Genomic DNA, 144,179 nt, shown 5'->3' with positions numbered 1-144,179 from the left:
TATAGACCTAATTCAGTGTGACTGGTTATAAAGGGGAAATTTGTTTTGGTCCTAGGGGCTTGGAGGCTGAATTTTTCGCTGTTTTTATAGCATAGAGTTGAACTAAGTGATGGGCAGAGTGAACATACAACTAATTCACTTATTATTCTTGATACATAGCCTTCACAGAAGAAACAATAGATGAAGATAGCTGAGTTTATAAATAAAAAAACAGAACATTTTTGTTGTTTTGGCTGATTTTTATTGAATTTAAAATTTTTATTGAGGTACTGTTGAATTGCAAGAGTATATAAGTTCATATGTTTTGGGTATACCACCCAAGTAACTATATCCTTGCACCACAATCCGATTCAACACATACCCTCCCCCCAATCCTTGATAACCTCAGTTCCAATGTCAGAGTCCAAGAGTTTGTTTTCATTGGCCTTTGCTTTGTTTATTTTTCTTTTCTTTTCTTCCTTCCTTCCTTTCTTTCTTTGTTTACCTTAATATGAATGAGATCATGTGGTAGTTCTTATTTTTCTTACTTATCTCATTTATCATGACTGTCATTTGTGTTATCACAAAGACAAGATTTCATCATTTATGATAGTTAAATAGTATTTCATTATGTGCATATACCACAATTTCCTTATCCATTCAAGTCACTGTGCACTTAGGTTGTTTCCAGATCTTGGCTAGTGTAACCCATGCTGCAATGAACATTGATGTGCATAAATGTTTTTATGGCAGTGTTAAGAAGGATTAGCAAGGAGAGGCTGATAAAATCTCGGGACGAACTAGACTGCCAAAACAAAGGACTAAAATGACTGTCTGTACTTTCAACACACATACACTGGCATCGAAAGCATCCATTGAGGACCATCCATTGAGGACTTAACGGTGCAAGTGCAGAAGATCAAGTACATCATTGGTCTGACGAAACGAGAAGGCATCGATCACATCACTCCATTTTCGACACTGGAGAAGAACTGTTCCTCAGAACATATGACAACAGAGGTGTTGGAGACATCGGTGTCCTTGTCAACACGAGCTTGGCCATGAGCGTTGATTCATTCAAATGCCTAATGACCCGAATCAGATGATTACGCTTGAATAGATGTGGCTCACTGCCGGCAGTTTCTATCTTTGTTGTCTATGCACCAACATCCAACTACAATGAAGAAGAAATTGAGAAGTTCTATATGGAACTGGAGAAGTTCTATAAAGAAGACCACATCTTCTACAAGATCATTGTTGGTGATTTCAATGCCAAGATAGGACCGAGAAGGTCACCCAAAGAACTCCACATTGGGGCCCATGGCCTAGAAAGGAACAATCAGGGTGAGAGCCTATCTGAGTTCATCATGTTGACCAAGACCATCCATGGTAACTCGCAGTTCCAGAAGGCCAAATATAAACGTTGGACATGGGAGTTTCCCGGTGGACAGTTCCACAATGAAATTGACCATATTATATTCGATCGCAAGTTTTGCCTGACCGATGTCACTTTTGTACCAAAATTCCAAACGGGATTGCACCACCATCTCCTTTGTGCAAAATTCTACTTCACAGAGCAGGGAGAAAGCTCTGCAAAGTTTAAGTTTAAGAAGAAAACTCCCAGAATGGTCACCAGCTGGGAGAATTTTGGCACTATTGCGTCAACGTGGGAAGATGCCATCCTTGACAACATCGACGAGGAATACGATTGACTGGTTCAGCACCTCCATGACTGCACGAAGAATGCTGAGATTGGGAAAGCCACAAACAGACGCCTGTCTTCGAAAACTCTCGAACTCATTCACCAACGTGGTTTGGCACGAGACTCAGGTAATCACAAGCTAATGTACAAGCTCGCAAAGCTGTGCAGAGAAGTGATAAAGGAAGACTTAAAGAGAGAAGAGTAGCAGTGTTGGCCAATGAGGCAGAAACCAGGAAAAGTATTTGCAACACTTGCCTGTCCTTCGCCGACTACAAGACCAAAATGACTGCCCTCCGACGTCCTGATGAATCTATTACATCTTCCAGAAAGGAAATGGAGAGGATTATTCACAACTTCTACTTGGATCTCTTCAACAGCCACATCCACCTGCCCACATACCAAATTCCACAGGATGGATATGTCATTCCCAACGTCCTCCCTTCTGAAATCCGACACGCCATTTTTCAGTAAAGACGCATGCAGCACCTAGTCCAGACAAGGTCAGACCTGAACACCTGAAGAATCTGCCGCCAGTATTCGTCAATACACTGGCTCGGTTCTTCACACGCTACCTGTCCATATGCAAGGTTCTGTCCCAATGGAAAACCGTTCTCTTCAGTGCCACCCTGGAGAACATCATGCGACGACTGGAATAGGAAGGAATGGGAGTGAAGATAGATGGTCAGCAACTCCACCACCTCCACTTCACCGATGACATCATTCTCATAACACCAAACATTAGCCAAGCGGCACAAATACTGGCCGACTTTGACCGTGAGTGTTGAAAGGTCGGACTGCAGCTGAATCTCAGCAAAACAATGTTCATGAGAAATGAACTAGTCCCTGACTTTCCATTTTCTCTCAATGGAGCAAACATCTCCGAATGCAGCAGCTATGTGTACCTGGGTCGAGAACTCAACATGAGGAATGACTTGGTGCCAGACTTGCACAGGAGGAAGAGAGCAGCGTGGAACACCTTCCAAGAGCGTCAAAGAAGTGGTTAAGAGGATGAAGAACCTCTGGTTCTGGGCACATTTTTTCAACTCCACTGTTCTTCCTGCACTAACCTATGCCTCAGAGACCTAGTCCCTACAAAAACAGGATGAGAATGCTATTCGGGTATCCCAAAGAGGAATCGAAAGAGCTATGCCTGGAGTATCACGTTTCACTCAAGTGAGAGAAGGAATCTGGAGTTTCGACCTCTGTCAACGATCAAGAATCAGGGAGGCTGTCTCGTTTGCCAAGGCATCAAAAATCAGATGGGCCAGAAACATATTGTGATTTAGAGATGACGGCTGGACTAGAGCTGTTACCGACTGGATTCCATGGGACAATCAAAAGACCGCATGGCTGCCCACCTACGAGATGGTCAGACTTCTTCGTCAAAACCCTGAGCAAATCATTTGAGGCTCTTCATGTTCCTGGAGCGAGCAGATACCATTGGGCTACACTAGCATGTGACAGGGAAGAATGGAGATATTACTGGTGCCCGCTCGAGCAAATTGAAGATCAGCGGGATGACAAGTGATACAAGTGAAATGATTTTGAATTCTTGTGATTGTGTTCTTTGGAGTTCTAAAGTGTGAGTGAAATTGCTGGGTTTTATTTTCAATTTTAATCACTTCAGTCACCTAATTTTAGTAGATGATTTTTAGAAATATTCATACTACTTTCCATAGAAGCTGAACCAATTTATACTCACCGGCAATGCATGAGTGTACCTTTTCCTACACATACCATCAGCACTGTTTGTTGCTGGCCTTTTTGACATAGGGCATTTTTACCAGTATAAGGTGATACCTATCATTTCACTTGGTATTTCCTTGTTAATCTGTGATGCTGAGAGTTTTGTCATGTGCTTGTTGGTCATCTGCATGACTTCTTTGGAAAAGTGGATTTCAGCTCTTCTCCCATTTTTTGATGGAGTGGTTAATTTTCTGTTGTTGAGTTGTGTGAGTTCTTCATATGTCTTGATAGTACTTTGTCAGATGTATGGTGTGTACATATTTTCTCCCATTGTAGTAGAATGATGTCTGTCTTAGTGATAGTCTCAACTGTGCTTAAGTCTTAGTTTGACACAATCCTTATATTTGCTTCTTTTCTCCCCATACTGATGGAGTTGAGTCTCTCACGCTATCCCACCAATGCCAATATCATGGAGTGTTTTGCCTACTTTCTTTATTATACTTTATTGTTTTAGGTCTCATATCCAGAACACAATTTTTAATATATATCTTAATTTCTTTTTTATAATAATGCCAATATTATTATATTACACTTGCAGTGCCTGAGTGCAAAGCTCCCTTCACCATTATCTGAAGATCCCCATTCTCCAGCCCCCACACACTTAGCATCCTTGGTAGCACACATTTTTAGACAGATAAATAAGACCACAGAGTTTAACCTAAGTCATATTATGTGCATCACATTGCTGTAACACATAGAGAAAACTACCCCAAACCCATGAACAACTTTATGAATGCTCTAAACAAGATAGGACTCTGGATCCAGCACCCAGAACAGGAAGTAGAGGAGGAAGGCACAGAAACCCAGAGACAGATGTACCCAAGAGAAGAGATAATATAAAGACCCCTCAGAGAGACAAGAGGTTGTCCATGTACATAGGGCAACAGAAGAAGGAGCTCTGTGGCCAGAGCTAAAAGGTTTTTGCTGGGAGTCAGGCACCTTGAAAGCACAGACCTCATTTCAGCCTGGTGCTTTGAGAGGTGTAGAGAGAGGAACGAGGAGAGTTGAGGGGAAGCTGGGCCTGATAGTGAGGGCAGGAAATTCCCTGTAAGGCTGGGAGGGCCAGTAGACTAAGGGATTGGCTCCCACCCCTGCCAGGTCTAAGGCCTGTTGAGTATGTAAGCCACTCCCACTGTGAACGCCACACAGTCCCCCACTGCATAATTTATGGACTGACCGTCAGCTACAGCTCCTGCTGCTCCAGTCCTCTCGCTCTGCTGCATCCTCAGAAGTCTAAACATCCGCAGAAGGCAAGAGAACATTTGATTAACTGGCGAGCATGAAAACGTTTTAGAACAACAATTAATTTGCAGAGCCCAATGAAACCATTTAAAAAAAAAAACAAATAAACTTTGTTCCTGCTGCTGTTTTTCTTCAGCCTTCATTTCTAGCTTAGCTGATAGCATTGATGAAATGAATGGACAAGTGAGTCTGTGCTTGTTAGCTGATGGGTGCTCAGTGGTCACGACAGAGGAAGCTAGCCAGGGACCATCACTTTCCATTTCAAAGCAGAAGTTAGTGGGGATGGGGAGGGGTGGGGAGTGGGAGGCATGGAAAGAAAAAGGCCCAAAGTAGACAATTTGGAGTCTGCGAGAGAATAGATTTTTACAGAGGGGCTCAAAATAATACACAATTGGCAAGCTTCTCATCAACTCTGCAACTTTAGTCGGGGCGGAATTATATGTTCATTGTATAAAGCGTTATAAATAATGATAGGTTTTGCAAAAAAAATATATATATATATCCAGAAAGAAAAGCTAGTGTCCTGTGGGAGCTGTCTCTGAAACAGACAGATTTGGAAACAGGACTAGCTGCCTCTGAAACCTGCCACCACCGTCTGCAATCATTTAAGTGTCACAGTAACTACCCACTCTCCCCTTCCTACAAATGGAGAGGACAGTGCTGAGGGTCAAGGGGTGGAGATTATGCCAAATTAGCCTGGGCCAGACACAGCTGTTGTTTAAACTGGAAACAAAGACTGGGAGTTATCTCTGCAACCTCCCACTCAATGGAAGAAATTAGAATCTGACAAAATGAAAGGACATTTCTGTCAGTTCATTCAGTACATCTTTAGGAGTACCAGCTGCTAGCCTGGAGATACAAACCAATACTTTTGTTGTTTGTTTGTTTGGGGCCACATCTGACAGTGTTCAATGATTACTCCTGGCTCTGTGCTCAAAGGATCACTCTTGGCAGTGTGCAGGGTCGGGGGACGGGATCACTGTATGTGGTACCAGGGATCAAATCTGAGTTGGCTGAGTGCAAGGCAAGCGCCTTAGCCCTGTGTTATCTTTCCAGCTCACAAATCAACACTTATTCTTCTTCACAAACTAATAGCTTCAGAGAATACCTTGAAATTATGATAAATCTCTGAAGGAAAGGAGAAATAACTAAGGCACTTAACTTTGATAAATATTCAAGAGAATATAATATTCCAGACAAAAATTTGGTCTTGGTCAAGTTGAGATTGAAACTTCCTGCATGAGAAGAGGCTGGTCACATGAAGATAAAGAGTAAAGCTATTCCAGGTTGAGAGAAAAACAAGTGCCAGAGTCCTGAGACAGGAAATTCAATGTCTAATCCTGAAGTAGAGGGAAGTGTATACATATATGTGTGTGCATGTGTGTATATACATTCATATGTATATAGATATATGTATGTATATATGTATATAAACAGAATTCTCTGAGGACTGTAGAAAGTAATTTTCCAAACACAATTATCTCATGTTTTCTTAAGTTAAGAGACTCTTATTACTGTTTCCTAAACATCTTACAGCAATTCAGTGGAAGGAGAGGATAGATTCTAGAACATCTGGCCTGTTAACTAATTCCCAAATCCTCTCTGAAACCAGAATGATTGGACTTTTGAGCTTACCATGTTCAGGCTTTTCCAAAATATATTTTTTTTTTTTTTTTGCTTTTTGGGTCACACCCAGCGATGCTCAGGGGTTACTCCTGGCTCTGCACTCAGGAATTACTCCTGGCGGTGCTTGGGGGACCATATGGGATGCCGGGGATCGAACCCGGGTCGGCCGCGTGCAAGGCAAACGCCCTACCCGCTGTGCTATCACTCCGGCCCCCAAAATATTATTTTTGAACATAAATAAAATATTTAATATCCTGATATTATTAAAAAATAATGTAATAAGTAAATTGCAGATTTCAAAGATTTATATGATTTCATGTCATTATGTCTGTTCATTTATTCAACAGCTCATTGATTCCCTTGGGAAAGATTCCCTTGCAATAGCGTTGCCACTTCCCCTCCCCCATCAGTCCATGTCTATATTCATTCCTGAACCCTAACACTCTGTGAGGTAGACAGGATCTGCCTTAACCATCAGAGTTTCCAGTGCAAACTTAGCCTAGTGGATAAAAGATGCTTCACTCCCATTTACTAAAAGCCAAATCAATGAATCAATAAAAGCCAAATCAATGAACAAATGAAGGCTGAAAGTCCCCCGGTCTGAGTTGGGCCATCACAGCTGTGAGAAGGCTCTGTATGCTCTGTGGGTTCCTGTTTAGTCCACAAACACTGCCAAAAGGGAGGAGAAGCTGTGACAAGTGCTGCAATGAATAGTGGTGTGCATGTGTCCCTTCAGTGAATGTTTCTGTGTCCTGGGGGTAGATACCAAAAAGCAAAATTGCTGTGATATATGGCAGCTCTATTTCTTACCTTTCTGAGAAGTCTTTTATTTTTTTCCATAGGGTTGAAATAGAAAATATTCCCACCAGCAGTGGATGAGAATTCCTTTTTCGCCATACCCCTGCCAACACATATTTTTCCCAGTTTTTTTTAAATAAGTACCAAGTTCATTTATGTGCGATGTCATTGGATTTCCCTGATAATAAATAATGATGAGCACTTTCTCTGTGCCTACTAGACAGTTGTCTATCTTCTTCAGAGAAGTGTTTGTTCATTTCCTCTCCCTATTTTTAATAGGCTAGGATTTAAAAAACAAACAACTTTTTAAATCAAATGCTTTAGTAGATTCCAAGAACTTTCAGTATTTTTTCCTTTAAGGATTAAGTTTTATGTTAAATCATCTAATAATATTGTCCCTTAGCTATAGGGCTGCTTTAATCAGATGTGTAAACATCACATTACTAATAACTAAGATTTTATTAAAAACTGTTGGGCTACAATAATTAGGTATATAACATTTATGAGGTATTTCATTATCATCCCACATTCAAAGCTCTGTGGACTAGTGAGGCAAGTTACATTAATTGACTCCATCCTATGGTTAGCATGACTTTGCACCATTTGCATCAGTATCAGAGATAGTGGGAAAAACCCACAACCCTCAACCACAGACGCTGTAAAAGCAACCTTTCAATCATCTCAGCATTAAGTCCCTCGATAATTTGTCAGATTGTGAGAAGTGAAAGGCTGAAGATTCGGTGTTTGCCTGATCTTTGTCCCAGAAAGCAAAGACTGTTCTGTTGTTGGAACTGTTTTACGTGAAGTTGGCAATTTCACATTTTGGCTTCTATAGTTTGGATCTGATCTTGTGTGTGTGTGTGTGTGTGTGTGTGTGTGTGTGTGTGTGTGTGCGCAGAGGGGTGAAGGCTGAGGGGGGTGAAGCAGTGCTCAGCCAACCAGCGTGCTGGTTCAATGCCAGGGCCTGAGGATGCGGTCCTGCTTGGACTGTATAGTGCCACGGATGACCTAGGCAACCTGGAAGTATATTAGGGTCCTCCAGAGCCACACCTGGCAGTGCCCAAAAGTCTCTAGGGGTACTCAGGCCTCTAGGACTACACTCTGCAAAGCCCAGGGAACTGTGCATTTAGTCTTAACTCCACATTTCTAACAGCACAGGTCTTTCGGTGTGAGGTGGATACTGTGAAGAGCTGTCATTTCTCTGCCTGAGACACCACTTTGTTGTCATGTGAACACAAAGCCTTGGAACGTGAGCAGCAATGGTGGGGACACAGGTCCATTTCTTGCCTCCTCAGCACCGAAATGAGTCAGACCCCGGTACTGGCTCCTAGAGACGCTTGGGGGATGGGCAGTTGTCAGTTAAATCAGCCACTGGACCAGGCACCCTGCTAAACAGAATAAGGAAAGAAACCCAGGCCAGAGTCTCATGCAGGAATGAAGGGACATGCCTACAGGCACTAGACCCTGGGGTAGCTTGGGTGACCCCAAGCAGCACCTCGTCCTCAGACCCTCGCTCTGATCTGCCTGCATGTTTGGCTGTTAATTGCCCCGAGAGGCCTCTTAGACCCCCTAAACACTGCTTGAGAGGTTACTTCCCCTCTTCCCCCCAAAAGAGATCCTGCATTTCATTGATTTTTATTATATTTAGTTGCTTGAAAAATTGTACTTGACTAAAAACGTGGGAAATATAAACAAAGAAATAATAATAAACAACATTTGTTACTCATGTAGATGAGACATTTTTCAAAGAATGACAATACCCCCAACAGTCAATGGCGCAGGAAGAAGGCTGCTGATTATGGGGCATCTGAGCTGGTCCAGCTTCTCTGAAGAGCCATTTGTGAGTCCTTGCCAAAATGCCCATCTTTAACTTGACTAATTTATCTCCTAAGCATTTATTGTAAGAAAAGACTGGAGTTAAAAATTATTTCAATAGATGTTTATGATAGGAGAAAAGTGTTCGAGGAAATTGATTGGATAGGGTGAGTTGTGATACATTGATAAAATGAAAATCTCCTTTATTTCTTGAAGTAGTGTTTTGTAATTTTTCTTGTATGGGTCCTTCACCTCTTTGGTTAAGCTAATTACAAGGTACTTGATCTTCTGAGGTATTATTGTGAACGGGATTGTTTTTTTAATGTCTCTTTCTTCTCTTTCATTATTTGTATATAAGAAAGCCATGGACTTTTGGGTGTTGATTTTGTAGCCTGCCACTTTACTATACTGACTTATTGTTTCTAGAAGCTTTTCTGTAGAGTCTTTAGGGTTTTCCAAGTATAGTATCATATCATCTGCAAGTAGTGATAACTTGATCTCTTTCTTTCCTATCTGTATGCCCTTGATATCTTTTTCTTGTCTAACTGCTATGGCCAGGACTTTCAGTACTATATTGAATAGGAGTGGCGAAAGAAGGCAACCTTGCCTTGTGCCCGATCTTAGAGGTAAGGCTTTCAGTTTTTCCCCATTGAGAATGATACTTGCCATGGGCTTTTGGTAGATGGCTTTGACTATATTGAGTAAAGTTCCTTCGATGCACATTCTGCTGAGAGTTTTCATCATAAATGGGTGCTGAATCTTGTCAAATGCTTTCTCTGCATCTATTGATATGATCATATGGTTTTTATTATTTCTTTTATTTATATGATGAATTATGTTGATTGACTTGTGAATGTTAAACCATTCTTGCATCCCTGGGATGAATCCTAATTGGTCATGGTATATGATCTTTTTGATGAGTCGTTGGATTCTATTTGCTAATATTTTGTTGAGGATCTTTGCATCTGTGTTCATCAGGGATGAATTCTCTTTGTGATTCTGTAATTCTCTTTCTTTGTGGTATCTTTGTCTGTTTTGGGTATCAGGGTGATATTTGCTTCATAGAAACTGTTTGGAAGTGTTTTTGATACTTCAATTTCCTGGGAAAGCTTAAAGAGGATTGGGAGTAAGTCCCCTTTTAAGGTTTGGAAGAATTCACTAGTGAATCTATCTGGGCCAGGACTTTTGTGCTTGGGGAGACTTTTTATTACCGTTTCAATTTCTTTGATGGTGATAGGTCTGTTCAGGTCTTCCAGGTCTTCTTGGTTCAGCCTTGGGAGGCTATAAGAGTCCATTTCCTCAAGGTTTTCATGTTTCATGGCATAAATATTCTCAAAGTAATCTCTGAGCATCCTTTGAATTTCTGTAATTTCTTTTGTAATGTCCCCCTTTTCATTTCTAATTCGGTTTATTAGGGTTTTCTCTCTCCCTTTTTTTGTGAGTCTTGCTAGAGGTTTATCGATCTTGTTTATTTTCTCAAAGAACCAACTCTTGGTTTCATTGATCTTTCGGATTTTTTTTGTTTCCATCTCATTAATTTCTGCTCTGAATTTTATTATTTCCTTCCTCCTGTTCAGATTGGGCTCCTTTTCTTGGTCATTCTCCAAGCTCTTAAGGAGGACACTAGGAAATGGAGACACATCCCCTGCTCATGGATAGGGAGAATTAACATTATCAAAATGGCAATACTGCCCAAAGCACTATGCAAATTTAATGCAGTCCCTATCAGAATACCCATGACATTTTTCAAAGAAATAGACAAAACACTCCTGTAATTTATATGGAACAATAAACCCCCACGAATAGCTAAAGCAATCCTTGGTGGAAAAAACGATGGGTGGCGTCACCTTCCCCAACTTCAAACTCTACTACAAAGCAGTAGTAATTAAAACAGCATGGTATTGGGATAAAAACAGACCTGCAGACCAATGGAACAGAGTTGAATATCCTGTCACAGACCCCCAAACATATGGCCACTTAATCTTTGACAAAGTAGCAAGAAATGCAATTTGAAACAAGGAAAACCTCTTCAACAAGTGGTGCTGGGAAAACTGGATAGCTACCTGCAAAAAAAATGAACACTGACCTCTGTCTAACGCCAGGCACAAAAGTCAGATCAAAGTGGATTAAATACCTCAACATCAGACATGAATCTATAAGGTTCACAGAAGAAAATGTAAGCAGAACTCTCCATAACATTGAAGCTAAAAGCATTTTTAAGGATGAAACAGCACTGACCATGCAAGTGGAAGCAAACACAAACAAATGGGACTACATCAAACTAAGAAACTTCTGCACTTCAAAAGAAACAGTGACCAAAATACAGAAAGAGCCCACAGAATGGGAAAGAATAGTTACCCAATACCCATTGGATAAGGAATTAATATCCAGGATATACAAGATACTCGTAGAATTGTATAAGAAAAAAACCTCCAACCCCATCAAAAAATGGGGAGAAGAAATGAACAGAAGTTTCCTCAAAAAAGAAAAACAAATGGCCCAAAGGCACATGAAAAAATGCTCCACATCACTAGTCATCAGGGAGATGCAAATTAAAACAACAATGAGATATCATCTTACACCCCAGAGACTGGCACACGTTCAAAAGAACAAAAGCAACCAGTGCTGGCATCGATGTGGGGAAAAAGGGATGCTCCTTCACTGTTGGTGGGAATGCCGACTGATCCAGCCTTTCTGGAAAACAATATGGACAGTCCTTCAAAAACTAGAAATTGAGCTTCCATATAACCCTGCAATACCACTTCTGGGAATATATCCTGAGGATGCAAAAGAGCGCAGTAGAAATGATATCTGTACCTATATATTCATTGCAGCATTGTTCACAATAGCAAAAATATGGAAACAACTCGAGTGCCCTAAAACAGATGACTGGTTAAAGAAACTTTGGTACATCTACACAATGGAATACTATGCAGCTCTTAGGAGAAATGAAATTTCCTTAAAATGGATAGACATGGAGAGTACCATGCTAAGTGAAATCAGTCAGAAAGAAAGGGACAGACATAGAGGGACTGCACTCATTTGTGGAGTATAGAATAACATCACATGAGGCTGACACCCAAGGACCATAGATACAAGGGCCAGGGGGACTGCCCCATAGCTGGAAGACTGCTTCATGAGCAGAGAGGAAAAGGCAGATGGAATAGAGAAGGGATCACTAAGAAAATGATGGCTGGAGGAACCAGTTGGGATAGGAGATGCATGCCGAAAGTAGATAATGGACCAAACATGATGACCTCTCAGTGTCTGTGTTGCAAGCTCTAATGCCGAAAAGTAGAGAGAGAATGTGGGGAATATTGTCTGCCTTAGAGGCAGGAGGAGGGTGGGAAAAGGGGGGTATACTGCGGATATTGGTGGTGGGGAATGTTCACTGGTGGAGGGATGGGTGTTTGATCATTGTGAAATTGTAACCCAAACATGAAAGCTTGTAACTATCTCACAGTGATTCAATAAATTTTTTTTTTTTGCTTTTTGGGTCACACCTGGCGATGCACAGGGGTTACTCCTGGCTCTGCACTCAGGAATTACTCCTGGCGGTGCTCAGGGGACCATATGGGATGCTGGGAATCGAACCCAGGTCGGGCGCATGCAAGGCAAATGCCCTACCTGCTGCGCTATCGCTCCAGCCCCTCAATAAAATTTTTAAAATTAAAAAAAAGAAAATCTCTGAAGCCATAAAACAATATGAAACAGGGGCGGGGAGAGAGCTCAAAGGGCTGGGGCTCATGCCTTGCATGCCAGAGGTCTGGGTCCTGCCTGGTTCTCTGAGCACCTCCAGGAGTGACCCTGAACTCCAGGCCCGGAGCAGCCCCTGAACCAAGCCAGATGTGGCACAATGCCTCCGTGCCCTTAAATTATAAAGAAGATTTTTATTTACTTGTATGAAGTTATTCTACTGTTTTCCTCCGCTTTAGATGTATGATCTCTTATTTTTCTCTTTGTTATTCTGGATGCTTCCATCAGCCCTAGTTAACATCAATACATAGCCAGGTGCTGACTCCATTGTGATCTAAATAGACACTTGAATTTGGAGAGGATGTGACTATTGTTAACGGTTTCAATGAAAGAGCACAAGGAAATCTGTCAGTTCTCTCATGAAGTGAAGTTCAGGGATATGTGTGGAGGTCAATTTTCCTTTCAGGAACAAAAGATGGCTAAACTGCATCGTGTAAATCTCATGCTCAGAGTATCACTCTAGGAACTGTCTCTGGAGGCAGTATTTCCTTATTTAATATTCTTCACACAAAGGTATTGATGAGCAGTGGGAAGTGGACGTGTGAAACTAGGAAAGCTGGATAATTGGGAATCAAGTGAAAATATGTTTGTTTACTTTGCATTTAATGGTGAGGTGGACTGGAGCGATAGCACAGTGGGTAGGCTGACCCAGGTTCGATTCCTCCGTCCCTCTCGAAGAGCCCAGCAAGCTACTGAGAGTATCCCACCTGCATTGCAGAGCCTGGCAAGCTACCCATGGTGTATTCGATATGCCAAAAACAGTAACAACAAATATTACAATGGAGATGTTACTGGTGCCTGCTCGAGCAAATTCATGAACAATGGGGATGACAGTGCAGTGCTACAGTGCTTAAAGGTGAGGTAGGTGAAGTATTTATTGAACGTAGGCAATAATGAACATGATGCCCCTTGTTTTTTCAATGTCTTTGGATCTAAAAGTCATGTGTCTAGACATTACTACAAAGAGGGCAAAACAAAACACAAATAGCTGAGGGAGGTGGAGAAAATATTTGGTGATAGGAATTTGATCCAAATCATGTTCCATAGGCTTTCTTTTAAAATATATACATTTGTCTATTCAACAAATATTTGTCAAGCACCTAGTGAGGTGACGGCTCACATCTATGAAGATGTGAGAAAGCATCCACTCTTGTCCATGGGCCCCAGTCAACCCGGACTCTCCTGGACTTGTAAGGGGTCTAGGATGTTCTGTGCCTCCTGAGCCAGCATTGTTCTACAAAACCATCAGTGATACATTCGACAGTTGTTTTTCGCAAACTACTTTTACTAACTGGTTTCTTCAGGGTCACATTGCTCTCACCAGCCAGTTCATGTTACTCAGGGGTAGCCTGGTCAATAGTCTCAGTCCTGGACTACGCCCGCTTTCCAAGGAAGGATGCTTTCCTCAGGAAGTCTCACCATCCGGGTTGTGAACTTAAGCCCCATCTCCCTTGAGCTCCTTATGCTTCTTAACAATTCCATTCGAAACTCGTCCATCAAGAGCTTAGACAGCTCATTATTACTGCTTGGGTCAACTGGGCTAGCGTCTTCACTCACTCAGCCTGTGGGTTTCTGCATTGCCTAACCATTGTGACCTTTGCAGTTTGGACTTGTTTCTTCTGAGTTTTTCTGTGGTTAGGAATCTACAGTTAGGGTGTCTTTGGATGTTTAACCCAGTGTAATGAAGCTAAGTGGAGCAGCCGGCTGTGCCTTCGCAGGCAGGGTTCACTTCTGACCTGGAGAGCAAAGATGGCATTCCTGAGATGGCTCCAGAGCCCCCAACGTGACACCTTGCCTCTGCCTTTCTGCGGTTCTTGGGAACCTTAGCTGAGCTGGGCAGGGCGAAGCGGGCTGGCTGGCTGCACTCCCCTCTTGGCCGCTGGGCTTCACTGCTCACCTTGGACACGGCCTGTCAGGGCTCTCTCCCCAGCATCCCATATGGTCCATGGAGCCAGCCAGGAGTGACCCCTGGGTGCAGAGCCTGGAGTAAGGCCCAAGCCTAGCTCGACCAGGTTCTGAGGCAGCCTCCTGGGACAAAGCGGGAAGGCCCACTAGCTTCTTGCTAGGCCTTGCAGGTGCTGAAGGTCCCCATGCTGGGAGCAGCTGAGGTCTCCAACGCCATCTCCAGGCGCTGACCTTATATCTCTAACCCCTGCCTTTCCCCGGAGTTCCACCATCAGATTCCCAATGCTGTAGCTTTACTGTGCATACATACATACATATATATATATACATATATATGTATATATACATATATTTATATATATACACATACACACACACACATACACACACCTCTCGGAGAGCCTGGAAAGCTCCCCATGACATATTCGATATGCCCAAAACAGTAACAATAACAGGTCTTATTCCCCTGACCCTGAGAGAGCCTCCAATCATTGGGAAAGATGAGTAAGGAGAGGCTATTAAAAAATCTCAGAATGAAGACGTTACTGTCACCCATTCCAGTAAATTGATGAACAACGGGATGACAGTGATACAGTGAATGCTGGGGGGTGGAGGCAGGAAGGCAAGTCTGTTGGTGCTTTTTTTTGAAAACTTGGTTACTCACCTCCTGTCAGATGTAACTAAGATCTTTCATCACTGCCACTACTTTCTTAGTGCCATCTTGTGTCTTTGCTTTATGGGGTGGTCTGGAACCCAGCCTGTGAGAGCTGAGCCATTTCTTGCCTCTGGCATCCCCTCTTGAACACAAGACAGGCCTCCCTGGGGCACAGCGGCGCCAGAGACCCTGCTGGGGCTTGCAGGCCCTGTGCTAGTTGAGTGTCCATGGCCCTTGGCAGATGACCAGGAGCAGCCCTCTGCCTTTGGTGGTCACTTTGTCAAGTTGCTGCTTTCAGCTTGGAGCCCCCCTGACTCAAGCCACATTCGGGAGGAGCGGGAAGTCTGCTCCATGAGCAGGAGCCCACCTGCTTTCAATCATTCATAAATTCCCTCCGCTTTAGCCTATCTCGTGGTACTATTGTCTAGCTCTTCTGAGACCACGCTTTATATGTCTTTGCAGATTTTTAGGGTATTTGGGGTGCAGGAGAAGTAAATACCTGCCCTTAGTTTTCCATCCCAGTTCACTGCTCTTTCTTGGTTTCTTTCATTGATTTGTTATGAGTTTATGATACAATGTGAGTTTTAGGAGGACACTGAGCTTTGCACCTCCATCTGGGTACTTAACCACACATACCCGCCACCCTGCCCAAGTGACCATGTCTACCCATTCCACCTACCCACCATCCTCGTGCTCTCTGACAATCAGTATTTCCCTCCAAGTAGCACTGTAGCACTGTAGCACTGTCCTCCCGTTGTCCATCAATTTGCTCGAGCGGGCACCAGTAATGTCTCCATTGTGAGACTTGTTACTGTTTTTGGCATATAATTACTCCACAGGTAGCTTGCCAGGCTCCACCGTGCGGGCAGGATACTCTCGTAGCTTGCCGGCTCTCAGAGAAGGATGGAGGAAGCAAACCCGAGTCCACTGCCGAGTATTAGAGTTATTTTTGTTGGGGTTTATTACTTTATTTACTTTGATTATAATCCACAGGTAAGTGAAACCCTCTTGTATTTGTCTCTCACTTTTTATTTCTCGCATTATAATCACTCTAAGTGCCCAACGTATTATAGTAAATGCCATAATATTATCTTTTTTTAATAGCTAAGTAGAATTCCACTGAGTGTAGTTTATAGAATCTGTAACCACAACTTCTTTATCCAGTTATCTATTTTTGATCATTAGCATGTTTTCATGTCTTGGTGAGTATGTTCAATATCTCATTCTTGCATTGTTAGTACTGTACCAAATACAGTAAGTCTTCACTTAATATCATTGACAGGGACTCAGAACCTGACTTGCAGCAAAAGACTTGTAAGAATTTTATCATAGGTTAATTCATATCAACAAAGTTATAGCCCTGCAGCATATCTCTGGTCACAAAAGCATGCAAGAAACAAAAAAATAAAGGAGAGGAAACTATCTGAAATAAATTATAATATTTTTGTATATATTATTATGTATAATAATAAATTTTTCCTAAAATTTAAAATATTATAAAGTAAAAAAAAGGAAATCACTGTATCACTGTATTACTATCATCCCATTGCTCATCGATTTGCTTGAGCAGGCACCAGTAACGTCTCCATTGTGAGACTTATTACTATTTTTGGCTTATAGAATACGCCATGGGTAGCTTGCCAGGCTCTGCCATGAGGGTGGGATACTCTCGGTATCTTGCCAGGCTCTCCAAGAGGGATGGAGGAATCAAACCCAGGTCGGCCTCATGCAAGGAAAATACCCTACCCGTTGTGCTATTGCTCCAGTCCAAAAAAAGGAAGTGCAAAAGTAAATTAAGTACTGGGGAAATACTCGAGTTCATCAATGGGCGACTGTGTAAAAAGTATGTGAAAAATATGAAATAGTATTAAACCATAAAGAAGTGAAATTCTGATTCATCCTACAACATGGATAAAACTTTGCTAACTGAAATTATCAGACACAGAAGCACAAATGGTATATGATTCTATTTCCTTGAGGTATCTAGACTAGACAAATTCATATAGACAACATAGGATAAAGATTACCAGGAATTGAAGGGGAAGAGGATGTATGTTATTTATTTTATGTTTTTGGTTATGAGACCACACACCCAGTGGTGCTCAAAGGTTACTTGGCTCTACACTCAAGAATTATACCTGGTGGTGCTTGAGGGACAATATGGGATGCCAGGAATCAAAGCCAGGTTGGCCATATGCAAGGCGAGCACCTACCCACTAAACTATTACCCCAGCCCCAAAGTATGTTATTTTTTAATGAGAAAAGAATTACATACCATTTCATTTGAGGTGATAAAATAGTTCTGGAGAAAAATTGCACTCATTTGCGGAATATAAAACAACAGAATGGGAGACTGACACCCAAGAACAGTAGCAATAAGTACCAGTAGGCCTGCTCCAAGGCTTGGAAGCTGACGTCACATGCTGGGGGAGAGGGCAGCTCAGATAGAGAAGAGAACACCAACTAAAGTGTAGTGGAGGATCCACTCAGGATGGGAGAGGTGGGTTGAAAGCAGACTATAGATTGAACATGATAGCTACACAGTATCTCCATTGCAAACCTTAACACCCAAAAGGAGAGAGAGAACAATAAGGAATTCCCTGTGATGGGGAGGGAGGGGAATGGGGGCAGACATCACGGAGAGGGGGGGGGGCCGGGAGGAACCCTGGGGCCATCAGTGGAGGAGAATGGGCACTGGTGGAGGGATGGGTATTCGAGTATCGTATAACTAACACAGGCATGAAACTCTGTAACTGCAACTGCACCCTCACAGTGACTCATTAATAATGATAAAAAATAATTTAAAAAAATTTAAAAAGAAAACATTGATCAGTATTACAGTCAATTATCTGAATAAACAACTATGTACTCCCCCCCCAAAAAAAAAGTTCTGAAAGTACAAAGTGGTGATGGATGTACATAGCAGTACTTAATACTGGTGAATCATTACACTTTAAAATGGTTAAAACGGTATTTAGCTCTATCTTTTCTTAACTCCACCTATGTGTCTGAGACCTGTTTGGCTCCTGTCATCATTGCTTTTCATATCTCTCTTCTGCCTTTCTGGTTCACTCTATTTCCTTCTTCTGCCTAAATTCTGGGGCTGAGGGTGATCTAGGCATCCCCCTTTAAACCATTGCATTTCCTCATCCAGTTACTCTAAATATCACATATAAGTGATATCATCTTCTGTTTGTTCTTCTTCTGACTTACTTTACATAACATGATCCAAATTTTAATAACCATTTTTAAAAGGTGCCTACCAATATGACAGACTGGGACTGGGGTTGGGGCTTAGGAGAGGGATCCTGGGAACACTGGTGGAGTGAAGTTGACACTGGTGGCAGGATTGGTAATGGAAAATTGTATGTCAGAAACCTAACTATGAATAACTTTGTGATCCACAGTTCTTTAACAAACTAAAATTTTGGAAAGAAAAAAAGGCTAAAATGATAAGCCTTATGCTAGGTATACTTTACCATTAAACTACATAGAAAAATTATATTCACAAGTTTATAAAACTTCATTTATTGAAATATAGGATAAAGTATAATTAGGTATTAAGAAATAATCTCTAGATACTTAATGATTTATGCAAAATTTTTGACTCATTCGTATAAGAAAGGTGATGTGCTGAAGGCTAACTGTGTGGCAGGTGGATCTCTCCATTTTAGGCACAGCTTAGAAAACAAATAAACTTTTAGTGCAGGAGGTAGCACATTGGAATTATTTTCTAAAAGTCTTGCTGTTATGAGCTTTCTCTATTTTCTAAATTCTTTTCAATGAATGTGCTATTTTTGTACTGGGGGAATAAAACGTAAGTGGAAGAAAGGAAGCAATAAGAAAAAGCAATTTTGCTTGAGATGGACTTTTTCCTTGGTGTAAACTCATATCCCACTATACGGAGAGGAGCAGGTGTGGTGATGATGAGTGAGTGAAGAATCTCGAGAGACCTCAAGTGCCTACATGGTCTGCCATTCCTGCTCTGCCCCCTTCTTTGGTTTGGAGTTTCTGGCTTCTAGAAGCATCTGGACTGCATTATTCTGTTTGTCCAGGTCATTCTGATAGTATTTTGCCCCCATCTTTGAAAGATGAAGAGCTTTGATTTCCTGGGATCAGGATTTTATTCTTTTTAAAAATAGTCTTGAAACTTTGGTACATCTACACAATGGAATACTATGCAGCTGTTAGGAGAGATGAAGTCATGAAATTTGCTTATAAATGGATATACAGGGAGAGTATCTGCTAAGTGAAATGAGTCAGAAAGAGAGGGACAGACATAGAAGGACTGCACTCATTTGTGGAGTATAGAATAACATCACATGAGGCTGACACCCAAGGACAGTAGATACAAGGGCCAGGAGGATTGCCCCATAGCTGGAAGACTGCTTCATGAGCAGAGGGGAGAAGATAGATGGAATAGAGAAGGGATCACTAAGAAAATGATGGCTGGAGGAACCATTTAGAATGGGAGATGCATGCCAAAAGTCGATAATAAAACAAACATGATGACTTCTCAGTGTCTTGTTGCAAGCTATAATGCCCCAAAGTAGAGAGAGAGTGTGGGGAATATTGTCTGCTATAGAGGCAGAGGGAGGGCATACCCGGGATATCGGTGGTGGGGAATGTGCACTTGTGGAGGGATGGGTGTTTGATCATTGTGAGATTGTAACCCAAACATGAAAGCTTATAACCATCTCACAGTGATTCAGTAAAATAAAAAAAAATTAATAAATCAATGATTTTCACATAAAAAAGTTTTGAAATAGCATTTGAATAATTTTTCTGGTCTTCTGCCCACTCACAACAAGCCATAAACTTTTCTTACAGATTCTCAACACTGGTCTGAAAATATCAGGCAGAGGTTAGCAGATTTACTGGCTCAGCTCATTGTTCAGCAAGAAGTGGTTATTAATTTTGGGTTCTTCTTACAACAGAGCAAAGCTGAGGATGGTTTCAAAACTTTACAATGTAAGAAAGTATACTCCTTGTTCTCATTCCTACATCCTCTCTTTGACCCTCAAGTCATTGACCCTATGTTTCTACTTGTTCTTACTCTAAACTTGGTGGGGATTCGGGGCTCAGTAGTTTACCGTTGAGTTCATGAGACACAGAGACCGCCACGTGTTCATGCAAACACAGGAGGAATCACAGTGCTTCCTTCTGTGAAAAACAAGAGAGTCACAGAGGAGATCAGGTCCCAGCATCTTGGCTGAAACCCTCCTTAATGCCTCTGGAACCTTTGGCCTTGGCATCTATGTTAGGCAGTAATCCTTACACTCTCTGTCAGAGAGCTTGCTTAATCATCGAACTGGATCTTAAAGGTGTATGTATGAACATCTGGTTTTTAGACGGAGTCCCGTAAAGGCTGACAACATGTTTAATTCTAGCAATTCAATGAATGTTTAATTCATAAGGATATAATGGATGAATAAATTCAGCTTTGATGGCTTTATTTTCATCTTATTCCCCAGGCAAATTATACCACCGGTGTTTCTACTCATGCAAGGGGTAAAACAACAACACAAAAACAAAAAACAAAAACCTAAAATTTTATTTTATTTTATTTTATTTTATTTTATTTTTAATATCAAAATTATTTTTATTTAAAAAATTTTTTTAATCACCGTGAGGGTACAGTTACAGATTTATACATTTTTGTGCTCATGTTTCCCCCATACAAAGTTCGAGAACCCATTCCTTCACCAGTCCCCATTCTCCACCACCAGTAAACCCAGTATCCCTCCCACCGTCCCCAGTTCCGTCTCCCTCCACCACACACTGCCACTATGGCAGGGTATTCCCTTTTGTTTTCTCTCTCTGATTAGGTGTTGTGGCAAAAATCTAAAATTTTAAAAACCAACATTTATTCTTCTGTCTTAATTCTTTTCATTGCTCTATCCCTAAAATCCTGATTGTTAGTTCTTTCTGTGAACATTCTTTCTCTACTTTCTCTCTCTCTTTCTGCTAGCTTATAATCTAGTAGTATTGTCTAAGTGTCTAAGAAAGATTGGTTTAGTTATATAAGGCACAGGGTAGATGAGTTCAAATTTTGATTTGGCCTCTTGGTTGTAACCACTCTATGTCTTAGTGTGTTCATCTACCAGTTGGAGCTAGTAATAGAAGTATTATTAGAGGTTTTTAGGGAAATTGTAATTAATGTAAAGCGTGTACATGGAAGCAGGTGGTTGAAGGATTCAATAAATGTTTATTGTAACGTTACCTAATGGTTATCGGTAGCAGCGCCTTTTCAGGGGTGATGGGGAGAGGGTCTTCCAGGTCAGTAGTTGGTCTGGCAGTTATATTCAAGAGCCTGCTGCCAGGGAATGAACCAGGGTCAGCTGCATGCGAAGCATAAACCTTAACCCCTGTACCATTTCTTTGGTCGCACTTATCCTTTTTAATGACTTTGTCCAACTCTAGTCTTCATCCTCTGAAAAGAAAATAATTATTGGCGTGTGAGGGAAAATTCTGGAAGAATGGTCTGTTCATTGGCGACAGAGAAAAGTTGAATGAGAAGCAACCACACCTTCTAGCTCACAGAGCACCTCCACACGCTCCAGCCCCTGAGACCTTGTAGCAATCCCATAATCTGCTCAAAGTGGCATTACCTGTGGTTAACAAACTACAGTCAATCCTAGTAGTACCCCCTTTAAAAGGTCAAAGGTGCAGCCCAAAGCATACAAGCAATAGCTCAGAAGGTGAGATTCTAGTGCTTTCTAGTACCCATCTAAGACCTTTGGGAGTTGCTGGATCTGTTCTTCATTTCCATCTAATTTATGATATTAATTTTTCTTATTTTGCCCCCTTTTTGCTGACTGAACATAGAATTTCAGGGGCATAGCTAACACTCCTATATGAGTATAAGTTTCCCTGGATCCACCACAAAAATTCAGTGCCCCCCTATTACCAAATGACCCTCCCTCCTCTTGACCCCCCTGCCCCATTTCCACCTATCCCACCCCTTCCCTAGGAGCCATGCTTTCCTCAGCTACTCAAGCTGTATCCTCTCAGACTGGTCCTGGAACCAGGGCTGAGTACGTTTCCCTTTATCAGTCCCCGATGGGACTTTAGACTAAGTTACCAACTCAGACAGACTCCCAGGGCCTGGCTACAGCTGCTGGACTCAGATGACTCCCTGAGGGACATTGCTGTCTGACCCAACTGGCATCAAGATGCTTCCAGAAGCATCCAGTGTTTCTACCCCTTTCCCTCTGTATGGCTCTAGCCGGACACTTCCTTTTTGCTTCTGAAGTACTTGAAGACCCCCTTTGCCCCTCAATCCCAGGGCTTCAAGGCCTAATTACAGAATTACAGACTCTTTCTTTACCAACTGCTTTAGAAACTTTGGCCTTCCTCCTTTCTTGATGTTCCAGCATTAAAAAAAAAAAAAATTTTTTTCTGTGCTTTAGCTCAAACTCAGGGACTCACAGTTCCCGTCCCCACATATTTTTTTACCCAGTGCGCACCTGCGCACGGGCGCGCGCATGCACACACACACACACACACACACACACACACACGGTGAAACAATAATTCAGAGAAGTAGTAGTAGTAGTCAGGGGTGCAATTAAGGTTTTTTTCTGTTTGTTCCCTTAAAGAAGGCAGATCTCCAGGGGGGGGGGGGTGTAAGTTGGCTTTTTTTTTTTTTCTGAAAAGGGGGCCGAAGGCCAATGATGATGAGGAGCCTCTGCTGTATGCATTGCTTAATACAACTGTGAAATCAAGAAACTCATTTCTTTTGCTGGCACTAGGACTATACTTCCTTCTGCTTAAAATGCGTATTAAATTTCATGAATCTTTCCTGCTGTGGAACTGTGACTTTAGAGTTGAGACATCTTTCCTGTTATTTGCAAATTCGGAGAAGGGTTGCAAGGCTATCAGGCCAGTGCCTCGTCTCCCAGGAGGCGATTCTGAAATTTTTCTCCACCATCGGTAAAGAACTCTAATCTTTATTTCCAACCCATAAGCTTCATACTATTGCTTTTAAATGACCCTTCTGATCTATGTAAGCTATATCATACTGGCTAATTTATTTTCTTGAACTATACCCTTGACACTTTTGTAAAGTACCCTCAGCTTTGAATATTTACCCATTTGCATGAAAAACAAATTTCTTTGCACCATAAATTGGTTCAGAGACCTGAAAAAAATGAAAATAACCCTTAAAATGAAGTCACCTTAATGCTATAATGGAACATTGAAGTCTCTGAATTTCAACTATCTTAATGCTTTGTGCACTATCTCTTGATATGTGCTGTAATTGTTAACAAATGATTAATTTTTATAGTCTCCTTCTCATTTCTGCTGCTTAGATTTTGAAAATGATTTCCCATATCCCACAATCCCAAGGTACAATTACTTCCCACCCTATCTGTGTAGAAGTTTCAAGAAGTTAGTAATGCATTCCATCAGCAATTAAACATCCTCAATCTTCATTTATTCAAATACTTTTATTAAAAACACACGAGACCAATATGTTTCTGGATCTTTACAACCCCAAATATTGGTTTGAAATGGAAAATGAAATTATTTCATGTTCATAGATTGGTAGGAAAATATGAATCAGTATCTGTATTTTTAATCCAATCCATGCTATATTTCCTCTACAAATATCAGCTCACCAAGCCTACTTTGTCTACTTAACAACACAATGAAATTAATTTCCCAGTCACCACTGCACCTAGGTGAGGCCATATAACTATAATCACTAACAGAATTTAGTAGAAGTGATGCTTCCATTTGGAGGCTAAGGAAAATCTTTTCCCATTGACACCATTTATTGATGGTATGTACCAGAATTATCTAGAAATCTTGTTTTGAGGATGGTAAAACTGCATGAAAGGAGCAGGGTCCTTAAATTACTCTGCATAAGGACATCAGCCTGACATAATATATTTGATTGTACAGTGTCATTACAGTTCTTGATTTTGTGATCCAGCAGTTAGCAGGCTGGCCAGTACATTCCACCTTCCTTTAAACTGAAGGAATTAGAAACAATAGTGTATTGAGGGTAAGTAAACTTGTTACTTGGTTGGTTAAAGATGCTGCTTTCTAAGTGATTTGTGATATTCCTACAATTTACTCTGCCTTCATTAAAATATATCACTGTCACTGTCATCCCGTTGCTCACTGATTTGTTCGAATATGTATGTGTAATTTATACCTCTCATTATAATAAGAGTGGGGTTCAAAGCCATTAATGCATACTCTCCTTTCAGTTTACCTTTGCTGTTCATCCATGGTGGCCAATACACCTGTTAGACTTCATGAGTGAGTTTAGATCATTCCTGAATTTTGACATTTCATAAATATGCCAAAAAGTGTGTGGTGTGACTGGTCAATATGTCAAAGAGACTTGTTAATTGATTGATGAAAAAAATTAAGTATTAGAGATATACAAGGAATAAAAGAGCAAGTGGGTAGAATCTTATTTGATTTGTTAAGCCATCAGTGTTTTTCATTTGGATTGTCTTCAAGGAGGTTCAGGGGAGATTCAATTTCAGCAACTCAAACAAAACATCTTTGTCCAGTCCTTTTCACGTCTTTCTTTCAGATTGTTCAACAAATATCATCTGGTTTCTGTCAAAATAATGTGGTTATCTTATTTCCCTCATTAATGGCTAGTTAAGCAATGCTTCTGGATTTCCATTATCTAATTCACTTGTAGTTTGAGCTCACACAAAGCTTTCTCTCTTGTTCTTGTGTCAGCTAAAATCACAATCTCTCTCTCTCTCTTTTTTTTTTTAGTGTAACCTATGGGTTTTCTGTTTAACTGTGGTTTTTTTTTTCTGTTATTTGCAAAGGTGAATTCTTTGGGGCCCCTCTTTGCCTCTTTGTTATTTTCAGTCTATTGTATCATTCTATCATTGTATTATATTGGGTAGTCTCTTTCACTGCTGCTTGCTGAAAATGTATCCCAAATCGTTTCCTTTTGGGTCTACTGCTTCTGTAAGAGAGAAAAGAAATTAAAGTAAGAACTCAGTAATAACTTTGCTCTTTTTGTGGGTGGAGTGTGGACCCAGCAGTGCCCACGGCTTACTCCTGGTTCTCTGCTCAGGGATCACTCCTGTCAGGATTCAAGGGACCATAGATGGTGCCCAGTTCAGGCCCGTGCAAGGCAAGCACCTTACTCATTGTACTACTTACTCATTGTACTATCTCTCTACTCCTCTTCTTTTTCTTTCTTTCCTACATTACAATTGGTATCAGCTATTTTTCTGAATCTCCTCTCCTGGTTCAAGACTTAGCGCATAATATAAGTACAAACTATTTAATTGACAAATCAAATAAGGTAATATCAAATTTATTTTTTTTAGAAATGTACATTTCTCATAATGTTTAAACTTCTCCAAAGCTAACTTCAGAATTAAGTATTATATGAGCTCAAGGCCTTGTTTCATGTTAGCTGTATGACTTTAGAAAATATCGCTACATTTATGGGGATTTAGTTTATTTATTTTGAAAATATGTTACATGGTTGTCTCATTTTATAGAATAGAATTAAATAAGGTAATCTATTTAAAGCTTCTATTAAAGAACCACATATACTAAACATTTAGTATATGGTACTATCACTATTATCACTACTACCAAAACAATGTTAATGGAAGACAATCTAGAGAAAAACATCTATTCCCTGAAGAGATACAATATGATGGCTTGAGATTCCTGGGGTAAAAAGAGAAAGGAAGAAGTGGGTGAAATGAATTCTTCAGAGTTGGTGACTGATCTAAGGGACAAAAGAAATCACGATCACAATCACGAAATCCCATTGATCATCGAATTTCTCGAGCCATCTCAGTAACCTCTCCATTCGTCCTATCCCTGAGATTTTAGAAGCCTCTCTCTACTCGGCCTTCTAAATGATGCCGCATTGGAGGCTCTTTCAGGGTCAGGGGAATGAGATCCAGCATTGTTACTGGCTTTGGCATATGGATATACCATGGGAAGCTTTCGAGGTTGTCCCATGTGGGCAGGAAACTCTCAGTAGCTTGCTAGTTTCTCCCAGAGGGAGAAGTAGGTTATAAGACATCGCTCTGGCGGTAGTCATTAAAACAGCATGGTACTGGAACAAAGGCAGACCGGCAGACCAATGGAACAGGGTTGAATACTCTGACATACACCCCCAAATATATGATCATCTAATCTTTGATAAGGGAGCAAGAAATGTGAAGTGGAGCAAGGAAAGCATGTTTAACAAATTGTGCTGGCAAAACTGGACGGCTACATGCAAAAAAATGGGCTTAGACCTCCATCTATCACCATGTACAAAAATCAGATCAAACTGGATTAAAGACCTCAACATCAGACCAGAATCCCTAAGGTACATTGAAGATAAGGTCGGCAAAACCCTCCACGACATTGAAGCCAAAGGTATCTTCAAAGCTGACACGCCACTGGCTAAGCTAGTGAAAACAAAGATAAATAAATGGGACTATCTCAAACTAAGAAGCTTCTGCAACTCAAAAGAAACAGTGACCAAAATACAAAGACAGTCTACAGAATGGGAAAGGATATTTATGCAGTACCCATCCGATAAAGGGTTGATAACAAGGATATACAATGCACTGGCTGAACTCCACAAGAAGAAAACTGCCAACCCGATCAAAAAATGGGCTGATGAAATGAACAGAAACTTTTCCAAAGAAGAAATCCGAATGGCTAAGAGGCACATGAGAAAATGTTCAACATCACTAATCATCAGGGAGATGCAGATCAAAACAACAATGAGATATCATCTCACACCACAGAGACTGGCCCACATCCCCAAAAACAAAAGCAACCGGTGTTGGCGTGGATGTGGGGAGAAAGGGACTCTCCTTCACTGCTAGTGGGAATGCCGACTGGTTCAGCCCTTTTGGAAAACAATATGGACGATTCTCAAAAAGTTAGAAATTGAGCTCCCATTTGACCCAGCAATACCACTCCTGGGAATATATCCCGGAGAGGCAAAAAGGTATAGTAGAGATGACATCTGCATTTCCATGTTCATTGCCGCTCTGTTCACAATAGCCACAATATGGAAAAAACCAGAGTGCCCGAAAACAGATGATTGGCTAAAGAAACTCTGGTATATTTACACAATGGAATACTATGTAGCTGTCAGGAAACATGAAGTCATGAAATTTGCATACAAGTGGATCCACATGGAAAGTATCATGTTGAGTGAAATGAGTCAGAAAGAAAGAGACAGACATAGAAAGATTGCACTCATATGTGGAATATAATGTAACTGAGAAGTACAAGTTGGCAACGATGCAACTTCTGGCAGATATCTCTCTGGACTTAGTTTCTAAAATACTAAATTACAGAAACCCAAAACTGAGAGGCTGCTAAGTGTGGTCACTCGACCTCATACTTCTTCATCCTCAGCAATGGAAAACAAATTATCTAATGCTTCCTTTTCAGCAGGTCTGACTTTAGGGGAGAGACTCTCCAAACAATAATAGTGAGTTTTGTTGAAATATTGTATGCAATCAAAGTGAAAGTAAAGTGAAATTTATTAGTTACACAGGCGGGGGGGGGCTTAGGGTGGGGGGGTTAGGGGCGTGGGGGGGTTTGGGTGTGAGGGGGCGAGGTGGAGCTATACTGGGATTCTTAGTGGTGGAATATGAGCACTGGTGAAGGGATGGGCATTCGAGCATTGTATAACTGAGATTTAAACCTGAAAACTTTGTAACTTTGTAACTTTCCACAATAAAAAATTTTTAAAAAAAATAAAAAAAAATAAACATTTAATAATCTGCAAAAAAAAAAAAAGACATCGCTCTGGGAGCTTGCTTTTAAGTCTCTGGATGTTGGCCATTGATGGGATTACACACACCAGGGTTCCTCTGCCGGTACCTTCATGCGTGAGGCTTGTCCGAACGTGTGGAGAGGGACCTTGAGTATGGCTGTGGCTAGGTTCTGGTGGTCTTCGGCCGCTGGGAGCTCTGCTCAGGGTGGGGAGGGAAGCTGGAGCCCATCTCTTCCATGGGACCCTGGGGAAGACAGACAGGTGTTTGGGCAAGAGACTCTCTGCCTGAAGGGGCAAAATAAATAAATAAATAAAAGACCAAAATAGTAATTGAGGAGAATTTAGAAAGTGTCATAACATTGCCAAAATTACAAAATTGAAAGGTGACTTTTGGGGTCTGGCTGAGGAGTTATGTTGTGGAATTTGAAACAATGATAATACAACAAGGAGTATATAGTAGAAGCATTTTTTTAAAAAAAAGGTTGACTCTTGCCAGGTAGATTTGCAGATTGTTATAATGTGTGTTTATTATTTGAAAAATACAGATGAACAAGAGTCCAGTATACAGAGAAAATACCAAAGCAACAGAATTGACCCTGGAGTGCCCAGCATTGAGGAGCAGGCTCTAGGAGACGACTCGTTCATTGAAAGAACCAAGGAAGGAGCTGAGGGGGAAATAAGACAATGATGTCAATCATGGAAGACACAGAAAAGGAAAGAAATTCTCCAAAGGGGAGCAAGGTCACTGACTCCAAGGATGCTGAAGGGAGAAAGACTGGGGATCAGGAGAAGACTCAGCTGATGCAGGAGTGGCATTGAATCCAAACTGTGAGAAACCAGTTGGGACAAAGGACAGCAAGCACTGCTTTATCATTTGAAATGTAAGTAAGGGAAGAGAGAGAGAGAAGTGAACTGTACCTAGAGGGAGACTCAAGACATAGGCTAGTGTTTAGTTCTTGGAGAAGCCAATACCACTAACACTGTCCAGAGAGAGCTTCCATTCATCTCCACTGTTTACTTCAAAGCATTCCTTTAGGAAGACAAGTCCCTTTCCCGTTCCAAATTCTATGTTTTTATTCTAACCCTCATCTCTGTAAGGCCCCTTTGTTGCTAAACACTCATCATCTGGCCCCGTTGAAGTCACCCCAAGCTCCTAATGGTGGCAAGAATCCTCTGACTTATAACAGGATCATCTCTTTCTCGTTCAAAGACATCTTTAGACATGAGAATTGTTTTATGTAACTCGTTGACACTTGTCTGTATCTTCTCAGTTGACACAAGTGTGTGAAAACTGACGTATATCATCTGTAAATAATGACAGTCTCAATTCCTTTTTTCTGATCTGGATTCCTTTTATTTCCTCTTGTTTGATTGCTATGGCTAAAATACCTAATTCTAAATTTTAGAAATGATTGGAGTGAACTACTTTGTCCTTTTTTCTGATCTTAAAGAAAAATCTTTCAGTTTTTCACCATGTAACTTTGGGTTTATACTATATGGATTTTATTATTTCTATCCCCAGTATATTGAGAGGGTTTTAAAAATCACAAATGGGCCACCCACGAATGGCTCCTAAGGCTCCTGAATGGCCATGATCCCAGAGGCACACAAACCAATCTTGGAACCCAGCAGCTTTTGGCAGAAATTCCTCCAGACTTATTACCGAAATGTCAGAAATCCAAAATCTCACAGCTGCTACTGCGGCTGCGTGATATCACATGCTCTTCACAATCAGCAATGAAAACAAATTATCTAATGATGCCTTTTCGGCAGGTCTGATTGTTGGGAAAAATTCCAAATAATAATGGTGAATTTTGTCAAAATATTGAATGTAATCAAAATAGAGAGAGTAAAGTGGAAATCATCTGCCACACAGGCAGGGGGGTGGGGGGGCATACTGGGGTTCTTGGTGGTGGAAAATGTGCACTGGTGAAGGGATGTTTGATCACTGTATGACCGAGACTTAAACTTGTAACTTAAGCTTTGTAACTGTTCTCACAGTGATTCAATAAATAAAAATTTTAAATTAAAAAAAATTATAATGATAAAAATTTTTAAAAATCACAAATGGGTAGTGAATCTTGTTAAATGTTTTTAGCATCTACTGATATTATCATGATTTTAAAAATCTCTTATTGATATAGAATAGTACACTTACTGATTTGCATATATTGAACCAACTTTACATTTGATACATGCTCCTTCAATATGTTGCTTGATTCATCTTTGTTAGTATTGTGTTGAGAATTTTTGTGCATCATGGAAAGATGTAGTTTTGTGTGTGTGGTGTTCTTCCTGATTTTGATATCAAAGTTATGTTGGTCTTATGAAATATATTTGGAAATTATCTCCTTCACTTATTTGCAATAGTTTGAGGGTAACAGGTTTGAGTTCTTGAACTGCTTAATGGAATTCATGGCAAAATCATCCAGCTTAGAACTTTGGGTAGGAGTTATGGCGGCGGCGTTCTTATTTCTATTTACATATTGGGGTCAGTTCGTTAGTGTTCTTTATTATTTTATACTTGGCTGGTTGTATTTATCGAAAAGCATGTGCATTTCTCCTTGTTTATCAACTTTGTTGGCATATAGCTGTTCAGAGTGGCCTCTTCCAGTCCATCGTATTTCTGTGGTATCTGTTATACTGTCTCCTCTCCTATTTGTTATTGTTTACCAATGTCCCCCACCCCACCTGCCTCTCTCTCTTTAAGCTGAGGCAGTGGAGAGTGGTGGTTGTTATGAAAGCCCTAAAGTCAAGCCCCCAGTGAGCTCTTAGGGTCGGGGCTAAGGAGCATCATAATCAGCCTCTCTAGGTCAAGGAACGCCCAAAGTCCAGGCTTTCCCGGAGGCTGCAGGCTGTCAGTTATCCTATTCGTTCTCTATCCTGATCTGTGGGCCCTGCTGCTCAGCTCTGTCACAGGAGGGCCACCTCATTGCATTCGTCTGGACTTTGGTCAGGCTGCCAGTCTAATGGTATCACAAAGGGGAAGAGTGGATGTTTGTTCAGCCCCTGCAGCCCTGTGGCCTGGCAGAGGTGCCTCGAAGAACACAACGTCCATTGCAAAAGAGCAGCTATGCTTTGGAGGAGTCCACAGTGGACCTCGCTAAGTTCCCAGAAAACAAGCTGCCAACAGGGTCCTTGAACTCCAGCTACCATCATCTAGGGTCACATACTATGCGGCTCCCAATCTGGACTGTCCTTGGGCCTCAGGTGCCCCCTGCAGCAGGCTGGGGTGGAGGAGGTGCGTCTCTCCCTTCGGTCTCCTTAACTGTTTGCTGGCTGTATGGTGAGCACCACAGGGGGGACCCTCTGTTCTATCCCCTAAGTTCTGGTCCCTGAGCTCTGCCCCAACTCTGCTGCTCTTCTAGGGAAAGCCTCTCTGTTTGGCATCCAGCTCTGCTCTGAGTTCACAGCTTTCCTCTGTTCTTTGACGTGCCCTGAAGTACTGGGATCTCAGTTCCTACCTTCTCCCCATCTCCAACAAAGCCCTGCGCCATTCCTCCAGCCCTCATTTATTTCACTTTGTGGATCATTTAGCTGAAAATGCAGGAAGGAGAGACAAGCATTTTTCCTCATCCTCTGGTTTACCAGAATCCCTGAATGATTTAAACAAGTCCCACAGGTAACAGAATACTGGCGCTGGCAATGGTACTTGTCATATTTTTGTTACTTACCAATCAACTTGCAGTCAGCATGAAATAGCAATGGGATGACATGGTAGCACTGTAGCACTATCATCCCATTGTTCATCGATTTGCTCGAGCGGGCACCAGTAACATCTCCATTGTGAGACTTCTTGTTACTGTTTTTGGCATATTGAATACACCACGGGTAGCTTGCCAGGTTCTGCTGTGCAGGCGGGATACACTTCAGTAGCTTGCCGAGAGGAATTGAACCCGGGCTGGCCACGTGCAAGGTGAATGCCCTAACCACTGTGCTATGCTTCCAGCCCAATATCGCTCAAGGATGAGTTCTCCTGGGTCATCAGATAATGAACAAAACACTGGTATGTTCCAGAATATACTTCATGATCTTTAGCTCTCCGATTCACCCTTCACCTTCTCCAGTATTGATTAACTTTGCCTTTTTCCCCATATCAGATAAATGGAATGATATAAATTGTATAACTTTAACTCCATTGGATCTAAGTTTTCTGGCACCCAGATGGGAAATATGTCTCAAGAACAGGGTACAAGTTCAGTTAAAAACACTGAATTCGGGGCTGGAGTGATAGCACAGTGGGTAGGGCGTTTGCCTTGCACGCGGCCAACCCGGGTTCAAATCCCAGCATCCCATATGGTCCCCTGCGCACTGCCAGGGGTGATTCCTGAGTGCACGAGCCAGGAGTGACCCCTGTGCATTGCTGGGTGTGACCCAAAAAGCAAAAAAAATAACCAAACACTGAATTGTCAAAAATATATATAAATAAATAAATTTTTAAAAAACACTGAATTGTCAGACCTGAGCCAGAATATAGTAGAAGCAAGGGTTATTTGCTGTGGAGACCTGAAGTAATAAGTATTTCAAGTCCTTTCACATACTCAAAGATTGCATTTGGGGGCCAGGAGCAATGGTATTGATTTATCAGACAATTTTGTTTTAAGGAATGTGTTTAAAAGGCATGTAGATCCTCTCTGCACAAAATGGTACAAAGAAACAAAACCTTGCTTCTATTTTCTGGAAGCTCATGAAGTTTTTTAAGTTCATCGATGGATTTTTGGAGAGTTGCTGTCTTGTCTAACAAAGGTTAGATAAGAACCTCCTGGTCTGGAGAGATAGTACAGGGTTAAGGCACTTACCTATCTACAGCCGACTGTGATTGGATCCTCAGCACCGCATATGGTCTCCCAAGCACTTCGAGGAGTGAGCCCTGAGCACCACTAGGTGGGGTCTTCTCCTTTACTCCCTGCCTCCCCCTCAACCCCGCCAAGAAACTTTGTCCTCCATTATGGAGCTGACTGAATATCCCAGGTGGAGGTCACAGATCTGTGCCACAGAGAGAGATGTGTGAACATTGGTAATGCTCATGGCGTGCCTACTCAGCTGTTTCTTTTTTGTTAAACACACACACACTCACTCACTCACTCACTCACTCACTCACTCACTCACTCACTCACTCACTCACTCACTACTCATGGATGCAAAAGCATTCATGTCAATTCCATTCCCCTGTTAGACTTCCTATCTTCCCAGGGTCCCCAGGGTCACCCGACCAGTCCAGTCTCTCATGCATGTGTGACCTTCCAGAAATATTCTGGGACATACATAGAAGCAACATGCTCTGTGTACAATTGCTCCCACTCCAGTGTAGGCTACAGTGCAGCCAGATTTGTTTTCCTAAAGCATCCAGATGACATCATGTCCCCACTCATAAAAGCTCAATGACACCTTGTTTTATTCATAGTAAGTTACAGCTCCTTGACCTGGTGTTCAATGCTCTCTTCAACTGGCCTCTCCCAAATCCTTATTCCATGTTAAAAACAAAAATAAAAGGTCTGCCATGTGCGAAGCAAGTGCCTTAATCCCTGTACTCTCTCTCTAGTCCAGGGTCATATTTTTAAAGCAGAGAGTAAGTTAAGCTTAAATAACTTCTTAAAATTTCAATAAAAGGACATTTTATATTATAAAGAGCTATACAACTAGTACTTACTATTACTCTAACTTTGTCTTGGGGATATAGTTCATTGCCATAGCTTCAGAGCTTTGGGAACTGGGTTGGCCCACTTTAACGTCATAACAACAATCTATACCATGAACCGGGTGCCCAAGGCCCAACCCTTGCTGCTCACAGTCCTAAAGATTGGGAAATTCCAGACAAGGTGCCCACAGATTTTGTATTTGGTGAGGGTCTCTGGTTCTTGGACCTCATTTCTCTGGTTCTTGGAAGGGCAACCCCTTGACCTCTCTGAGGTCTCTCTAGGTTACTAATCCCTCAACAGCACCTCCTGGCTAATCACCTTCTGAGGGTTCCGCTTCTCAGTACTATCACAGTGAAGAGATAGGATCCAAAAAGATGAGTTTGGGTGTGGTATGGGGACCACAAATATTCATTCTTCCACAGAAACCCACAGCAATTTTTCATGATTTCATGTTCCCCCTTGTTGTTTAAAATTGACAAAGGAATGTATTTATGTTTAACAGTTCTAATTTTGAGAAATAGAAAAACTATCTCTAGTTTTTTATCAACTATGAAAAGGGACTTCTAACAATGGAAATTGCAGTCTCTGAAATCAAAGCTGAACTGAGCCATAAAATTCTACTTGAAAACACTTATCTATATACATCTGGAACTTTTAGCATGATGGGCAATGGAGATGGAATGGGTCAGTCCTGGGCACTAGCTCCATGATTTTGGAGGCATTTTCTTGCCTTCTCTGAGTTTCAGTTTTTCTGTCTATAATACCAGACTAATACCTCCTGGAGAATCATTTGGAGGATCATATATGGTAATGTAGTGCTCACACATTTAGTTGCAGTATTGCATACTTTAGTTATGGTGTTTGCACACATTTGGCTATAGTGTACTGTAGGATAACATTGATTTGTCTTTTCTGCCTTGCTGAGGGAGCTTAGGTTTATTTGGGTTACTCCCATCACAGTGCTCCCATTCCTCTGTGTTTATTTGTAACTTCTTCCTTTGCTCTCTGTTAACTTGTGAATATTGTTTTTCTCTTCTCTTTAAGTCTTTTGCATAGTTAATTCAAAGCAATGTCCTTTTTGTATGGGCACAATAAGACAGTTAATGCTATGCTTTTGTAACATTGGAGTTAACGACTCAGTGATATCTCCTGGGTATCTGTTCTCTCCACTTAAGCCTCAGTCACCATTACTTCCTAGCCCCCCAAAAGCAGGGTCCCAACGAGGGACTGGATGGACCCAGGGCAAGCGGTCAGCTATGTGCTATCCTGGCATCGAGATGGGCCTGGCTAAAGTGCCATAATGCTTAACTATAAGTTAAGAGCTCGGTCATGGACAAATTCTGTCATAATCCAAAAAGTAATAACTAGATTCGGACACTGCTAGGGTTAGGAATGATTAACCTGGCCTGAGAACTGTATTCTGAATCTGTGGTGAGATGTTCCCTGGAGAGCTGCCCTACAATCCTCAATGTATCTCTTACTGTGCCCTTACAAAAATGACTTATTAAGATGCTAATTAAGATGCTAGGATACCCCTGGGTGGTGTTTCTGCCCTTGAGCCTAATGGGCAGTCAGGAAGGGCTTTCTTACGTTGATTTTGCTACCAGACCGGGCCCAGAGGGGTAGAGAGACAAGTGGGGAGAGGCAGAAAAGGGGAGTCAGGGAGTTGTTGGGGGAGAAGCAGTCAGAGTCAGAATCCAGAGGTCAGAGTCAGAGGGAGAATCTGGAGAGCTGGGATCGAGGAATGAGGGGCTAGGAAGGAAGAGAGTGTGAGATAGGAGAGAGGGAGAGAGAAGAGATTGAATAAACGGCAACTAATCAGCAACCAGTTTGGTCCTTGTTCTTTCTTCACCTGCCCATCACCAACAGCCGTCCTGATCCAGTCCATACATAGCAGCTCAAGAGCACCGGATGCGGTCGGTGAGAGCCGCTGGGAGAGCCTGTGAACACACATCCTTCTGTGTGCGTATTTTTTACAGTGTACCAGAGATTGCATCTTTACTACAGCATCAGGAATCCCAAACATCACTGTTGCAGGGATTACACTAGGCATATAAAGTGCTGCCAGTCATTGAACTCACAGCCTTATGCCTACTGGGCATATTGCTCTACCACTGAACTATCCCTGGGTCCATGTGCTCTACCTCCAAATTCTCATTCTCCCGCCCACACGGCAGAACCTGGCAAGCTACCTGTGGCGTATTTGATATGCCAAAAACAGTAACAACAAATCTCACAATGGAGACGTTACTAGTGCCCACTCGAGCAAATCGATGAACAATGGGACAACAGTGCTACTGTGCTATAATATATATATATATATATATACACACATATATATGTATATATATATAATTGGTAATGTAATAAAGGTGGTTAATGACTGACAACAACTCAAAGGGCACTTAAGATTAGCAACTGGTAGGCTGGGGAAATTAGTCAAAAGACTGGAGCACATACTTTGCCATGTAGGTTTTTTGTTTGGTGAGATTTCCTGCCAGTGATGGTTCTTGATAGTATCAATGCCAGTGATGACTGCACTTTTCCAACCTTTGCCTTGCCATTGAGATTCTAATCCTACATGATCTACCTTTACTTTTCATTTCTCTCACAATAAAACCTACAAAATCCTGGCTTCTTTTACTATTTAGAAATAACCCCATGGAACTTTTTTTTTTGCTTTGTTATTCCAGCTTCTTTCTCTGCCCCTTCTAGAATAGTATTTTTTAGCCTTTTCATACCCACCAAGTGTCCCTGTTCTGAATGCTGGACCTGCAGTTATAACCAAGGTGGTAGACCAAGTTCTCAACATTTCTACCCTGCAGACTGGCACCAGTCTGTGGACTAGTGGTTTAAGATTGTGGTTCTGACATCCTTCACTAATGGAATGAATTATCTCTTGGATCATGGCCCCCGGATAAAGCTCCAGAGACAAAGCTGATACTGTGGTCTTATCATCTAGTCTCCAAGAGGTTGCTCCCCAGCCTCACAACTCAATAGCTCCTGGGAATAAAAAGTGAGGGTTGTTCTTTCACTGGAACAGCAGGTCTCTTCTCATCACCAGGATCTTCCTCATTTTTTAATGACAAAAAGGAAAGCAGGGAGTTGGGGAACACTCGCCCTGCCTTTCCAGGACTCACTATATTCCAACAACTCTCAACTGTGAATTACTCAGTAGCTATAGAACAGCCATCTTTTGCAAAATATTTGACCTTTCTGAAAGTACTATTTATCTTCTTTAATCCTCGTGCGTTAAAAATGCTTTTATTAATATTTTCCCACAGCATAGTTAGAAAACTGACATCTAGACATTGACATCTACTGATTGAGATTGTTGTGTAGAATTTGAAAACTGGAAGGGCTTGTGGTATGACACAACTGTAACCACAAAGATAGACAATCCCTAACCTGGAACAGACTTTTCTTATAGTCAAACTCCAGGCTCTCTGTCATCAGTCTTTAATAACTGTGCTTTGTCAATTTTTTTTTTTACAACATGAGCATTTGTATCAACATGGCACAAAGCTGTCATCGGTTCACACAAGCTCAGTTCATTCTCCCGACACCCTAAGATTGGTGTTATTTTATGGTCAAGAAAACAAGGCTCTGAGCGGTCCAGTGACTCACCAAAGGCCAAGGAGCTTGTAAGTATTGCCCAGGGATTTGAAACAGGACCTTCATGCTAGCTCCAGGATATGTTCCAGAATGTCACATAGCATTTACCTCATGAAGGAACAAAGCAAAGTCCACATGGCTTGTTCATGAGTGAACTTAAAATGTCCTTGAGAAGGAACCTCACGGACCATGCAGGTTTTCAACTTGCGTGTCAGTGTTGCACGGAGGCCTGGCAGGCAAGTGTCAGCCGTGAAACCAACACCATGTGGGCTTGTTGGCACCAGCTGCTATTAAGGAATGGTCAGGAAGAAAAGGTTGGTCCAAAAAAGTGATGCTTCTAGTGGAAGCCCCATGAGCTATTTCCAAGAGCCTATTAAGTGAGGATTTATTTAATATTAAGTGAGATGGAGAGGTGGCACAGAAGTTAAGGCACTTGCTTTGCATGTGGCTGACCCCGGTTTGATCCCAGTACCACAGAAGGTCTTCTGAACCATATCAGGAGCGATCCCTGAGCCCAGAGTAGGGTGTGAACCCTGAACCGCAGCCCTGTGTGCTCCTCTCCCCCACCCCTAAATAAAATCAGAAAAATATTGAGGACTCAAAAAGTCATCAACAGAGTTGTACATTTACATACTGGAACATAATGCCCACGGTGGTGGCAATGCTCCTGTTTCACAACACACAGCAGTTAGACACTGAGGCTCACTCATCGGTCCAGGTGACGCAGGCCCAGCTGGACAGTGACATTTGGAATGAAGACAGCTGATTCACACCCTACAAGAGCTGGTCCTTCAGGCAGCAAAATTGCTAGTGGTTTCATCACAACCCAGGGCAGAGGGCTGTGATCCATGGTTTCCACCTCACGGTTTTATAGTATCTTAGTGCTACAGACAGTCCCCAAGTGTCCCAAGATAGGCCGTGGGCAGAGGTGATGGCCTTCCATACTAAGGGGCAGAGGAAGGCACCCTTTCTGTGGGCTTGATTACAAACACAGTCACAGTGTGATCTGACAAGTCCTGTACCAGAAACATTGGAAATAGCTGTGGGACACTCACGGAGCAAAGAAAATATGTTCAGGGCCATGAGAGGCAGTTGTGTTGGAGATAACACATCAACTTGATTAAACAAACATACATCAAGTGCCAAGCATTGCATTGGCATGGAGATGAAGGATGCCCAGACAAAAGATATTTGCTGTCAAAGGGCTCCAAGCTAGAGCCTGAGGTCTGGTCACATGGATGAGATAGCAAAGGCAGTGGCCGGAGCGACAGTACAGCACAATTCTGGGCATAGCACACAGTGTGCTCATCCTGGAGGGGGCCATGCCTGGATTTGGATTGGAGGCTAAGAAGGAATGTATCTGCCTGGTGATAGGAAAGAGCAGAGATCCAAAGTCTTTCTAAGAGAAGCAAAAACCATTGTCCTTCTGGAGCATCACACAGGCCAAGCACTGACCAAAGTGCGCTATGGATATTGGCTCGCAGAGCACTCAGAGGAAGATCTGTTACTCTGGTCTCTGTATTCTTAGATGATTCTTTTCCAAGACTGTAACATCTCTGGAAAGCAGATGTGTGCTAGGTTGCTTGTAAACTGACCACCAGAATTCTCCTCTTCGTATCCATGTCCATGAATAGTCCTTTTCTGTAAGAATATTTTTTGCCATGGGCCTGGGGCTTCCATTGGCAAACACAGAGTAGCAAAATAGATGTGAGCAGAAGCTGAAAGCAATTGTACCATGGAGAGTTACTACAGGGGTTCCGGTACTTGCCATGCACGCTGCTGAAACTGGTTCCATACCCTCCATGACATTGAAGCTAAAACAAAAACAAATGGGACTATATCAAACTAAAAAGCTTCTGTACTTCAAAATAAACAGTGACCAAAATACATAAAGAGCCCACAGAATGGGAAAGAATATTTACCCAATACCCATCGGATAAGGGATTAATATCCAGGATATACAAGACACTAGTAGAATTGTACAAGAAAAAAACCCTCCAACCCCATCAAAAAGTGGGGAGAAGAGATGAACAGAAGCTTCCTCAAAAAAGAAATACAAATGGCCCAAAGGCACATGAAAAAATGCTCCACATCGCTAATCATCAGGGAGATGCAGATCAAAACAACAACGAGATAATCATCTCACACCAAGAGACTGGCCCACATCCAAAAGAACAAAAGCAACCAGTGCTGGCGTGGATGTGGGGAAAAAGGGACACACTTTCACTGTTGGTGAGAATGCCGACTGGTCCAGCCTTTCTGGAAACGAAATTGGACATTCCTTCTAAAACCAGAAACTGAGCTTCCATATGAGCCTACAATACCACTTCTGGGAATATATCCTGAAGATGCAAAAAAGCACAGTAGAAATGACATTTGTACCTTTATGTTCATTGCAGCACTGTTCACAATAGGCAGAATCTGAAAAGGACCCGAGTGCCCAAAACAGACGACTGGTTAAAGAAACTTTGGTACGTCTACACAATGGAATACTATGCAGCTGTTAGGAGAGATGAAGTTATTAAATTTGATTATAAGCGGATAGATATGGAGAGAATAATTCTAAGTGAAATGAGTCAGAAAAAGAAGGACAGACATGAAAGGACTGCACTCATTTGTGGAGTATAAAATAACATAAAACTGACACCAAAGGATGGTAGACACAAGTGCCAGGAAGATTGCACCATAGTTTGAAATCTGCCTCATGAGCAGGGGAGAGGGCAGCTAGAATAGAGAAGGGATCACGAAGAAAGTGATGGTTGGAAGGATCAGTCGGGATGGGAGATGTGTGCTAAAAGTAGATAAAAGACCCAAAGTTATGGCCTCTCAGTACCTGTGTTGCAAACCATAATGCCAAAAAGTAGAGAGAGAGAATATGGGAAATTGTCTGCCAGGGAGGCAAGGGGAGGACGGAAAAGGGGGGGTATACTGCGGATATTGGTGGTGGGGAATGAGCACTGGTGGAGGGATGGGTGTTTGAACACTGTATGATTGTAACTCAAACATGAAAGCTTGTAACTGTATCTCATAGTGATTCAATAAAATAAAATTTAAAAAAATAAAAGAAACTGGTTCTATCCCTGCATCCCTGAGCATTGACAAGAGTGAGTACGAAGTCAGGAGCTGCCCTCAAGTAGTGCCTTAATTGTGGTTGGTGCCCTGAGATCACCATTTAACCATGCTTTAACTAGCTTCCCAGGGCAGTCATGTGGAGGAGGATCAAGGCCTCATGCAAACATCCTGGCACCCATTGAGCATGTGAGCAAGGCCCCCAGTATCCTTCACCATCTTCCAGTCAGACAGCTACAGGAGAAACCAAGATAATAAACAGTGATTGTTTTAGGCTAAGTTTTAAAGTGATTTGTTCTGTGGTGAGAGCTAGTAAAGGTAGGGTGCACTTTTTTAAAAAAATAATATTATGCCAGGTGGTGCTTGGGGGTCAGAGGGTCACACCCAGAGGGGCTTTCCCAGCTGTGCTGGGAGCATTGGGCCTTGCTCAGAGCTTTCTCTTTGGCCTTTGGGTGCCCCTTCTGTTATGATGCCTTAATTTAAATTATAATGAAGATGTAAGAAAGTATTATTTTTACTTCTCAGAGTTGTATAAAATAATGGTGCATCTTACAATTGATTGGAATTTACATTTAGATGGTATACTTGGTTGATTTAAAAAAAAAAAGAGAAAAGCCTAGTGATTCAGGCTTTCTCAAAATGGCAAAAAAAAAAAAAAAAGAAAAGAAAGAAAAGAAAAAGAGAGTACAAACTACCAAAAACTAAGTCTTAGCACTCAGTGAAAACTATATTGGTTGGTGCATATGGTGCCTGAGCCCATGTGCTGCTTGCGCCCACATGGCCGAGCACATGTGGTACCCGTGCACATGTGTCGCCCACATCTCCCCCCTTGAGATGTGTACTTTCATGCTTTCGTGTCCAGTGCTAGGATGTGTGTAGAGCTCTCTCCATCTTCAGAGGAGCCCGTGTTCTTTCTTGAGCACTTTACTCCTACTGGTTTTTCTTTTCTACTTATCCCTTCCTCCTTCCCTAAGACCCTCTAAAATAAAATCTGTTACTTCAAGAAAAAAAAACTATATTGGTTGCCAGAGGGTGAAACGAGAATGGTGGAGGAAAGAGGAGAGATCATTTTGATTGTGAGATGATACTGCAACTCTGGTGATGTATGTTGAGTTTCCACACATCTAAAGGCATGAAGCTCATCTCCTGCAATTCTATCGTATTATAAACAAATGATAGTAAATCAACTGAAAAAAATAAAGGATTTCTTTCCCTATTAAGTAATGGAATTTGAAGCTGAGTGATCTAATGCCAAAACCTTTGTTCGTTATTTGCAAGTCATTCCATCCAGCTGAAGAGATGAGTAGCTGAAAGTGAGGTGAGGAAAAGAAAGAAAAGATTAGAAGAGCTCTCTGAAGTTCTTAGGTCTGAATTTTACCAAGTGACAGTGACAAGACAGTTGAGTTAGAAGAATGGAGTTCTTAAACCATTTCTTTAAAAAACAAAACCCAAACACATAATTATTATAGGCCTGAGAGATAGACCAATGGGCTGGAGCATAAACTTTGCCACAGGAGACCTGGATTTTATCCCTACCATCACATGGTCCCCTGTATACTGCCAGAAGTGATCCTGAGCACCAAGCTAGAAGTCCCTAAGCACTGCAATGTATGACCCCCAAATCAAGAAAATGCACAAATAATATTATCAGAAATGTTATAGTGACATTTACAGTTCACTTAATTACTTGGTGCTGTCATGTATTGAACTCACGCCCTTACACAGGTGAGGCATACATGTATTCTAGTTTAAGCCAAGGAGGTTACTGAGATAGTGCAAGGATTAAGGTGCTTGCCCTGCATTGCATTGAGCCTAGTTAGAATCCCTAGCACCATACACAGTTCTCTAAGCCTCTCTAGAAGTCATCCCTGATCACAGAACCAGGAGGAAGCCCTGAGTACCTCTGGGTGTAGCCCCAAATCCCAATGCCCACCTCCTCAAAAAGGAACCTTATAAGGGTGGTTCATTGCTTTTTATTTAAACTTTTGTTTTATTCCTTCTTCCTTTCCCTTTGTGGTTGTGGTTGCTGTTGTGATGGAGGGGTTTGTGTATGCATGTGAGTGCATGTGCGTGAACACACATACACACACACATACACACACACTCTATGATCCTATTGGCAGGGCCCACATCACACAGTGAAGCTTGCACACATGGTTGCTGTGCTTTACAACCACATTAGCTGCGGTATCAGCACAATGCTGGTCACAGTTCACACTTGTAACTGAAATTCTCAAGTCTTGGTTGTTCATGCAGATGCTCCCCAGAGCTCACACTCCCTGGCCATTGTGCTCACACTTCCCCCTGTGCCACACTTTATTTAGACACCATTATTTACAAAATTGTTCATGATGCATTTGTTATAATCATCCAGTATTTCAATCCCTATGCCACCACTTTGACCTTGCCCCCACCGTTGTCTTCATTTTCCCAGCCACCCCAGAACAGACCCCAAATAATTTATTTCATGTTGCTTGTTATGAATAAATAGCTAATAGAATTATCAAAAAATAATTCAGTAAAAGAAAATTTGTGAAAATTGTCATATCTTACTAGGGAGGCATTAAGTCCTTGTCTGAAAGTCTACTAAGCTGCTGTTGCTAGTTGAACCTCTGTGTGAGTGTTTTTGTTAATTGAACTTAGTTGGCTTCTATATTACATAAACATCCAATCTGGTGTGCTCCTACTGGGATGTTTGTATTGTAGAGTTTGGAGATGTGCAGCCACAAATGTGGCCGTGCACTCCAGGAAATCCAGAATATTCAACTGGGCAGTAAGTTTGTATGTGATGGTGGAATGTGGGTGTGCCTGCCAGAGCTTTAGAAGTATGGGGGTGGAGGTCACACAACTCCACTTCGAGAAAGCCTGTAGTTTTCAGCCAAAAGATATCCTGATATACCTGAAATTTTTGGCATCTCTGTGGCTGTTGGTTCACACGTTTTTCATTGTGCTGCTCACTGGATAACACATCCTTTAAAAAATTTTTTTTTGTTTTTAGCTTTTTGGGTCACACCCAGAGATGCATAGGGTTTACTCCTGGAGCATACACTGAGGAATTACTCCTGGTAGTGCTCGGGGGACCATATGGGATGCTGGAAATAGAACCCGGGTTGGCCGTGTACAAGGCAAATGCCCTACCTGTTGTGCTATTGCTCCAGCCCCATTAAATTTTTTTAACTAATTTATTTTTGTTTACAAAGCTGTTCCTGATTGGATTTCAGTCATACAGTATTCCAACACCTATCTCTCCACCAGTGTACATTTCCCAGCACCAGTGACCAGTGTCCCCAGTTTCCCTCCCATCACTTCTCACCCCCCTGCAGCAGCTGCTTCTTCTTCTTCTTCTTCTTCTTCTTCTTCTTCTTCTTCTTCTTCTTCTTCTTCTTCTTCTTCTTCTTCTTCTTCTTCTTCTTCTTCTTCTTCTTCTTCTTCTTCTTCTTCTTTCTTCTTCTTCTTCTTCTTCTTCTTCTTCTTCTTCTTCTTCTTCTTCTTCTTCTTCTTCTTCTTCTTCTTCTTCTTCTTCTTCTTCTTCTTCTTCTTCTTCTTCTTCTTCTTCTCTCTCTCTGTCTCTCTCTCCTTTTATCACACCCTTTTTTGTGGTACTGATACACTTCTGGCTATTGCTTGCAGTGCAGGATCGTAGACAGCAGAACTGCCAGGGTGCAGCTTGGCATATGTAAGACACCAGGGATTTGAACTGCTGATTTGTGTTTGCAAGGCCGGCATGCTAAGCCCCTTTATTATTCATACTTACCATTTTTTATTGGAGAGTAATTATCTGGAATCTTTGGGGGTCGGGGGGGGCAAGGTTGAAGGTAGTACCTAGAAGTTCTAGCTTTTTGTGGTAACTCTGTTGGAGCAGCACTGTCATGCAAGGAGAGGGTTCACACAACGGGGTGTGGGAGAGCTGTGGAAAAAGGGTCACCCCCAATTGTTACTGCTTATGCAACTGTGAGTCTACTCCCTCTTAAGGTGAATGAAGCCAGTGAATAAAGTGCATTTAAAACATTAATAAGATAGGCTGCAGAAATAGGACAGAGGTTAAGGCACTTGCCTTGCATGCAGCCCACCCAGCTTTGATCTCCAGCACCACATATGATCCCCTAAGTCCTGCCAGGAATGCTCCCTAAGCCCAGAGCCAGGAGGAAGCTCTAAGCACAGCCAAGTGTGACTCTAAAACTAAAACTGATGCAGTACAGGGGAAAACTGTGCCTTCATCAGGGCCCCTCAAGCTATGTGATAATCAGTAGTTACAGTACAGCATTGGTTTGGTGGAAATATCCCCTCTTCCTTATTGGTGAAAGTCCAAGAAAAACACATACGCCCATCAGAGCAGTATTGCATCCATGCTGCAGAAAGTCATGCCAAGTGAGAACTAGCATTGCTTAATTCCCAAGGCCCCTTACTTGGACATACCCTGTAAGCCCTGGGAAGAAGTCAGAGTAATGTTTTCACAGGGCAAAATATCTCTGCAAATTTTCAAAAATAAGGTATCTGGGCTGCAACCCATGAGTACTATTGTCATTCTATTTCAAGACCCTTCTGTCACTGCTCCTTCCTTGACACTGCTGATGTGGCCAGGTAGTTTTTAGAACCCAACTAAATGGAATTGTGGATGGAAACATGTTTTCCTGGGCTCGACAAAGATATTTATGGACATTTTGGTCACTTGCATGTTTGTGTCTCCCTTCCCACTGCAAGAGAGCTTTCAGAATTATCCCTTCATTCTACCAGCTGGACCTGCCATCCTAGCAGGCAGGTTTAAGGTGGTAGTCCCCCCAAGCTGGCAAGACTCATACAAGTTTGTGTGCAGTGAAAGCTTTATTACTGAAAAGCCCCCTATCAGCTCTCATGAAAAGTGAGAAGCAATAGAGTTGGTTTTCACTAACCAAATCAGAGCTATCCATCTGCAAATGTCCATCAACCACATTGAAGGAAAGGATGGCTTTTCCGTTTATTGGCTACAGAAAAAGTATATCGTAAAAATGTCATATGTGGTTTTTCTGAAAATCCACACTCAGGTTTATTGGGAGAAAACCATCAGACATATCCAGAAGAACAACTTATAAAATAAAATGGCAGGTATAACCTCAAGAAGTGAAGATCTTCAAAAATAAGTATAGTCTAAGAAACTATCAGAATGAGAGGAACCTAAGAAATTTGACAACAAATGTCATAAAGAATCCTGGCTGAGCTATTGAAATATAAAAAGGAACCAAGACAAGAACCAAGCATATGTGAACAAAGCATAAATAATATTTATAAAAGTATGTTATTGAGGCACATCAATACTGGCTCGTTAATTTTAATCACACTAACATTAAATGTTAGATAGTGAAACTCATGTGTAGAGTGGGAATTTGGTCATTTTTTGTAACCCTCACAGGCTTCTAAAAAATTTAAGTTTTTTTTTAAAGTATAATCTGGTGTTTGTGTGTGGAGAGAGAGAGAGAGAGAGAGAGAGAGAGAGAGAGAGAGAGAGAGAGAGAACTCACTGCACTGGAGCATGTGAAGTTCAGATTCAATCTCCAACACTGCACAGTTTCAGGACACTTTCGGGAGCAACCTGTGAGCATGGCATCCAGAGCATATAGTCTAAAAATAAAAGCAAAAAGACAACATCATATGAAGAAGCAAGGGTTATGTAGCCCAGACACAGGGGGTAGGAGGACGTATATATATATAAAGGTAGGACACAAGAATAAATTATTCTGGTGATTTTCTGGATTTTTTGAAATTTATATTTCATTGTGATTTTTGTTTTTAATCTAAATAAGCATTCCCTCTGTAAATTCAATTTTATAATTTTCTTAAAGAGGCCACTAAACTAAACTTAAGGCTGTGTAAAACCCAGTTTTACTCTTGTTTTGCATGGATATATCACATAGAAATATTTAGAAAAAGAGGTCTGTTGTAATATTTGTGCTGGCCAGGTATGAATTCTAGACTTGCAAAGAAGAGATCAGTGAGGTAGATGGTTAATGAGCTTAAATGCCAGGCGCTTAGATTTTCATGGGGAAAATGCATTTCTACTTAGAGATGGAGCTCTACCTAATGTAACACCTCAAAACAAATGAGTGACAAGCACTGTTACTGATGCCAGTCTTTCTTTAAAAGTCTGTAATGAAATGCATGCTGACCATTATTAATTGGCATGGTTCTGCTTCAGTTGGCCTTGTAGAAAATCAATAGATGTACATTAGTAGGAAAAACAACTTCAGAGCTGGCAGTCTCCAGTGGGAGTCTTTGAGGCAGTGCCATTGTCATCCTGCTTCAATGCTTGTCCCCGAAGGACTTGGACTCTTTTTTAGCTTCTCTGTAAAGCAATTAGTTGGTGACAGAATGGTGTAGCTTGGATGGAGCAGAATCAACCACAAACTTTTAATAAAATCAAAAGGTACTGAAGGTGAGAACTGGAGAGATTCAAACTGCTACTGAGAAATTTGCTCCAATATAACATCCAAATGGCTCTTGTTCAACTGACAAGAGACTTGTTTGGTAAAAAGAAAGTCGAAAAGAGGTTTAACACTGAATTCCCCTGGAATGTCATGTAGAACATAGCAACTGTGGTCAATAATGTTCTGTTGTGTGTTCAAAAGTTACTAAGAAGGGCTGGAGTGATAGCACAGCGGGTAGGGCGTTTGCCTTGCACGCGGCCGACCCAGGTTTGATTCCCAGCATCCCATATAGTCCCCTGAGCACCGCCAGGAGTGGTTCCTGAGTGCAGAGCCAGGAGTAACCCCTATGCAATGCCGGGTGTGACCCAAAAAAGCAAAAAAAAAAGTTACTAAGAAAGTAGATCTTAAAAATTCTTATAACACAGGAACAAAAATTGTAACATTGTGGTGAAAGATGCTGATCAGGCTTGTTTTGGGGATCATTTCACCATTTATGGGGCTGTCTTGTAACCATACAAATAGCAAACCATTATATTGTATCCTGGAAACAAATAGAATAGTATAGGTCAATTACATAACAATAATAATTTAAAAGATTGGATGCCTCCCTCTCTATACTTCCTAATGATGGAGTCTGGAACCTTCCAATGGTGAGAACAGTAGGAAATGACAATTATTCCTTGCAGCAACTTTCCACAGTAAACACTTTGTTCCTGCTTATAGAAAATGGGTCCAGTTCCCATCTTTGTGTTCTCAGTCGCTTTGTAAGAACAGCCTTCCATCAGAGTCTGATGATCTAAAGGCAGCCCAGAAATTCTGAAAAATAAATAACTAGGGAGCAATTATTTTTGTGTTTGAAGTACAAGCACCAAAATATACTTGAGAAAATTTTTAATGACCTCCTTATTTCCAGAGGAGTACCATTACCTTCTAAAAATGAAGTTGTTTGCCGATGCCATGTAGCAGTTTCTGCCCAGGGAAAGGATCTCTGTCTGCACATCATTCCTTAGGTGTGTGGGTTTTCCCAGTTGAGAGCAGTTGAGCACTTACACAAAAGGCTAGCATCAGAGAGTGGCAGCTCCACTGAAATAAAAGTGCAGACAGTGACAGCTGTTGTATTTTCATGTTTAATTATGTACCTAGCCCTCAAACTATAAAAAGCATTAACTCATAAAGATATGTGCACACGTGTGTGCATGGATGGCAGCTCTGACTACAGTATCTGGGGTATGGAACAAACTCAAGTGCCCCATGGTAGATAAGGGGATAGAGAAGCTGTGGTATATATATGCAATGGAGTACTATGCAGCTATAAAATGAAATCTTGCTTTTTGTTCCAACTTGGATGAAGCTGGAGGGTGTTGTATTAAGTGTAATAAATCAGAGGGAAAATAACACTGTATGATCCCACTCACTGTGGTATCTAGAGAAAGAGATTAAGGAATGGATATTATCAAAAATCCTTGGTCTTGGATTCCAAAACATTACAGACAGTGGGAGGATGGGGAGAGGAAGAAGAGGCAGACTACAAGTGACATACATAGGACATGAAGGAGGGACTTGGGCATTTTGGTGGTGGTGAGGTGTGATAACTGTATACCAATACCATAAACATTAACACAGTTATAACATATTATCTAAACTAAAATCACTGCCAATCAATCACTGTCATCCCGTTGCTCATCAATTTGCTTGAGCCGGCACCAGTAATGTCTCCATTGTGAGACTTGTTACTGTCTTTGGTATATTGAATATGCCATGGGTAGCTTGCCAGGCTCTGCCGTGTGGGTGGGATACTCTCGGTAGCTTGCCGGGCTCTTAGAAATATTTTTTTTAAAAGTGTGCCAATTGCTTCTCAGCCTTTTGGCTAAGATCAAGTGTAAAAAGTGTGTGCCTTCCACCCCAAACTTAATTGAAGTCATACTCCTAGCACCACATGATGTGGTCTTAACAGAAGTAATTGAGTTGCAGTGAATCAGTCTATTGGCCCCGAATCCAGTGACTGGTGACTTTATAAGAAGCAATATGGAAACTGACATGGATGGAGAGGAAATATGACTATAGGGAAGAGAAAACTCTCTCCAAGCCAAGGAAAAAGGCATCACAGATTTTTCCTGCACAGCCTTCAGAAGGAACCAGTCCTGTTTACACCTGATTCCCAATCTTTATGCTCCATAACTGTCAGACACCCCTTGCTCTTATATAGCCCTCAGTTCTTAACCTATGGAGTATGTGGGGGTCACTTATCTGAATGTGGAGGTCCCCAAAATGTGTCTAAAAATAGATTCATGATTTATTGTCAAGAGATGTTGCATTTGTAGACTTTTTTTTCTTTTATGGACCCGAGAGATGTAAACATTTCAGGCAAAAAGGAGGTTGCAAGTGGAAAACGTTTAAGAAGTCCTGATTTAGCAACCTCTCCCCCACCTTTCTTGGTTATAGTAACTTTAAATAACTCGTACTCCACAGGACTTGGAACGCGCCTGAAGACACTGGGGCAGAAGGACTGGTTGGAGAAGTTAAGAGGGAAAAAAGGAGAGGCTGAAATGATGAAATCTCGGGTGTGGAGGAGGAGACCTGAGCAGAGAAACCAAGGATTAGTCAAGTGAAAAGCAATTAAAAAAAGGAAAGCAGAATCCTTTTTTTTCCCTTCCCCATCTCCATGGAAGCTACTAATAGGTCTAGATGAAGGAAGACTAGGAATCTGAGCATGCCCACAAGTTTTCAGCTTCTGGGGCCTGTGCAATAGTACATAGTGGGTAGGGCGCTTGACTTGCAGCAGGTGACTCGGGCTTAATCACCGGCATCCCATATGGTCCCCCTGAACCCTCCAGGAGCAATTCCTGAACTCAGAGCCAGGACTAAATCCCGAGCACTGCTGGATGTGGTGCCCAAACAAAACAAAGAAAAACTAAAGAAACGTCTTGTTTGACATGCTCTCTTGGCGAACTCCAGGCCTGGTGCCCCGCAACCGCAGGGTCAGGTGTGTGGGAACAGTGAGAAGTCCAGCATCACCAGAGAGCATGCTTGCTGCCAGGCGAGTGACCCTGGCAGGGACTCCTCAAGCCTTGCGCAGGCTCTGCAGGTTGGTGGGCTGAACCCCACGTGTTGTCTTGACCTTATTAGCATTCACTCCTTGTACCTCCGTGTGTCCTCCTCTAGGAAAGGAGAACAAGAACAGCACCCACCTCGGGTTCTGGGGAGGGTGCCTGAGGTGGTGGGGGAGAACAAATCCAGGTGGTCCAAGCTCATGAGATTAATGAAGAAAGAAAACAAGGGACTGAACAGTATCGAATGACAAACGCCTTATTCTGGGTTGCAAAACAGAGATGACAGTGGCATGAGGTGGGGAAAGGGCGTCAAGTGGGACTAGAAGCGAGATAAGGACCACAAAGGGCATCTGTCTTTGTCCGAGGGATGGTTAAATCAATCATCCTGCCTCCCATTCAAAGTCGTCCTGCGACAACCAGCTCCACGCTGGGCACTGGCACCGCTGCCAGTGAGCCCAAAGTGGTTCTGTGGGTCCAGGGCCAGGCCTCAGGCGCTGAGAGAAAATGTCACATGCGTGACACTAGTTGCGGAGGCCTCTGGCAGCCAGCAGGTGGATATGCCATGAATGTAGGACCCCTTGAACGCCCGCACTGCTCGGGCTGAGCGGAGGAGAGGGCCCAAGAGCCAGGCAGGTGAACGCTATCCTTGAGCAATGTCGCATTCGTGTTGGGGTCTTCCTCTCCCGGGACCAGTCTGTCCAGGGTTGCTTAACGTCCAGTGCATTGCAGAAGTCCAGACGAAGAGGCTTCGCTGCCAGGGACTGTGGCGAAACACCGAATGGACACCGTGGTGAAATCAGGTTAAAAGGGGCGAGGGACAGGAAAGAAAACGCCAGCGGGTCGCCAGGACCTCTCCTGGCCTCGCGTCCGCCCCTGGCCAAGAAGTCCGCAAGGCACGCGATTCAAACTGGAAGATGCGAAAGGGCCTCCCCAGGGGCCTCCCGCCCCCCCCCCCCCCACGCGCGCCCTCGCCCTCCCGCAGGGTCTGGCTCTGCTTGAACGAGGGAGGCGGTCCTACAAATTCACCCTTCGCTCAGATTCGTTTTGAAACGCCCCACGGGGGGGGGGGGAGGGTGGCGAGAGGGGGTGGGACTTCGGGGTTGGGGGCCACCTAGGAACCTCCAGCGAGCCTCGCTCCCCACACCCGGCTGGCCCGCGCGCGCGCGGCGGGGGCGGGTCCGGGGCGGGGCTTGCGTGGGGGCGGGTCCGGGGCGGGGCGGGCGCCCAGTGCGCACCAGCAGCAACCTGGCTCCCGGGAGGCAGAGGTTGGGGCGCAGCCAGCGGGCAGCGGCCACGGCGGCGCCCTTAAATAGCATCGGGAGCGGGCGCGGGGCAGGCTGTGGGCTGCAGTGACAGCTGGCGGCGGAGCGGCTCGGCCGGCGGAGGAGGTGAGTGCGGCCGCGGGGAGCCGCGTCCGTGTGCCCGGCGGGGGCGCGGGGCTGAGGCTGCCCGGCCGGCCCGAGCCGGGAAAGCGGGGCGGCCGCCGCTTCGCCTCCGTTTCCTTTATTATGAGGGTTTTATTTCTCTCCGTGTCCCTGCCCGCGGCCGCCGCTTCCCGGGCGCCGGGAGCCGGGGATGCCCGCCCGGGGGCTTGCGGGAGCGGGGCCCGGGGCGGCCGGGGGACGCGCGCGGCCGAGCCCGCTCCGGGTTTCGGCGTGTCCGGGGCCCCGGGAAACCGGACCGAGGAGGTTGCGGGGACGATCGGGGAGCGGGTGGTGTGCCAGGCCGCCCGGCGCGGGGGTCGGCCGGGGCCGGGCATCGCTCGGGCCGCCGCGACCGGGCTCCCGAGGCGCGCTCGGACCGTGCGTGGACGCGTCGGAGCGGGACTGTCGCGCGGCCGCCGCGTGACGGCCGCTCGGAACCGGAGAGTCGAATGCAGCATCCCAAGCCTGTTGCCTTATGTAGAAATTCTCGCGGTGTCTCCCCAGAGGAGGACCCAGAGCAGCTGCCTCTAGCCGGTGATGGAGCCGTTGGATTCAGCAGCGTGTTTTGAAATGAGGGAGTCAAGATAATGGCTTGTCACCTTGCAGCGGGGACGGAGGGATCTCGTTAAAATCGCGATAGACCAGGGCCTCTGCCTTTGAACACGAAGACTTGGAAGTTGTGTGTGTGGGGGGAGGGTGCAGAAGTAGCCCCAGGTGTCCCGACTATCAATATCTTATGCTTTACCTTTTTTTTTTTTTTTGCTTAGCATAAAGTTAACTGATTAAGCCTCACGCGGCTTGTGACACATATTTCACCCACTGTTATGCCCATTATTTGTATAACACGAACAAGAAGTCCAAGTCGAGGTGGCAGGTTAAATTGACTCAGGACTAGGCTTTGAGTTGAGAATCTGGGTTGGGTGAGCCTGAGAAGTGGGACTTTTAAAGAAAACCTTGTTTCGCATCCGTTTGCAGTCATTTTGGGGGTTTGTTTTCTTGTGCTGCTTCCCTGTCTGAACCTGGCGTCTTGCTGCAAAAAGACTGCCTTACGCTATAAAGTCTCTCAAGAGCCAAAATTGGATGACAAGAAAATCTTTAAAAGCAGTTCACCTTATTCTTCTTTTCTCTGGCTTAAGATACGGCGGAATATGTAGACCACTTACTCTGGACCTCTGCATTTTGCATTTACTCTGGAATAGAGAAGATTTTTTATAAAAAAAAAAATCACTTTCCCCAAACAATCATAAGCATTTTGACATATTTCCTTCCTGTCTGTTATATTTTGGCAGTATTTTTTTTATTATTGCAGGCAGCCTGACTAGAAAGAAACCTAAGATTTGAATTTTGAGCGTTGGAGGGTAATATTTGGGACAGGTCCCTATATATATATCATGCAGGTGGAGTTAGTTTTCATAGGATTTCAACTTTGGGGTGAAGTTTGGAGTAAGAAGTGTATTGGCTGCCCTGCCATATCCAGGTCTTGCTGTGTTTTGTTCTAATGAGACTGTCTTGGAAAAGTGTTCCGTGTTGGTAGGAGGGGTTAAGGAAAGATCTCCCTGCCTTCTCTTAACAGCTGGGAATTTCTTCTCTCTCTCTCTCTCTCTCTCTCTCTCTCTCTCTCTCTCTCTCTCTCTCTCTCTCTCTCTCTCTCTCTCTCTCTCTCTCTCTCCCTGGAATAGAGCAAGGTTATAGGAATAGTAGCAATTTTTAGATGGAGAGAGTCACTTTAGGGAATGTCACTTTAGGCCATTTGATGGATTTATTAGGCAAATTTGCCTCTTAAAACCCTAAGGCCCTGATTCTTTAGCATTTGCCATTTCTTGTAGCCAAACTGTTACTCTGTTAGAATCTGTTATGAATGGCTTAACAAACAGTTTTGTTGGTGTGATACAAGGGACCAGATTCTTATGTTCCAAAACCTCTGGTAACTCCTCTAACGCACTGATGCTGGTGCTGGTTTGTGTTCATTCAGCCACATCAAGTGTGGGGCCCTGGTGGGACATGCTGGTGCCCGTCTGTATAGGGTCTAAGACTGATGCTCCCCAGAGGCCAGTCCATGCCTTACTTTCTGACTCCATCAGCTGTGAGGTAGCATAAACGTGCTCATGGTTGTGAATCCAACCTAGTGGTCAGACAACAAAAGGGACATTGGGGTCCCTTCACTTGAACACTCACAGCAGCAGAGAAAGTCACAGAGAGCAGAGCTGATCTGAAGCTGCCCGTGTGTTTGAGTTAAAGGGGTTTCGGAGAACTTCTAAACAAACACAAGCCCTGACCAGAGGTGATGGCCAGATTCATTGGCAGCTCTTCCAGTGTTTGAGGTGCAGCTCTCCGAAAGTGGCTCCAACTTTAGTTCTTGTGCAAGGTTTTCTGATTTGAGTCAACTTGTGTGACATCCTCCAAAACAATTTCTCACACCAGGAAGTCCTGTGGGTTTATTGAACTGATTATGAAGAATTGGGCAGTGGAGTACATTCATACAGCATCGTTTTGGAGCTCCCGGATCCACATGAGAACCTTTGAGATCATAACCAAGAGTGAGAGGCCCTGTGCTCTTAGAGGGTGGGTACTTGTTTCCTGGGTACTTGTCTCCTCTTATCTCCTGCCTTTATGCATGATAACATTTAGAAATGCTCCCTTGCATTAGAGCCAACACAGTGAATTGCGCCCTTGGTGGAATTTGGAGCCGGGCAAGATCACCTGCATTGGTTTCCTGGAAGAGTGGCTGGATCAGAGGGTTGAGCTGTTCCCTGGCCAGAGCTTCTGTCTCCCCCGAGAGCTTCTGCTGCCTCCTTGGAGGCATCCAAGTTCCACAGCATGGGAGGAGAGTGTCTTGTTTTTCAAATCTGAGACCCCAAAACTGGTCATTCTATGTAGGTGCCTGGACTAATTCTCTTCACAAAGTAGTTTCTGGGCTTCGAATTTTTAAGTAAAAAGATGTCCACTACCTCATCAAAACCATTTGCCTCAGATAAATATATATATATATATATATATATATAACTCCATTTATTTATATATATTGGAGCTATATATATTTGTTATATATATAGCTCCAATATATATATTATCTATTATATACCTGGGTTGGCTGGAGCTATAGCACGGCAGGTAGGGCATTGCCTTGCACGCGGCTGACCCAGGTTCAATTCCTCCGCCCCTCTCGGAGAACACGGCAAGCTACTGAGAGTATCCTGCCCGCACGGCAGAGCCTGGCAAGCTACCTGTGGCATATTCGATATGCCAAAAACAGTAACAAGTCTCACAATAAAGACGTTACTGGTGCCCGCTTGAGCAAATCGATGAGCACCGAGATGACAGTGATACAGTGACGGTGATACCTGGGTATATTGTAATAGGAATCTTTGCTTATTGTAGAAAATGTAGGGAAAATTTTGTTTGTTTATTTTTGGGCCACACTGGCAGTGCTCAGGCTTATGTATGGCTCTGCATTCAGAGATAGTATTTTACTCATGATACGGTTAGGGGGACTATATGGGGTACCAGGGATCAATTCTGTGTTGGCCATTTGCAAGGCAAGTGCCTTGTTCCCTCTACCCCCCCATTTTGAAAATATTTTAGAGATTTTCAAGAGATAAAATACTAAAACTATTTTTTGTGAGATTTTCCTTTGGTCATTTATCCCCTAAACAAATTTTAAACATTTATTGAAGATGAAATTTTTATAATTTAATTTTAATGACAAGTTACTTTGTGGTATTATTTTTCCATGTTATATACTCTTCAAAAAATGAATATTGAAGATGAATGCATTAAATAGCTATGCTTTATCCCAAAATATTTATTTACCAAATATCCCTATTCTTAAGGACAACTATTTCAGAATATTTTGCCAAGCTTCATATACATATATATGCATATATATACATACATATATTCTTCAGAAAAAAAAGACAAGTTTCTGCTTTAGAACTGATAAAATTGACATATTTGAAACTCATCTTTTGTTAGTAAGTGGATTCTAGTGGACTATTTGGTTTGTGTCTAGTCCAAAGCTACTGAAACAAAGATTTCACCATCTAGAAAGATAAAACAGGAAGAAGTTAGGGCATTAAATGTGGGAACTTGGAGTGCCTTTTACATCATTTCTGCCTTCAGGGAAGGGCTTCTGATAAATGTATCATTTGTCCATTTGCACTGTGTAGGCTATGAGGAAATTTCCCTTTCAGCTTATTGTGAAGGAAATGTTCATACTCCTGAGGCCAAGTCACGCTGGACCTCCCGCCCTATAAAGCAGAGGCATTTTTATCAGTGCTAGTGACCCTTACTCCTCAATTAGCCACAGTGAATAGAAAGTTGCTACTAGAACTAGTTTCTTTCTCTTCCAATACTCAAGTTTTTTTTTGTTGTTGTTGTTTTTTTTTTTTTTTTTTTTTTGCTTTTTGGGTCATACCTGGAGATGCTTAGGGGTTACTCCTGGCTCTGCACTCAGGATTTACTCCTGGAAGTGCTCGGGGCACCATATGGGATGCTGGGAATCGAACCCTAGTCAACCACGTGCAAGGCAAATGCCCTGCCCCCTATACTATTATTGCTCTAGCCCCTCAATACTCTACTGTTAACTGCAAAACTGGGCAGTCTCAGCTGACTCCGTGGCTGCTCCTGACAGAGGCTGATAGCAGCTAGTGAGGCTGTTCTCAGTGCATCCTCCCAGCAATGTGAGGTTTCGACAGTGATCCCGTCTACAGATGAATGAATGAATGAATGAATGAATGAATGAATGAATGAATGAATGAATGAAAGATCCCAGAGATGAAGCTGTCCAACGCAAAGTGTAACCCTGGTGGCTGGCAGCAGGACTGTGCTCCTAATTACTGGTCCTGCAGCCTTTCTGCAGAGAGTGGGTGCTTGGTCTGAGGGAGCCTGGGCAGTTCCCCACTATCCAGCTGATGGCCAGACTGAGCCCAGAGCTGTTTCTTCTGTGTCGGTGGCCCTTGATTTGGCCCTGCCTCATTGACAGTCAGTCTTGTGCAGACAACACACTGAGACAGACAGCAAATGTCGGTCCAGCCTGGTTCAATGGGTGACAAGATGGCCTGGTACGTGGCTGTGACTTTTCCAGAGCAGTGGTTTCCAATTCTCTTTGCCCACCAAGGACCAGCCCCAGTCCATGGACAGGCAATTGAAAGCTACAATATAAAGACTTAAAAACGTCTAAAGCAGGTAGAAAAGGTTCAGGGGTTAAGGCTCTTGCCTTGCATGTGACTAACGCCAGTTATCTCCCTGGCACCACGGAGGGTCCCAAACCCTGCCAGAAGTGATCCCTGATCACAGAGCCAGGAGCAAGCCCTGGGCACCTCTGGGTGTGACCTAAAACAACAGCAAAGAATCACCAAGCTTAGCATATCTGGAAGTTGGTCTTAGAGTGAAGAGCCATCATCGGACATGCTTCATAGCTCAGGTGTGCAGAAGGTAATCGAGTCCACAGAATGACAAGAGGGACCAGGCTTATTAGCAGAGATGGGGAAGCAGAATTCTCCTGGGCATGTTGGCCTCATCACAGCACATACATTGGCTTGCATTGGGGTCTCCTGGGGGATTTTGACAGAAACATGTCTCCTTGGCCCGTCTCCCTCATTTAGTTCAGACCAGTGATTTTTCAGCTGCTGCTCCACCAGCTGTGCTCAGCCTGCAGCTTGACGCGCCTGTTCTAGGGCATGCTAGAAAGGAAGAAATAGGCAGGAGAACTGTAAATGTTCCGGTGTGAAAAGCACGGAGAGGCTGTCTGGCAGTCTGGTCCCCTCGCTCCAGTAGAAATATAGGCGGAGCCCCCATGGGTGCAATAAGTAAAAGCAGAGCTTTCCTGGGTGCAGAGGGAGAGGGCCGGGGTGCTGGTCTCATGCATGGCCCCTCCCCTCGCCTCCCTCATTGCCTTTGTGACACTTCAGAGCATGCCCCCCCACACACATCCAGGGTCCCCTGAACACTGACACGTCCTCATCCACTTCACTGACGCAGTGACCGCAGTGCCCCAAATGGATGCCCAGGCCAAAGTTATGTAACCTGCGTTCCCTCAGGCCGTGGCACCCTAGAGTTTGTTCCTGAGCCTTCGCCTATTCGAGGAATGACTGGACCTTGATGTGACCCTTGATTTATGCCCAGAAATCTAGTCAGCAGGTTCTGCTTATTCTAATGTACTCTCTGGACAGTATTGCCCAATGCACACCTTTCCTGGTCCGTGTCGTGGCCCTGATCCAGAATCTATCACAACTAAAAAGCACCCTTAAAAAAACAAAAAGCAAACCCATGAACAAGAAAATCCTCACAGAGCCAGAGAGATAACATAGCAGGGAAGATGCCTCGCTAGGCAGCTGACCTCGGTTCAAGACCCAGCTCTGAGTAGGGTCTCCTGAACACCCAGGAGTGATCCCTGAGCACAGAGCCAGGAGTCAATCCTGAGCACGAATGGGCATGTCCCCCAGACAACAGAAATCACAGAGGGAGAGAATAATGAGTTTCCCTCAAGCAGAGCTCTGATCAAAGGCCCCCTCCGCCCAGAAGCCTTCCCCGCTTCCTTCTCCCTTCTGAAAGGCCTGGGGATTGCTTGGCCTGGCTGGCAGGATGGGTCTCTCCACCCCAGCTCTGTCCTGATGCCAGCCAGGCCTTTCCCAAACCATCCTCCTCCTGGGCTTTCTGAAAAGTGAAAGAGGGGGCACCCAGAGTCGAACCCAGTTCTGGGCACCCCAGATCCTGTACATGGCCTTCCTGTGGGGCCCAACCAACTTGGGAGTCAGTGGAGGGCTGCCTCACCATCAGGCGCTCCCTCTTTCCTTCCAGCTCAGCCCCTCGGAGCGCTCCTGTGCTGTGACTCCGCCCCCCCCCCACCCCAGACCCCAGGACTCACAGCTCTCTGTTAGCGCCCACACCCTCCTGAGTGCCTCACGGGGGTCCACATACTCCCCCGCCTTTCAACAATAGCTTCTCCCCCAAGCACCCACTTCCCAAGGCTGCCGCTGAAGGGTTAACGCCCAGCCTTCCCAGGCTCTCCTGCCCCCGGGTCTGGTGCAGTGGCCGGCTGCTGCTCTCATTGGTCTGTGCAGACTCTGCTGCGCTTCCAAACCCCGCGGTCCCCCAGCATCTCTGCCTGCGTCCTCCCCCTGGCTTCCTTTGGGGTGGCCTTCTCTTGCTTCCCTAGGGAGGCACCCCTCCCCGCCCTATCCCCCCCCACCCCGCAGCCGCAGTCCAAGCACGGAACCTTTTATGAGACCTAGTCGTCTTCGTCGTCGTCGTCACTGATGTGCTGTCAGAGGGCCTGGCCTGCTCGGGAGCAGCTCGCGTTATGTAACAGCGGTGGCGGCGGGAGCCTGGGCACACAGATGGCTCCCGGGAGGGGGCTGCAGCGGGCAGGCACTGCAGCGACTCCCTCGGGGGGCCTCCGGAGGGCTGGGGGCAGCAGGGGGGTGTGGACCTACTCCGGACTGTGGGAGGGGACGTTCCAGCCAACCTTACATAACTGGCCTGTCGCCGCTGTCCCCTAACTCGGTGCTCCTTAACAGTGGCACCTAGCTTCTGGGCCCGGATGAGGGGACCAATCAGTGTTTGTTCCTGCACTCCAACAATCACCCACATTGTGCCCCAGGCGGGCCTCAGGTGTCCCAGCACAGCCAGCTGGCAGCGACCTGGCCTGTCTGCCAGTCCAACCCAGCCCCTTGCTGCAGAAAGAGCCAGACACCCCGGAAGAGGCTAGACCTGGGGAGATCACTGAGACCAGTCCGGGCAGGTGAGGTTCACCCCCACCCCTGTCTCCACGGCCTTGATGCCCCTTCCTCTGGCAACCTGCCACACCTTGGCCCAGCGCCTGCCACTCTCCCCTCCACCGTGGCCAATGCTGAATAGCTTTGTTGCCCACCTAGATCTGGTCAGTTTGCAGCACCAGGTGGCCCTGTCCTCTGCCTTCGAGTACGGTCAGCTCCTGGGGGTGCTCCAGCTCAGACTCTCATTGCAGAGTCAGGATCCTGAGTAGCTTTTGCCTGATCAGAAAAACTGTAGCAACTTCCCAGGGGAGCTGGGGCTGAATTCCAAAATGGGGGGTGATTGGTAAAAATAGTATCTACCTGGTATCTATCTGTACCTGGTCCTCTCTCTCTCTCTCTCTCTCTCTCTCTCTGTAAATATATTAAAATTTAAAAGATATCTATCTATCTGTGTGTATATATATACATATACATATATATATATATATATATATATATTCTGATCAATTCCCTGACCCTGAAAGAGCCTCCAATGCGGCACTGTTAGGAAGGACGAGTAAAGAGAGCCTTCTGAAATCTCAGGGCTAGGACTAATAGAGACGTCACTGAGACTGGTCAAAAAAATCGATGATTGGGGGCTGGAGTGATAGCACAGCAGGTAGGGTATTTGCCTTGCACACGGCTGACCCGGGTTCGATTCCCAGCATCCTATATGGTCCCCTGAGCACTGCCAGGGGTAATTCTTGAGTGCAAAGCCAGGAGTAACCCCTGTGTATCTCTGGGTGTGACCCAAAAAGCTAAAAAAAAAAAAAAAAAAAAGAAAATCGACGATCAACGGGATGATGATGATGATGATATATTCTATTTATGTTTTATAATGACCAGAAAAATATTCAGTGTCTGTGGCATAAGCATTTAAGTAACAGTATCTACACATTAGAATTGCATGCATGTATTATTTTGATGCATTTGCATCATTTTTAAGGTACCAGACACTTAAGGTACCAGGAAATCAGCTCATCTGCCAGCAGTGTGGTGAGAACTGTGAATACCATTCTGGGGTCTCCCTACAGTGCTAGGGAGACAGATCAAACTCTGGGCCTCCACAAGCCCGGTTTATACTCTTCCCCCCTTGAGGTATCTCCCTAGCCTGTGTGCCTTTGGTGGGCAGGGCAGGGGGCCAGAAATCTTACATGGCTATGCTCAGGGATCACTCCTGGTGGTACTTCGGGGACCCTATTGGGTGCCAGGAATCGAACCTGGGCCAGCCCAAACAAGGCAAGTGTCTTGCCACTGTGCTCTCTGTAAGCAGCCCAAAGGAGAGGTTGAGACCTCTGGCAAGTGCACCTGCTCTGAGTAGGTAATGGCCAGAGTGGACGTGCGCTTTTCTTCTTGGCTTGTTTCAAACACTGGGTCATTATTCTATAATCCTGGGCAAATTGTGGGATTTGGTTTGTCTTTAGCTCCACCCCTCGTCCTCCCTCCCCCACCCCCTCCCCAGGAGGCCATCACCTGAACCTGTGCTGTAATTCTAGGCTCACATCCCGTGGTGGTTGCCACCCGCCTCCCTGCTACAATGTACTAAGTCCTGGCTAACCTTTCCTCTACTCCCAGTACCTCTGAGGGCTTCCACATAGCCAACAAAGTTTAAAGTGAGGACAGAGTCCTTCCCAGGGACTCGTCAGCTGGGGCTCCCCTGTGTCCCCGAGTCCTGGGCTGGAGCCGGTTCAGCACTGAAGAGCAGGGTCCCCCACAGACCTTTGCCCTGGGTCTTGGTACTTGCCTGTCCACCGGGTCCGGCTCTCCTTAGCCCTTTCTCCGGCTGATGGCCCCTCTGATCCGCCGTCTATTTTAAGAGGTGTAAGTAACCCTACCCCACCGTGCGTCCCGTTAGTCTCTTTATCCAGGTCACCGACATCTGATCGTGGTGACCTCTGGAACCTGGAGGCAGGGGCCTCTCGGGGACAAGGACTGGGGCTCATTCCCCAGGGTCTCCGCCCCGCCGAGGCCCCCAATCCCGGGGCTCCCGCCAGCTGCTCCTTTGCCCCATGAACTGGAATGTTCTCCTGGGAGCGAGCGTGCGTGCGTGGCCACTGCTTTATGACACTTGTCCCTTTATGACACTCCTGCTCCAGTCCCACCCCCTGCTCCTCCGGCCTGGTTGGTTCTTGGGGTGCTCCCCCCACCCCGCTTGCCTGTGTTTGCCCCCACTCCCAGGACAGTGCTCTCCCTCTGTCCTCTCCTCTCCAGCCCAGACCCTGGGTGAACTGCCTCCGCACGCCTGTCTGTCGGACTTGGTCGCCACTGCAGGTGTGTTTGCCTTCAGAGCTGTCCTAACCTTGGGAGCAGAAAGAAACTTCCCGGCGCGCCGTAGTCTCCTGGCAAAGGTCTCTGCTGGCAAGGGACCGTGGGGGAGCGCTGTTCTCCCCCACGAGCTTCAGTGGTGGCTTGTTTGCAGGGGCGTGGGGTGGTGGGGGGAGGAGTGGGAAACCTTTCCCAAAGGGACCCGCTCCGTGAAAGTTGCCCACCTGGCTGAGCCAGGCCGGAAGCCGAACAGAGAGCTGGAGCTCGGCTCTGTTTGGACCGGCTGGGGCCTTACCTATACCCCGTCTCTCTGCTGGGGTGCATGGCCGGGAGCAGGTGAGAAATTTAGAAGAGCTGGACCAGCCCCATTTCTCTTCCTGATCCTAATAAATGTCTGACAATGCAGCTGAGTGCGAGAGTAGTGAAAGCACGGCCATTCTTTCTGGCCGTCCCACGGCACAGGGATTTGGGGGTGTCCGTGGAAAGCTGGAGTGCCAAGGCAGGGTGGTATCACTGTATCACTGCCATACCGTTGCTCATCGGTTTGCTTGAGCGGGCACCAGTAGCGTCTCCATTGTGAGACTTGTTGTTACTGTTTTTGGCATATCGAATACGCCACAGATAGCTTGCCAGGCTCTTCCATGCGGGCGAGATACTCTCGGTAGCTTGCCAGGCTCTCTGAGAGGGGCGGAGGAATCGAACCCAGGTCAGTTCAATTCCTACTCACTGTGCTATCGCTCCAGCCCAAGGCAGGGTGGTAGCCGCTCATTTTTCTCCCCAGCTTCCGGAGATGCCCCTGGAGCTTTTTTTCTGCCTTTGACTCTGTCTTGTCTGCGGCCTGTCCCATCTGCTTCCATGCTCGTTATGCGTTTGGGGCAAAGCATCCGTGGGGAGTCTCCAGGTTTTAGGACTTGCTCTGCGTGCCAGCCAGACTGTATGTCCCATCTGGAGGCCCCCCAGCGAAGGCTTGCTACCCGCTGTCTCGAGCTCTGCGTGTTGTAAAAGGACTAGTATCACCCACCCACCCACCCCTTCACCATGGGTCGCTCCCACCTACTCTTGGCAGAGCCTCCGGGCCTCACAGTTGAATCTGTGATTTGTCGCAGGTCGGAGATTCTGTTCTCTCATTGTCTGAGTGGCAGAAGGAATGCAGTTCCCTTCACCAGCAGTTCTTGCCATAGGCCAGACTTTTGTGGCTGAATCCCCTCCCCTGGGATGTGCATGTCAACTACAGCCTGAGAGACATCCTTAAGATCTTTCCAGAGCCGAAGGTCAACTGAAATCATGTGCCTTATCTGAGCCAGCTGAGGAGTAGACACTTGGCTAATGGACGCCTGCTTGCATGGGCCTCTCTGGCTCTCTCTGCCTGTGTGCCAACCGGCCTGTCCCCTTCTCCTGCTCTCGTGCACAAACTTCACAGACCCCAACCCCTCCCCCCACACACACACACTCCACTTGGTGCCTGGAGTCCCAGGGACAGTCCTTCTTTTCAGAACAGTTTTGGATAGAAATGCTTCCTCTTCCAGATTATCACCGACCACCTGCCCCCTTTCAGAGCTGGACAGCATGGCAGGGCTTGATACATTGTGTGTGGAGAGAGATGGTCCCCGTGTCCAGCCGAGGGTTAGGCTTTCTTTTTGTTTCTAGCAGGGAGGACTCTCCTCCCTTGGTTCTTTCTTGATCCTGCAGTGCCCGGTGGGGTCAGAGGATTCTGTTCCATCACTTGTAGAAGTCAGTGGCCAGCTCTGACATGAAACCCTTCTGATATTTGCTGTTTGGCTTTGGAAAGGCGTTTGGCATCTGTCCTTCCCCATGGGTAAATTTGCTTTGCTCTAAACTAAGCTACATGTCTGAATGTGGTGGTGGGGGCAGGGGGCTGGGGAGAAGGCAAGGAGCAGAGAAGGTTCTTGTTCTTTGAACGTCTTGGGGTGACATCACCCACCTGTTTGAAAATGGGACAGTCTGAAAACGTGAAACAGGGCAAGAATTGGCACACAAGAGTATCTGTATAGAACCTTTAAGCCAGTGGCTGGCAGCTTCCACCTGCCCCCATGTACCTATAGACGCTTGTCACTCCCTGATGACCCTCTAAACATGGGGTCAGTGACAGGGAGAGGTGGGGGTGGGGGGGACATGGTGAAGGAAGCCCCACGGTTTTCTTTTCTCTGTAGAGCATCTTTTGCTCGGTCAATACATCTCCCCAAGCCTTGAAGTGAATTATTCAGAGCCACCAAGGAACATTCCAGACTCAGCCCCTGTTGATCACGGAGGTCCTGTGAAGACAGATTGGGGGATGAGAGGGGAGCAGCACCCGACTCATCAAACAGGAGGCCGCACATGGGCCCACAGATGAAGGATGCCTGGAGTTCAGCGGGAGACTGAACTCTGGCTGGGGGCATGGAAATGTTTATTAGGGAAAGTGGCCTCTGACCTAGTTGGGTGGATGTGGAACCTCAGACCAGGGCCAGGGAGGCATCCGAAGGCACAGGGGACAGTGAAGGGGCCAGGGGAAGGTGGCAGGGTGGCAGGACAAGGGCCTGGGGTGGGCTTCCTGTAGGCCTCCTGTGGGCAGGGTGGAGGAAGGAGGAAGAAAGGGCACACGGGTCCCGGTGCCTCCCTGCTGGGGCAGGAGTCTGGTCTGAGTTAAGCTAGGGCAGGAGTCTGCTCTGAGGAAGGCTGTAGATGGTGCCAGCTTCCCCCAGGAGGCCTCTGAGGAACGCCCACAGCCCCTTCCTCTCTCACCCCATCGTCCCCCAGCCCTCTTCACTGCTCACCTGTTCATCTCTGCCCAGCCCTCCAATCCCTTTTCTCTGTCTTCCATTCATTCTCCCCAGACTTGACCAAATCCTGGTGTTTAAAAGTCACTGTAGGGGCTGGGGCAATAGCACAGCGGGTAGGCGGTTTGCCTTGCACCCGGCCGACCCGGGTTCGAATCCCAGCATCCCTTATGGTCCCCTGAGCACCGCCAGGGGTAATTCCTGAGTGCAAAGCCAAGAGTAACCCCTGTGCATCGCCAGGCGTGACCCCCCCCCCAACAAAAAAAAGCAAAAAAAAAAAAAGTCACTGTAGATGCATTGAAAGTTGTTTCATTGTGGTAAAATGGATCCCCTTGGCCGTTGTTTTTTTCTTTTAAAGTGGGTAGAATGACCCGTGTTGTCTCACCTCCACCTCCTCTGCCTGTGAAACAGGAACCGTCAGCAGCAGGCCAGGCCCTGCCTGCGTCTCTCTCACTGGGTCCCCATTTGGAGTATCTGGAAGGGGGGTCGGTGTTGTGCCTTTGGGTGTGACAGGCTCACCCACGAGATAGCCTGTGTGCGAATTTCATTTAAGGGCTGAACAAAATTCCCCCAATGCCTGACCACCCTGTGCTCTGTCCCTTTGTTTGCAGAGGGACCCTCCACATCCAAGACTTTTCCAGCAGTGCCATGGGTGGCTTTTTAGTTTGCCCTGAGATACCACCCACCTCAGTTCAGATTTGAGTCACCACGTGCCACAGGCATCGATCCGGGCTCTCGCCCTGGTCTTAAGGGGCAGGGCCCGGGTACCCCACATCTCCTTGGCCCTGTCTTCTGGTTTTTCCATTGAAGGGGACAGTGATGACAGTCCTCCAAGCAATGAGGACTGTTGGGAGGGTCACCATGAACGGTGTGTGACTGTCTCACACCTCTCCTGACACACAGGAAGGACTTCCCAGACTTTCACCTGGCTTCCCGGAACACCCCCACCCCTTGCCTCTTACCCAAATATAACCCCCATTAAATTTTTTTTTATTTAAAAACTTCCCCCCCCCAGTTTTAATTATTATGGTTTAGGTGACATGGTTCCAGGATAATCTTCTTATCATTTGTTTCAGATTCACTTGCTAAAACTTCTCCAGCTGAGGTGGGGATTGCTTCTGGCTGTCTTGTTTTGTCCCCAAAAACCAAAGTAAAGCTCATTTTCTTAGACTGCTTGGGGGTACCAGCTCAACTGCATGCTCCATGCACCTCAGCCTGAGAGTATGGAATCTTTCTCATTTCTTTTTAATGGATTGCCACCTTGTTAGTCACTATTTTGTTTGGAGGTCTTAGGGGGATGTTGAAGGGGATTGGGGTCACATCCAGTAATATTCAGGGGCTACTCCTGATATTTAACAGGAATAACACACAGGAATCTTATGCATTGCCAGGGATTGAACCAGGGTCATTTGCACGCAAGGCAGGCTCCTGGACTCTCTCCCCAGCCCTGTCACTCCCTTCTTTGAACAACCTTATCCTATCCTGCAATGTCACCTTGTTCTGAAACCACCTCTGCTAGTCCTGCCCTGGTCCTTGTGAAGGTCGGGGAGCTGAATTTTACTTTAAGACAGAGACTTCATTCGAAGTTGGGAGTTATCGCTAGGGATTTGCCGTGATGGAGGCATGCATTAAATATCGCTGCCCCAAACCAAAACAAATGTCTAGTTCAGGGGGTTGTCTTCTGAGTGTGAACCTGTAGGACACATTCTATCCAGTGCTCTAACATTATCTTATGACTTGGAGGAATTTGGGGGTTGCTATCTGCATGACTTTAAAAGTGGATTTGAACTTGACAGACAGACGGAAGAGGAAAATATGAAGGTAGACTATAGAGAACATTTATCTTGAACTGAAGACGTTAGAACCACTGGGAGTTGGACGATGCTCAGAGAATTTTAATAAAATAGGAGTAGAATGTGGCTTTTAGAAAAAAGCAATTTTTTTTCTTTTTTGGGTCACACCCAGCCATGTACAGGCGTTACTCCTGGCTCTGCACTCAGGAATTACTCTTGGCAGTGCTTAGGGAACCATGTGGGATGCTGGGAATCGAACCGGGATTGGCCGCATAAGGCAAATGCCCTACCCACTGTGCTATCGCTCCAGCCCAAAAAGCAAATATTTTAAAAGTAACATGACTTATCTTATAACTTAAATCTAGATGTAACTTAATGATTTAACAAAATTATTCATTATTGACCAAATTATTCATTGCCAAATTGTTCATTATTGACTATTTCATCGGATCCCTAAAATTTATCTGTTCAAACTGGACAGGTTATATTTAGAATATTTATTTTGGTGAGAGGGATATGGAGTTGCTAAGGTCTGTGGCCAATACGATCGGTGAACTCTCATTGGTTAGAATGTTTTATGCCTACTTCTGGAAACTTCCACCCCGTTCTTTCTCTAAAAACTTTCAGTGTTGTCCATGATTAGCATAGTGTAGAGTGATTCCGTTTGAATCACAAATTCACTCAGGCCAGTGACAAGAATGGTATCTGTGCTTTAGTTCTCTATTCCAAATCTTCTTGAAAATGAAAGTGGTGAGGTACAAAATCACCTTAATGAAGACTAAGTGGATGTACTTAATTATTGAAGAAGAAAAGTCACCCTCACCCAGCCACCAGGGTAGCAGGTGGGAATCATTGACGTCCTGCAGATTTTCTTGCTCATTGCACTCAGGAGCCCCAAGTCACCCAAGTGGTCTTTCTCCTTCTCGCGCTCGGAGCAAGGTGAGCCAAGAGCAATGACCAGGAAGGAGTGGACCGAGCGGCCCCACAGCGACCTCTGCTTCTCCTTGGAGGTTCAGTTTGCCTCTCTCCCGGGACACTCTGGGGGAGCGCTCTTTCGCTTCAGGAGGGCTTAAGCAAATCTAGCTTTAGGGTGTCTGCCAGCCAGGGTTAAGGAGCACAGGCCCAACGGTCTGCAAGTGGCAAACTGAAAGATCAGCCAACGGTCTGCCTTGTTCCTCCCCGAAGCCCAAGCTGTGCCCGGCTGGTGAGGGGACAAAGGGGGAGCTTTCAGCCGTCTGTAAATAGCCCATTGTACCAGGGCAGGAGGTGGCGCAAGGAATGGAGGCCTCGTGCCAGCTCAGTTTGCAGCTTTCTGGAAAGATGTCAGGATTTCTTCTTTGGCCGCTGTGGGGTCAGGGCGCTGCTTGTGTGGGTTTGCTGGAGGGCTGCATTCCTAGCGAAGTCTGTCTGGCTGTTTTTCAACTGGCCAAAAGCTGGAGGAGCTTCAGAAGGAGAGAAGCATCCAGATCACCCGGGGTTTGTTGGTTTAGTTTTGTCTATTTTTTTGCCCCATTTGTTTATAAATGACATCAAGATAACAAAATGCTAATGTAAGTATAGGTTTGTAGAATTACCTGCGCTCTGTGTGTGTGTGTGTGTGTGTGTGTGTGTGTCCTTAAAATTGGTGCCCTTATGAATCACCTCTGGCCCTAAGACTTTTTCCTGGTGTGAGTAAGCTAAGAGGTGAAGCACCACCAACAGTGGACTGTGGACTTTGAACCTACATGTTCAGAGGTGGTGGGAGCTGAGAGAGGAATGGGATAAATGGTTTCTGTAAGACAAGGAGCATTAAAGAGGACTTTGTTCACCTCTGAAGCATTCACGGTAACCCTTATTATGCTCAAGGGACCTTGAGGCCCTGGTGCAAATCCACGTGTGGATGTTATCTGCGGGGACAGACCTTGGCCCACAGGGGGCTGGCGTCCTGGTGTAGAGGAAGATGCATGAACTTCGAGCCAGCTCAGTGTCCCAGCCTTGAAGACACTCTGGGGAAGCTTTTCAAGTCTCCAGCCTCAGTTTCTTCATCACCGATTTGTGGCGTGATGTTCAGATAAGAATAAGAATGCCATAGCCAAAAGACCCTGCCCCCTGCCAATTGTATCATCAGGTCTTCTTGCTGGCACTGGGACAGGATTCCTGTTTCCTGATGGTTGTCAATCCAGTTGCACGTGACACCTGTCACCCTATTTCTAATCCATCCCTCGGGTCTACATCAACGGACAGAAGAGGCTCCTCAGTTTCTCCTCCATGCCCAGGCCCAGAACCAGAACCAGATTTCCCTGCCTACTGCATGTCCCATGTCTGCTGATAGTGTTAGACCCCAGCTTTATAGGAAATTCAGAAGACCCAGCCGAGCAGACCCCCTTTTTTCAGGGGCAGTGGGAAGCGTGTGCAGGAGTAGCTGTAGGGAAGAAGGCAGTGCTTAGTCTCGTATGTTCCTGACCGAGAAATACTGGCAGCTTAAACCTGTAAGCCGATTGCATCATATTCTTAGCAAACAGCAGCATGATTATATGCTTTGGCTATAAACTTCCTCATAGGATGACGTGAACATTGGCTTTTAGGAGAATTCAAAAATACATATTCCACCAACTCCAACTCCACCTTGCAGCAAGACCTTGTCTGTCTGAGCTTTAACCATTTGTTGGAAAATGCACAAGTCTTGTTGTTGATGCTTTTTTTGGGGGGGTAAGAGGGGGCCTGGGGTCATACCCAGCAGTGCTCAAGGCTTGCTCTGGGAACCATATGTAGTGCTGGTGGTTGAACCTGCTGTGTGTAAGACAAGTGTTTTAAGCCATATGCTATCTCTCCAGCCCACTTCTTAGAAACTTGCTGATTTAGTTTAATTTGGGGTGTTTACGTGTTGCTGCAATATTTAAAGGCTATTCTCTTTAGAGATAAACCTGTTCCCCTCAACCCCGCAAAAGTCTGTTGCCTTGAAAACCAACACTGTCCTCATGTCCACACCACCCACAGATTACAGCGCCCTGGGAAATAGTTTTATTTCTAAAATTCATTAGTTCCTGACGAGTTGTCTTTACCAGTCAGACCTCTTGTGCCCACCACCAGCATCCCAGTACTCTCCGTTGCCCCCAAAAGACCCTTTACCCAATTCTCCCACCAGCCCCCTTCTCCTCCCTCTGCTCACCCTTGGTTTCCACCAAGCCTCGGAGTCAGTTTTCTTCTTTTTCCGTAAAGGCTCTGTTTTTTTTTTGTAGCTCAATTTCTTGAAGGATAGGTTTGCCTCTATTTCTAAATATCTCTAAGTAGAGGCTGGAGCAGTAGTCCAGCGGGTAGGGAGGGCTCTTGCCTTGCGTGCAGATGGCCTGGGTGAGAGCCCAGGCATCACACATGCACCTCTGAGCACGGCCAGGAGTGATCCCTCAAGGCAGAGCCAGGGGTAAGCCCTGAACACTGTAGGCCGTGACCCCCAAACCAAAATAAATACATATCCCTGACTACCTTTTTCTTAACAGCAATTCAGTGGAGTAGGGGAGGGAGGAGTTCTGAGATTGGTGTTTTAGAGCTGCTCTTTCTGTGGTGGAAATGAGGTGTTTTCTTAGCTCTTTTCTGCAGAGACTCACTCTCCTATGAACAGTATTGTCCAGTTTGCTTAGGAAGTTGTTCTACAGCTTGTTAGCTGACTACCAGTTAAGAGGCTCGGATTAACCTAGGTAGCTTGTCGTTATCTGCACTCCAAATAAGAATTTGGCAGGATTTACACCCTTCTCATTGCAGATTAGTATCTAATAAAATGTTCTCATTTTATCTAATAAAACGCTACTTAATCTGAAATTTTTTGAAGTTAAAAAAGACTCCCCCCCGCCACCACCCTTCCTGGCTTTTTGCTTTCAAGAAATAGATTGATTTCTTAGCACAGTGGTGTCTGCAGCTTGACCCCTGCTGATGCTTAAAATAGACAAAAATGCATCCCCCGTTTATGACTCTTGTCATTCCGGCAGGAGCTGCTTTGCTTCTCGCCATGGGCTGCAAGTCTGCCGAACAAGGCCTGTGCATTCCCACGAGCAGGTTTGATGGCATTTGCTGCAGGGGCCGTGGGGAGAGGAGAAGGGGACAGGGGTGTGTCTGCGGGGTGGGGAGCTGCACGCTCCTAGCCGTGTGGGAGTAATGAAGGCAGCTAGGAGAGGGAGTGATTTGCAGGAAAAGCAGGTTTGCTGCGTGTCAGTCCATAAGCTGGCTTTACCTCGATCGAGTCTGGATGCCGTTGATGAAATCTGCATCAACGCCCAGTGCCAGTGGGACCCGGGACTCAGTTGGTTTGCTCAGGCTTCCCTCCCGGCGCATGCCTCCCTCCCCGCAGCCCTGCCTGCCTGCTCCGTAGGGCTGGGTGGCTGGAACCCAGAAGTCCTGCACCTCTGGCATGCTCCACGGAGTTGGTTAGGTGAGAGCCCGGGCCAGGCCAGTAGCCCTGTCCGGCCTACCACTCCACAGGTCCTGGCACACACACAGCCACCCCCCCCCCCAACACACACACATGCACAAGAGGCCCAGCTATGTGAAATGACAGGAGCCTCTGCATTCCTGTGAACCCAGCTGGAATGAACCCACTGCATGTGTGCTCTCCCGACAGCCGGTTTCTTTCTTGCTCTGTCATGTCGTGAAGGGGCGACTTGCCACCCAGCTTCCGAAGGTCGGTGGTTCATTTCAAAATCCGCCCATTGTGTCTCCTGACTGGGAAACCAAGTGGCGGGGGGGAAAAGAAGACAGTGTGTGTTTTCCGAACTGGCACTGGCAGACACACTGCCGGGCGCCGTCCCTGCCCATGGGTGGAGCAGTGGGGTGATGTGCTCCCCGATGCTCATTGGCCCATCCTCCACCCTCGGCTCTCCTGGGAAGTCAAGTCTGGATTTTGTCTGCTAGTTACCTTTAGCCCAGTGGGCAGGAGCGCAGGACCCGGCATGTGACTGATGCCCGGAGAGACCTTGGCAGGCCGGGTAAGCGCCGGCTGAGGCTGAGCTATTCCAAACCCGCCTTTGCAGCCTCTGCGGGCGGTGTGTCACCGCAGTCAGCCGGCCGTGGCTCCCATGGTGAGTGGCTCTGTAAGCGCGGGCGCTTTTCCCCTGGAATTAGGACCTGAGATTCTTTGTTGTCACACTAAACCTGGAAATTGTGTGTGTGTGTGTGTGTGTGTGTGTGCACGTGCACATGTGTATGTGTCTGTCTCTGAGCAGATGTGTGTATATGCATGTGTGTGTCTCTGTGTCTGCATGTGCATGTATGTGTGTATGTGTGTGTGTGTGCTCGTGCCCGTGTGTCCCTTCATACACAAACACAGACCTGCTTAATCCAAGACAGCATGAGTGGAGCAGATAAGTGACTGTGGCTCCTATAGCCTAGATGACCAGTGAAAACACCTGATTCTCTGTTCTCCTGTAAAAATACATCTTTGCATGCAGGGGGAGAGAATTAAACTGAAAGGGGGACTGGTATTTTAGGGAAGTAAAATATTTCCTGTCTAGCGACCTCACTGTTACAAAGAATAGGGAGAAAATAACTTACTATCCCCGGCTGAGCTTAGAGAGTTAAAAAGTGGACACTTGTTATGTGGCCGGGAGTTCAGGGGAGAAGGTGTTCTGACTATGGCCGCTGTCTCTTTCCCTTTCCTATTAATGACATATTTGGGCAGCAGGTTTCTCGTTGATGATTTTCCAGTCAGGAGCAGTCCAGTTGTACTATGGTTCTTTTCTCTGTGGACAATGTCTGTAAATTGTAGCGGAGGCTTTAGTTGTGCGCTGGGTTATTCGTCTGATTGTCTTCCGCTTATTTTGGCTCTTTGAACTTATTTGTCAGTGCCATGTCATCAAACATCAATTTGTAGGGCCTTTGTACTGACTGTTCTTACAGGACAGGTCAGCCCTGTATCCTTGACAAATCAGAGTATTAGTCAAGGAAAAAAAGAATAGGACTTGGCATTTATGAGAGTACTTTCTGTTCCTTGTTAATCCTAAACTCTGTAAGTTCATCCGTTATTAAATGCCTAAAGTCGGATACTATTTGTTTAGCCACTTTTGATGAGGAAACAGGGACACAGAAGTGAGGTGATGTATCCCAAATTGGCCAGCTAATAAGCTGGTGAGGCAGGATCTGGCTCTAGAATCTGGGCTTCTTCTTCTTTTTTTATTTTTTTTCAATTTCAATTTTTAAAATGAAACACAGCAAGAATCTGGGCTTTTTATATACTGTCGTACACCTTCTTTTAATGACTCTACCTTATCTCTCTAGATAAGTTATGGTTGTGTTAATGTCTCTGTATACTGATTTTGTATTATTAGTTGGCTATAATCACTGTCACTGTCATCCTGTTGCTCAACGATTTGCTTGAGCAGGCACCAGTAATGTGTCTCCATCGTGAGACTTGTTACTGTTTTTGGCATATCAAATACACCATGGGTAGCTTGCCAGGCTCTGCCATGTGGACGAGATACTCTCGGTAGCTTGCCAAGTTCTCTAAGAGGGGTGGAGGAATCAAACCCAGGTTGGCCGCATGCAAGGCAAACGCCCTACCCGCTGTGCTATCACTGCAGCCCATTTGGCTATAATAGCTTAATTAAGTTATAGAAGAGAAAAAAATTTTTAATCAGAGCAACCAGTTTCTAGGTTTCCTTGCATTTATATTGTTGCTTTCTTATATGCTGTAGAGTGTGGGGACAGTGAAAAGCACCCTGAAATTTAGATTGGTCTGTTTCACTGGTCGGGTGAGCTTGTTTTGAGTATTCTTGGGGTGAAATGGGGAGGGTGCGCCCTTGTTATGTGTGCTTGTTCCTGCTCCTTCACTCTTACTCTCATTAACCCGGGGAGTGGACAGTGAGTATATTTGACTCGGTGGAAGAGAATAGAAACAGCATACCAGGGAACCAGACGGCAATTTAGACCACTTGCTGGAGCCTTTTATGACAAGAAATTCTCCCTTGGTTCTTAGATGTGGCTCATGAGAATGTCACACAAGATGAGTGAGGAAGAGAAGTCAAATGAATTCTCAAAGTGTCCCTCGACAAGTGGAATCTGACAGCCAGGGAAAGGCCCAGCCTGTGGGTTTAACGCCTGCAGGGGCCGGCCAGTGACAGGGTTAGAGGGCTGACCATGATGGGGGCCTCTCAGGAACACGTGTATTTCTCTCTCCTGACAGAACTTGACCTAAGGAAGCACCAGCCCCCCACCATGCAAGCCAACGAGCTCCTGCGGTATTTCCGAATGCCAGACCTGATGGACTTCCGGCAGTACATCCGCACTGTCCCCTCGCATACACTCATGGGCTTCGGGGCCTTCGCAGCGTTCACCACTTTCTGGTATGCCACCAGACCCAAGCCCGTGAAGCCGCCCTGCGACCTCTCCATGCAGTCAGTGGAGGTGGCGGTAAGTCAGGGTTGCAGGGTGAGTGGGGCTGTGCTCGCTCTCTGCCTTTCCCTCCCCAGGTTCGTTCAGCCCTGTGGACTATGATATTATGCAAGTCATCAGAAGGGGGCCAACCTGGGTCCCTTGATGACAGAAATGAAAAGGAAGGGAAGGAGAAAAACGAAGGGGGGACATAAGATGAAGATGGCGGGTGGAGGGGGAGAGCAGGGATCGGGGCCTCACACACACCCATGGTGTAGAGAGGGTGGTATAGGGAAATGTCTCAATTGCAGAGTCTGCACCACTGAAAGCAAGAGATCCAAAACACAACAAGCAAATGAAAAAGAAGGAGGCTAGCCAGGAAGCAGGCTGGAGGGTGGGAGGGGACCTGGGGACCTTGGTGGAGGGCCTAAGTGACACTCATGGTGGGATTGGTGTTGTATGTCTGAGACTTTAGTATGAACAACTTTTTTAAAAATAAAAAATAAAAAGGAAAAATTGAAAGGGAAAATAAGATCATAGTCCAATGTCTGCTTGCCAAGGACACTTTGTAAGCTGAAATGCATGCAGCAAACAGAAGTTTGGCAGGGATACTAAACGGAGGTGAAGGCTGAGAGGCAGGCAGAGACACAGGCAGGGAGTGTCGGTGGCGTGTACCCATTGTCACAAGAAAACTCATCCCAGATGTCACACGGGGGCTTCTTTCCCAAGAAAGATGTTAGCGTGGGCCCTGTGGACTCCGGGAGATGGGAAGTGAGACCTTCAGCCCTGCTCTCCTGAGGGTCCTGGTCCAGCAGGGAAAGTGGTGGTCACTGCAGGCCAAGCTGATATTTGGGATTCTCCCCAGCTGTTGAAGGGGATTCTGCGATTGCACGTAGTGACAGCCAGGCGCAGAACTGACCAGGACGATGTGGATGCAGAGTTCCAGCATGGGACGGAAAAGAAACCCAGACATCCAAGAGGCCTCTGAGGTGTGAGGTCGAGTGCCATGGCTCTCATGGCGGGCTTGTGCTTAGCTCGGGACAAGGTCAATGTCATGAGAATCATTACCATTACCTGCGTTCCACAGCGAGGCCTCTACAGGGACAGCACACAGACCCAAAGACCCTTTTGGGAGAGGGTGTCATCGAGAAAAGGCAGTTGCCTCGCATGAGGCCAATGCAGGTTCAATCCCCAGCAACCACATCATCCACTGAGCACTGCGAGAAGTGACCCTTGAGCGCGGCACCAGGAGCAAGCCCTCAGCAGCACCAGCAGGAGTGGCCAAGACTAAACGGAAGACGCCTGTTCTCTGCTCCTGCTCCGCTTTTGTTGCCTCCAAAATATCTTTTCAAGGTTGCTCTGGAATCTTTCCAAGGCCGAACGGAGGAAGAAGCCCATTCTCGCTGGTGCAGGGCCCCTTTACCCACTCTTTGCTGTATGCGTTCTTGCTCCCTCCAGCCACCCCACCCCACCACTAAGCAATAGTTTTTATTGTTGTTTTGTTTTGGGGTTACACCCAGCTGTGCTCAGGGCTTTGTGTTCAGGGATCACTCCTGGCAGGGCTCAGGGAACCATATGCCATGTCAGGGATCAAACCTGGTCAGGCCACAATGCAGAGCAAGTACCTCGCCTGCCTGGCTGTCTCTCAGGGCCCAGCCAGAGAGATGTTCTGGAATTTAATTCTTTTATCACATTGACAGACTGGAGCGATAGCACAGCGCGTAGGGTGTTTGCCTTGCACACGGCCGACCTGGGTTCAATTCCTCCATCCCTCTTGGAGAGCCCGGCAAGCTACCGAGAGTATCCTGCCTGCATGGCAGAGCCTGGCAAGCTACCCGTGAAGTATTCAATATGCCAAAAACAGTAACAAGTTTCACAATGGAGACATTACTGGTGCCCGCTCGAGCAAATCGATGAACAATGGGACGACAGTGCCACAGTGCTACAGTGCATCACGTTGACAGACAGTACTGGGCCGTGCACACGCTGCTCGTCTACTGCTTTGGGACAGGGCTTCTTCCCTAGGCTGGAGGCTGCGGAGAGAAGTGCAGACCCAGCCGGAGCCCGGTTCAGAGCAGTGGGTTACCTCGGGAGTTGTAGCTCTCGGTTTTGTTTAAAATCATCCCTTGGATTTGTTCATATGAAACTCTTCAGATATCTAAAAGGTATGTCAGTCTAATTCATGCCCAAATGTAAAAATAGAATGAGTGATGGCTGAGGGAGGTTGACTTGGTGCTTTATTTAGAAGGCAAAGAAAACTTACTATTGCCTCTCAGCTAATCACATACCGATAATGAGTAGAATTTAATGTTTTCTAATAGGTGTGAGGTTTGGTGCATCACTTCCCTCCTGGCAGGGAACAGGATGTATCTTAGTAGCAGTTGCCATCACTGTGAAAAGAGAACTTGGCAAGAGTAGCTTTCAGGTATTCATAATTTAACAGCAACTGTTAAACACTGCCTAATCATCATTTTATGAGAAATTGTGGAAGCACCTAGGATGTGATTTTGAAGTTTTGGCTTAGCATAAAGCCATCGAACCTTGTTAAAATAATCATACAGGTTCTCTGTAGAACAATTTAAAACTGCAGATAAGCAAGAAGAAAATGGCTATAATCACACACATACACACATGCACATGCACACACACATGCTTCCTGATTTTTTTTTAAATAGATTTAGCTGTGATTTTCAAAATTTGCAGGGAAAAGAGGCTAAATTTGATTTGCATTTCTAAAAAAGAACTAAAAATACTGCATTTAGCATTAGCTTTCGCATTATGATGCTTGGTAATTATAGATGGTCTTATATAGCTAGTATCATCAGATGAGCTGCTGTGGCAGAAAGAGAAACTTAATCCATTTCATTAAGTTTTAATCAAGAGTGAATGGAACTGGCCCTGCTGTGGGAGCTGATGGCCAGCTGGAAATATTGCCACTCCCTTCCTGTTTTGAAAGCCAGCACCATTTTGCCAACCTTCCTTGTTGCCGGGGGCGGGGGGGCCTCCCCCCCACCAGTTTGACACACAGTTTTTCTCCCTCTTCATCCAATCAGTGCTACTTAGATGTTAAGTGAGAGGAGTTTGACATTGGGGATTGGCTTCCTCATTACCTCACAGCTGCTACCCTGCTTTTAAAAAAAAAAATGAGCGAAAGACACAGCCACAGGCATTCTTTGTAGGAAAGAGCAGCAGCGATTCTTTATAAGTTGCAGCTTTGAAGATTTCTTTCTTTCTTTCTTTCTCTTGTGAAGCAAGATAGTTTTTATTGGATGAAAGTTACTTAGAGAGATGATGGGAAAAGGAAAAGAAATACGCATTCAGGAAAGATCAAGAGCTTGGAGAGCAGGCAGAGACACAGACGAGCAAGCTAGATACATGTGGAAGGAGAACATGGACAGGAGTGAGCAAGCCTGGTTTCTAAGGTTGCCTTTAATACCAGAGCACGGTCCAGGGGATGCATGCATGGCGTAAAACACCTGCCTTACAAGCCTGAGACCCTGAGTTTGACTCCCAGTGCTGCCCACATGCGCCGAGCATAGTCCCAGCAGCTCTGCTGTGGGACACCTGACCCCAGGGCCGAGCTTCCGATCTCAGACACTGTCAGGTGTAGGGGAGTCCAGCAGATAGGAACGTGACCCCCAGCAAGTTCATCGGTGAGAGCAACGGGACACCTGGCAAGCAACACATCAGACACACGACCACGGTACACACAAGAGCAGAAGCAGCAGCAGCAAAAGGGAGGCAGAGAAGGAGGGAAAACAAGTAAAACACAAGAGTAGGAAAGGGCATTAGCACTCAGACCTTCTGCTACATAGAAGAGGTGCTGCAGGCTTAAGCAGTGGCGTGGGACCGCGCCAGAGCCGGAACCAGATGCCATGGGGCCTGTCTGAACCCCCTGTGAGCCTCCAGAGGCATCTGTGTCCTGTGTCCTCAGGCCTCTGGCTGCTGCTCCCACCTGCATCACACGGGCCAGGGCTTCGGGTGCATCTCCTCCCTTTCACAAGCTCCATCCCTTGCCCTTCTGCTCCCAACCCGTCCCCACTGTTCTTTATTTCCTGGCAAAGGTGGCCTGAAACCCACAAGGGCTGATCAGGGCATAGCAGGTGGGACCACGAGGCGAAGGGGCATGACACAGACTGGCACGACCCCCAACTCTGTGTGGCTAAGACACCACATAGCTGCACCGTGGTTGTCTGGGGGCCCGCAGTTAATGCCCAGTGACTGTTTTCTTCTCTTATACACCAGAAAACTGCATCCATTGAGGTGAAATTCGAGCCTGTGTTAGTGGAAAATCTAGAGCTCTGTTTTGCTGCCTTCAGGGCCGGTGGGAACTGTCTGATGCCTATAATTCTAGGGGACCCTGGGGGAAGGAAGGAACAAGACCATGAAGAAAGTCGAGATCTTCCAGATAAAGCCCCAGGAATTGTTGACAGTCACTCGTAAACCCAGAATCAGGTCTTGGGGTGTGTGTGTGTGTGTGTGTGTGTGTGTGTGTGTGTGTGTGTGTGTGTGTGTGTGTGCGTGCGCGCGAGTGTGAGGGGTGTGTGCCTCAGGCCAGTTAATGTGTCTGAGAGACTGATGGGATTGGTGGGGTGGGGGAGGAACAGGGACAGACAAGATGAGAAAGGGCAGATTCTGCAGGTAGGTTGGTGATAGGGTCAGACAGTGGGGTGGAGGAAGGCCCAGGGAGGAGTCTTAGAGCTGTGCAGTTGCGTAGGACCAGCAACGCCTGCTTTCTGATGAGTTTCTGCCTTCCTGGTCTGTGGTCCGAGAGCTCAGTGTGACAAGGATGGGTCACAACAGACGGTGGTGCTGGTGGGGTTTCACCTACCAGTATTCAAGGGGCTGAGGCAGCCTGCCACTGTGTGATGTAAATGAGAACCTGGTGGTTGTTGCAGGGGTGGGAGGAGGAGTCAGTGGGGGGCTCCCCCATTCATGGGCAATGCCATACAGCCATTGAGTTGGCTTACCCGCTCAATTTGATAAGGTCTTTGATATGTACTCTTGGATTACAAAGACTTGATTGAAAATCCCAAGTTATTTTTCTGGGTTTTTTTTTTTTTTAATACAAGATGGGGGTGGGGGAGCTATAATACAGTGTCTAGGACTTTTGCCTTGAGTGTGGCCGACCTGAGTTCCATCCCCAGCACCCCATATGAGTGCAGAGGTAGGAGTAAGCCCTGAGTACCGCCGGGTGTGGTCCCAAACCCAAAAATAAATAATAAATCAATAAATACCAGTTCCCTGATTCAGTTATAGCCAGTTTAAAAAGAAAAAAAAATGACTTTTTTTTGGGGGGGGGGCTGGAGCAATAGCACAGTAGGTAGGGCGTTTGCTTTGCACGCGGCCAATCGAGTTTGATTCCCAGCATCCCATATGGTCCCCTGAGCACCGCCAGGAGTAATTCCTGAGTGTAAGGTCAGGAGTAACCCCTGTGCATAGCCAGGTGTGACCCCCCAAAAAATGACTTTTTTTCACACTTCTGAGTCCTTAGCCTTTGTAAGAATTCATTTTAAGAATACCAGGACTCCGGGGGCGTTTTTTACACCTATTTTGCCAGGTTTCATAAAACATCTTTGCCTCTGGCTTCCTCATCCATAAAGTCTCTATTACAGAGAAAAGAGGTTCACATGTAGTCATCGTACACTGCGCAGATGTACATAAGGAATAACTTATGTCTCAGTAAGTTGCTGCTGAGAACTGGACCAGGTCATCTGCAGCCTGTGGCACCTACTGCTGGACCTCTGTTTGATGGCAGGGCGGCATCTGTGGGCTCTTAGCCTGAAAAAGCAGAGCCCGTACTCTGAGGAGAACTCTGTGTTTCTCCAAGTTGGACGACCGTTTTCTGTGCCAACTGCACCCACGCCATTCAGGAAAGGTGGAATCCGAAGCCCTCATAGGTTGGGACCCACATGCTGTGTATTTAGCTAGGAGCTTGCCTCAGGTTGGCCCCGTCCTCAAATCCTCTGAGGACAGGGAGGACACGGCCCTTTGGAGCCCGTTCTCCATAAGTCAGAGAGAGGAGTTCCCCAGAGTATAGTCACACAGAGTCCTGCAGTACCCAAGGAGCTGTTCGTGGTGTTCACCACAGAGGGAAAGAAGAGGCAGGTATAGACCACCCTGCCAGAGGCACTGCCCAAGCCATGTCCTACCCTTGGCTGTCCTGAAGCTAAGAGACATCTGAGTCACTGGCTTTCGAGATTATAAAGTGAGAAGGTTTGGGCTGCACAGAGACTACAATAGGTAAGGCTCTCGCCTTGCATGCCTCTGACCTGGGTCCAATCCTTGCCACCACATATGGTCCTGTGAGAACCATCAGGAGTGATTTCTGAGCACAGAGTCAAGAGTAAGCCAAGAATCGCTGGTGTGCAAACCAACCATCTCTCTGCCCCCTCCCTCCAAAAAAAAAAAAAAAGCCATTTTGATTTCTAAAGGGACTGGAGAAATAAGCACCTTGCATGCAGCCAATCCAAGTTCCATTGCTGGTTCTGCCAGCTCTAGCAGAAGTGATCCCTGAGTACATCCCTGGTGTGGCCCCAAAACCAAAAAATAACAGCGAAAGGTGGTTCTGAGGTTGGGAAGATTATTTAAGGGGGATGGAATGCCTGCCCAAGCCCCAGGTTTTGGCCCAAGCAGCACCGCGTACAGTCCTGGTTGCCTCCTTCGTGTTTTGAGTGATAGGGGGGCTGGATGGCTCATGCTTCAAGGACTTGCTATAGAAGCAAACTAAATGTTCCTTATGCAATCTATGGAGACAATCCTCTGAGAAAAGCAGTTTCCAGTTCAGAATCCTCAAGGCCACAGCCTCCCAGAACCAGCCTCAGACTTCCCAGCTTACTGCACACTGCAACCAGAAGCAGCATCCTGAGACCCCAGCTCGAGAGCATATGGAGATGGATACGGGGTTGGGATTTCCTGGAGACTGGAGGAATGATGCATTTTAAATACAGGGATGTGTGTAAAGATCTATGAGCAAACTGACTTCAATTTCTGCAACAGCAGAGAGTGGGTCACTGACAACAGTTTTATAAAGACAGGAGATTTATGGAGATACAGCAAGTGCTAATCGATGGGAGTAATAACGTTGGAAAGAAGGAAAGAACAGCAACGTGAGGTGTGGGGAAATGTTGAACTCATAGAGATAGAAGATCCTTTCTGAGGATGTAACGTATAACATGGTGACCTGATAGCAACTATTTATCACTGCCGTTTGTTGAGAGTAGAAGTGTTGTACCTTGCCCAGAAAATAGAAGAAAAGATAATTATGTGCAGCATTGATATCTTCATTACCTGGTGAGAGAGAAATTCATTGACATCTGGTATAGCAAAACAAATCACATTCCACACTCTAAATAACTTAGTGTTGTTTATCAATTATACAAGCTAAATGTCTGTGCATGGGTATGTGTGTGTACATGCACACACATACACAAACACACACATGAACACACACCCCAAAGATTTGTAACAATGCCCTTTTGGACTTGAATGACCTCTACCAGCTCTGAGTAGGGGGACTTTATTTGAGTGAAACAGGATTCAATGTCACTGAGTTAGAACTTGAGGAATGAGGGTCAGGGAGAGAGAGCATAGGTGTCAGAGGCACATGCTCTGCATGTGTGAGACACGAGGTTGGATTCCCAGCACTGCACAGGCCCAAGCACCACTGAGTCTAGCCATGGAAACTTCTGACACAGTCCTACACCCAGGGCACAGCCCTTGCGGCCTGCAGTACCACCAGGTTCCAGCCATTGTGCATTGCAGGGTCCAAGCATAAAATCGTTGGCCTGGTTCACCAAGTAATACTGGGAGTGGCTGCCGGCCTCCTGAGCATTGCTTGAGATGCCTGTTCCCACCACACAAAAGGTGGTAGTAAGCCCAAATAAGCCCAAGCTAGCACAGAACAGAGGGTTCTGGGATGGATGGGTCACAGCCCGTGGGTCTGCCCCAGAAGGAGTTTCTGCCCTGGCAAAGCCAGTAGTGAAAAGGGGAATTGAGACTGACAACCCAGAGCTAAGGGGGGGGGGAAGCAGGTGAACACTATGGTGGAGGGGTACCGGGAATAATCTAGTCACTCCCACCATCACTTGCAAACGCACACAACTATCGACGATTCTCATCACTGGCAAACCAGAGTAGTGACCTGAAGGTCTGGTCTAGGCTTTGGAGGACCGTTCTGAGTGTTGGCGCTGGCTTCCTGTTTGTCTGTGATCCTGACAGTCCTGACTTTTCCAGGCATTAGCTTTCAGGTATTTGCCATTTACCCTCGAGGTCCTCATCTGTATTCCTATTGGCCTGGTGTTTCCCAGTGACCTTGGTGGTAAAAGAACAGTGCGTGCAGTTGAATGGATGGACAGAAAGGAGAGCTGGGGGTGTGGTCAGAGGTTGCACACTTGCCCAGCATGTGGGAGGCCCTGGGAGAACTGGCACTTTTCAGGGTCCCCCCCCACACACACAATTCACACACTTCACACTTGCACTGTGTGCATGCATGTGTGCGTGCGTGTGTTTTTCTGTGTGCATGTGTGTGAGTATGTGTATGTGTGTGCAGGTGTGTGTGAGTGTGTATGTGTGCGTGCAGGTGTGAGTGTGTATATGTGTGTGCATGTGTGTGTGCATGTGTGAGCATGTGTATATGTGCATGTATGTGTGTAAGCCTGAGTGTGTATATGTATGTGCATGTGTGTGAGTGTGTGCATGTGTGTATGTATGTGTGCATGTATGTATGTACATGCATGGGTGAGTGTGTACCTGTGTATGTGTGTATGTGTGTACCTGTGTATCTGTGTGCATGCATGTGTATAAGCATGTGTATGTGTGTGTAGGTGTGCATGTGTGTGTGTGTGTGTGTGTTGCCTGCAGGGTGTGGGGAGTCATAGAGGTGAGACACCTGTTTGGCTCTACACGACCAGGCCAGTGTCAGGACTAATATCCAGGAACTCCTGCCCGCGTGGACACCGGGGTTCTGCCAGCCTACAGAGGCCATTCTGAGTCTGCACTGGACATGTACTCGGTCTGTGCTCCCGACTGGCCCCCCCAGTTTTGTCCAGAAACCATGCTTCCGAGTCTGAAGAGAGGTTTCGCTCTGTGCAGGGAAAGGAGAATCACTCCCGAACCCACCCAGATTTCCCAGATTCCGTGGCCTCTCCTGACAGAAAGGAACTTCGGAAGACGGAGTGAAGGACAAAAATATTTATTTAAAAAAAAAAAAAGCACGGTGTGGGGCAGGGAGAAACCAGAGAGAGCTTAAACTGTCCAGAGAGAGAAGAGTCCCACAGTGAAGAGAGGAATCACACTCCCTGCCCTGGGAATGGAGTGCCCCCACTCAATTCTGCAACGCTGGGTGCATACATACATACATTGCTAACTGCTGACGCGGGTCCTTTGCTCCGATTTGTCCCGGGGAAAGGACTTTGGCCTTCTTTTCCGTGTTACTGGCCTTTTGTTCTGGCTGGACTTGCTCCTCTCCCGCAGGTTCCTGCCTTCCCCGTTTGGGCTCCAGCATGTCTTTGCCCACCTCAGTTCCTCCCATGTCCCCCTAAGGAGGGGTGTGGGCTGGCCCCCGAGGGCCTGGCTACCTGCAGCATCTCCTTTGTAGATCTGATTTTGGTTTCGCTGCTTCCTGAAACTCATCACCAAGGCGGTGGTCCTGCTAAGTGGGAAGTGAGTGTTGATTTCAGTGTGGTGGAAGAGGCCCTGGCACGGGGGAGTTCCAGGCTTGAATAATAGGTTTGTGTCCTTCCTGCCCTTCCTGCCTCTAAGAGGAACTTGAGCTTTGATTTCCTCATCCAGCCCGTATGACAAGGACCCACTTAGATTTGTGACCACTGATCGACTGTGGTGAGTGTGACTCACGAGACTTATTTCTTTTCTTTTTTTTTTCTTTTTGGGTCACACCCGGCAATGCACAGGGGTTACTCCTGGCCTTGCTCTCAGGAATTACTCCTGGTGCTCAGGGGACCATATGGGATGCTGGGAATTGAACCCAGTTCGGCCGCATGCAAGGCAAACACCCTCCCCGCTGTGCTATCGTTCCAGCCCCCTTTGAGCATTATTTCTTAAGCTGAAACCAGTGTGGCCAGAAAAGAAAATAGGAGGGACCCATCTCCCCACCAGCTCCATCTTCATGGTCCATGTCCTGCCCAATGGATTGGCCTAGCAGCTCAGCTCTCCCCATTTCCCAACAGAAATTCCCACTTCCACCCCCATAAAGGCCAGGTTGGAGGGATTATTTCACTTGTGGCACATCTACACAACGGAATGCAACACAGTTATTAGGAAAAATGAAGTTAGGAAATTTGTCTCTAAATGGATGGACATGGAGAGTGTCATGCTGAGTAAAATGAGTCAGAGGGAGAGGGACAAACATAGAATGACTGCATTCATTTGTGGGATATAAAAATATAGAGTAGAAAACTAATAGCCAAGGCCAAGGAGAACAGGGCTAGAAGGACTAGTCCGTGAGTCCGTGGTTGGAATCTACCACAAGTGTTGCGGGGGGCGGGGGGGCCGTTGCAGAGATAGAGAAGAGACCAGTATGATAGTACTAGCTGGGAAGGATCATGCTGGACAAGAACTGAGTGTTAAAAGTAGGTAAAGGGATATACACGATGATCATTGAGCATCTGTATTACAAACCACAATGCCCAAGAGAGGACAGAGACAGAGACAGAGAGACAGAAACAGAAACAGAGAAAGAAAAGCGCCTGCGATAGAGGCTTTTAAGAGGTGAGGGGTGGGGGGTGAGAGTGATGGGAGGGAACCTGGGGACACTGGTGTCGGGAAATGTACACTGGTGGAGGATGGGTGTTGGAACGCTGTATGACTGAAACCTAATCATGATCGGATTTGTAAGTGTCTATCTCACAGTGATCCAATAAAACAAATCTTAAAAAAAAAAAAAAAAGAATGAACCACAGGGACCTGAAACAGCCACTCACACTCACTCACCCCCGTTTCTGCGATGGCTGAATGTTATCACTTTGAGCTCTGGCACTTAGTGCCAACTGTCCCTGCACTCCACATGCAAGTGCTCACCCCTGCAGCCGTGACCTCTCATACCCAGTGACTTCACCATAGCATTTGCATTCGGGGAAGGGGGGGGGGTGGTGTGCACCATAAATGTTCCGAAAGCAGGGGAGCGGGGATCCAACCTGAAATCCCAAAGCCAGGGGCTTGCCGGCCCGCCCCAACCCTCCCACATCACTCAGTCTCTTCACTTGAAATGTTGCTTCTGCAACAGTTCGTGATGGTGGAATTGTCAGTGTCACTGTGCCGAAAATTAGTGCTTGGGGTCACACAGCGCCTTCACTGCTTCATCTTCAAACTGTTGCTAATTATTCTCATTGCTAATTAGAATAATAACAGATACCTTGTCCTCAGGCCACTTTGTCTAGACAATGGCTTTGAGGGGGATATATTTAATTAACTCCCTTCCTCACCCCCCAAGTATTTGGCTGTTTTGCCTTCAAGTTTCTCAACATTCTGTTTTTTCTTCCCCCCCCTTTGGTTTTTGGGTCACACCCAGCAAAGCTCAGGGGTTACTCCTGGCTTTACACTCAGGAATAACTCCTGGTGGTGCTCGGGAGACCATATGGGATGCCAGGGATCAAACCTGATTTGGCCGAGTGCAAAGCAAACACCCTCTCCACTGTACTATCACTCTGGCCCCTCGCTCAGGTATTCTGAAGATTATGTACCACCCCCAAATTAGCCAAAAGGCTTAGCTGAAAGTTGGTGTTAGATGTAGACTTTAGGGTCAGAGACATAGCACCAAATTCACATACTCTGAACACCACCAGGACTAAGTTCTGAGCACCATTGGGTGTGACTCGAAGACATTAATGAAGCAAAAATTAATTAATTTTTTAAAACACTAGCCTTGAACTGCCCTGCTCTAAATAGGCACTGGTAATTGGACAGTCTGGAAGAGATCTGGTTACTGCGCCACAGGAAAAACTTGAGCTCGTTTCTCAGACCGTCAGTGCAAACCTGGTTTTGTTCCTGAGTCTATGGGCCCTGGAGTGACATAGGAAAGATTCACATTAAAAACTCCAGCTGTTGAAGCCGGCCGGAGCCTTATATAAGACGGTGGGTAGGGTGCTTGCCTTGCATGAAGCCAACCTAGATTCAATCCCTGGCACCCTGTATGGTTCCAACAGGAGTGATCCCTGAGAGCAGAGCCAGGAGTAAGCCCTGATCACTGCCAGATGTGGCAAAAAAACAAAAACCATAAACATGGAGTGTTTGGGTCAGTTTAAGCAGATGGTTCCAGGCCCTGCCCCGATGTCTGGGTGTCTTTCATTTACCCATGTGCAGTGTCACTGGTCCTGTCTCTTCGATGTCCTCTCCAGGGCCTGGAGACCAGGCCCAGTCCCCCATGCTGTCCTCCCTCCAGAGTCTGGAACCTTAAAAATAAAAAGCAATCCCTCCCAAAAAGATGTTTCTCTTTGAGTTTTTTTATTTTTTATTTTTATGAAGGTGTGACTATTTAATATTCCGACATCAATCTCACCACCATTGTACTTTTCCACCACCATTATTTCCAATTTTCCCAATCACCACCCAAGCCTGCCCCAATAGCAGGCCCGAAATGATTTATTTTATATTATCTGTTATGAATAAGTCACTAAAAATGACCAGGAAAGGTTTTCTGAGAAGAAAGTGTGTGAAGATTGTTGTGTCTCATCCTGGAGCCATTAAGCCCTTGTACAAGGGATTACTAACATGTTGTTACAGGTTAGGCCTGGTGTGTTAATATTTTCTTAATCGAGGTTGGTTGCCTTCTACTTTACATCCCACCCAATGCTGTGTGCTACAGCTGTTATATCAGTTATGTAGAGTATGACACGTCACTCCAGGAATCCTAAAACTTTGAATGGGGTGATATAGCTCGAGTTTTTTAACAGCATGGTGACTTTGGGGTCCCGAAGCATCTCTGCAGCTTGTTGATCTCTTTGGAGATTTATTTTTGAATCTCTGGGTCATGGCCAGTTAATGAGCCTATATGGTGCCAGAGGCACAAGTGAACCTTCTACTCTTTCCAAACAAATTCTGTCTCCTCGCTGAGTTGCCATCTTTCCTCTGACTGCACCAGAGCCTATTCAGCAGGATGCTCTGATGTTTGGGTAGAGCGGAATTGCTTTTGCAGAGATACCTCTGGAAAGCAGCATGGATGAATGTGTGTCCACAGGGCGGTATGCCCAGCCCGACCCTCCAGGTCATCTGCACTGTGAGCCATGCACGCAGCGCAGTGGTGGGCTGCATCCTGAGGCAGGTGACTGCGGCCGACTCTGGTCACCTGACTCCCCTTAGCTTCTCTCAGTCTTTCATCTTCTGTCTTTCTCACATTGCATCAGATGTAAAGTGGAAGGCAACCAATCTGGATCAAGAAAGCCCCTCCCTCTTCCTTCTCGTAAGCCCCCTGGAGTGCTGCTACTGAGCGCTTCCGGCTGTGCACTTGCTGGTGTAGAGACAATCGGTCACCAAGAACGACTGACGTTGTGGTGAGGGCATCTGACAGGGAGTCTGAGTAATGTTGAACAGGGATGTTCTTGTCCAACTAAAAATAGCCCTGGACATGGGCACGTGGTTCCCCCATTTTACAAAAGAGGAAGCAGACTCGGCCATGAATAATCATGCTCAAGACAAAAGGGAGGTTGATTTCCAGATTGTCTCTGGAAAGTGGCATGTGTGCGGAATGGGATTTGGAGTCACGGCTGCGGGTATTGGCAGGTTTCCTTCAAGATCAGAGAGACTGCTGCCATTCATACAGATGAATGATGGTATCTGTCCCGGGACTGATAACGTGGACTAGGCAGTTTTCACCCTGCTATGCTTCTATAGATCATTAAATATTAAATTGGGGTGTGTGTGTGTGTGTGTGTGTGTGTGTGTGTGTGTGTGTGTGTGTGTGTGTAATGTCTAGTGATGCTCAGGGACTCTTCCTAGCTCTGTGCTCAGGGGTTACTCCTGGTGGTGGAGCAGATCAAATCAAGCCTTGTGTAGGATAAACACCCCAACTCCTGCTTAACTGGGGGCCAGAAAGTACAGCAGGTAGGGTACTCACCTTGCATCTGGCTTACCCAAGTTCAATCCCCAACACCCCATAGATTCCTCCCAAGACTTCCAGGAGTGCTCCTGAGCACAGAGTCCAGAGTAAGCCCTGAGCACCCTCTCCAAAAGAAAAAAAAAAAGAAAGGGAAAAAAAGGGCATACACCAAAAGTGGTTTAAGTATATAAATGACAACTTAGTTGGGGGAAGGAAAGACAGTGTGGGAGGAGGGGTGGAAACTTCTAGTTCAAAAACAAAGCAAGAACCGCAACCCCCTCTCAAAACAAACACCAGCCAGAATCCATGTAGCCCTGACTGGCTGTCATCGCCAAATAGTGTCCCTGTGAGGATTCTCACTGGGACACAGTCCTCTGACCCTTATCACTAACTGCCTCCCTCCGTCCTGCCAGCTTTAGACCAGCACCATGCTCTCCTGCTTCCGAATAGCTCTCGCTCTCGCACGCTCCAGTGTCCCGTGCCATGGTCCCATTCCCTGTGCCGAGTCTTCCCCCACCATGGTGCCCCCAGAAAGGCCCGCTCTGGAATGAAGCCTTGTAGATGCACAGGCCTTTATTTCCCGGGCTCCAGAAAATGCTTAGGGTTCCCTGAGGCCTGGACCTCTCCCACCCTAACACCACAGCCTCTCATGGGCTCCATCCCTGCCTCTCAGTGTTTGGGGTTTGGTCTTGTTTTGTTTTCTTTTCTTTTTGCGAGGGGGCGGGGTGAGGGGCAAAGCCAGCTCTGTGTTCAGGGCTTGCTCCTGTCAGTGCTCAGAGGAACCATGATGTGCTAGGGTTCGAACCCAGGACATCCTGCATGCAAAACCCTTAGACCAAGGTATCTCCCTGGCCCTGGGGACTCCTGCCTCTGCAGGTGACTTTGGCTACCCTGGGGAGCGGCGCCCTGCCACTTAGCCAGCTCCTCTCCGGGCCAGCCCAGGGGAAGAGTCTCCCCCAGAGCTACTCAGTCCGCCTCACGTCTGCACACCTCTGCAGGCTGGCTGCAAGTCAGACTTTTGTAGCCGGTCTGAGACTGCCAGGAGCTATGGGGGGCGCCCAAGTTCCTAACAGACTGTCGTGTGAGGAAATGAAAAGGTGGGGGTGATGTCCCAAGGACTGCAATTGACTTGGTGGAATGCGAGTGAGCTGGTGGCATGGCCACAGGTGCAGAAGCAGCAAGTTTTCCCCGCACCCATGCTGCCTTGGCTCGAGGACCCCAGGGTCTGTTCTGGCTGACCTCCAGCTCTGCCTGGCAAGACCTCTGCACTCTGGAATCACTCCTGGCAGTGCTCGGGGAGACCATATGGGATGCCGGGGATTGAACCCCAGGTTGGACGCATTCAGGTCAAGCACCCTCCAGCCCGACATGGGCACATTTTCATCTGTACTGTTTGAAGGGCTTTATTGTTATTGTTATTATTATTATTATTAAAGAACTGTGATTTACAAAGTTCTTGATAGTTGAGTTTTAGGCATACAATATTTTGACACCAGTTCTACCACCAGTGTCAACTTTCCTCCCCCAGTGTCCCTCCCCCTCCACCCCCTCCCTGTCTCTGCCTATCAGCTTGACAGGCAAAATATGAACTTTCAGTGATTGCAGCTTGGATTTCATGGTTTCTGTTTCATTGAGCATTTTAAATATTTATTTTGATTGGGGGGTCATACCTGGCGGTGCTCAGGGTCTGCTTCCAGCTCTGTCCTTACAGATCCCTCCTGGGTGGGCTCAGGGGCACCACATGTGGCACCAGGGATCCAACAGGGGTCAGCCACGTGCTTCTTGATTTTGAGCGACTCCTTCTCATGCACCTGTCTGTTTGTCTGTCTGTCTGTGCGTCTCTTCCCACAGGGAGGCGAAGGTGCACGGCGGTCCGCTCTCCTCTCCAGCGACGAGCCCCTGGTGTACTTTTACGATGACGTCAGGACGCTGTACGAAGGTTTCCAGAGAGGCATACTGGTGTCAAGTAAGCAGCTGTTTGCCTGCAGAAAGGCACCTTCTCGCAGTTCTTTCGCTTCTCCGGGCAAGGTTGCAAAAGATGCCAGCCCTGATGGCTGATCCTGGCGTGCCCTGCAGACTCACACGTGGGTGGGCACATTAGTGAGCATGGCCTGTCCTGCCAAACAGGCCCAGTCCAACACGTTTGCAGATCCGTTGCCCTGTGTTTCAAGCCAGCCAGGCTGACCCCCCATGAGAGCCCTGTTGCCTCCGAGACGCCGTGTGCCATGGGGGTGGGGGAGGGGTGCTGAAGAAGCCTGTGCTCACTGTCTCCTTGGCCTCCTTACTGGACTCAGTGTCCAGCCTGCACCTTTGCTGCTCCCCTCCCCCTACACCTTTGTCCCAACCTCTCTGACTCATTTTTTCTCTTCTCTCCTGCCCCCAACCTCAGGGGCCTGGTGGACCCTGGCATTTCTTAGAAGGTTCCTGTTGCACTTGACCTTTCCTGCCAAACCCTCCTGGGCTCTGGGGTGTTTTGGGGAGCAGGGACGTTTACGGAAGCATGCACTCCTCTCTCCTCTGGGTCCTGACGCCATGTCCAACACCCAGCACGTGCTCCTTCTCGTGTCCTCAGCAGAGGGGATGGCGCCTTCTGCCTCTCACTTTCTCCACCCTTGGCTTTGTCCCAGAGCCTCTTCATCTGTGTGGGATCCCCTTCCTCTCTCTGTGCACAGGACCAGGGAGGCTGTGCCTGGGTTCCTTTCTTCACCTTTGGGTCAGCTTTCGTTTCTGCTTCTGCTAACTGGATCCTAATCAGGAGCCTCTAATGCACCCTCCATGGCCATACACTGTAGCTCAAATGTCCCTGGGGATGGACCCATCTGGACACGAGCCTGGCCAGTTGCCATTGCTCCATCTGCATGTTCGCCCCACTATTCCTGGAGCAGGCTCAGCCCATGGCCCACTCCCAGGGAAAAAGCAAGCATGCCTGTCTGTCAGTGGAGGGCTTCTTTAGTTTGTGTCAGGGTTTCCCTATGAGTATAAATGTCCATACAAGCGTCCTAACATAATGCCACAAGAACATGTTTCCTTTAGATGTCTGCATATATTTTACAGCGGGTAGGGTGTTTGCCTTATACACGGTTGACCCGGGTTTGATTCCTCTGTCCCTCTTGGAGAGCCTGGCAAGCTACCGAGAGTATCTCACCCACACTGCAGAGCCTGGCAAACTCCCCGTGGCGTATTGGATATGCCAAAAACATTAACAACAAGTCTCACAATGGAGACATTACTGGTGCCCGCTCGAGCAAATAGATGAACAATGGGACGACAGTGCGACAGTGCTACGGTAAAAATATTATTCATATGTGTATTTATGATCAGTGTATATAGATATATATCACTATATCACTGTCATCTTGTTGCTCATCTACATACATGTATGGTACTTATATATATGCACTCTCATTGTATATATACACATATCACCACTAGTACAAAGCAAACATACATATCAATGCATATAAGTATTTCCAATGCTTGCAGAACAGGGGGTTTGTCTAATAATACAGTAACTATCTCCTGGGCTTCAGACAAGTTACACAACCTTTGCTTTTTGTTTGATCACTTAGTCTGTTTGAGAAATAAAGGTTTTTGAGTTTTTATTTTAAGTGCTTTAGGGAAATTAAATTAAAAATCAGTTGGGATGTGTTTGTGTGGGGGGGTGGGGGGGTGGAGGGCTGTCCTGAGATTGAACCCAGGACCTCACACATTCAAGGCAGACCCACTACCATGAGACTCCCCCCAGGTACCCCCAGCCCAAATTTAGGTCTGAACATTGAAGGGAGTTTTTTAAAAATGCTGAAACTCGGGTCCTATGTCTGTCCAGTCACACGAAGACACTGGAGTCTGACTCTAGTGTATTGCAAGCACTCTGGTGGTTAGCCACCCCCATGCCAAAACTGTCATCCACGAGCGTTTCTGTCGAAGTCCAGATAGTAAACATTGGGGCCCCTGGGGCCCATCCAGCTCGGTTATCAGGTGCGGCTGTGCGTCTTGATAACATGCAAATGAACAAGCATGGCCGAGGGCCAATAAAACTGTCCTGACAGAAACAGGCAGCGGGTCTGAGGGAGAACCCTGCTATTATTTGTCAATTCCTGTTCCTTTTAGAAAATTGTTTTTCTTATTTTTTTACTGGGAGGCCGGTCAGGCCAATGGTTCAATAAAAGGGCCCAAAGATGCAGTGCGCAAATCAGCACGTGGCAGGGACCACCTGGGTGGTGCTCTGAGGCCACTTGGTACCGGGAATCAGACGGGGGTCAGCCACATGTGAGGCCTGTCAGCTCCTGCTCTTCAGAAAGGAAAGAGCTGAGTAGTGTCCTCCGGCTCGTGTGTGTTTTTCAGCAGCTTGACACTTCTGGCCCCATGCATGAAACGGGTCTGGAGAGAGAACCTCGTCTCTGGGGAAGCTGCCTCAGTGAGACTCCTGAGTGGCCATTAGAGCGTTAGCTTGGGAGTCACCTAGAGAAAGAAATTTCTGTACTTCTAACTCTCAGTGGAGAGTTGTACTTATTGCCAGGCTAGACCTATGGTGAGTCATTCCTGGCGGCTCTCCGTGCTTGCATGCTTGCTTATGTGGGATCCAAATTGGAGTCAGGTCACATCCTGGTGTGATTTTTTTTTTTTCAACCTTGGCTTTCACAAATGCCCCTGTTTTCCCCCATTTCTACATCTTTTCTTCATTTTTTTTCCTCTGCAAAAAAGACTTCCCCTGTATAATTTGAATTACATAGAATGATTCTTGATACTTTTGCTCGTCAGAATTTGAACACTCACTCACATTGTCCCGGGTCTCCAAAGGAGCTCCACAGAGGAGTGCTCCCAGGTCGATCCCCAGCACAACCTCACATGCCAGCCGTGACCCCGGCGCACTGCCATTGTGATCCCCAGTGGCACAGTCAAGCGTTCGATAACCAGCACATTGCCACGGCCTCAACTCATCACCACAGCCAGGTGTGTGGACACACAACACACTGCTGGCACACACCACAGCCAACCTTCTATCAGCAGAACCACCAGTGCCTCCCCAGGGAAAAAAAAAAAAAACCTTACAAGTAGTTTAGCTTTTCCTTTTTGTATATTCTGAGGATGCCTCTGGGGCTAAACAGAGAGCCCAGCAGATAAGGCACTTGCCTTGCTGCAGTTGACCCAGGTTCCACACACCCCCCCCCCCCGGCACCATATACAGTCCCCTGAGCCAGCCAGAAGTGATTTCTGAGCACAAAGCCAGGAGTAAGCCCTGGGAACTGCCAGGTGGGCCCTCCCCTAACCAAGAATAAGAATACAAGAAACCTCTTTAGAAATACTGCAGGAACCCACTTCTGACATCCCCACACCAAGATCACTCTACTACACAGCAACTATTTAAAACCAAAAGAGCATTGAGAAAAATTCACATTAAAAAATTTTTTTTGAATCATCGTGAGATACAGTTACAAAGTTTTCATGTTTGAGATTCAGCCATACTATGATTGAACACCCATCCTCCACCAGTGCACACTTTCCACCACCAATGTCCCTAATATTCCCCCCACTTCATCCCAGTCTCTATGGCAGACAGTTCACATTTTTGAGTGTCATGAAAGTTTTACTTGTGGGCCAAAGAGATAAAAACAGTAGGTTGGACACTTGCCTTGTACACAGCTAAGCCGGGTTTGACACCCCCCACACCACACTTGGCCCCCTGAGCCCCACCAGGAGTGATCCCTGAGAGCAGAGCCAGGGGTAACCCTTGATCACCACCGGGCATGGCCCTCCCCCAAATAACGAAAACCAAACAAAGTTTTATTTGCTTTTCCCTTACTTTCCCCCCCCCCTTATTTATTGTTATGATTTCCAGGACTGAGGATCAAACCAGCCCAGAGCCTCACCCAGCTGAGGCATTCTGTCACTGAACTATAACACCCTGCTAATATTTTAGGACTTTTCTGGAGTCAATCTTGTAGTAGGGGCCACTTCTGGTAGTCTTGGGGGCTGGGGACAGGGGGTACCAGAAATGCACCCACGTGTTTGCATCTTCTTTCTCTTGATCCCCCCCCCCCTTGCTGACCCATGGAGGTTGGGGGCCAGGCAGAAATAAACACGTGAACAAGAATCCAGATCCAGGACTTGGAGAAATCCTTTCTTAGGTGGCTGCCTCTTTCTTTCTTTCTTTCTTTCTTTCTTTCTTTCTTTCTTTCTTTCTTTCTTTCTTTCTTTCTTTCTTTCTTTCTTTTTTTAATTTTATTGAATCACCATGAGATAGTTGCAAGCTTTCATGTGGTGGTGGCTGCCTATTTCTGAAGACCAACGGACACTCCTCAGTTGGTACTGAGATTTGATGGGAGAATCTGGGACTAGAATCTGGGACTGTTGATGCATGTTAAGCCCATTCTTTGCTTTTGTCTCTCTCTCTTTTTTATTTTTATTTTTTTGTCTCCTTCAGATAACGGCCCTTGCTTGGGCTCTCGGAAACCAGACAAGCCCTACGAATGGCTTTCCTACAAAGAGGTGGGTTTTCTGCTCCAGGGGCCTCTCCGGCCAGTACTAATGCTTCTCAGCTCATTCTCAGGGTGGGTGCACCTCACGGGGGAAGCTTTCGAGCACATGTGCCCGACCAGCACGAGCTCTTGGACCCATGGGCAGGGGGAGAAGTCTCACACAAAGTTGCGAGACAAACTCGCCAAGCCATGTCACGGGAGGGTGGGGGGCTCAGAGCAATTTATTTTGAAGTGAATGTGGCTGCCTTGTAGAGGATGATTTTCTGGCCAGTGCTGATGCATCAAGGATAACGGAAGTTCCTCCATTGCGGTCGGGTCCACTCTGTGTTACAAGCTTCTGTGCACTTTGGCCAGTGCATTCTATTGTGCGTTTCCTATGGCAGTATGTTACAGAATTGTTTTACTCCCCTAAGCATCTCTATACGCCGTCCATCCATCCCTCCCTCCTCGCCTTAGCCCCTGGAAACCGCTGATCTTCATTGGGTCTGAATCATACTTTGGCCATGATATCATATGGCTGGACCCCTCTATTGTGCTTTTTTAAAGATATTGTTCTTTTTTAACAGAGTATAATTTTGTTTGTTTGTTTGTGGGCCACAGCCAGTGGTCAGGAGTTGCTCTTGGCAGTTCTCAGAGGGTCCTCGGTCCTCTCGATGCCAGGGAGAAAATGCAGGACTCCGCCTCCAGGCCTTAGAGGCTTCACCTTATCTCCCTGTGGAGTATAAACTTGAAGAAAAAATTTCTAGTCTTGTGCCTGGAGGAAGCAGCCCCTGCCAGATCTGATCGCACCCTTCTGCCTTGGCAAGTGCTAGAAAAATAGGAACGTTCCCATAGGGAGAAACGCAGAGGATAAGGAAAAATAGGCCTCAGGGTAGGTTAGGACCTGCCCAAGGTCAGAGCTGGTCAGCAGAACTAGGACCAGAAATAAGGTGTCCCCTTCCCCCCCCCATATGTTTCAGGGCCCTTTGGGTGCATCCCGTGGGTGCTGACCAGTCTGGGACTGGTGTGACCTTTCACCCCTGCTGGGATCCAGGGCTTTTCACTCTGGGCAGTCTGCACTGCCCGCTGGCCCTCGGGCTGTCTCCAGGGGAGTTTGTGAACCATAGGCGGCGGCGGTGCAGGAGGACATTGCTTTTTCTGTCCCACCAGCCTCAACACCCCCATTGCTCCTCAGTCTGAGTGGCAGCCCGAGACCCGAAGGAGCCTCGGGAGACATAGGCTCGGCTTCCTCGTGGGCACTGCTCGCAGGACAGGTCATCCTGAGGCTTCCGGGAGGACCCAGGAACCTCCTCAGCCCATGCTCAGGGGTTGACGTGTTTGGGCTTGTGTGTGGCCAGGCCCCACGCTCACGGACTCGGGTCCCTGCCAGGATCTCAAGACCAGATGTCGTGTCAATGTGGGGTTTTTGTTTTTTTTCGGGGGGAGGCAGGAGAGGGAGAGGAGAGCACAGTGAGCTCTGCCTGCTTGCTAGTGAGAGGGTCAGCAGGGGGAGGAGAGATGGCGCTGTTTGTATTTTGCTTTCCCAGATCCAAGTCCCATCCAGTAAGGCGTTTCTGTGACCCCTTGTTTCCACACGAGCTGTATAAACAATTTATGGGCATCAAGCGAATGAATACTACTATGTGATGATTCTCTCTCTCTCTCTCTCTCTCTCTCTCTCTCTCTCTCTCTCTCTCTCTCTCTCTCTCTGCTTTCTTTTGGGGAAGGGGGGTCACAGTATAGGGCACAGCCTTTCCAGAGGTGCTGGGGACTAGCAGTGCCCAGGAGCCATGCAGTTGCTGGGGATCGAACTCCATCCCGCTCATCCCTGTCATGAGCTCCAGCCCTTTGCGTCCCCTTCCTCCCCTTGCTGATGCCCCCTTGGAGTCTGACAGCACCCTCTATGGCTTGATTGTGGTGTTTCTTGCCAGTGTTCTCTGATTCATTAAATCATGCCTGTGGCATGTTAGCTGGAGGAAAAAGCCGCGGTGGCACCCACAGGCTTTCTCCAGGCAGACTGGGGTTCGCCAGGCAGATCCCTGTCTGGTGTACATTTCAGCCAGAGACTGGCCCAAGAAACATAGCTGCACTTTGGATTTGTCCCTTTAAATCATTTTTTCTATTTCATTTTTTGGGGGGCTGGGGGGGGTGTTGGGAGACACACTTGGTGGTGCTCAGAGCTGGCTCCTGGCTCTCTGCTCTGGGATCACCCCTGGCAGGGCTCAGGACACCGTATGTGGGGCCAAGGACCAAACTCAGGTCTTGCATGTGCCTGTAAGCCAGCTCCCTACCCACTGTACTATCTCTCTGGCTATGTCTTACTAGCCTGGTGATTCTGACCTTGGTGGGAGGGGACCGGAACGCCCACGGCCTTCCTTTCTCTCTCAGGTATAACTACAGGCCTGCGTGGAAGACAGGTCTACAAGACCAGCAAGTTACGGGCTACCGGGCCTCCCCGGAAGGCAAGCGTGGTGGCACTGCCCAGGGCTTAGGGAAGTAGTGCACATGTTCCTGAGACTGCTGCTGCCACCTCACTATGCCAGCTCTGATTGCAAGAGGCTGGGCAAGAGGTGGCCCTATAGCCACGCCCAGCAGAGTTCCAGGACAGAAAGTCAGGGTGAAGATGGGGGGTGTCTGATGCCCACAGACGTGGGTATGAATCCAAAGTGCTCCGCAGAGTTCATCAGCCAAGATAGAAAGTGATCCCAGATTTTTAGATTAAAGTAGTTTTCTTTTCATTCATTTGGGTAGGACTGGGCAGGGGGAGGGGAGTAGGAGTATTTGGTCTGACCAAGTTTTTATGGCTCTCCTTATTGACTTACATTATCAAAACAAATGAGGGTTTTGCATTTTGTATTCATTTGTTTTTAATCACTTGACATCGTTCTAAATATTCTCCAAGGTTTGATGTGGTTTTCATAATTGTGATGTTTACTATGCTGCATTTCACATTTTAACCAGTGGCAATGTGACCATGTAATGGCTCTGCCATGGGTTCTCTTTCCCTTGGAGTTTTGGGATTTCAAATAATTTTGAAATTACACATAGTTATTTAAAACCTCCTCTTAGGACCAGAGATATAGTATAGCAGGTTAGGGCAGTTTTCTTGCATGTGGTCAACCCAGGTTCCATCTCAGAATCTCATATGGTCCCCAAGCACTAGCAGGAGTGATCTGTGAGCACCAAGCCAGGAGTGAGCCCTGAGCACTGCCGGATGTGGCCCAAAATTTAAAAAAGAAGAAGAAAATATAAAAAATATTCCTCCTAAGATTGAATTATTTTCTAATAATAAATTCTCAGGTTGGGGTTGTAGAACTAATAAGAACTTACTTTACCAAATTTTTTCTCAACCCTACCTCACACACACACACACACACACACACACACACACACACACACGTGGCATGCCCATGTTGCTATTTCTTTTTTTTTTTTTTTTTTTTTTTTTGCTTTTTGGGTCACACCTGGCGATGCACAGGGGTTACTCCTGGCTCTGCACTCAGGAATTACCCCTGGCGGTGCTCAGGGGACCATATGGGATGCTGGGATTCGAACCCGGGTTGGCCGCGTGCAAGGCAAACGCCCTACCCGCTGTGCTATCACTCCAGCCCCCCATGTTGCTATTTCTATGTTTAGACCAAATGACAGATTCTGGATTCTTTGCTGCTGTCAGTAAATGCAAAGATGAAATTTTTTTTTCTGTCCATAGGCTACTACTCTAATTTTGTAAGACTGACTTACAAAAGAGAAATAATGAAGAAAGCCGGCATGCTAGCCACTGCTGGCACAGACTCCTGTGTTTTGTAAAGGGAACCTGATGATCAGTTCTCTTCATAGGGAATTTCAGTGATTAGAACCTGGGCTTGGCCTGTCTCATGAGCTGGGGGAGAAGGCAGTTGGAATAGAGAAGGGGTCACTAGACATTGATGGTTGGAGGAATCATTCATGATGAGAGATGTGTGCTGAAAGTTGATAAAGGACCAAAACATGATAACCTCTCAGTATCTGTATTGCAAACCACAATGCCTAAAAGCAGAGAGAGAGAGAGAGAGAGAGAGAGAGAGAGAGAGAGAGAGAGAATGTGGGGGAAACTGTCTGCCATGGAGGCAGGGGGAGAATTGGAAAAGGGGGGTATACTGGGGATATTGGTGATGGAGAATGTACACTGGTGGAGGGATGGGTGTTTGATCATTGTATGATTGAAATTCAAACATGAAAGCTTGTAACTGTATTTCATGGTGATTCAAAAAAAAAAAAAAAAAGAACCTGGGCTTGGCAAAGGTGGTCCCTGCTCCGCTCGTGGGAGCTGGCTGGCTCAGATGCTGGTGCAGATGCTGGCTCAGGTGCTGGCTTAGATGCTGGCTCAGGTGCTGGCCTCCAGCACCGCCAGTCCCCTGAAGCTCTGCTCCTTGCCCCCTGACCTGCTGCCTTTCCTTTCCTCCCCACTCCAGGTTGCAGACTTGTCGGAGTGTGTGGGCTCAGCGCTGCTCCAGAAGGGCTTCAAGGCTTCCTCGGACCAGTTCATTGGCATCTTTTCCCAAAACAGACCTGAGGTACTTCCCCAGGGCGAGGCGGGGGGTGGGGGTGGGGTCATGTGCTTATGCAGTTCCTCCAGTCCTCTGGCAGATGGGGGCACACACGTTCCTCCACTTGGACTGGTTCCTGCTGAGACTCTGGTTTGGATCACACCTTAGAAAAAGTCACAGGTAGGGGCCAGAGTGATAGTACAGCAGGAGGGTGCTTACTTTACATGAGGTCAACCTGGGTTGTATTCCCAGCACCGCAGATGGTCCCACAAGCCCTGCCAGGAGTCCTCCTTGAGCACAGAACCAGGAGCAAGCCCTGAGTACCACCAAAACCCAACAAGATAGAAAATCACATATGGGCATACCCCCAACCTCCTAAGCCTTCAATAGCACTATAGCACTGTTGTCCGTTGTTCATCGATTTGCTGAGTGGGCACCAGTAACGTCTCCACTGTGAGACTTGTTACTGTTTTTGGCATATCAAATATGCCACGGGGAGCTTGCCAGGCTCTGCCATGGGGGCGGGATACTCTTGGTAGCTTGCCAGGCTCTCATCATCATCCTGATGCCCTAGCCGCTGTGCTATTGCTTTAGCCTTCAAGGGGGAACAAATTGTTTTTTGAGCTGAATCATTTCTGTTGCTTTCCCAACAGAATCATTAGCACAAAAACAGGTAGTTTTCTCACTTTAACAATGGCCTCTCAGCAATAGGGGGATAAGGCACCCCCCCTTCCCCCCCCAGAAAAAAGGTGTTAATAAGTGCTGGAGAAAGGTGCAAACTTCTAAACTTTTAGTTCTAAAAGATGTTAACTTTTCCCTTATCAGGTTACAAAACTGAAAATGCCTTAGGGAAATGCCTCTTCAGTCAGCCTTCATCTAAACTTGAGGTCTGGGTTTTATCTGTCTGGCTCTGACCTGGGGCTTCTGTACATCGTTGTTTTAAAGCACATTTAAATGGGAAGCTCTTTGGAAGGTACTTATTTTAGCCTTAGCTACCAGCTGGAAGATCAGTGGCACATCTGGCTTGGAGAAATTGAATTGGTTCTTAGACCTCCCGGCGTTTAAAAGACAGGTGTCTCTGCCACTTCGCTGCAGCCTACTTTGTAAATCAAAGTGGGTTTCTGAGAGTTTTCTGTACTGCTGAGGGAGGAAGCCTGGTTTTCCGCAACGGGAATGTGGTAAGGCTTAGGGAATTGACTTCTTTGTTTTTAAGTGAAACCCATTGAAATGATCACTGTTGTCTCCGTTGTTCATCGATTTGCTCGAGCAGGCACCAGTAACATCTCCATTGTGAGACTTGTTACTGTTTTTGGCATATCGAATATGCCAAGGGAGCTTGCCAGGCTCTGCCGTGCAGGCGGGATACTCTTGGTAGCTTGCCAGGCTCTCCAAGAGGGATGGAGAACTCGAACCCGGGTCAGCCATGTGCAAGGCATATGCCTTCTCGCTGTGCTCCAGTCCCCATACTATCTTTGTAAAATATAAAAAAAATTGGAATTCTCACATATCAGACTCCAAAGGTTCTGATTTGGAGACTGTGGACCCTGTGGACCTGAGTGCCTTCTTGAGGCATTTTCCTCCTACCTAGGTCTTCATGGTCACTCTGGTCCACTTCTGACTCAGGGTCAGTAAGAAAGGGGCTAGAGAGCCATGCTTCCAAAGGCTGCTTAGCGAGTGAGGCCCTGGGGCAGAGAGCAAGGTCAGCAGGCAGAGCACATGCTTGCACTTCGCCAGCCTGGGTGTGAACCCGGCACACCACAGAGCCCCAAGCCCCACCAGGAGTGAGCCCTGAGCACTGTGGAGTATGGCCTCCAAACCAAAACTCAAACCTCCCCCCAAAATACTCTGAAATAAAACAAGGTTAGGCCGGAACAATAGAACAGAGGGTAGAGCATTTGCCTTGCATGCGGCCGACCCGCGTTCGTTCCCCAGCATCCCGTATAGTCCCCCGAGCACCACCAGGAGTAATTCCTGAGTGCAGAGCCAGGAGGAACCCCTGAGCATCACTGGGTGTGACCCACATTTTTTTAAAAAATAAATAAAACAAGGTCCTTGGGGCTGAAGAGAGAGTGCAACAGGTAGGCATCTGCCTTGCATGTAGCCAACCTGACCCCCTGCACCCGATTCCTGAGCTTGGCCAGCAGTGATGCCAAAGAACAGAGCCAGAACACTCGGAGCAGCCACTAACAGCCCAGAACAAAACAAAAATAAATAAATAAAGTTTTCTTCGAGCACCATATGGTTTAGGTTTTTTCCCAAGTAGAAGAGCTAGACTGGCATTAATTTCATCACACTTTCCTCTGTGCTAAAACTGAGGTTTCAAATGATCACATTCAACATTTTTGCTCGAGTGGAATTTCCCAGTGAATCTACAACCAGGACAGATAATACCACACTTCAAGAAATAGGCTCTTTTCCTATTCGAGAATTTGTTCAACAAATGTTTATTGAGCATTTGCTATGTGCCAGGCCTTGTTAGCAACACAAAAGCAGAGCAAAGACTTGGATCCTCTCTGTGAGGTGCCACATAAGAGAAGACAGACCCATTCACTGATGCTATCTCTGTGATATGGTTAAGCATGGACAACAGGATGAAAAGAATTGTGGAGGTTTAGTTGAGGAGGACTTTATGGTGGTGGCACCCAAACAGAGTCTAGAAGGAGATGAAGGTGGGAGCGTGGGAAAGGCCGGGTCATGTAAGGAACAACCTCCTCAAAAAGTGCGTATGTTGGGGGGTGGGGGAAGCAACATTCTAAGATCATTTCTTGGAATGGCAGAATAAAGGGCAGAGATTGAGGACCCTATGTGCCCCCTATACTGTGCTCAAGTACTTGCACCTGACCTCCATCTGTGTGGTAGCAGATGGAGTGGGGGCGGGGAGGGAGGTTCAGGGAACATGGAGGCGCTGCTCTCCCTCCTCATGGCCGCTCTGCCTTGTTCTGTGTGTCAGAATTTCTGCAATGTCTTGGACACCAGCAGCGGGGGTCGGGGGGATAGGTCCTGGGTGCCACGGAAGATGCTGACTTCCCGACACCTTGGCCTTGTAGGTGGCTACGCCAACGGGGGCGTTTAGAGGCCAGTTAGCACATTGCTCCTTTCTCTCATCACTTCTCTGAGGAGATTTTGCAGGGATGACTTTCCTGTAAGGAGAGCAAGCCCCTCCTCCTCCAATTCCCAGGCTCCCTCCAGCTCCCCCACACCCCACACTCACTGTGGCGGGGCCATGCATTGCCTGGGGAGCGGAGCCAGGCTTCCTGTGTGGCTGTGAACTTGCTCTGGCACCTCTCTAGCCTTGCTTTCCACTGCCCCCTGGGAAGTGGGTTCCTGCTTGGAGCAGCCATATACTGACTGCTCCCCCCACCCCCCTTTTCAATCCCACCATCCACACCATCGGTCAAGTCTTCGCGCCTTTCTCTCCACCTGCCCCGGCCTTCATGCTCTTGCCAAGGGCAGGCCCAGCGACCTCTCTCTCCAAGGTGACTGTTCTGGCCTCCAAGCCAGCCTCAAACTTGCATTGCTAATTGTCTTCGAACATACCTGTGTGAATTCTTCGGGAAAATTGCACTTTCCCAGTGACTGTGAAACACTAATTCTGCGTGGCACCTAGAGTAGATATGCAGTGTACATAGAGTATATATAGAGTGGATATGCAGCAATGCATAGAGGGGATATGCAGTGTACATAGAGTGGATATCAGTGTACATAGAGTGGATATGCATCATCATACATAGAGTGGATATGCAATATACATAGAGTGGATATGCAGCTTACATAGAGTAGATACGCAGTGTACATAGAGTGGATATGCAGTGCACATATGCACTATTCCTCCCACAACATCTAAGGTTTTTAGTTTAAGTCTTTCTAAAGTGCCAATCTCCTAGTGACATCTTGTTTTTTCTCCCAACCCTTACTATTTTGTTTAGTGGGTGATCATTGAGCTGGGGTGCTTTGCATTTTCCATGGTGCCCGTTCCCCTCTACGATACCCTTGGCACGGAAGCAATTACGTACATAGTCAACAAAGGTACGTTTGAAGTCTTTGAATTATTGATTCAATTTGATGCCCTTACACCACTTCAGTTGGGTCTGATCAGGATTTTATATTGATATGTAGTCTACCTTTAAAAAGAATGTAACACTGTGATTCTTGGTGGTGGAATATGTGCACTGGTGAAGGGATGGGTGTTCAAGCATTGTATAACTGAGACTTAAACCTGAAAGCTTTGTAACTTTCCACATGGTGATTCAATACAAGAATAAATTAATAACAAATAAAAAATTAAAAAAAAAGAATGTACCATATAAGGGTCGGAGAGATAATACAAAAGGTTGGCTGCTTGCTTTGTATCCCGGCACCCCAATGGTCTCCCAAACCCACCAAGAGTGATCCCTGAGTGCAGGGTCAAGAGTAAGCCCTGAACACAGTTCGGCATGGTATCAAAAAACAACAACAACAACAACAACAACAAAAATTGTAGCACTTGAAATAGCTTGTGTGAGATACCTCTGGCTCTTCATACTAGTGTCATGCTTCTTCCTCACTGTTTCGCTTCATTTCCAGCTGAACTCTCCCTGGTGTTTGTGGACAAGCCAGATAAGGCCAAGCTCTTGTTAGAAGGAGTAGAAAATAAGCTGACACCAGGCCTTAAGACCATAGTTCTAATGGAACATAACAGCGATGTGTTTGAACAAGGCAAGAAGCTTGGGGTGGAAATGATGACTTTAAAGGCATTTCAGGTGAGTCCTTTTACCTTTTAGCCACTTCTTCATGGTTTTTCCCTGAGACATTTGGTCTCCAGCACATCAGTGCCACCCCAGCACCCCATCTCTGACTGAGGGTGTCAGTAACTCAAGAGAGACACAGCAGAGAAATAGTGCTTGCCTTGTATGCAGTCAACCCAGGTTCGATCCCCAGCACCCCATATGATTCTCCAAACATCAGCAAGAGTGATTCCTGAGTGCAGAGCCAGGAGTAAGCCCTGAGCATTGCCGAGGCAGGGGTGGTGGTGGGGGGGAGTGGGCTTGGGGAGGGAGTACCCCTCCAAAAAGGCATAGCAGAAATTCCTTCCTTATTATGAAAAAACATAGTTGTACATGTGGATGCCAGTGTTGACCCATCGCATCCTAAGAAACCCATCTCATAAAAGGCATCGCAAAGCTCACATCTTGTTCTAGGTGAGCCATGCCAAAACACGATGGACTTTCACATTCAGGTGGAGGTTTCCATTTGTACAGTGTCTTTAGGCTTGAATTTTGTTTCTAGAATGGATTCAGAAATAAAAAGTTGCCTCTTTCTTTTTCCCACATTACCTTTTACAGAGTCTGGGAAAATTTACAGCCCAGACATTTGATTTGGTTTCTTTTCCTACTAAATTTCTTCCAACGCACGTTATTCACATCCCGACAGGTAACAGGTACTAGGCTAATGAGCAGGGGCCCTGTTTACTCTGGTTGTCTGGCATCTGATCATCTAAGGATCTGATTCCTCCAGTTGAGCAGAGATTGGAATCTGTCCCTGAGTCCCAAGTAGCGGGCAGATCCCATTAGACACACAGAGGAAGCTGTAAACCGTAGACTCCCCCGGAGAGTTCTCCTCTCTTGGACACTTAGACAATTATTGATACCTTCCTGGTACTCTTATGGTTTCCACTTTACTTAGATACCTACAGAGAATTTGAAGCTGCAAAAAAATTCTAGCAGAGCCTTCTGCCTCATGCACATGTGTACACACACATACACACATACACACACACACACACACACACACACACACTTACACCCATGCAGCCTAGAGCATTATTTCCTATGAACTTGCTACAGTGCTCTTTTGTGAAAACCAGTTGTTTTATACCTAGTATTTCCCTTATTTTTGTTTTATTTTGTTTTAATAATATGGGCAAGAGGTGCAAATGACAAATACCAAGTTTCTGCCTTTGGTCCTATAAAAATATACATGAATAAGTGCTGACAGGAAGAGCTGCCATTTTTGTTTTGTTTTGTTGACCCTTTTTCAATGATGTAATCTGTTTTCCCCAATCTTTCTTCCTCCCCACCTTCTAACACACATACACACACACACAAACACACACACACACACATACACACACACAGAGAACACAGAGAAGAATTCTGTTCATCTTTTTTCAGCACTCTCAGACACAGAAGTACCACTGACACTTGAATAACACAGGCTGGGACTGTGTGGGGCCACATGCATGTGGATTTTTTTTCCCCTGCAGTACTTTTTTTTGTTTTTTTTTTTTTGCTTTTTGGGTCACACCCAGTGATGCACAGGCGTTACTCCTCGTTCTACACTCAGGAATTACTCCTGGCCGTGCTCAGGGGACCATATGGGATGCTGGGGTTCGAACCCGGGTCAGCTGCATGCAAGGCAAATGCCCTACCCACTGTGCTATCACTCCAGCCCCGCCCCTGCAGTACTTTAAATGTGTTTTCTTCTTTGCATCATCTTTTACAAAACATTTTCTTTGTTTATTTCACTATATGACTATAATATGCAATATAGACTGCCCATAAAACATGGATCAGCTGCCTATTGGTTACTTTATCACTATCTTCCTGTCAGTGTAATCTGCCAATAACTCCATCATCTGGGAATCAGAACTTAAATGGAGGTGTTTTGTGACGATGTGGGGAAAGGTAGCACTCAGCCTCCAAGGGTTGTTCAAGAGCCCACTGTCATTGTAAGATTAAAACCTCATTTGGTTGAATGATTGAAGATTGTACTATAGAGTTCATATTAAAACCTCCTAGGAATAAAAAATACTGGCATATACCTACCTGCTTATATTGGGGTTTTCCAGATTTTATAAAGAAAGCAATGTTTTAAAGAAATGAATTCACTTTATAAGAAATAAATAGGGCTGGAGAGATAGTAAAGTGGGTAAGAGGCATGTATGCAGGAAACCCAGGTTCTGTCTCTGGCAGCACTTGTAGTCCCTTGAACCACACCAGGACTGATCCCTGAGCACTTGCCAAGTATGGGGAAAGAGGGACACAGAGAGAGATGAAAGGAGACTAGCTTTAAAATTGATCATGTAATGATGTTATCTTCATGTATATTTTTATAGGGCCAAAAGCAGAAACTTGGTATCTGTCATTTGTACCTCTTGCCCATATCATGAATATTTGAAAGCATACCAACAAGTTGACATATTTGTATAAGTAAACTACCTTATTTCACCACAATCTCCGAGAGCATTTGTATCACTATTAACCATCACTCTATTCTTCTGTTCATTTATCAGCACATCTCTTTCATGCATTTCCAGTAGGTTGTAGATTTCACTATCTCTAAATATTTGATCAATTCATTATTGGGTCAAACTCAGTATTTCTTCTACTTATGATCTTTCCTAACATTCATTACCTAAAGGTAGCAACTTGTTTATTTTTATAATTTTTTTGTCTTGTTCCTAAACAATGACATAAGACATATTTCAGGCTGTGACACTTTCTTGGCAAATAGTACACTGATTTGGATAAAGTTGTTTCCACTAATTCAAAAGTCAAGTTGCATGTAACTATTGCTTTAGGATCAGTTGTTTCTTTTTGTTTGTTTGTTTTGACAGATTAACAATCTCAAGACAGAAATTATCTAAGAATTTTAAACAGATTATAAAAAAGAACTGAACACAATTTGGATCCATTAAAGATTGTTGAAGAGGGGGATATGATGCCAATTTCATTGGTGTAGACTCTATTCTCTGTTAAGACGTTCCTCCTTTGATCAGTCATCACTTATGTATATAACATAGGACTGGAGAGAAGCTTCATGCCTTGAGCACATACTTTCATGCAGGTGGCCCAGGTTTGAATCCCCTGCACTGCCTGGTCCCTTGAGCTCTGCTGGGAGTGACCCCTGAGCACTGCCAGGTGTGGCCCCAAGACAAAAACAAAGCAAAGACATATCATTTTACATGTGATTAAACTTTAAAATCAAATACTGGCAGAAATTTAGGGAATCCTAATATCCCTGAAATCCTAGACATGCTAACTTCATAGGCCTATTCTATCCGGCTTTAATAGGAAGATAATATAAATAGATTGTTTACGAAGGAGTAGGTGTCACAGCAACCACTAATAAACCCTCTGTGTGGTAAATGAACGTTGGAGGGAACCAGGTGCATTGCCAGGACCAAGCCGCTGGGAGATGCTGCACCTCAGGGCCAACTCTGTCATTCTTAATTTCCCATCCATTTCAGAAGGAGCCCAGACATCACTTGGCTTTGCCTATTTTCAAACCGAAGATTCCCTATTCCTTCTTTCCTGCTCTAGATGGGGGAGAGGGCTCCATAGTTTTAAAGCTCTGCAGAATAGTCGGCACTTCAATCTGACAGGGATTGATTGGTTTTCCTCCCCAGATGGGAGGTGGTGGCCCTGCGGGGTTTTCTGTGCTGTGAGGGGACCATCTGCAGGTCCTTGGTTCTGCTTTAGAACTGGGCTTTGAAAAGGGTGAGAATGAACAGAAATGGGAGTTGGGGAGCACGGCGGGTAGGGCACTGGCCTTGCACACAGCAGACCCGGGTTAACCCCCAGCATTCCATACGAGCCTTCCAGCACCACCAGGGCTCAGTAATGTGTGTACAGCCAGGAATAACCTCTGATCATCACAGGCATGGCCCCCAAACAAAAACAACAAAAAGGAGCACAGTGAAAGACTCTGGCTCCTGTGTTTCAGGACAAGTTCTATTTGAAAGGCTAGTCCGACATACAGATGTTCCACAGGTTCTTGAAAACCTTTTGACATCACGAAGCATCTGACCAATGCAACTCAAAGCCACAGTGATAGCACTTGTGTGTATAGCTGTTCCCCAAAAGACAAGAAATAGCAGGTGTCGGCGAGGATGGGGGAAAGGCGGGAGCCCTCTGCACTGTTGGGAACGTGCAGCCACTTTAGGAAACAGTATGGAGGGGCTTTAAAAACACTGAACATAGAATTACCGTGTGATCTGTCAGCTTCACTTCTGATATTTACCCAAGGAGAAGGAAAACCCCAACTCAAAAATATAGCTGCCCCCTTATGTCCATTACAGCTCTATTTACAGCAGCCAGTATGAGGAAACAGCCCAACTGTTCACTGGTGGATGAAGAAAATGTGGTACACTTGCTTATGCACATAAATACAGATAGAGACCCACAGTGAACAGTCCAGCCAACTATTCATTTAAAAAGAAGAAATCTTGCCATGTGTTGACAACCTGGGTGAACCTTGCAGGCTTTGTTACACTAAGAGGAGTAAGTGAGAGTACTCACAAGTAACTTGTGGTTTCCACGACCTGTCCTAATAGCCCTTTTCTAGCTGTAAGACAAATGATCTCAGGAAACTGGCTTCTGGGCACAATGAACCCCATTCTGGTTCCGTCCCAGTCACATTGGTATGGAGTATTTCATTTTCAAATGTGTGATCTGTTTGGATCACCTGGGAATTGACTGAGTCTCAAGTGACTTGCTTGGACCTACTGAGCCCATGGGGAAAGTCCCCCTTAACATGTTTTTTTCTCTTTTGATTAAGGACCTGGGAAGAGCCAACCGCCAGAAGCCCAAGGTGAGTGTCAGCCTCTGCCCAGCTCTGTCTGCCCCAGTGTCCTGCCACTCTGCACCCTGCTGGGAATCTTGGGTGCCTCTGGGGCCAGCTGGTTTCCTGTCCTGATTGGTAACCACCTGCATTTCTGTTTTGTTTTTCAATCATCCCCTAGCCTCCAAAGCCTGAAGATCTGGCCGTGATTTGTTTTACAAGTGGAACCACAGGTAAGCTTTGGACAGGGATTGCTTCTGAGGTGTCTGACCAGAGAGTCTCCTTGGCCACCTCTCTGGGGACTGAGTGGAACAGGGGGTGGCAGGAAGCGGCAATGGAAGGGTGTGTTGCATGCTGCCATGGGGTCATGCCTCTACTACTGCAGACCCCTCCCTCGGAGTGCTCACGTGTCCTCCGTTTTGAAAGTGCCATCCGCCAGCCGACTTCTGAGAACAGATCAGACCCATGACTTTCCAAACTAAAAGTCCTGGTTGTTCTTCTCTGCTCGCTACACCTCCCGCTAAAAGTTACAGTGATCATAAAGATGAAGCCACTGCATTTCATATCATGGGTGGGAGGCTGCTTGTGAATCCCGTGGGACTCATGGTTTGACTTTTGGGTCTTGCCCGACACGGGAGGTATTTGAGGCTCTCTGCTTTAAGGCTTTCTGGGCTGTCCTCATTTTTCTCCCTCATGGATGGACTCTTTCAGGTGACAGATCCTCATTGAATGTCCTCTCTGTAGGTTCTTGGGCTCATAAGGCTAAACCACTTAAAAAAGAAACCTGGTCCTCAAATAATGTTGCTTTGTTCAACATACATTCACTGTAATGTGGATGGGAACAAATGAACCCTGGCCAGTGTGGAATACAAGGACGCTGTCCCCTTTTTTGTTGTGCTCTGACTAGGTTCCACTTCCCTTCTGTCCCTCAGGCAACCCCAAAGGAGCACTCATCACCCACCGGAATATCATAAGCGACTGTTCAGCCTTCGTGAAAGTGACAGAGGTAAACTTTAGGGGTATTGCCATCTACTTCAGAGACATTGCCATTCAACCCCAAGAATGCAGTCTGAAGAATTTTAACAACTGAGTGTGTGACATCGCAAAATTAAGTAAAACAGGTTTTTGATGCCTTTTTTAAAAATGAAAAAGAATGCAAGAGGGAAAGGCAGAAACAGCAGCATGGTAGGTGGGGGCTGTACTGAGGGCATTGTCTGAAATACAGTAAATACAGTTAAACATTGAACTTCAGGGCCAGAGCAACAGTACAGCAGGTAGGGTGTTTGCAGCCAACCTGGGTCAATCCCTAGCATCCCATATGGTCCCCTAAACTCATTCAGGATAGATTCCAAAGTGCAGAGCCAGGAGTAAGCCCTGAGCTTCCCTGGATGTGCCCACAAAACAAAAACAAATAAACAAAAGAGTTGAACGTAAATACAGTCTAAGATCTTCTCTCAAGTACTTTTGGTTGTGGGCCAAATTCAGAACTTCCACTTTTGCCCTTATGGGGAACTGAGAGACGTATTAATTACAGCTTGTCCATAGGGTAATGTTATTTGAATAACTCCTATAAATGTTTCCAGGACAGTACAGGAAGAAATAACTGTTGTTTTGTGGTTTCATTCTACTATTTCAGCATGGGGGTAGAGGGAGGGTGAAAGGTGTGATTTCTTGACACTGATAGCGAAAGGTTAGAAGCTGCTGGAGTCTTTAAGTTTTAATAAATTACTGTTAAGTGAATGTTTAATAAATTACTGTTAAGTGAATTAAGTTAAGTGAATGTTTACTGTGGGTGCTGGACCTCCACTTCATGACATTCATTTCAAAGATGAAAGCTTTGAATTTAACTGATTTTCTGTGATCCTAAGGAATTATCTAGTTCAATAAGTACCTTTCTGAAGTACTTTCTAAACAGGTACTTGTTGAACAATTTAATTCAGCAAAATAATTCTTTTGCTTCATGCTCTTTTGACATTCTACATCATTTGCTCTTGCAGTTTCTGGGAACATTCAGTAACCCTAATATTGGGGGCATGGGTCTGTACTTTGGGGAGAAAGAAGCTCTTTGTTGGTTGCAGAAAGTTGGTCTCACTTTGACTTAACACTCAAGCTTCTTTAACCCAAAATGTCTTTTTTTTTTTTTTTGGTAGGTACCAAATCAAGATTGGTAGAAACTAACCTAACACCAAAGTGAAATTTTAATTTTCTAATTGGTCTCCAAAAGAAGACTTAGAGTGTATTATTCATGGCTCTCAAAGGCAAACGGCCACAAGACTTTGCCTAAAATCAATTATATTATCAGGGTCCAGTTCTTAACTTTGAAAAACCCCTAGTCACGCTAGAGGGCATCATTCTGGAAACTGACTCGGACATTGAAAACTGTAGGCATCATGAAGGCTGATTCCTCACGGAATGGTTTCCCTCAGGGAACTACTACTGGGAATGAGGGCACAGCTGGATACAATCGAGCCCAGTTCTAGCCAGGTTCCTCCTGCATTGGCTGCTCCTTGGGCCACAGTATTGGCTCAGCACAGATGCTCCCACCCAGAGTCACAGTACTGAGAGGTGTGGGCCAGCCTGCCAAGGGGAGGACGTGGCTCAGAAGTAGGGCACCAGAGGACTAGAGCAATAGTACAGCGCATGTGGCGCTTGTCTTGCACACATGTAGTTGACCTAGGTTTGATTCTCGCCACCTCCTGTGGTCTTCCTGCTCCACCAGGAATAAGCCATAAGTGCAGCTGACTGACCCAAAAACCCGACAAACAAGTGGAGCCCCAAGGCCCAAGACTGTGACTATGGTTGACAGTGCCACCATTTCTTACCATGGGGAAGCAGCTGCTCTGGTCACTGCTCTTTATGCTCAGAACTTGAGAATTTCTCGAAAACTCCTTCCTCCTGTGCTATGTCTTTAAAATCCGTTCTGAACCACAGAGTGAACACCAGAAATCCAAAGCGTCCCTAGATTACAGACCTATCGCATTTTATAGAAGAGCAGATTTGCTGATTGCAGAGCTCTCTTTCAAAGAAATTGGCAGTATTTGTCACAGGAGGAGTTAGGACTTCGAAGTAAAGATATTGATCAATCGGAAATAGCCAAGATGTATTTATACTATAAATATAAAGACCTTGGGTAAAAATCTAAAAGGATGATTATCTTTTGGATCACACTCTTTCCCTTGACAGCATAATAATGCTCTCTTATGTTGGAATAAATCTTGTATTCCTTATCTAAGGTGGAATTGAGCTTGCTGGGCATTTGGGTACTGTAACTTTAAAATACTAAATGATTGGAGCACATGATCCCTTAACATCCCAGTTAAGGGATGTTAACATCCCACTCCCCAGCATCGCCTGGGTGGGCCCCCAACAATATTTTTAAGTGACGAATGACCGTTAGTCCTTTAAAATAATGAGATAATTGCTTTTCATTTTATCATTTGATGAAAAATTATTGCAAATAAATAAATAAATAAAATGATTGCAAGAAAAGCAAAACTGTTTCTTTTTAGTGTTGAGGCATCATGTGCTCTGAAATGAAACTGGAAAATAACTGTAAAGCTTAAATGTTTTTCATTTTCTTCCTGGCTGTCTGCTTACAGACTATACTGCTTCCTTCTCCAGCTGATACTTTGATCTCTTTCTTGCCACTCGCCCATATGTTTGAGAGAGTTGTAGAGGTAGGCCTGCAGTTTTGTTTTTCTTTTTGCTTCTTTGTGTTCTGTTGTTTTACAGAAAATGATTCCCTTGAAACCCAGTGACACACATATTTCTTATTTGCCACTTGCCCATATGTATGAGCAAATGATGCAGGTAAGTTTGGTATGTAGATAGTCACCCACGGTGGATAATTCTTTATTCAACCCTATTAGAAATGGTGCTATTTAACACTATGGATTTGGGGGTGAGGGTCGTTCAGTGATACAGCACCTGACTTGGAAGCAGGAGATCTTGAGTTCAGTCTCAGTGTCGGCTGTACCCCACATGGCACGTGTGATTCCTGGTGGCAATTCAGTTTTGGGATACCCAAAACTGAAACAAAGTATGTGGTCTCCAACTCAGGAGCACAGGCCTGAAGTACACACTGCAGTCAAGCGTGTTCAAGCTGTACCACTGAAAGCTACAACCGTAGCAGCCACCAAGGCCGTGCCGGGTGTTAGAGATGGGAGATAACCAAGGGGTCCTTATTTTGCAACTGGACGCTACCCTGTGGGGCTACTTACTATAAAGGATCAAGAATCACTGGGTCCCCTCTTCCACTGCACCTCAAGAAATCTTGGGAGTCTACAGAGTGATCTCAGATGAGTTCATACAGCACGTGTCTACCTCAGTTTCATCTGAGAAGTATTTTGGGGAGGCCGACACTATAAACAATGGGCAAGACGCTGGCATGAGGCCAACCCGGATGGCTCCCTGGCACCACAGATGGTCCCCTGAGCCCACCACCAGGAATGATCCCTGAGTGCAGAGTCAGGAGTAAACTCGATCACTGCCAGTTGTGGCCCCCCAAACAAAGACAAAATTAAAGTATTTGTGGGAGGGAGGCCATTGAACAAGAGCCTCCTTAGCTTTCCCTCTGAAACGGGGAACCAGGATCTATCTTCCTAGTAGTCTCCTCTTTTAAGCCTGAGACAGCCTGTACCTCTGTGGCATCGTCTTATGAATCTTTCTTTTGAAAACTGAAAATAGGCAGATTCCTTGTCACACACATCTGGCTTGCCAGTGCAATTTGCATTAGACAGGAGGAAAAGTGGGTGGGATGGATTTTTGCTGACTAGCAAGCCAGTCTGGAATCAAATGTCCTAACATTACCACTGCAGTATATTGATGTGGCTCTTAGAAATTTTTCAGTTAGTTTCAAATAAAAGAAAAAGAGACGTATTTAATAAGCTTGGATGGCTGACAAGTAGCAAAGTCTTTGTTTTGAGAATAAATTCAATGTAAAATCTCTGAGAGGCTAAAAATATATTTTGATTACATAATACCATGTCATTCACTCAGCAGATATTTATCATGAAGTTAAAATAGCAGAACCCCAGATCATCCAACACAACGCTCCCTGGTTCCCCCCCCCCCCAGTGCTTTATCTTCAGGCTGATAAGAAGACTGCCGCATTTTCATGTTGCATAATGATCAAAGAATGCAAATCCGTTTTCTAGAAAGCTAACTGTGTTTAGGAAATCCAAGATTTGTCTGAAAGTGAAGCCTGCATGTTTGCTTGTGCCCGTCCGTGTTCACGCCACTGCAGTGACAGCATGATTGGTTCTTCCCATTCCCTCTAGTGCGTAATGCTGTGTCACGGAGCCAAAATAGGATTTTTCCAAGGAGATATCAGGCTGCTGATGGACGACCTCAAGGTGCTCCAACCCACTATCTTCCCTGTGGTCCCAAGACTACTGAACCGAATGTTTGACCGAGTAAGTCCCAAGCAGCAGAGTGGGAAACAGACAGAGCACTGGGCTTTGAGACTTCGGTTTGAATTGAGCTGAGCAGGAAACCACAGAAAATGCCCTTCAGTCCCCCAAGGACCTGGCCTGTGTACATCTATAAAACAAATGCATTGACCTCACAGCGCCTTTGATCAAGATTTTGAGAGAAAAACGGTTTGCACATGAACACATTTCATAAACCATTAGACGAAACCCAGGCTTAAGGAGCGGGGTGTGGTGGGGGGTTGGGGGGAATCTCACTATATTTTTACCAGAAGCTCTTGGGAGTTTTCTGTTTTTCATATATTGTCACCTCACCCCTACCCACCCGCTGGGAGGTGGGGGATTGCATCACATGAAAACTGTCACCATGTAAAGCTTTTTCTTGATGGTAAAGCTCCACGCTCATGTGAAATATGGGAGAAGTGAAAGAGCCTAGCCCGAGACTGAAAAGGCCGTTGCCCTGGGGCCAGCCACCTGCAGTGGCTAGAAAGGAATGGAGCAAGTGGCCATCGTCTCTGCAGTGAATTTGACCTGAGCTCTTTCTCGTGGTCCTTACGCTGGTTGAGACGGAGATTCTGGCATCCATTAGAACCTTCTTTTTTCTAATGGTTACTTTTTAAAAAAAAATTTTGAGATTATTATTGAAATCATCTACATACCAGCTGTTCACCGTTTTGTATTATACAATTCAGAGTTATTGCTGGGATTGGGGAGGGGATTTGGGGGTTCCATGGCCCTGAGGGCTCTCTAGGTGCCTCTTAGCCCACGAGGTGGTGGTGCCAGGTGAGGCCCCGAGGATAAAGTGCTGCTTGGGTGACCAGCCAGGCTACATCTGGCGATGCCCAGGAGTCTTTGTGATACCAAAGCAGGATCTGACCCCTTAGTACAGCTCTAACCCCTGGACTATCTCCCTGGCCCTCGATCTAAGGCTGTTAATATATTCATGATTTGACACTCATCACCACCATCCATTTCAAAATACATCAAGTACCTCAAAGAACCCCTTAGCTCTCACCTTCCACCTTTCTCCCCAACCTCCAAGTCCCTACCCATAGTGGTTCTACCCCTGGAACTATAGATTTCCCTATCCTGGACTTTCAGGAGGGCCAGTGGAACCATGTAGGAGGCGTTCTTATATAACTGCCCTCTTTGACAGAGCGTGTTCTTAGTATTCATTCATGTGGCAACAGAGCCTGGCTTTGTCCTTTTTCAGTAGCTGAGTCATGTTTCAGCATGTGAATGGGATGCAGTGATGGGCAGCTGGATGGTTCCCCCTCTTCAGCTCCCATGAATCAAAGGTCACTGTGAACGTTCACGTGCAGGTCTCCGTGTAAAGATGTGCTTTTGTTCTTCTTGGGCATCTACTCCCTGGGCTCCCAGAAGTCTGGGTCTCCCCATACAAGGAGCGTCAACCTCTTGTCTAGAGCAGTTGCACCATGCCTGGCCCCACTAGCAAGAATGTGAGGATTCCCATTTCCCCACGTGCCTCACCACCCTTGTAATTCCCAGAATATTCTCTCCAGTCCGAGCCATTCTGGTGGGTGTGAACTCTTCTCATTTGTTGACTCATTAGATTTTCAGTCAAGCAAACAGCACAGTGAAGCGGTGGATGTTGGACTTCGCCTCCAAAAGGAAGGAAGCCGAGCTTCGCAGTGGTATCGTTCGAAACAACAGCCTGTGGGATAAACTCATCTTCAAAAAGATCCAGGTACCCACATACATCCCTCCTGCTTGGGCATACGAGTCTGGGTTCCAGAATTTCAAAAAGGGCGCTTTGCAGAAGAGAGGGTGGGTGGGGCGTGAAGGTGAGGGAGAGAATGGTGCTTCGTTAACCTTGTCACACTCCCAAAAAATCAAGGATAAAGCCTAGAAGTTCCCCCCAGTACCCGAGACAAATCTCAACAACTGGGGTATTGCAGCTTCTCTCTGCATCTGTTTTGTTTCGCTTTTCTGGGATAAGTATGTCCCTCTTGAGGCAATTTTTTTTTTTGGTTGGTTTTGACCTGAATTAGTTAAGTTTGTGCAATGCCCAGGTTGGTGGTTGACCAGTTGCCCCCAAATCCAGTGTACCCTTTTATAATTCCATAAACTTCCAGCAAGTAGAGGTAGATGGTATCATTCCAGGTGGGAACAAACTCCAGACAGGTGTTCCCCACATGTCAGTGGGAAGCAGAAGGCCTAGGGGGCTGGGGGGAGGTGAGGGGCAGGATTCCAAGCAGGTGGCTGAGAGGAGCCCGCCGAGGCCCAGCTGTCTGACCCTCATTCATTCTCTCCCCTCTCCCCACCGTGGCAGGCAAGCCTGGGAGGAAAAGTCCGGCTGATGGTCACAGGAGCAGCGCCTGTGTCCGCCACCGTGCTGACCTTCCTTCGAGCAGCCCTTGGCTGCCAGGTGAGGCTACACATGTGCCCCTGTCCCCACCCACACGCACTGTTCCATCATATGTGGGCACCACTGCCTTATCTGGAGGGTCACATGACTCCTAGGGTGCTGGCAGAAGTAAATGTATAGAGCCATATACCAAAATCTGTACATATATATGGTATGTAAGATGTATGTGGTAGTTGATACATATATGATGTATGTGGCATGTATGTGGCATTTGTATGCATATACTGTATGAAAGATGCTTATGGAAAACTAGCTTCTTCATGTCTCTTATCCTCATGCCAGGAAACTGGCCTCTGTGTCCACCATTTAATTTTCCTCCAACACGAGGCACAATCCACATATAGGCTTTTAGATTCAGGCGGGGAGAGTGTGGGAATCATGCATGAGTGACAAGCCATGGGGCAGACCTGTTTGAAAGGGCTGGCAGTGCCAGGGCAGAAGGCCCACAGCCAGGCCCATTATCCCACACCGAGCTTCCCCCCACCCTTGCTCCTCACTGTGTGCCAGGCAGCGACTGGATCTGATGCCAGGGTGGAGGCGTAGGGGACCGTGATGAAGTCCATTTTGGACTTGGGCAGATGGACCTGGCAGGACATCTGAGAAGCAATCCCACCCCAGGGATGGAGGATGGTGTTTCTCTCAGGGGGCAGTACTGCATCCCCTGGGAAAAGGTGCCGGAATAACCCAGAGGGGTACCTTGAGTTCATTTGGAGGCACTCTCTGTGTGGGGGATTAAAAGCAGCCGATCTCCACAGGATGCTGAGACTCTGAGAAGTGCATGTTTATTCTTCATAAAAGCGAGGGGCAGGCCAGACTCATGTGGGAACCTGTGGTCAGAGTCACCCCCCCCCGCTCCCTCTACCCTAGTGCACCAGAGCAGGGCCAACTGTACCCCTCTGGCCTTGTTTCAGTTCTATGAAGGCTACGGACAGACAGAGTGCACTGCCGGCTGCTGCCTGACCCTGCCCGGAGACTGGACTGCAGGTAGTAGGCGCGGTGGGCCCCGGGCCCCACGGGACCCTTCCCACTGAAGGGGTATGGCTTCACCGTTGCTGGTGTCAGAGGGCTAGCAGCCGCCGTGACAGAGATTTGAGACACCAAGAAGACCGTCTCAGTCTTCCCATCCTAGGAGCCAGAGAGCGTTTTGAGAAAGCTTGCCTCTGGGTGTTCATAAAACCCCATAAAATCTGGGGACAGATTATTTATACTTTGAAAAATAACTTGGGGGGCTGGAGCAATAGCACAGCGGTTAGGGCATTTGCCTTGCACTCGGCCAACCCGGGTTCGATTCCCAGCATCCCATATGGTCCCCTGAGCATTGCCCTGAGTGCAGAGGCCAGAGTAACCCCTAAGTTTCACCAGATGTGATCAATAAAGCAAAAAAAAAAAAAAAAGAAAGAAAAATAATTTGGAGCTTCAAACTGGGCCAAGGTTCCTTGGGGGCCTTTTGAATGGCTTTGCTTGTTCTAGGGAGACATTCTCTGACTTCATTCAGCCATGGGGAGACGGGCTCTCATTGCAGACAGCAGAAGGGGGTACCAGCCGCTCTCGTCAGAAATAATTTGGCCTAAGAATGTTAGTCACCCCCTTAGGAGTGATCATTCTTTCTCATTGAATATACAGGCCACGTCGGTGCTCCAATGCCTTGCAATTCCATAAAGCTGGTCGATGTGGAAGAAATGAATTACATGGCAGCCAAGGGCGAGGGGGAGGTGAGTTCAGCCCATCCCCACCCCAGCTCACCACTCTCTCTGCCTGCCCTGCCACTCACCTGTGGACAATCGCTGGGCATTCCGCTCACAGCCTTGGAGAGCCGCTGGGCTGGATAGTGTAATCCTGGAGTAAGGGATACTGAGGTGATGAACAGGGAGAAGGGAGGCTTGGGCAGGATTTGGCCCCAAGAGCACACCCTCCAGGGACCCGTGTCCTGAGACAGCCCCGCCTGCTAATTGCCCTGGGTGCCCATTAGTGAGCCACCGGCCTGCAGAACAAAAGCCTAATTACCGCAAATTGATTTGGCCCCCTTTGGGGCTTCCCTGCAACTGAGGCTGGCGTCTCCGTGCTCCCACTGATGGCAGCTGCAGCGTTCATTAAGGGTGGAGGTGGGGCGTTGGGGCATCTACCAGAGCCCTGGGAACTGGGAAATCCAGAGGCACACAAGCAAGCACGCCCATGGTTTTCTTTTTTGGAGGAAACCCCTAAGGCTGTGAACACCTTCTTCTTTTCCTCTCCTGAGGTGTGTATCAAAGGGCCAAATGTGTTTCAAGGCTACTTGAAGGACCCAAGCAAAACAGCGGAAGCTCTGGACAAAGACGGCTGGTTGCACACGGGGGACATTGGGAAATGGTTACCAGTAAGTGGGCGCCACACCCCCAACCCCAGTGCTAGAAAACTACCCCCCACCCCCGTGGCTGCACCCCAGGACACTCCTTCCCCCTCTCCTGTCTGATAGCACCATGTCGGGGCTCCTTTGCTGAAGATGAGTCCCTAAAAGCTAGCAAATTTGGTTGCTTATGATCTGATTCTGATATGATATGATATTATTCTGATATGGTCAATTCTGGTCACTGCGCTGCATTTGAAATTCAGAGAGATGGATTTGCATACAGCTGCCATGCCTTATGTGGGGGCTTTAGGGAAACTGGGGGGGGGCAGGCTAACAGATGGGGCCAGGCACATACCCAGGGCAAGATGCCTGTTTTTTAGGTTGATTATATATATGTGTATATATATGTGTGTGTGTGTGTGTGTGTGTGTATATATATATGTATATATATATATATATATATATAATAGTTATTTAGGAATCAGACCAACAGCTCTGAAATTAGTTTCAGTCTCAGGACCATTAACTGAGAGACTCCAGAGTCAGTCTTAGTCTTCGGAGTGATAGGTTTGGGCAGAAGCTGTTCTGCCCCTGGATTTGGCTGATGGGGCACGTGGGGGCGATCCCCAACCTGTCTAAGCTGTGGCTGTGTGTCTAAAGGTAAACACAAAAACCCGGCCAATGCCATTGTTTTCCTGACTCCGGGTCTTGTCTGTTTAAGGTACTTGATACTCTGAAATTTCTGTTGACCTGGAAAGTCTCCTCTTCCCTAAGATTGTTTTTTAATTTCTTTATTTATGTATTTATTATTGAGCCACCATGAGATACACAGTTACAAAGTTGTTCATGGTTGGGTTTCAGTCATGCAGTGTTCTAACACCCATCCCTCCACCAGTGTATATTTCCAGCCACCCCACCACCAGCCTGTCTCCTGTCTCTATGGCCAGCACTTTCCTTCTCTCTCTCTCTCTCTCTCTCTCTCTGGCATTATGGTTTGCAGTACAGACACTTAGAGGCCATCATGTTTGTTCCTTTACTTTCAGCACCCACTCCCTCAACTTAATGCAGATTTCAGAATGCCTATGTTATGTAGAAATAAAGCTCCTCTTTTAGGTTGTCCAGAGGGATTCAGTCTATTTCCAGCCCTAATGAACACACCTCATAATCTCTCTGGAGGTTGGTTGCTCCTTTTGAAGGTGGGGAAACAAGGCAATAAAGAACAAGAGAACCCTGGAAACTTTCCCAGATGACTTTGGGAAGCTTGAGCAGGACCCTGAGGTCGGGGGTCAGGGTGAGGGTTGGAATTTAAGTGGGGGGTTGGTTACTACTGGCCTTTGGGTACAGGAATGCTGGTATTTCCACAGTTATGATGTTAGGAGTCAGATGACAGGCTGCAGGGAGTTGTGGGCAGGATCACACACACACACACACACACACACACACACACACACACACACACACACACAGCTCCACTTTGATACAACGAGGAGATCAGCCTTCTGCCTTTCTGTAGGGAACACGCCTAGAGCTCTTGGTCCGTGCTGAGTGCTGTGGAAGGCTAAGCCCATCCCAGTTCTCAAAGAACACGACCCCACGGAGGTGCCAGCAAATGACTAGAGATTAGACATGAGACCCCAGGAAGTGTGCTAAGCCGGAGGCTGCAGACTTACCAGGGCTTGCTGGTCGACCCAGGGTCAACCACCGACAAAGATGAAGCCGAGCCCAAGCATCGCCTCTCACTCTCTCTGCCTGGCTAAGTGGCGGGATCTCTCAAAGCCTCTGTTTTCCTCCCTGTAATGGGACCATCACGAAGCTCTGAGAGGTTTCTCGAGGGATCCCTGATGGGTGGGTCTGCACCTGCGTGGGAACCAGCCAGGCACCCACTCACAGGACCCCCTCTCTTCCTGTGGAATAGAATGGCACCTTGAAGATTATCGACCGGAAAAAGCACATATTTAAACTGGCCCAAGGAGAATATATCGCACCTGAGAAGATTGAAAACATCTACATGCGCAGTGAGCCTGTGGCGCAGGTGTTCGTGTATGGAGAGAGCTTGCAGGTAGGCGTTTCCTGCTGGGGCCACCTGCCCATAGGTCATTGGGGTGGCCAGCACTGCCAGCCTCTTAAATCTGATGGTGCGTTTGCCAGAACATTAGTGATGCATCCTTGGTGTTTTCTGCTTAGTATGTCTTCATGTTTCATTTCCATGTATTTGTTGGATAAAGATTCTGGGAATGGGGTTTAAAAGAAAGTATTATCATGAGGGAAATATTAATATGTGAATTATAAAAAAATTGAATATTTTCCAAATTAAACTCAGCTATTTTGTGGTTTTGTGTGGGGGCCACACCTGGTATTGCTCAGTGCTCAGGGATCACTCCTTGGGGACTTGGGGAACAATAATTGGTGCTGGGGGTCGAACCCAGGTCAGCAGTGTGCAAGGCAAGTGCCTTCCCCTTCTATACTAGGGCTCCAACCCCTAAACTCAACTTATTAAGGATATTCCTCCTATTTTTTTTAAGCAACTGGTGATTGTGAGTCAAAAACTAAAATTTGTAAGGCAATGCAAAGATGTAACCCCAAATGTGAGAGAGATGGGAACCAAGAAAAAGGTTCCAGAAAGTTAATCTTTGGAGAAATCTTGATTTTAAAAATGATATTAATAGATTATTATCATTTTATTTTTTAATTTTTTGAGGAGTATGGGGGTTGGGCCATACCTAGTGGTCCCCAGAGCTTTCTCCTGGCTTTGTGTCACTCTGGACGGATGTCATATGAGGTGCCAGGTATCAAACCAGGGTCAGCAGCATGCAGGACCAGCACTTTAACCTCTGTACTTTCTCTTGGTCCTAGAAGAGTATTTTCTTTTAAGAGACAGTGTCATATATTTTGCTTTGACCCAGAATTTTACCTACTAGATCAACCTTTGATAGTTTGTCTTCCTATGGTGAGTAAATAAATGCAAAAACCATTCTTGATTTTTTTGTAACTAAAATGTAAAGGATGGGGGCCAGAGCAGTAGCACAGCTGGGAGGGCTTTTGCCTTGCATGCAGCTGACCTGGGTTTGATCCCTGGCATCCCATATGGTCCCCTGAGCACTGCCAGGAGTAACCCCTGAGCATAGCTGGGTGTACCCAGAAAGGGAAAAAAAAAAAAAGAAAAAGATAGTGCTGGGAAAAAATATGTAAAGGATGAACCTTTGGATAGTTAAAAAAAAAAAATCCGTGTAAATGTCCTTTCTTTTTTCAAAGCAGTTGTACCTTCTGTCCCTGTTTATAAAAGTGGGCACGAAAGTAGAGGAAGGAGAGTTTTGTTGGCCTTTGCTTTCCGGTGTTCTCTGAAAGCACCTTCTCCCGCAGTCCGGCTGCGGCTGCTGTCTTGGACTGGGTCTGCCATAGCCACAGCCCAGGGACCTCTCGGGCTGAGAGAGGGCCCGTGTCTGGGTGGGACAGCTGATCCCAGCATCCGATCGAGCAGTGCAGTAACTCGCCTGTCTGTGTTGAAGGCATTTCTCGTGGGCATCGTGGTGCCCGACCCTGAGACGTTGAGTTCCTGGGCCAAGAAGAAGGGACTCAGTGGATCCTTCGAGGAGCTGTGCAGGAACAAGGTGAGGTGCGGGCTGTGGACCTTGGGGCTGGCTGTGTGGGCAGTGGACAAAACTCCCTCCTCTCCCCCCTCCTAGGATGTCAATAAAGCGATCCTGGACGACATGGTGAGACTCGGCAAAGAATCTGGTCTAAAACCATTTGAACAGGTAAGACTTCCAACTGAGTGCCCGGATCCTGAATTTGCCTGCCTGCCTTCCTTCCTTCCTTCCTTCCTTCCTTCCTTCCTTCCTTCCTTCCTTCCTTCCTTCCTTCCTTCCTTCCTTCCTTCCTCTTTTCTCTTTCTCCCTTCCTTCCTTCCTTCCTTCCTTCCTTCCTTCCTTCCTTCCTTCCTTCCTTCCTTCCTTCCTTCCTTCCTTCTTCTTTTCTCTTTCTTTCTCCCTTCCTTCCTTCCTTCCTTCCTTCCTTCCTTCCTTCCTTCCTTCCTTCCTTCCTTCCTTCCTTCCTTCCTTTTCTTCCTTTCTGTCCTCCTTTTCTTTCTTTCTTTCTTTCTTTCTTTCTTTCTTTCTTTCTTTCTTTCTTTCTTTCTTTCTTTCTTTCTTTCTTTCTTTTTCTTTCTTTCTTTCTTTTCTTTCTTCCTTTCCTTTCTGTTCTTTCTTTCTCTTTTGTTCCTTTTCTTTCTGTTCTTTCTTTCTTTTCTTTCTTTCTTTCTTTCTTTCTTTCTTTCTTTCTTTCTTTCTTTCTTTCTTTCTTTCTTTCTTTTCTTTCTTTCTTCCTTTCTGTTCTTTCTCTTTCTTTCCTTGTTTTCTTTCTGTTCTTTCATTCTTTCTTTCTTTCTTTCTTTTCTTTCTTTCTTCCTTTCTTCCTTTCTGTTCTTTCTTTCTCTTTCGTTCCTTTTCTTTCTGTTCTTTCTTTCTCTTTCTTTCTTTCTTTCCTTTCTTTTCTTTCTTTCTTTCTTTCTTTCTTTCTTTCTTTCTTTCTTTCTTTCTTTTCTTTCTTTCTGTTCTTTCTTTCTCTTTCTTTCCTTTTTTTCTTTCTTTCTTTCTTTCTTTCTTTCTTTCTTTTCTTTCTTTCTGTTCTTTCTTTCTCTTTCTTTCCTTTTTTTCTTTCTGTTCTTTCCTTCTTTCTTCCTTTCTTCCTTTCTGTTCTTTCTTTCTTTTTCTTTCTTTCTTCCTTTTCTTTCTTTTCTTTCTTTCTTCCTTTCTTCCTTTCTGTTCTTTCTCTTTCCTTTCTTTCTTTCTTTCTTTCTTTCTTTCTTTCTTTCTTTCTTTCTTTCTTTCTTTCTTTCTTTCTTTCTTTTCTTTCTTTCTTTCTGATGTGTCTGGGATTTGCCTGGGATGAAAAGGGGTTGGGGATCACACCTGATGGTGTTCGGGGCTTACTCACGACTCTATGCTCAGGCAGCACTCCTGGCTGGGCCCAGGGATCAAGCTGGGGTAAGCAAGCACCTCAATCCCCACACTCTCCCAACCTGTCCAAGATTGCTTTTATTATAATAAGTATAGAAGGTGCGATGATATGAGGCTGAGAAATGAACACAAGCAGCTTGGCGGGGTGCAGGGGGGGGACACGACTTTTTTCTAACCCAGAGTGTGTGGTTTTGAATCCTGGAGGTCAGGATCTGCTCCTGAATGGGGCTGGATTGGCCGCAATGCCCTCAGCATCTTTTTGCCCTTGACCTCAAACACCCTTTCAACTCCAGTTGAGTCTGTCCTCTCTCTCCCTCTCACGCCTTCTGTCCTTGCAGGTCAAGGGCATTGCTCTCCACAAGGAATTATTTTCAGTGGAGAATGGCCTTCTGACTCCGACAATGAAGGCCAAAAGGCCAGAGCTGCGGAAGTATTTCCGGTCACAGATAGACGAACTGTACGCCACCATCAGAGTCTAATGGGAAGGGAGCACGTGCCGAAGGAACCATTACGCCTCCACAGCCTGCGCCCGATGGCCTTCGTGTCGGGAATATTGATGACAGCAAGCATAGGGAAGGAAAGATCCGTGTTCGACTTGTCCATTCAGGGTTCTTGTCATAGGCAAATTAGAGGAAATGGAACACTGCCTTATAAAGTCACCTCGCGTTGCAGACCATGCTTATTTATGATGATCCACAATTTCCCAAAATGAGCCTTAAAAAATTGCAAAGGGGGCACCTGTAAATGTGCTAAGTTATTCAAGACTTCCTCGGTTGAAAAGGCGGGTGTTAAACCTTCTGTCTCCTGTTTTTCTAACCAAGGGGTTAGGACTTGGCTATTTCTGCAATGACTGCTACTTGCTGCAAAGCCTGCTCTCGTCTGCTGCTCTAAAGAGTACGGTGCATGGGAGAGACACTGTCCCTTCAAACACAGGGACAGCTGTCCCGGCTGGAGACTCTCACAAGAGGACCAGAGAGATTTGGTTCGTCCCTGCCTCCGTCCTTTTCCTCCTCCCGCACACACAGCCCTGCCTATCAAGGGCTCTGGATCTCATGCTCTTCTCGGCACCCCCAGCCCGCTGTGATTCCTCTGGGAATGTCCCAGGATGGCACAGGACAGACCCACTTCAGAGCAGAGACCGACTGGGGCCACTTGCTCAGAAGCAATGGCTCCCAGACCCTCCTTCCAGCCAGACCCCTCCTCTGACTCTTCCCAGAAGTTGTTCAAAAAAAATACAAATCTGCCTTCAGCTCTACCGGGAACACAAGCATTTCAAGGTAGAATGACCTGGATCAACCATGCTCAACTGTGATGCCTAACAGCTGTCCGTTTTACCTTCACGGAACCAACCACTCTGTCTGTAAACGGCCAACAGATTCTTACAGTGGTTTTCAGCTCAAAAGATCATGTGGTTCACCGGCCTTGAATAAAAGACTTTATTCCCCCAGAATAAAGTCTCAGGCAAGACATGTCTTTAAAGCTAGGAAGGGAGTAGACATACTTGGGTACTTATTGAAATGGACAGTAATAAATGCTCTTAAAACGCTACCTGAATTCTATGAAATGTATTTGACAAGCCAAAATTCTAGGAGGTAGAAATCTGGAGAACTCATTTCCTGGGATGAACTTCTCAAGGGATTTTTTTTTTTAAGTTGATTTGGGAAATTAGCAGCATTTCACTTTACTGCGAATCTTTGCCACGCGTGATTGTCGTTTATACCTTTAAAGCAGTTGTTTGGGGGTGTGTGAGAGTACCCATATTATACAAGCACAACTGGGTTTGCACTAAAGAATTGTCATTGTAATAACACTATTTGGTAGCCTAACTTCATGTGTGTGTTCTTAATTGCACAAAAAGTCAATCATTTGTCACATTGGGGTTTTGAATGTTTGCTTTAAGTGTTGGCTATTTCTATGTTTTATAAACCAAAACAGAATTTCCAAAAACAATGAAGGAAACCAAAATAAATATTTCTGCATTTCAAATGAGTGAAGCGTCTCCTTTCACGCCAGGTACAAAATCTGGGGCAGCCTCAGGTACACTAGCCAAGAGCAAGAATGGCCCCAGCTCATATTCACTACCCAGCAGTGATTCTGCCCTCTGGATTGTCCCTCTCAGGACACAACAGGACACTTTCAGGTGCTAACAGGACCAAGCCCCCTACTCTGGTGAAAAACAAATGTATGTATCATGGTGAAGAAGAAAATCTCAAAACCACGCAGGAATCATCTGGATATATCTTTTGAATTTTTGGCGGGGGGATCACATCCAGCAGTGCTCAGGGGCAACTCCTGACGCTGTACTGAGATGTGTGAGGGCGTGAGAGGACATGGAAAGGGATGTGCTCGGACCAACCACTTGGGTTGGAACCCAAGCCCTCCTACATGCAAAGCCTGCATTCATTCGGCCCTTTGAACCATCTCTCCTGCCCAGGTCCTGTAGAAACTCTTAAAAATGGAAATTATTTGCTGGGAAGCTGCCTTCATGGAGAGGATGGCTATAGCTGGTTTAATTCTGTGGATTTTGTTAATTATCTTACTGTTCAACTCTTTCCGAAGACATTGCCTTCATAGCAGAGACTTGCCTTTTTCTCTGCTGTCTGTATTCTTATCATTTAATAGATGTTCTTTTCCAAAATTGTCATAAACTCCTAATGTCTTAGGTATCTTTTCATAGTTCATGTCCATATTTGTCCTGTCCCACCCTCAAATTTTGTGATTAGTTTATGGATTTGTGTTTTTTTTCTGGTTTTGTATGTTTGATAGCTAAAGATGACATCCTTAAATAAGATAAAAAAAAATAAAAGGACCAGAATATATTTTAGGGCCAAATTATGTACTACAGGGAAAAAACTATGAACAAAGTTATCAGTATGTGATATATATATACATATGTATGTGTATATATAAATATAGGTATGTATATATCCAGGACTGGAGCGATAGCACAGCAGATAAGGAGTTGGCTTTGCATGCAGTCGACCCAGGTTAGATTCCTCTCCCTCTCAGAGAGCCTGCTACCGAGAATATCCTGCCCGCATAGCCGAGTCTGGCAAGCTACCCATGGTGTATTTGATATGCCAAAAACAGTAACAACAAGTCTCACAATAGAGACATTACTGGTGCCCACTCAAGCACATAGATGAACAACGGGACTACAGTGCTACAATGCTACAGTATTTCTATTATGTCTGTCCTTTCTCAGGGATCACTCCTGGCAGTGCTGGGGATTGAACCCAGTTCCACAAGTGCAAGGAAAAGCCCCTAGCCCCATACTATCTCTCTGAACTATCTGGCCCTTGTATTTGTCTCCTTAAATCTCATGCCCTGAGCACATTGTCTCCAGGGGAATTCAATCTATTCTGCCTTTTTAGTCAGGATCTTTATCTTATCTCTTCCCCAAACAAATTTAAAATATAATTACCAAGCCAGGGGAGATAATACAGTGGGTAAGGCCCTTGCCTTGCTTAGGGCTGACCATTGTGAAGGCTGATCTGGGTTTAATCCTCAGCACCCCATATGGTCCCTGGAGCTCTGCCAGGAGTGATCCCTGAGCAGATAGGGGTAATCCTTGAGCAATGCCGGATGTGGCCCAAAAATAGATTATGTATGTGTGAATGTGTGTGATATATGTGTCTATATACACATTTTTATATACTTATATGTATATACATATAAATATGTGTGGATATATACATATAAATATGTGTATATATAAATATGTGAATATAGGATATGTGTCTATGCATATTTATATTTTATATTTATATACATATAAATATGTGTATATGTGTATGTATATATACATCTTTTGTTTATATATTTATATGTACATATAAATATGTGTATACATATATACATGTTTATATGGAGAGAGAGATCATATTTCTTTCCTTAGTACATATAATACTGGACTTGGGAACTCGTAGGTGCTCATTTCAAAAAAATAGCATGTTAGGACTGGAGAGATAGTCCAAGGGTAAGGTACTTACTTGCCTTTCACGTGGCCAACCCCAGATCCATCCCCAGCACCACATATGACTCCCCAAGCACTATCTCATTCCTGAGTACAGAGCCAGGAATAGTCCCAGAGCACCACCAGGTATGGCAACAACAAGAGCAAATGCCAGAAAGTCCGCACTCCGGAAACAGTCCTCTCCCCCCTCCCTGCTACCGTCGGCCCGCACTGACTAAGAAGCTCCGCCCCTGCTGCCTCTTCGCTGTTTTTGCCTTGCTCCCTATTCTTAGGTCAAATAACTGGAGTGGTTGGAGTGTGGAGGCGTGTCCGGCAGTTTGCCCATCAGTGTGTGGGGAGGTCTTCCAAGCCAGGCTCCTGCGGACTATCTGAATGTTTCTCACCAGCGGGCAAGAAGATCCAGCATGAAGGCCTGAGGATGCGGTGCTGCCTGGATCGTGCAGTGCCAGGGATTACTCAGGCCACCCTGGAGGTGCTTGGAGCCTCCAGGGTTGTACGCAGTGATGCTTGGGGGGACCGAGGCGTATCAGGAATCAACCCAAAGTCAGCCAATGCGAGGGAAGTGCCTTCAGCCCTGAGCCATCTTTCTGGCCCCGCAACATTTTATAGAGGTGCCGCTTGCATGGTTATAAGTCTTTGACCCAGAGCCGCTGTTCTCATTTAACATTTTACATGACGTGCACAAACAGTTCACCCAGTTGACACACAAGACAAGAATGGAAGCAGGAGCCGGGCCGGCAAGGACCCTGACACTAAAAAATAAAAAATAACAGGTAAAGAGTAGAACTCCCCAACCTTCCTCTGAAATACCCTCACCTCATATAGTCACATGACTGGAAGATATCTTTGATATTCATTTCTACATATCTCTTCTTTTTTTTTTTTTTGCTTTTTGGGTCACACCTGGCAATGCACAGGGGTTACTCCTGGCTCTGCATTCAGGAATTACCCCTGGCAGTGCTTAGGGGACCATATGGGATGCTGGGAATCGAACTCAGGTTGGCCTGTCGGCCTTGTGCAAGGCAAATGCCCTACCCACTGTGCTATTGCTCCAGCCCCCTCTTTCTTCTTTTCTATGTATATATGCATTTTTCCTTTTTTTTTGGGGGGGGGTGATACCCAGAGATACACAGGGATTTCTCCTGGCTCTGCACTCAGGAATTACCCCTGGCAGTGCTCAGGGGACAATATGGGATGCTGGGAATCGAACCCGGGTCGGCTGTGTGCAAGGCAAACGCCCTACCCGCTGTGCTATCACTCCAGCCCCTTATTTTTTTTTAAGACTTTAATTATAAACTTTTATATACACTACAACCCCAAATAATGGTCTTCTATGTGAAGAATTTTATCAGTTGCACTTATATTTTAATTGAATCACTGTGAGATAGAGCATTACAATGATGTTCATGATTGGGTTTCAGTCATACAATGGGTACATCTTCTTGCCCATGACCGTCTGGACCATACATGGTGCAGGATACTTGCTTGGTGCCAGCAGCTTGGCCCTGAAGCCTTGGTACCAAAGGTTTTGATTCCTGTCTGGGCATTGTGCTTTGCCCGGGCACTGCTTTCTGCTGCCTCACAGAGATTCTGCGGTGATGGTTTATCCAATATGTGGCTTCTGCCTGGGATGTCGGTCACTCCAAATCCATCCAGGACCAGCGGCTGGTGGAAGCAGCTTTTCTATTTTTAGGAAGTAAAGCTGTATTTGGGAAATAATCTGGGGCATGAGGCATTTTGTAGGCTCATGAGAGCTCTTCAACATTCTGGAAATCAGCCCTCTGGGGGTCAGCCCTCAAGTCCTCGGGTCTGCTCTGAGCTGTCGCCTCTGTTGGGCTCTTCCACCTACATCCTCACCGAATTGTCCCCCAAACCCTCCTGGGTTCCAGATATTTCATGTTTCTGGCCAGCTGAGTGCTGGGCACTGGGAACAGTTTTTGAGCAGACGTGCTCCTGCCCTTGAAACTGGCTTTCTATGGGTTGGAGAGAGAACACAGCGGGTAGGGCATTTGCCTTACATGCAGCCGACCTGGGTTCCATTCCTAGCATCCCATTTGGTCCCGTGAGCACCACCAGAAGTAATTCCTGTGTGCAGAGCCAGGAGTAACCCCAGTGCATGGCCGGGTGTGACCCAAAAAAAAAAAAAAAAAAGAAACTGGCTTTCTAACGGGGAGAGGGAGCAAGAAGTCAGTGGGGTGGATGCTTGAAGAAATCAGCCAAGGACAGCCTGGAGGTGCTTGCCTTGCATGTGACTGACACCTGTTTGGTCCCTGGCACCCCTATAGTCCTCAGGCCCCATCAGGGCTGATCCCTGAGCACAGAACTTAGAGTACCCTTGTATTATCCCTCTGGGAGGCTAGAACATAACTATTTGTCCATGAGGATAATCCAGGAGAAGACAGACAGGCCTGGGGGGTGGACGATGCCCTAATGGGGAGAAGCTGCCAGTCTGGGAGGAGCAGGGCTCGAGCCCACCATCAGAAACTGGCCATCGGACAGCCTTGTCCACTGCAGTAAGAAGGAAGCCGGAGCGGCCAGACAGAGGAGACGGTGGTGGGGTACTCGCTCTGCCTCAGTCTCCATGTGCTCCCCAGAGCCCTGCTAGTAACGGTCCCCCCCACCCCCGGGGATAGATGGGTGTGTCCCAAACTCAAAAACAAAAAAAGGGGAGCCTAGAGAATGTGGGTCACAGTAGGAGGGTCCATGGGGACGGGTGAGAAAGCAAGGGCTCCTTATCTTCCCAGTGTCAGCTCCTGCTGGGGAGTGAGAGACTTGCTGCCTCGGGGCTTCCTCTGAGTCTCTCCTTTCCTCCTCAGCTCAGGCCCGGGGCGGGGCCACATTTCCTGCTGAACTGCCTCTCAGGGGTGAGCCCTGAGCCCCCCATCACCAGGCTAAGGGAGTTTTCCAGATTAGCCCGTGCTGGGGGAGGGGGGCTCCAGAACTCTGCCCGGCAAGTACAGGGCCCCAGATGAGGCAGACCCGGCGGGCGCCTGCTTGGCAGGGCCCTGGGAAAGTTGGCCCTTGTGTCCACACCACTGCTAGAGGTGCAGGCCGAGTGTGGCTGCAGGCAGCGCCAGGAACAGCTCAGATTTCCTCCCCACCCGTGCCTCTGGGGAGGCAGCTGCCTGCCTGTCCCCAGGGAAGCAGGGGACAGAGAACTGAAGCCTCACAGCTCCTGAGAGCTGGGACTGGCCTGTCAGGGTGACCCTGCCCAGCGCGCCTGGCTCAGCTACCTGCTCTGCATGGATGGAGGCGAGACGTGGGCGCTGTGTGAGGGTTCCCAGTGGGGCGGGGGTACCGTCCACCAGTTGAGCAGACACAGTGCCACAAACCCCAGCCCATGAGGGCAGCACCTGCCCCTGAACCCCACACGCCTGGTGGTGCTCAGGGGACTATTTGGAGTGGCAGGGATTAAACCAGAATCAACCTCATGCCAGGCAAGCACCATATTTATTGTATTATCCGGGCTTTCTGCTGAGTTTTCAGTGAGGCAGGAATGGATCAGGGCTGTCAGGTTTCAGGTTGACCTGAATTTGTCCTTGCTACGTCTGAAGGTTGCTGGCTCCCCACCCCCAGGGAAGGTTTCCTGCTTTGCGTGTGCTCTGTGGAGGGTGAGGAACAGGTGTGAGAGCAGCACTCACTTTGGGGTGTTAGCACCAGGCACAAAATAGGACATGCAAGGAGTGTGGGTCTGAAAACCGGTTTGCTTGCATTTCTGCGGTAGGCAAGGGAGCAGCCACCAAGGAACTCTGGGTTTGGAGTTTCTGATTCCCACACCCACTGATATCGCCTTCCCCGCCTGGCTCTGCCCACCAACCCTCAGCCTGCCCAATCTGAGTTGTCATTGGGCAGGAACAGAGAGTATTTCCAGGGACAATCCCAGGCATTCTGGGCTACCACATCTCACTGGTGCTTTCCCCAACCATATGCCCACTTCCCTGCACCCTTGGTGACACCCAGGTCTTGACCAGACAGTTGTATCAGCCTCTTCATGAACCTTCTCATCTCCCTATTGGCCCCTGCTTACACCAACACCCACCCACCACATTTCCTCCACGCTGCAGTTAGAACAGTGGATTGCTATCCCATATAGGGAGGGAGTGCATAATTTTTCATAAATTTGTTTCAAAGTAAATGCCAAGATGTATTGTCAGTTGGGCTGGAGCGATAGCGCAGTGGTAGGGCATGCACCTTTCACGCGGCCGACCCGTGTTCGATTCCTCCGCCCCTCTCGGAGAGCCTGGCAAGCTACTGAGAGTATTGCACCCGCACGGCAGAGCCTGGCAAGCTACCCGTGGCGTATTGGATATGCCAAAAACAGTAACAATAAGTCTCTCAATGAGAGACATTATGGTGCCCGCTCGAACAAATCGATGAGCAACGGGATGACAGTGTGTGACAGTGTGTGTATTGTCAGTCAATATTTGATTTGTGGGCTGAGAGATAGGATAGCAGGGAGAGCACTTGCCTTGCCATGGCCGACCCAGGTTCCATCCCTGGCTCCCCAGAGGATCCCCTGCTGCCATAAAATCACTTGAGCATAAATTCAGGCATAAGACCTGAGCACCACTGGGGGTAATCACACAACAAAACAAAATGTGATTCATGCAACTAATTTATATTCCCTTATACCTGTAGTCGTCTGAAAAAGTCTCACAGGGGAAACAGGGGCTTCTTTCGCTCAAGCAGTCACGCCCATGAACCCCCTCCAGCACCTCCATGTAAGCTCATCTACCGGCCCTGCTCCAGAGACTCATAAATCAATATTGAGAGAGATCAACCACCCACAAAAAGTTCTCAGACACCCGCTTAAGGTTGAAACATAAGGCGCACCTGGATGGGGAGAGTCGGCCTGATGCCCGTCCAAACGGAACCACAGCAGCCACTGGCTCACTCCCATACCCCAAAGTCACCACCATGCCTCTGGCCAGACTCTATCACCTCGGGACCGAGTTCACCCAGAAATTCACTTGCCAAAAATTTAGGCTATTGGCTTAAGAAGAAAATGAAACCTCTGGACAAGAACTGAGTGCTGAAATTAGGCAGAGGGACAAGCATAATAACCTTGCAGTACCTGTATTGCAACCATAATGCCCAAAGGGAGGGAGGGAGAGAGAGAGAGAGAGAGAGAGAGAGAGAGACAGAGAGAGGCAGAGAGAGACACAGAGAGACACACACACAGAGAGAGAGGTACCTGCAGGCTGCAGGCTTGGGAGGGGTGGAAGGGAAACTGGGGACACTGGTGGTGGGAAGTGTACACTGGTTAGGGGATAGGTGTTAAAACACTGCATGACTGAAGCCCCAATCATATAAATCATGTAACTATGCTTCTCACAGTGATTCTGTCACTGTCACTGTCATCCCATTGCTCATCAATTTGCTCAAGCTGGCATGGCACTAGGAATGTCTCCATTGTGAGATTTGTTGTTCCTGGAACGATAGCATAGCGGGCAGGGCACTTGTCTTGCATGCGGCCGACCTGGGTTTGATTCCTCCACCCCTCTCTGAGAGCCTGGCAAGCTACCGAGAGGATTCCTGCCCACATGGCACAGTGATTAAAAAAAAAAAAAGAAGAAGGTCACAGGTGGAAAAAATTTTTAAGAAAACCTGGTCTAAATCACTAGTCATTGCACTAATTTGTGGAGTATAAAATAACATCACATGAGGCTGACACACAAGGACAGTAGATAGAAGGGCCAGGAAGATTGCTCCATAGCTGGAAGCCTGCTTCATGAGCAGAGGGGAGAAGGCAGATGGAATAGAGAAGGGATCACTAAGAAAACGATGGCTGGAGGAACCAGTTTGGATGGGAGATGCATGCCAAAAGTAGATAATGGACTAAACATGATGACCTCTCATTGTCTGTGTTGCAAGCAATAATGCCAAAAAGTAGAGAGAGAGTATGGGGAATATTGTCTGCCTTAGAGGCAGGAGGAGGGTGGGAAAAGGGGGGTATACTGCGGATATTGGTGGTGGGCAATGTTCACTGGTGGAGGGATGGGTGTTTGATCATTGTGTAATTGTAACCCAAACATGAAAGCTTGTAACTGTCTCACAGTGATTCAGTAAAATTAAAAAAAAATTACTAGTCATTTGTTTCTGGGCCACAATTGGCTGTGCTGAAGGCTTTCGATGGGGAAAGCTCTGTCTGTGGCCTGGAGTATTAACCAGAGTCAGTCAGCCTCATAGAAGGTACAAGGCAAGAACCCTGCTTCTGTATTATCTATCTGGTCTCAAATCACTGGTCTTGGGCAATTCCTTGTCCTAATCTTTTGGCAGTTTTCAGTTGTTCTCTCAAGTCTGAACTGTTCTACTTACCATGCTTCCAGGATTTCTCAAACCTGACCGTGCCTCAGATCACTCGGGAATCTCACCAGGCAGACCAGACTCAGCCCAGTAGAACAGCACTTGAAGTCCTGCCTTTCTACATGCTCCTGCTGAGATGCCAGAGCTGCCGGTGCCCCCTCACCTTGAGCAGGGAGCTGGAGGACAGCCACTGCTTGCAAGCCTCTCCTCTTTTGCCAGGTGCCCTCCCGCATTGCCGCCACACAAGACTGGCGATGCCAGTTCCCAGAATGCCTCATGCCCATCACTGGTCCTTTACCTATGTCCTCCTGAGTATGGCCTGCCCAGGCCACGCTGGCTCCTACTCCTTCATTTCAGATATCAGAGGTCCCCAAACTCACTTCCCCTCCCCTCTCTTTTCAGAAAAAAAGGGGGCAAAGCTTTTTAACTCTGCACCCGCATAGAAATCTACCTTCTGTGAAGAGCACTTGTCCTCCAAACACACCAGAGGCTACTACCATCCCCTCCACTCCAGCATTTGGGATGGGCCCACCCACTCTGGGAAACTCAGGGTTAGATCCTGACTCTCCAGCCCCAGGAAAACAAGAGAGGAAAGGTCTGGGGCCTGGAGAGTGAAGGGTCAGGCAGGCAGAAGACAATGTGTGAGCAGATGGGGTATGGGGGGTAGGGAGGGGGGGGATGTTGCTCATTGTGAGGGTTCTCCTGGAAATTGTGACAAGGTTTGTCTCCTGGGACTTTGTGAGGAAGCCTCTAGCTTGTCTGAAGGGTCACTGATCAGGGAGAAGTGACCCCCAAGCTTTTCAGGGACAAACCTGCAGTGTCCCTCAGCTTGCAGTTGGTAACAGAAGACCGGTTTCTTACCAAGAGGACTCATGTTTGGAGAAAGTAAATATGTCACTGTCATCCCAGTGTTCATCAATTTGCTAGAGCAGGCACCAGTAACATCTTCATTGTGAGACTTGTTTTTACTGTTTTTGGTATATCGAATACACCACAGGTAGCTTGCCAAGCTCCGAGGTGCGGGTGGGATACTCTCGGTAGCTTGCCGGGCTCTTCAAGAGGGACAGAGGAATCGAATCTGGGTCGGCCGTGTGCAAGGCAAACGCCCTACCCGCTGTGCTGTTGCTCCAGTCCCTTGGAGAGAGTATATTCAACTCTGTCAGAGCCGAGACAGCATCCTGAACGAGGTGAAGGAAAAATGATGAGAAAAAGAAGGAAACCCAAAGAAAAGGTTTCACTGAGAAGTTCCCTGTTCCACCTCACAGAGCACAGTTTTGTGAGAATCAGGGCAAAGGGGTTGAACGACGCCTGAGCTCTGCCCCGTGAGTGGCAGGTGTGATCTGTGCCCAAAGCTGACGTTCTGCAAGGCTCTGAGCTCAGAGGTCAGATCCTTTCCCAAGCCGTGTTGTTCCCCCACAGGCCTCTTCCCTAGCCCTGATCAAACGTCTTCTCGCTGCCACTACAAACGACTCTGACTTGTCACGGAGAAGGCCCTGGGCTCAATCCCAGGCACATAAATTAAACATCTGACTTATAGATAAATAATAACTATTTTTTGGGGGGGTCACACCTGGAGGTGCTCAGGGATTAGGTAATCATTCCTGGAGGGGCTCAGGGGAATTTACAGGGTGCCGGGAATTGACCCTGGTAGGGAAAGCACATTCCCCACTAGACTATCTCTTCTCTCCAGCCCTGGACTAAGGTGGTGGTGTTGTTTTGTTTTTTTTTTTTAAGTTCTCTTTTCACTCCAGTCTAAGAGAACCATGGAGGCGATTTTACATTGGATAAATCCTTCTTAAAATCACTGGAGTGATGGGAGGGAGTTGTGGGGGTGAGGGGGACTGGGGACATGGGTGCTGGGAAATTACATTGGTGGAGGGAGAGATGTATTACTGAAACCGAATCATGAACAGCTTTGTAATGCTCTATCTCACAGTGACTCAATTAAAAAAAAAATCATTGGGCTGAGAACAACAATTAATAATAGAACACTTACCTTGCATGCATGAGACCTGGTTTTAATCACACACACACACACACACACACACACACACACACACACACACACACACACACATTATGGGCTGTTGAGATAGCTCCAGTAAGTGCAGTGTATGCAGAAGGTCCTGATTTGGTTCTCAGCACCATGTGGTCACCCTAGCAGTGCATCCCTAGGAGGCATCCCTAAAGCACAGAACCAGGAGTTGCCCCTAAATACCACTGGGCATGGCTCAAAAATCCAAACACAACACAGGTGGAGAGAGATAGAGAGAGAGAGAGAGAGAGAGAGAGAGAGAGAGAGAGAGACAGAGAGAGAGACAGAGAGACAGAGAGAGACAGAGACAGAGACAGAGAGAGAGACAGAAAGAGAGAGAGAGAGAGAGAGATCATTTCCTTTGCAGGATTCATTTTTTCTCCTTCTCAACCTATGTGCTCATTTGACCCTTTTACATGTTCAAGTCATTAAATTTCTGCCTCTGTGGGTTGGAAGGCAGCTGTTCTCGGCTAGAAAAATCCTGGAGTTTGCTAGGGATTGCCTGCCAGGATCACTGCACCAGGCTCCTGGCCTCTGCAGGGAGCTGGGAACGGAATCTGAGGCATGTGACATTGGAGTGCCATGATGTCGTGGTTGGACCTGTTTAGCCATTTGATCTCAGCTGGGTGAGGAGCCGTGCCAGTGAGAGCCAGGGGAAAGTGAAGTGTAGTGACAGTTGGAATAAGTTTCATGATAGCTGGGGAAGCGGCCTGCAGGGAAAGAATGCAACATGGGACACATCTAATGTTTTCAAAGCTAATAAAAAAATCTTCCTGCCCTCACCTTGCAGAGTCACCTAGTTTGGACTGATCCTTCCCAAAGTGTGTGCCCTCTTTCCTCAAAGGGCACAGCCAGAGGAAGCTCTCCCCCTTCTACGCCCCACCTTGCCCTTCTAGAACTTTCGCAGTGTCATGGTTGTGGATGTTGAGCGGATGGTCTGTGGAAAGCAGATAACAACTTTAGTTTACCCCTAGTAAGAAATGCCGCGCTAGCGGACTAGTCTTTCGTTACCCCAAAACTCGCAGGCTAAGAAGTTAAAAAGTAGGAGGGAAAATGATGGATGAACGGTTCTCTTTTCCACCAATCAAAAACCATGCTTTTTTTGCCTTAAGGGAAATTTATAGGAACCGATTTGGTGAATTATGAAAAGGAGACAATGTCCAGGAAAGGGAAGAAGTGAGCTGAGCAAGGCTAGTTAAAACATCTACTCTTACTAATCTTGCCCTGATTTGGAGAGTCTGAAAATAAACAACCTGGTCTCCAGGTTCAAATCCCCAGTCCCCGTGCTTTGTCTGCCCTCTAGTGGGCATGAGTCGCCAACAGAAACTCAGCCAAAGCGCTGCAGAGTAACAATCCCTTCCTGGCATAGATGTCTCTATTATTTCTGTTTGGCTGATTTGGGGAAGGATTTGGAGGGTGGATAAAACATCTGGGGGTTCTCAGGACTTACTCCTGCGCTCAGGGATCACTTTTGGCAGGCCTCAGAGGGATCTTTTGTGGTGACCGGAACCAAGCCGGCAGTCACCTTTGACTCTGGACTATCTCCTCCAGCCCCAGGATCTCCTCATTTTAAACCTTTTATCTTCACAATAACCCAGCAAGATACATACTATTCACATTAAAAAATACTAAAAATTCTAAAATATGGGGGGGCAGAGCAATAATACAATGGGGAGGGCGCTTGCCTTGCATGAGGCTAACTGGTTTGATTCTTGGTTCGATTCTAACTGGTTCTTCTCATGTGGTCCCCGGAGCCCACCAAGAGTGATCCCTGAGCACAGAGCCAGGAGTAAGCCCTGAAGTACTGCTGGATGTGCCCCCCCCAAAAAAAAAAACTAAACTAAATTCCAAAATATGGAACTTGTCTATACAGGATGGGGTCGTGCCAATGCCCAACCATTCACAGGATCCTAGAGAGCAGAGCTATTTTGTATTCTTTGTTTCCTGTATTTTTAGTAGTACAATCTTCTGCCCCCCCCACCCATTTTTCAAGCATGAATGTATAGAACATGTCTAAGAACACGGCCTGTGAGTGGATCCTCCACCTCCTTTGTCATAATAGTATCAGCGACTCGCGACTCACAGCAGCCCAGTGATGCCAGAACCCCACTCGGTGTTCTCAGTCTCCTTCAATGCCAAGTGTCACCCCAGTAGCGCTTCCAATTCCAGCAGACCTGTGGTCTTCCAGGAGTTGGGTACAGAACGGTTGAAAACATTTGATAAAAATCTCCCGGGACTTGTATGCAGTAATGCCCATTCCTGTGTGCAAGTGTAAAAAGCTTCAGGAATGCTGCTTTAGGGGCAGTGACTTGGGCTACTGAATTAGTGACCATTAACAGGGAGTAGGGTGTTTGCCTTGCATGTGGCTGACCTGAGTTCGATTCCTCTGTCCCTCTCAGAGAGCCCTGTAAGCTACCGAGAGTATCCTGCCTGCACAGTAGAGCCTGGCCAGCTCTCCATGGCGTATTCATATGCCAAAAACAGTAACAACAAGTCTCACAATGGAGACATTACTGGTGCCTGCTCAAGCAAATTGTTGATTAGTGAGAGGACAGTGCTACAGTGCTATAAAAGGCTCACGTTGCAGAAACCACAGCCCAGCCTAGGCACTATCTTAAAATAGGAAAAACTGGCCATGGCTTTTTTGCAAAGTGATCCCTGCCATTCTCTTTCCTGGGAGCTGTAATGGCCAGCTTTTAGCTTGGCTGCTTTTATCCTATGGGGCCGTAGGATCACCACGAGGTTTCTCCCTAGAGAAGCTCACAGAATGTGCACTGCAAAACTGCCCAGGAATGTTTAGTGCTGGCTGATCCATAGAACACAAACTGAAGACAACTGAAATGTCTGCTCAGGAAAGTGGAAAAATAAGATGAGGTATATTTACTAAATTTATTGCAAAGAATGAAAAAACATTGCATACCTATGCTTTAATGGTGGTAAATCAAAAAATCCTAGTTTGGGGTAAGAAAAAGCATTTGCAAAATATATGCAAAGTAATATGCAGTTCAGAAAAGTACATTAATTAATGCATTATTTAGAGATTTCTCAGGGCAGAGAAGCCTGAGAATGGTAAAAACAAAACCAGACAAATCACTATGCTTAGAGGAGGTCCATCCAATTTAGTAAGAGTCACATAAAATGATTTCTTTCCACACCCCACGACATAGTTCCAAACAAAACCTTTTATTCTAAACTGTACATGAGGGATCATATCCCAGAACTCACTGGCAAATCCAATATCGGGAAGAGTTTGCCCTGTTCTCCTCTGAAAATGTTCTAGTTGCAGCTTTGGGAAAGGGAGGGGCTTTGTGCTTGCAGGTCAGTCATGGTAATGCCTGGTAATGTTGGGGAGGGGATGTTGTCACTCCAGGTGGGGTTCGGGTGACCATGCTGTGAATTGTGGGTCAGGGACAATGGAACTGGTGTGCTAATTCCTTGGCCCTAGTTATAACTCTCAAGTTCTGGCCACTGAGCCACTTGTGCTCAGTTAAGGGCCCAAAATAATTTTTTAGAATTTTTTTTAAAGTAGGGGCCACTGGGGCATAACTTGCTTTGAGACTGCAGATCCATATCATGTGTGCGTGTGTGTTGGTGGGGGGAGGGTTGTGTGTGTATGCAGGGATCAGACCTAGAATAACACACTTCTTAAAACAAAAATGTGAGTATTAATTCTAGAAGACTCCTCAATAATAAAAAGTAATGTTTTTTTTTCAAATTGAGATAGGAGCCAAAGAAAGAGTACAGGTGTCTCAAGCACCTGCAGGAGTAACCCCTGAGCATAGGCAGAAATAAGCTTTGAACACTGCCGAGCGTGGTCCAAACCTTCCCCAAGCCCCCACTGGAATAAAGAAAATGGTATTTTTTGCTATTAAATAACATTAAGGAAAATAAAGAAAAACAATACACCACGTATACACAAGTTGATTAAAGGCACGGACGGAAAGTCCTATCCTGGTGTGGAACTCATTCATAGAAGCCAGAGCAGGAGCAGTAAGGCCGCGTTTAGGAACCGCCCCCGGCACGTCCTGAGGGGCAGGGCGCGTGTCTAGACGCCAGACTCGCCCCCTTTCCCCGCCTCCGAGGCGGGGTCTCCGCGCAAACCGGAAACGCCCGGGCTGGGAGTGAGTGGGAGGGAAAACCCGGAAACATCACGGCCGCCACCGTGAACCATCAGCCGCCGTAAAGCGCGGACGCCAGCTCCACTTACGTCTCTTGCGGGTCGGGCTTTACCTCGCGCTCCATAGGGGGCGGAGCCCCGAGAGTGACGAGTGCGCGGCGCATGCTCCAGGGCTCGGTCCGGATTGGCCGCTCGAAGCGCGCTGGGCGTGGCGGGAGTTTTGTGAGTTTTGAGCGCGCGGAAAGGTGAACGCCGGTGGCCCCGCCGCAGACCCGGGTGCAGATTGCGGGGTGAGTGGCGCGGGCCGGGCGTGGTCCCCGACTTTAGCTTCTCCCTTTACTGCCGGGGCTTGTTCAAGGCCCCCATCCCCGACTCTGTCATTGTGGAATTTGTCCGAGTGGCTCCACGCTCGGAGTCTGGGTTTCCAGGTCCGTAAAAACGGGAACTGCAGGAGTTATAAACGGGAACTGCAGGAGTCGTGACTTTGTGGGATTGTCAGGAGGCTGAGGGAATCCGCTTGAAACCGTGCCCGGCGGGTAGGAAAAAGCAGGACAGCCAGTGTGAGCATTTCTTTGTGTGTGGATGAGTGCAGTCCCCAGCAGCTGCGTCGTGAGCTGTTTTGGAACGGTGCAATTTGCCTGCAATAGCAGTGAGTAGTGTTGGCACTCCTTGGCCGACCGGACAGGCTCGGGAGGTCTGGCTCCTCCCGCAGTGTGCTCCCAGCTGTGGAGCGTGACTCAAGGTGGAAGGTTAAACCCGGGTAGTCCCTGGCAGGGGATCTCTTCTTATCCCTAGAAGGGCACTCCAGGATGGGGCTAGCGCTTTGCTTTGTTTAAATCGGAAGGTGGGCGTTTTAACACAGTGTAAGATTGCCGTGGGAATATTCTGCGGGCGTGGGTTCGTTGGCGGGGACTGGGCTAGTGGAATGGAAAGACGGGGGTGGGCTGGGGGGGGTGGGAACAGTGCCATTTGTGGGTTGTCGGGCAGGGCGGAAGGTGAGCCTAGCGGTGTAAAGAGCTGGAACTAGACCGTGTACAAGGGAAATGAACCCAAACTAGAGGCCCCTGGCCAGTGGGAAAGGACTGAAGCCACCATCCTCTCCCCTCTCAACCCCCAGTGGGAAACAGAATTGGAAAAGAATCCAGGGGTCTTGAATGTCTACTGACAAGGCTGACAAGAATTAGGCTTTATTTGATTGGTCTGTGTTTTTTTGCCTTCGTTTGCTTTTTCTATTTCTCCAGGGAGGTGCCTATGCACTGCCTATGCACGGTTCATGTCCATCGACATTTTCACACAGGGTATCACAACAGTTGGCATCTTTTTGAACTCCCCACCTTCCTCCCAGCCCAAAGTACAGAGCCATTTGGATCATTTGTCAGAGATAGACAAGGCAGGAGATGTGGGCAAGTTTAGGTTAAGTCATGCACTCACACTGGTGGTGGGATTGGTGTTGGAACGTCTGTAAATCATAGAGCATTAATTAAAAAAAAAAAAAAAACAAACAAACATGTAGCCAGGTTGCTAGTCTTTTCTGTTTCTCAGCCGTGGCCATTCACTGATAGTCCTTTACCTTTTCTGATCCACAAACCAAAGCATGTGAGTCAAATGAAGCTGGTTCCCTAAGCAGCAGCATTGACACCACCTGGGAATTGTTAGAAATGGACCCTCCAGTAGGTCTCAGTCTCACCTGCTGAGCGTGGACCTAGTGGGTGATTCTTGGGAACCAGGCTCTTAGCAGCTCCCTGGTGTTTGTTTTTGTTTTGTTTTGCTTTGTTTTCACTGTGGCACATGACCGTTTTTATGTCTCAGTACATATGTACTTGCACGCACAGTAAAAGGAGATTTCTGAAAACTCTGCCCCAGCGCAGTCTTACAGTGCAGATTCAGTGTATTTCTCTTTTAAGAAATTGCTGCGGGAAACACCTCAGCTGACTTCATGAGGTCATCGAGGAATTTAGGCTGTATCGACCCGTGGGGCGAGAATCATGTCAGTGTTGGATTCTTGACCAGGAAATAGTATTCTGACGATGCAAAACAATGTCCCGTTCTTTGGGAAAGATACCTACAGATGTTAGGGCTAAGGGTATAGTGTTTCCCACTTGCCACCCCCCCCATCCCCCCCCCCCCGCAGATAGAATGTGACCAGTCTGGGTATAGTGTTTCCCACTTGCCACACACACACTCATCACACACACTCATCACACACACACACACACACACACCACCCCCACCCCAGATAGAATGTGACCAGTCTGGGTATAGTGTTTCCCACTTGCCACACACACTCATCACACACGCGCACACACACACATTCACCACACACACTCATCACACACGCGCACACACACACATTCACCACACACACTCATCACACACGCACACACACACACATTCACCACACACACTCATCACACACGCGCACACACACACATTCACCACACACACTCATCACACACGCGCACACACACACATTCACCACACACACTCATCACACATGCGCACACACACACATTCACCACACACACTCATCACACACACGCTCACACACACAGATAGAATGTGACCAGTCTGTGAACCTGAATAAAGAGTATAAGAAAGGTCCTTGCCCAACTCTTGCTACTTTTGTATCCATGTAAGATGCTATCTACAGGGTAGTTCAGAAACTAACCCTATTCTGCTGTCCCCTCCTGGGGCCTGTTGAGTCCGGCTGTGCCTGATGTAGAGATGCACAGCCCACAGTCCCCGCCCAGTGATTTCCTGCCTCTTTGCTTGCTGCTTTTCAGTCCTGCTCACTGCTAGTACTAGTACATCTTGTTTTCTCTGGAAGATGGGCAGTTTGCCCTCTTAGCCTCAAACCTAGTAGAGGCCCCATAAGGGGCGGAAGGAGCAGGCTCTGGGCTGGAGCTGAGCTGGAGCTGAGCTGGCTTCTCTCCTCTCCAGCTGCGTGCTGGGTGGGCCACCTTCGCAGTTTGGGATTCCCTTTGCTCCTGGGGGACTGTGAGCAACAAATGTCTTCCGGTGGCCCAGAGATAGGGCGTCAGGGTGTCAGCGTACCTCCCGTAGGTCAGCTCTGCAGACACAGTTCATCTTGGGACCTCAGAGACAAGGAAACCCGGATTTGAATTTTCCACCTCCCTAGGGGGGAGACGTCTGTTGTTTTATCCACTAGTGATCATACATTGTGTCACACCTGGCAATGCTTCAGGCTTTTACTCCTGGCTCTGGGCACACTGGTTCACTCCTAGCAGGGCTAGGGGGATGTGATAGGGTGCCAGGGACAGAAGCCAGGATTCTGCTTTCTAGAAGAATTTTGTTGTACTCTAGATTTCATCAAATGCATGCTATTCGTGCAACTCCCGGAGACTAAGGAGAAAGCATGGGAAGGCCCAGTGATGTATCCCCAGTCCTGCAGGTGGGCTGTCAGCCCACGTGGCACCCTGCCAAATAGTTCTTCATGCCAAGTAGCAGTGAACAGCCAAGGGCAGAGAAGAATGTCCGGGGTGAGGTCTGGGGAGAGTGCAAAGCATGGAGCGTCTGTCTCCCTGATTCGGAGCATGGGTCTCCCTCTACAGAGGCGCTGAGGACCCTGAAGAAACGTGTTTCTCAGGGTTTGTGGAACATTCCTGAGCACCCACCCAAGCATCAGCTGGATGACTCATTCCTCGCCCCTGCAGGTCAGGGAAGTTCCATGAAAGTTCCAGACTTTTGTTCATTTATGGCTTGGTCTTTCAGGGGGCCCTTGGAAATCTCCAAGCCTCACTCTGAGCCTGGCATAGAAGAAATTCAGATTTGTTTCTGTTATCTGACGAAAGGGTTGCAGGTGATGGTGTTTCCCCCAGTTCATTTCATATGTCCTAACTCTTGTGTGTTTTAGCTGTTTAAAAGTATAAGAAGTTCCAGCGACACTGTAGGAAGACCACAGTCCAGCAAGAATGTAAGTGACCCATTTCTGTCTGGGTGGAAGTTTCTTGGTGATGGACAGACTTTGCTTGAGGATTCCTATGTTCTACTGTAGGAAAAAATGTTTTGTTCTTCTTTCCATGCTTTCTAGTAGAGGAAATGACTAATGTTAGCAGCTTAACTCTTTTCTGGGACTGGGTTGGATTTGTTTTCATTTGAATGGATGATACATGAAAGCTGCCCAGCTTTCTGTATTTTGATTTTTGTTCTGTTGCAATCCTTGAATAAGTGCATGTTGTGTTTTCAGCCATTGTTTAGAATTTTATAATACTCCACTTCATCTGCGTTGTGCTTGCTTTAGGATGTCTTAATAGGCAGAAACATCTCTGTAACTTGTTTGTTGATTTGGGGCCACACCCATTAGCACTCAGGCCTTAGTCTGGCCTCTGCACTCAGATCACTCCTGGCTATGCCTGGGGAACAATATCCGTGCTGGGGATTAACCCCGGGTCAGCAGTTTGTAGGCAGGGACCCTGCCTCCTGCACTATTGCTCCAGCCCCTTCTCTAACACACTTGCTCTTACTTCAGATTCCTTTCCGGTGACTGCCCGCTGGCCTTGAAGAGTGACATTGGTCACTGAGGAGAGCACTGTTTCTCAGGGGCTCGAAGTGTGTTCAGAGGCTGCTCTTTCCCAGGGGGTGCCCATTGGCTATATCCGCAGGGGTTTTCTTGCACTCTGCCCCACCCCTGCCCCAGACCAGCCTGTGCCCCGCCAGCTCTCTGCCCCTGAGCCCGGGCAGGGTTTCTCTGAGCTCTTGGCCAGCCTGAGCGCTCTGGTTCTCCAGGCCGCGTGCCCAGAGGGGTTTCTGCCTCTTGCAGCTGCCGTTCTCAGGCGGGAGGCCCCATAGCCTCGGTGGGGTGGGGGTGTGGGGGAGCGGTCAGGGCTGCCCCGGGTGGTAATGAACCCTCCCTGAATAGTGTCCAGTCAGGGTCTAGGAGCAGTAAGGTTTTGGCCTTGTCTGCTAGTATTATCCGGCTTCCTTTGTATCTCCCAGAGTCTGAGTTTTCTGTTGGGGACTGCTAGCTTTT

At 46.4% G+C, this 144,179-nt stretch overlaps 1 protein-coding gene across 3 annotated transcripts; it reads left to right on the top strand.

The window, feature by feature from the left end:
- Positions 1-50,954: 50,954 nt before the first annotated feature.
- Positions 50,955-124,764, top strand: ACSL1 (acyl-CoA synthetase long chain family member 1). 3 transcript variants are annotated; one of them, XM_012933160.2, is made up of 21 exons: positions 50,955-51,122; positions 72,895-73,121; positions 88,984-89,098; positions 93,557-93,621; positions 98,042-98,143; positions 102,043-102,142; positions 102,680-102,855; positions 107,654-107,686; positions 107,838-107,889; positions 108,589-108,662; positions 111,389-111,466; positions 112,936-113,070; positions 114,659-114,793; positions 115,379-115,474; positions 116,386-116,458; positions 117,098-117,186; positions 117,711-117,827; positions 119,716-119,859; positions 121,307-121,408; positions 121,484-121,555; positions 123,094-124,764. In XM_012933160.2, the coding sequence occupies exons 2-21, from the start codon at positions 72,927-72,929 to the stop codon at positions 123,232-123,234; spliced, it is 2,094 nt and encodes a 697-aa protein (XP_012788614.1). In that variant the 5' UTR covers positions 50,955-51,122; positions 72,895-72,926; the 3' UTR covers positions 123,235-124,764. The 3 variants fall into 3 exon arrangements, with proteins under 3 accessions (XP_012788614.1, XP_004610416.1, XP_054992148.1); XM_004610359.2 differs by lacking the exon at positions 111,389-111,466 and adding an exon at positions 111,256-111,333 and having other exon boundaries at positions 123,094-124,763; XM_055136173.1 differs by lacking the exons at positions 50,955-51,122; positions 111,389-111,466 and adding exons at positions 70,662-70,795; positions 111,256-111,333 and having other exon boundaries at positions 123,094-124,763.
- The last annotated feature ends 19,415 nt before the right edge of the window (positions 124,765-144,179 follow it).

This window comes from Sorex araneus, chromosome 1, assembly GCF_027595985.1.
Source record: "Sorex araneus isolate mSorAra2 chromosome 1, mSorAra2.pri, whole genome shotgun sequence".
Classification (NCBI taxonomy): domain Eukaryota; kingdom Metazoa; phylum Chordata; class Mammalia; order Eulipotyphla; family Soricidae; genus Sorex; species Sorex araneus.
This window is presented reverse-complemented; position numbering and strand designations above follow the sequence as displayed.

Coding starts and splice junctions, on each gene's coding strand:
- ACSL1 (XM_012933160.2), top strand. CDS start 72,927: ATGCAAGCCAACGAGCTCCTGCGGTATTTCCGAATGCCAGACCTGATG. Junction 102,856..107,653: donor TGACTTTAAAGGCATTTCAG/GTGAGTCCTTTT, acceptor CTTTTGATTAAG/GACCTGGGAAGAGCCAACCG. Junction 108,663..111,388: donor CCTTCGTGAAAGTGACAGAG/GTAAACTTTAGG, acceptor GTTGTTTTACAG/AAAATGATTCCCTTGAAACC.